Source organism: Lytechinus pictus, chromosome 16 (genome assembly GCF_037042905.1).
Source record: "Lytechinus pictus isolate F3 Inbred chromosome 16, Lp3.0, whole genome shotgun sequence".
NCBI lineage: Eukaryota > Metazoa > Echinodermata > Echinoidea > Temnopleuroida > Toxopneustidae > Lytechinus > Lytechinus pictus.
In genome coordinates this window covers 18,093,301-18,204,687 of record NC_087260.1, presented here as the reverse complement: position 1 = coordinate 18,204,687, position 111,387 = coordinate 18,093,301, and the positions used below count along the sequence as shown (strand labels likewise).

Genomic DNA, 111,387 nt, shown 5'->3' with positions numbered 1-111,387 from the left:
CCACCTGCTTTTGGACATTAGTGTGCTTTATGTTACAGTCACATCAATGTAACCGACTCCAGACCGATCCAACTATTACGTTATATCGAATGTTATAAGATCAGTCGGTTGGTATACGGTTTCATTGGTGTGACTATAGTAGAGGGGACACCCCGAGGTTCCATGTCGTATTCCCTTCTTGAGACCGGGGTCCCGTAACACAAAGGTTAGCGATTGATCGTACGCTTGATCTTTACGATTGATTGTACATTGTAGTCTATGGAATCAATCGTAGAAAAATGTTCTACGATCATTGCTAAGTTTTGTGTTACGGGCCCCGGGGCGTACCTTTACGATCAGGGCATGTACGGGACAGAATGATGATTTTTTTTTTTTTTTTTTTTTTTTTACAAATTGAAGTCAGAAATCACTCAAATTTCTTCCAAGCGAACTAGGAAGGGTTCGGTTCTCCTCATAAAAAAAACGATAAACAATAAAAGGACAGACAGGTTCTCCGTTCAATAGAGGAGGGTCCCCCCGCCCCCACCCCCAAAAAAACACGCCAAGTAAGGGGCTAAACGATGGCACTGCACCCCAGCCCCCTTATCTGTGCGGCATTATGTAGCTATAACCATGATAACACCGCATATGTAGCTTCGTGCGTTTTTCACAAAATGTATAGATCGATCATACCATAATCTACTCTCCATGAAAATTAATGTAGCGTGTCTCGGGCTTTAAACACTTTTGTGAAAACGATGTAGAGGCTGAGTGAGGCCCGATACCAGCCCAGCAGACACCATCAATTACCCCCACCCACTCCCAATATCAAATTGTAAAGGTCCTCGCTTGTTGCACACAATAATCTCATTAAGAGCGTGCATCCATCGGTATGCAGTGCGATTGTGACGGTGATAATAAGTGGCGGAGCGGTGTGGGTCAATGGGGACTGCGCCCCCATTATCCCCTCCTTCCATATTAGGTTACTATTGCACTCATATCCGCTGCTATTTTGTTATCATTAATTATTTTGTTTATTATTTTGTTTATTTTATGATCCTTTTCGGGGGGGGGGGGTCTGCATTTATTTATTTATTGATAATTCAAAAGTATCAACGATATCTTGGTATAAATCATAAGATGGTCTAATGTTATAATATTAACATTGGGGAAGCTATCATTATATTGTCTTGAAATGAAGAAAAAAAAAAATAATAATTTAAAAATCGTGTAAATGTAGGGGCCCGCCGTCATAACTAAGTGAGGTTGGTTGAACCATGGAGCTAGGTTGCACAAGTTGAATAGATATCATCCAATGGTCTGCAATGTTCTTTTGGTAACGACTGCCACGCCCACAACCAGGGGTGGTGGTACAGGGAGCCGCCAGGGGCGACGCACCCTGTGATATTTAAGTCGTGAAAAACAAGAGGATGAAATGGAAGAAAATGACGAATAAAAGAGAAAGGAATAAGAATGAAAAGTTTTAAGATGAAAAGTCTGGGAATGTAACTATATCCCTGGTATTAGATTAAAAAGGGGGTCTTTGCACCCCCCCCCCCTTCCCATCAAAATATAGTGACACCGCCCCTGGCTAATTGAGAGGGTGGATAGTAAAAATATATACATATATATATACACACATCAAAATACAGTGTATTCATAAAGGACTACATGACATGGCCACCCTTACCATACTGCGCCCCCCCCCCCTCCTGGTGCCCGTACCCAATATTGGTGCAGCTATGGTATGTAATTCGCATGAGGCGATCTGATTGTCAGCTTAGTGTGTATTTAGAATGATCGCAGCTCCACATGAATGTGTACTGATACGCTTCAATTCAAACATCTTAATTTGATTGGCGTTCGATTTCTTCCAGAAGCCAACGACCGCAGGAGAGATTCACTTCACGGCAAGAACCAACAGACGGACAGTCACTTTACCCATATCATTAGCGGCTTTATCATTTTTCTATCATGAAAATTGTCCACTTATAATGTTTATTGATCGAAATAGGGTACGGCGCCCCTGTCAGAGATTCCTTCAAAGTTCGAACAAAGACCCCAATGCCACAGTCGCACATCAGACCAACCATAGATATGGTCAGTTTGGCATCGGTGTGACGGTATACAGGATATAGCATCAAGGGTCCAGGCTGGTCCAGGCTGGAGATATTTATATCTCAATAAAAAGAGTAAAATTTACAAAGCACAATGCTGAAAATTTGATCAAAATCGGATAACAAATAACGAAGTTATTGAATTTTAAAGATTTGCATTATTCCGGTGGGTTGTAGGCATGTCTTTATGAATATTCATTAGGTGGACTGATGATGTCATATCCCCACTTGTTCTTTTGTATTTTATCATAATATGAAATTAGGTTTATTCAAAAAATTTATACCAAGAACTAAACCAATTGGATTGACAACTGATTAAGTGCATTTGTTACTGCCAAAACTTATTTCATCACAATGGAGACACATCATTTACACATGTATGAAAATATGAAACATTTATGATTTCATGTAATAACATAAGAAAAAGGAAAGTGGGGATGTGACATCATCAGCCCACCTAATGAATATTCATGATGATGTGCATATAACTGTTTTCACAAAATATTGCTAAATTTTAGAATTCAATAACTTCTTTATCTGTTATCCGATTTTGATGAAATTTTCAACATTTTACTCTATTTGTTTAGATATAAATATTTTCAGCCCGGACCATCCCTTTAACATGGCCGGACGAATAGCGTACCCGTGAATCTTTACATAAAGTCCAATAAGACGCTGTGGTGCTATGCGTTCTCCTTTTTAACAGACCATTTTTGAATGGACGTGCCAAAAACAAGAGTGAGTGAAGAAAAAAAGAGGAAGAAAAAAAGTTTGAGAGAAAGAAGACCTTCAAAAAGAGATGGTTGTGTCGTGTAAATACCCCTGAATTTATTATAATTGAGGAAACTGACGTCGTATTTAGGTCATATTCCCCGCCCCTATTAAAATAATCTGGTGCCGCCCCTGGATGGTCATGTAACATGTAAAGTTCAAACCGCAAATTACACATTATTTACTATTAAATACTATAAATTAAATCATGGTAGAACAATAAATATTGTTCCATCATTCAACTCGGTTCTTCTTCCAGAGTAATCGATGATTCAAGATGATGAAGATGAACGCACAGATGGTTAAGTATCATTATCATAATCATCAAGAGTTTAAAACAGAAGGTATCATTCACTTCTGCATGACAAGCGATACTTATTAGCTCCGTGATCAAGTGAATTCATATTGGTTTAACATGACAGGGAAAGGAAGCCAGAATATTTGTTATTGAACAGTTGATGTCAGTAAATTAACTAATCTTTAATGAAAAAAATATCGTTTTCATTATGATAATGGGGGAATCGACATTCTTTTCTCACCCACTTCCTGCTACCTCAACATTGTCTTTAAACTTCATCTAAATTTGACATATTGTTTTAACACCCCCTGTGAGGTTCCGTGCCATTAGACCGATGGATGACTGTGGCAACAATTTCTGTCAGTTCAGAGGGGGCGAAACGGGCGGGTAGGCGGGGGCCCTCAGCTTGCATAATTCTCTCCCCAATGCATGGGAGAAAATCAGACAAGCATCATTGTATCTTGGAGCTCTTATTGAAAAAGACAATGCCTAACTCTTGGTTTGGGTTGATTTGGTTAATTTACCGTATGAAAATCGCAGCAAAGTACATTGTACAAATATTTATATAAACACTTAAAAATATACGGTTAGATCACTCTATTCAGAGCCATTGATAACATGGATAAAATGGCTCTGTTCTTCCTAGAGTTCCAACCATGTTTGAATGCATTGTATAGCATTTCATGAAATCATCGAAGAAGATGAAAAATCGAATTGTAATATTTGCTAACTGTTTATCATTCAGATTAAAACAAAACTCTCCACTTCCACTAAACCATGCAGAAGTATATCAAAGAACATGAGCACCCCTTAATTTTCATTCGTCAAGTGAGATAATGATACAGATAAAAACAGCCTCAGACGAACACCTTGGGCATGATGAGATCCTGGCAAGATTGCTGGAGATGAATGGCACTTTTTAATTCCAAATAATCGAATTACAAGAGTTCCATAGTAATTAAATAAAGCTAAGTTTGGCTGGTCAAAGGAGAACTTTTATCGGGGATCTAAGCAAATAAGTAAAAATTTTGCCCAAATCCTGGCAGTACGCGGAGGTTGGGGAAATGATGTGAACCTCACTGTTTCAACAGAAATTGCATGTGATGAAAGATATAGGGGAATAGTTAGCATTCTCACACAAGGTGAGATATTAATAAATATTTGGCAATTTCAAAGACTTCTTGTGGTATCCTCAGTGATAAAATTAGATAAAATGGGGGTATCTCGGATCTTTTGGCAAACTCAACTCTTTCTCCTTCCATCTTTCCTGCCAGCCCCCTTTCGCTGCTTAACCGCATACATTGTATGTCTTTCTCCACTCCAGGAGGAGCATTCCTCCAAAGAGCACGTTTAAAAATTGCGACTTTGAACATTTCATGTCTTGGAGTACCTTTTTAAGTGCAATCTTGCACCTTTAAAACCAGAAATGTGTAAAATTGCACCTGCCAAGGCTACTTCCTGAATTGCTCCGTATGTGACAGAAGCATTCCATATTTGTATTTTCCCTTAAAGGGATGGTCCAGGCCGAAGATTTATATCTCAATAAATAAAGTACAATTCACAAAGCAAAATGCTGAAAATTTGATTAAAATCGGATAACAAATAACAAAGTTATTGAATTTTAAAGATTTGCATTATTCCGGTGAAACAGTTCTAGGCAAGTCTTTAGGAATATTCATTAGGTGAGCTGATGATATCATATCTCCACTTGTTCTTTTGTATTCTATTATATGAAATTAGGTTTATTCAAAAATTTCTACCAAGAACTAAAACAATTGGATTGACAACTGATTAATCGCATTTGTTATTTATTGCCGCTACTTATTTAATCATAATAGAGACACATCATTAATGCATACAATAATGAAACATTTATGATTTTTCATGTATAATAACATAAGAAAAGTGAAAGTGGGGATGTGACATCATTAGCCCATCTAATGAATATTCATGATGATGTGCATAAAACTGTTTTCACAAAATATTGATAAACTTAAAAATTCAATAACTTTGTTATTTGAATTTTAAAGTTTTAAAAATTTTAAAGTCATCCGATTTGGATGAAATTTTCAGCATTTTGCTTTGTGAATTTTACTCTATTTATTTAGATATAAATATTTTCAGCCCGGACCTTTAATTGCTTTTGTTTCTTCCCCAAAGTGTGAAATATGATTTTAAAAAGTCAGAATTTCATGTTTAATTTTGGAAAAGATGCAAATAGGGATTGTCATGTGAAAATGTGTAAAAATTTGCAGGAAATCAGTTGGAAATCATATTAAAAATAATGATGGAACATTCGAAACCCGTCTGAAATGATAAGGGAGGGTCTATTTGGCATACGATTGGGCAATACTAACTTACAGTTGTGGGTAAGAGGAATACAGATGGATTACAAAATCCCGTAAACATTGTAAATGTAAAATAATAACTCATGATGCGAAATAACAATCTCACTGTATCCCGGTTTCTCTTATTGTGGAATGTAAGAGACAAAAGCATTTAGGCATACTTACATTCATTACACAGATTTATAATGGAGGCGAATGAAGTTAAATACATGTAAATTTATGTCCCATACCTTTTTCACATCCTGAGCAATTAAGGTGAAAAGCAAACATATATTTTTTTTTTACGATTCAAACATTTTCGTTAAACAAAAGAAATTGGCATTAGCCTTTTAAAGACGCCACAAACAAATAATTTGTTCGTCAATTCCCAAATAAGCAATAAACTTCATTGACGGCGAAAAATCAAGAGCAGATCTTGTTTTTTATATAACAAAATCTTCCCAACAGTAATCAACATTCGTGATAAGTTATTAGCCAAGAAGCTTATTTGCATTAGTGATGCCTTAAAGAAAATTAGTATGAGTTGTCGCCAAGTTTGGAGAATATTAAATTCTTTTTAGAAATCATCAACACTTGCGATTTTGGAACGCTAAATGCAAAAAAAAAAACAGAATTGAATGTAATGACAACATTTCAAAACACTTGTAAATCAATAGTTTACTCCTGGACTATCGCCAAAAATGGTTGATTTGTCTTTCATATTTTCTGTTTATGAGAGGATCACATTATTTTTTTTCCCCTTAGCGAAAACCTGTATCAATAATTACATTTATTTTGAGTGAATGTTTTCAACTGGGAAATAACATCAGTTGCTTATAGAGTTATCTTTTTGATTTTCGACATGTTTGGTCGATGCCAAGGAATTCATTGTTGGGATTTTCTAGTTACTAAGTGAAGTCAAATTAAGGGGTCTTAAAACAATATGAGGGATGTCAACATATCGTAGATGTTGTTGCAAAACTCTTCCTTTCAACATACAAATTCAACAAAGAATATATTTTATATATTGTTTTTCATAATTTGCTTGCTCGTTACTTTTTAAAAGGTTACCCCCTACTCCCCCTTAAAATGTCTGGCTCATTATGCCATTAGTATGTGGCAAAAAAATAAAGCCTCTGGATTCGAGCCTTTATTTTCATCTTTCTTAATGTTTATTATTTTCAAACATTTACTATAATAATGTGCGAGACAGAGGAGGCCATAATAGAACAAAATTGATGAAAAATTTCTGATGTCTTCGTCATATAGACTTTATTTTGTCATGGACATTGCGCTTTTTAGTTAAATGTGAAAAAAAAATATGATGAAAGAAAGATTGTAATTCAATCATTTTCTCTTCTCTCTTTGTCTTTTACATTCGGCAACATTCAAATGATTTTTCATTTTCCTTTACCCCGGACAATTCTTGCCAAATCTATCTTTACTTTCGAAGGCCCTCGACTTTGGGGCACTCTTAATAATACTATCAAAGATTCCCCAAGTCTTAATTCTTTTAAATTTAAGTTCAAAAAGTTTCTCCAAGATACTCGTTAGTTTGTTTAACTCTTCATCACTCATACATTATATTTTTCATATATACTTAGCACTACTAAGTGTGAAATATGATATTTTTCGTTTTCCTGTTGATCCGTAATATTCGCTGTGAGTGCCGGGGCAAGAATCTGGAGACCATTGATCTCGTTTTTTCTCTCATTTTCTATTTTTTTCTTTTTTTCTTTTAAACTATTCATTTAAATAGATTTAAGCTCAACTTCTACATGTTGTATTTGTGTTTTGTTTACATTGTTCATACAAATATGTGATAGGAGGCTGCATTCTACAAGCTTCGCTTTTTTAGCAGCCTCCTCCGTTTCCGACCTGTTATCTTAATTATCACATATAATAAGTTTCTTTGTTTTATTGATTATATCAAGATGTATGTAACAAAACTTATTGTAAATGATTGTTGGAAATGGAAAAATAAATGAAATGAAAAATGAAAAATGATAAATTTTAGATTATGTTTACTGATAGTGTGAGGGGAAATTTGTCGATAAAAATTTTACATATTTATGTATGATTCTCAACATGAGTCCATTTAGGATTGATAATAATGATCCACAAACATGACAAAACTGATTTTAAAATAGGTTAAAATGCAGATTTTTTTTTAAATATAAAATGTCAAAATTTTATACAGAAACGCATGAATTCGGTGTATTTTGATAAATACCATTGAGGACCCCCCCCCCCCCACATGCCATACAGACACTTTAATATGATGATCGCTTTAGCAGCTGTGATAAAAAAATGTTTATATAAAGAAATAATATTGTCGCAAATTCTAAAAATAATATCAAGCCATATTCGGCATCGCAAATCCTTGAAATTTCTACCAATGCCTTTGAAATTCCCATACAATCAAACTTGAGTCCAATATCGGAGCCACTTGATCCTCTTATCAGCCCCAAATCACACCCCAACTTCCCCCAAAGCATTTCTGAAAATGTACTTTTGAGTTATTCAATCTCGTTCGCAAATCATTTAATGTGATATAAAAGTATAAGTGGTAGCTCCGAGATCGTCACCCTGCACGACCTTTCAATCTCCCCGGACTCGCCCCGGTGATGGAGAATGATTTTCCGTGTATCCTTGCTGATTAGCCTCTGTCGTGTGAGAGACGGTTATTTTATAAAGTTAGAAGATTCGGATCAAGTCTCACAGAATGTTTTAAAGCTTATCCTGCCAAGTACCAATAAGGACCCATATTTGACAAGAAATGTGACCTTAAATTACAAATCTTTATATTGTGCCGCCGACTTGCAGCTCTCAAGTTAGTGTCTGGATTTTCTTGTTGTTGTTTGACCTAAACTTAAAGGGGAAGTCATCTTGATATGGAGTTTTGATAAAAACAGACAAATGAAAAAAAAAACATTTAGATTAAAGAGGTTTGTTTAAAAGTTTTAACAACCTGTCAAAACGTTTAAACAGTAGTTGTTAGCGTGACAGTCTAAAATAACGCACTTAAAAACAAATTTTAAAGAGCGTAACGTTTACGTCATTTGATTTTGCATGATTCAAAGTGAAATTGAACAATTCTGGAGAGAGAGTGAGTGATATTATTGCCAACTTTATTTGATAGATTTGATATATTAAATACGATAATAGATAAGTTTAAAGTTCATAGTTCATAATTCTTCAATGATAGAAATATTCGTTTGCGCGCTGATGTTGCAATCTTGCACATTCGTACAATAAAATTCAACAACCGTAATAATTAGTTTTCTCCCCTACCTTCAAATAAGATTGGCGAATAAAAGGTAATAGTTCTTGGATAATATATATAATAAGCATCAACGGTGCAATATGGAAATCCTGAATTAAAGAAAATAACATGGAAACAATTGTCATTATTATCCCCCCCCCCCACACACACAAATTAATGCAGAGTTAAGACTATATTGAAAAGTTAAGACGTTGGCTACAGGCTCGGTATAATAATTATGAAGATACAGTGTTAAAGATGGGCAATTTGACCGTCTCTCTCTCCATTTTCGTCATCCATTATTTCTGAGTAAACCTTTGAAACGGCATCGCAACATGGAATAAATAATTTATTGTACAATTATTGTAGACATTTTGGTCTCATCTTGTAACATTCGTTCAGAATATGTTTCAAATTTAGCCGTACGCGCCATCGTGATAATAAAGAGGACTAAGGGTGCGTTTATCCGCCACTTTTTTACCCTAGAATCATGATCTGAATCATGATTCAAATCATGATTCTGCAGAATCACGATTGCGTTTAGTCGAACTTGAATATAATCATGATTAGAATCACAAACATGAAACACGAAAAAAGGGGCGTTTGGAAAGACGTTTCTGCAGAATCACGTACGAAAATGTTCGAATAAACGATATCGTGATTACAATCATGATTCTATGACGTCATTGTGTCGGGCTACTTTAGGTTTGACTCTTGCCAAGCTCAAGACGCGCTATATGCTCAGTGCATTTATACATAATATGATATGCATGCTTTCCGTGTTGGGCATCGCATCGTCCACTTCTTTTCATTTTTTTTTTGTCATGTCTTCAACTTCAAGTGAACTAGTAAATGAACTAACTGAACAGACAATGATATCAATTGTTGTTGAGTTAACAAGTGTCAATATGAAATTGGATCTACGCTAAAATTTTACATCCGAACACAATTTTCGATAAACCGACAAGAAGAATAATAGGTAAACAAATTGTGGTATAATAGACTGAATTCGGAAGGTACAGGATTGATTTTTCGGGAGCCAAAACACGTGCGAAAAAAGTTGACCTAACTTCCTCTGTCAAACTGCGCACTGTGATGCGCACTGGATCGGTCCGAATCCGAGGAAAAACAGCTTTAAAATGAAGGTCGTCTGAACGCTGATTCTGTGGTATTGTGATTCATGTTTGTGTTTTGAATCATGATTCAAATCATGATTAGAATCATGATTCTGACTTGAGGTCGCATAAACGCAGCCTTATTATATTACCAGATTCAGGATTTCCGGATGTTTTAACCATGAATCAGTGATTCTTTCAGAAAGTGGCGGCGCCACCGGGGAGGTAGTCTAGTTCTAGACGATATTAAACTAATTTATTTGCACCGATATATACGTTCTATTCCGTGCGTACGCCCAGCCGAGTGTGCGCGCAAAACCGAGAACCTGTACTCCGAGGAAATATCGTCTAGATCAGTTGCTCAGCGGTGACGTCACTCCCTCAGATTTTTGAGGGAAAGTCGTTAAAAGTGGACACGCCTCCCGTTCAGCTGTTAGTCTTTGTTAACAGCAGGGAAGATTACTGGGTTGAGAAATATGGTGTGATCTACCGATAAAATGAATATTAATTACCTAAAAAAAGACTTTTCGTTGTAAATAATTATAAAAGAAATCAAATTAAACACAAAAAACATCATAAATGAATCGCATCGTGTATGTTTCCCCTGATACCTACAATAAGGTTTTTGAGCGTAGACTATCGTATATGGATTACATAATCAATCGGATCGCACAAAGCAGCACAACATAAGCCATAGACTTGTGTACTGTACCGTCTGCCGTGCTGTTGTATTAGGGAGACTCCCAACTCCCTGGTTGTATTGTGTAGGCCTATACATAATTATACAGCGCGCGGTTTCCAAATTCAGTTTCTTGCGTGTTTACCAAATCAGACAAGTCTTGATCACTTATCTTCGTTTTTTTTCATATATGGTGTGATGGCGACGGGAAATTAACGTCATTCTATCAGAGATTCCATCCTGCATATTTCCAAACAGTTGGGAACAACGACTTTGAAGATCCTACAGAACAAAGCTAGCTCTCGAAAGTTTCCTCCGAGGCCACGATGTCTTCTTGAATATATCTACTGGGTATATATGGAAAGAGGGTAGCGACTTTATATCCTTCAAAATTGACACTCCCCTTGATTTGGGTTAATTATGTAATTTCTTCATGATGCCAGTTTAATTGAAGTCACGTGGCCCCAAGTTTCATAAATGGAGTCACTTAAAAAGCAAGAAATTCTGTATTTCCACATGTAAAATGACAATGACAATTTTACACATTTCCTCATAAACTTGTTCCACAGAGTTGCTTCTTTTGTTCGCATGACAGTAATATATAGCAGGAAAATAATGGCAAAGTCATTAAAGGTCAAGTCCACCCCAGAAAAAAAATGATTTGAATAAATAGAGACAAATCAAACATGAATAATGGTGAAAATTTCATCAAAATCGGATGTAAAATAAGAAAGTTATGACATTTTAAAATTTGGCTTATTTTTCACAAAACAGTTCTATACTCAACTCGGTGATATGCAAATGAGAGAGACGATGATGTCACTCACTCACTATTTCTTTTGTTTTTGTTTGAATAATACACTATTTCAATTTTTACGAATTCGACAATATTAGTACCCCTTTGCTCGAACCACAAAATGTTAGAATAATGGAATTACATGTGTTCAGGGAGGAATGAAACTTTGTTAACAGACAATGACGAGAAAATCAAAATATTTCATATTTCATAAAATAAAATACAAAAGAAATAGTAAGTGAATGATGTCATCGGTCCCCACATTTGCATGCTGACTAAGATGTGCATATAACTGTTTTGAAAAATTAAGCGAAACTTGAAATTGTTATAACTTTCTTATTTTACATCCAATTTTGATGAAATTTTCAGAGTTATGTTTGTTTGATTTTTCTTTATCTATTCAAGTCAGCTTGTTGGGGTGGACTTGTCCTTTAACTGGCAAGTTTGGTCTGAAATGTACTGTTCTTTCATAATATGGCTGACCAAACAATAATTGGAATTTGCAGTAGAACAAGAATACAGTAATTGTCTCCCTTTTGCATATATTGAAGTGGACTGAGTAAACTCTCTCTGGAACAAAAAAAATCCTAAAGAACCATGACCAAAACAAAACTCACAAGTCGGTCATATTTGTACGTACAGTATAGCACTTTAAACAGTGGCGTACCTACAATTTTCCACAGGGGGGGGGGGGCAAAACCGTCCGCCAAAAAAATTGACAAGCAAGAAAAAAGTCTTCAATCACAAATAAAGGACTTCGTACCTGGAAAAAAAATTGACAAGCAAAACAAAAAAAGGTCTTCAAGCTCGTCAGGGGGGGGGGCAATAAAGGTCTTCAAGCTCGTCAGGGGGCAAAAAAGGCTATTTTTTCAAGCTCGTCAGGGGGCCAAGATAGTCCTTCGCCCCACCAATAGAAATGATTGGGGGGCAAACATATCGTTTTGCCCCCCCCCCCCCCTCCTCCAATAATTCCGCATGTACAAAAATAAAATAAGATAGTAATGTTACACAGAAATCAGCAAGCGATATTGAGCTACACAACTCGTTCTTTGTTTAAAATCGTGCTCAAATTGTCCGCTTTTCAGATTGGAATACAAAAATTTTCAGCTCGCGCTTCGCGCTCGCACCATTTCTGTAGCAAAACCCCACACTTTTCATCATTAAATAGGTGAATAGAATGTCCCGTTCTCAGTTCTAAGCCTCAAAAGAAGTCCCGCTTCGATTTGCAATAATCTTTTGTTGGATATAATCTTGTTCTTTATTAAAAACGTCCATTAAACTGTCATTTTTTTTCAGATCGAAATATCAAAATTTTAAGCTCGCGCTTTGCGCTCGCATGTTTTGTCTTTTTTAGATACCCATCTTAATCATAGGTACCAAAATGCAGAGGATATCAAGCTTTCTGGTCAGAATATAAAGAAATTTCAGCTCGCCCTCGGCACTCGCATTATCTGTGTAGTGAGATATGTATTCTCCTCATGAGTTACTACAAACAGTCTTTAAAAGGCACCTTTTTCCTATTTTCAGGTCAGTTTACTAATAAATTTCAGTTATATATATATATATATATATATATATATATATATGAGTGTGTGTGAGTTTGTTTGTTTTGTGTGATCGAGCGCCGTTGGAAAGTTGATTCATGATTCCCCCCCCCCCAATGTGAAAAAAAGATTGACGCCCCTGTGTATATATAGTAAAAAAATTGCATCTCAATTAATATACACAAGTATCGGCCTCATCGCAATAAAAGGGTTAGTACACGAGATTTTGTGTTACTTTTTGCTTGTTTCTTTCTTTAATAAGTTTTTCAATCTCTCTCTATATATGTCTAAGAAAGATTATATGTCTAAATTCATGTATATTTTATGTTGTAATGATATATGTTTAAGTGGACTTCAGGGAATGGTCGTACGCAGCAAGGGGGAAGGGGGGGGGGGGGCAAATTCCCGATCAGTTGTTGTGAAAACACATTTTTTCCCTTAACGTTTCATGAAAACTATGAAAAATGTGCAAATGTGAGATGTGTACCAAATACTTTTATTACACTTTATAAAAAAATAATAATCGCCACATGAGCAGCTCGGTCCGTTTTTATTTTTCAAAAATATGTTCGAGATTTGCCCCCCCCCCCCCCCCCGGAAATATTATCTGCGTGTGGTCATGCAAAATGGCATGACTGGAAATCCTACATTTTGAAAAGAGCATTTGACAGGGTCAGACTTCTGTCAAGTCATCATTATTACTTTAAACTACAATTAAAACATAAAATAATTATTATCCTTTGTTTCTTAAAAAAAAAAAAAAAACTGACACAAGTCCTTCTCAGATGTGCTCATTATTGTGTCTATCCTCTCCTCTATTTTCTCCTCTCCGCTTATCCGCCTTCCTACGTACAGCAGCACCCATCCATCTTCTCAGGGCATTCTCCCCCTTTTTTTCTTCTCTTTTTCTGGGGGGGGGGGTGGGAAGGGTAGATATTTTTAGGACGGGTTGTTTTGTCCTTCACCAAACTGTATATTTTTTATTACTTTGTATTTATTTTGTGAGTATTTCCCTCTCCTTTATTCATTCTTTTCTCATTTGATTATCTGTATTTATACTTTGTTATTTTGTTATTTGTTGTGTTATCTATTTCTTGAGGGGCCCACATTGTACCAGCATTGCTTTTTCGTGGGTTCCTCCATTTCCATCTTAATTTAATTTCTATTGAAAAATAGTATATATATTTAAAACCTACAATGTGTTGCCCAAATCGTCTAAGTGTTTTTTTTCACAACATATGTATTATTAATTTTGTTTGCAACGGATACAAATATTTATGTTTATATATGGTATACAATTTGTTTTTGTTTGATGGAAGTGAAATAAATGAATTTGAATTTGAATTGAATTTGACTTTTCCCCTTTTCATTTTCATTTATAGTGCAAAAATATGTGCGCCGCTCGGCGGTCCCCCCCCCCCCCCCCCTTTCGCCAAAAGCTGGATCCGCCTATGCAAACTACATGTAAAAGTTACACTGCAATGGAATAGTTACTAGCAATTTAATTAACTGGCAAGGTACATGTAGATCTGAACATAATGCTCTTTCATAATGGCTGCAAAAAATATATTTCATAAATACTGTACTTCAAAGGTAATGAGAAAAGATGCCTTTATTTATAGATCCAGACCGGACCCGAAAATGAAATTCATAAATTATATACCAATCGAAAGCTTATAAGCTACTAAATACAGCAAGGTATGCTATATTAATTTTCACCGCTTCCCAGCTGAGTATTTTGCTTAAGAATATTCCAATTATCGGGCTTCGAACCCCGCTTAGAAAATAGGCTTTATTGTGCTTTTCACTTGCCTCGAGACCCTAACGTCACGTTGTGTAAGAAGCGTCGTGATTCCATAGGTTTGTACACAGAAACACTGGGTGATTTTTTTTGCTTTCCAGATAACGCATTTCATTCTCTTCACTTCTATCACAGAGGGATATCACATATATTTTTACCCACAAGCTTGAATTTATGAAATCTACAGTTTTGAACTAGTTTTTGCCATATTTATTTCCTGCTTACTTGGCGCAAATTTCAATTCTATCTGCATTTAGATTATGTATAATAACTTTTCCTGACATAGCAATTTAGGCCCAATAAGAGCCAAACAAAGAAATCACAAAAAAAGTAGTGAATAGTTGTAGGTTTACAACAATTTGAACAGTGAATAATTTTGAGTGCCATTTTCATCTGAAAACGAAAAAAAAATGGATTCATAACATGGAAATGGAAGAAAATACCCAATGCTTTTGTACACAAACCTATGGAACCACAACCCTCCTGACACAACGTGACGTCATCATTTCCAGGCGACATGGGGGTGCTCAATCGAAGCGTACTTTGGAGGAGTAGTTTCTTTGATTTTTATTTAATATTTTTAACTATTGGAAGAATCATTACCTTTATTTTAATATATGATTGTTTTTACACCGGTCAGGGTCTTTATCGAAGAGGCTTCATGTACATCATTGGCAATATCATTTCCTGGCTACCTGTAGCTAGATAATAATGTAGCTGAACAACAAAAATAATTGTACGCATTATCTACATGTTCATGTAAAGTAAATAAATAAACTAAAAGTTCCAAGGACAATTGTAAAGATTTTCTTCCAAAATCTAATGCACGCATCAAAATCCACATTTGTGAGATTAATCTACTTTTAAAAATCAATAATGATTTTTATTCTGTTTTCCTTATCCCTTTCACAGCTCTGTACTAATCTGTACAAAGTACATGTACTTCTCAACCCTTTTTGTCATACTCTCTGACCATGGGTGTCGATCGGTATGCTTGGTTGGGGGGGGGGGGGTGATTGACACAAATGTTCTTGTGGATGGGGATCTTTCAACATTACCCCCACTAAAATTACAAGTTAGGACATTTGAGAGTGGTTGATATGCATGGTGTTCTTGGAAATTGCTTAATGCAAAAAGCATGAACTAGCGTTTCTTCACTGGACGTAGGGGAAAAGTAGGGGATTGTTGCAGTGTACTTTACTTATATAATTTTTTTTTAAATTCAATTTGTGTTACAAGTAAGCTTATTATAAACCCATACGAAAGAAAAATGACAAAAATTGTCTGGACCATGTACAAAGTGATATGTTTATTGAGCATGATGTATACAACTTCTCTCTTAAATCTAACCCGACTGGCAATATCTTTTTTTCTTCTTAATGCATGATCATGATAAAATGCACATTCGGACAAAAAATATAAGACTAGCACAAATTACAAACTGTGTGGCTTCTCGTGTGCCATCGGGCTTACCGTCATTCCTTAGACGATTTTAACCCTGGATTTTAACATGATTTAAATACTTTATAAGTGCATGAAACAAAAACAAACATTAAAACAATCAAAACTCAACTGTCATGTTATGATATTTCTCCAACATTTTCTTGAACCATCAGTGTGTAATATCAGCTAATATACATTATGTGTTAAAATGAAATTTACGTACCGCATGAGTGTGCTCATATAGAATGTAAAACTGCCATCCCTTTCCAAACTCAAAAGATATTTCTTTTTGCCAAAATAAGAAAAAAATAATCAAGTTTAGTTATTCAAGTCCATAACAATAACAAGAATAACATGAAAAAAACATCCGATGTTCATATCCTCATATCCGCTTTAGAGAGAATGAATGATTATTCTTTCTGAAACCATCAATTGATTTCACTTATTAAAAAAATTGTAAAAATATGATCATATTATATTGAGCTCACTGAACCTCAATATTTTCATGAGAGGTATCTGATGGGGTCACATGATAAAATGTTTTAATATCAATTACATCCAACCGCATACAACAAAGGCACCATATATGAGCTACTGATCACCAAACGACCATTATGACTTTTTTTAAAGTGAAATTTTTGCATTTGATGTGGGCTCACTCTTTCATGACTATAGGCACCTCATTTCCACATAGATAGATAATGAGGACATCGATGCTCTCCTGCAAAATATTATTGACCAAAAGTTATCGTTCAAGTCAAGGTATTTGGATATACAAGTAGGGGTGACTTTCGTTTTGTGCACATCTTGCTTTTGGTATATTTTCTTGTTCAAGTTACTGAATGCCGAACTTAATATATAACTACCATGACATACATCGGTAAAGTGTGTATAACCAGGCAAATAAATGAAGTGATAAGCCTATACTCTATAGAAACGCAAAGGTATTTTTCTTTTTCTCTGAATTTTCTGGGAATGAATAAGAAAAAGGTGAAATAGAACAACATCTATTTCAGGTAGTCTCAATAATGTCCGAAAATCTTTCGCCTCATGTCAGACCTCATTGCAAATAACTTTTTATGACAGCGATCCCTGGCGATTTACTTATTTTACATAACTTCAAAAATGAAATGATATTCAAAAGGGTTGTAGATTAAATGGAACAAACATCATGCACTTGGATGTGGGGAGGGGTAAATCTGAGAAAAGTTATTTGTACTTTTTCAAAATTGCGGCCCTCTGGGATTTACGTCCATGGGGTTTTCCCTGTTTACTCCCGTTTATTTTTCCACCCGTTTATTTTCCCACCCTTTTGAATTAATTGATTTATTAAAATGTATTTATTCACCAATGCCTGGTGGGATAGAACACCCTATCAACAAAAGTTGTTTTTAGTTCATCGGGGTCCTTTTATGTCATGTGTTAAAAAATATCATATACATAAACATTTAAATTTTTGTCATCTTGAACCTCCACCCATCTGTTTTAAAGTCCTGGAAAAGAATGTTCTTATTTAATAACAATATACACACATTGCGACGGAAACAAACTGATTGATGGCATATAATCATCACTATAATTATCATGATCATACTTTTTCATTTTTGATCATCATTATTTAATGTTTCTACCCTAAATTATTGGGGGGATGATAATACAGGCCATCCCCCCACTTGAAATATTAGGGGGGATATATCCCCCCATCCCCCCCCCCCCCCCCGGTGATCGACACCCATGTCTTTGACAGTGAAATATGTGAAGAAGACTTTGAAAATGATATATTTACAAGTGCCCACAGTAAAATGTACCGTGATGTGATCCATTCACAAGAATGAGACTTTAATTACATTGTATGAGTCTAAATTTTCAATACCCATACTAAGACAAAATGCCTTTATGTAATTACATGTGTAGATGAAGAAGAATATAAAATATATCATTCAAACATGTACATTAATTATTCCATCTGAGTAAAGTGGAAAAACTAGTCTGTATTGTTTTGAAGTTTGAAATTTGGTACATTAGCACCTTCTTTCATATATCATGATGGTAACATCATACCCACAGATTTAACCAAGATATGCACATAGAGTGAAATAACTATTATGCATGTAACAGTAATTTCCCAACAATGAAATGTCTATTTGTAGCCTTAAAAGTAATGAACTATCTTAAACTGTCGTATGATACATGTACATGTATTCACATCACATAGATCACGGACGCTCACGTCCCTGCGCTGCATAGATCTACTACATCAATCCCACGTGCACAATGTATGCACACAGCTGATAACGAGTGTGCAAAACGTAAACAACGTTGCACTGTTCGGCGCAGCGAGATTGACAAGTAACTCATGCATATTCATGAGCAGTCGTCCGTTGACCTTTGACCTCTGACGTCACCGCTGAGCAACTGATCTAGACGATATTTCCTCGGAGTACAGGTTCTCGGTTTTGCGCGCACACTCGGCTGGGCGTACGCACGGAATAGAACGTATATATCGGTGCAAATAAATTCGTTTAATATCGTCTAGAACTAGACTACCGGGGAGGCGGAGGGGGGGGGGTTAGGGATAACCGCCCCGATCAATTTTCAAGTACTCGTACTTAGTGAAACAAGAGGGGAAGGTAGAAAACGAAGAAAGGAGATATATAGTAAAATGTATAAGCCGCTAATAAGCTCTTTGATAAACCTATTGTTCAACTAAGAAGCTTATGACGTCACCTCCCACATGAAAATACCCTGGTGCCACACGCTCGTGTTATGTTTTTTTTTTTTTTTTTTTTATTGAATTGGCCTAGGCGAAGTTATACATATACCATAACCCAGATTTTGTTATCGACCCTTTTGAGCGGGATGAAGCCAAATGAAGGGTACATTTTGGCTTCAATAAAGGGGGCAGAGGGCCAAGTGTTTTTTTTTTTTTTTGTGGGGGGGGGGGGTCATTTTTATTTATAGTTTGAGAATGGAGAATAGAGAGGGGAAGGGTCACAAGGAGGAGGAGGGATAAACAGGGAGAGGGGGGCGGGAAGGTAAGTGAGTGGGCCCGTGGGAGAAAAATATAGGACAAGAGAGAAGAATTAAATGACGGATGAAGTATGTATTGTTGCAATTTTGTTCTTGTTTATGTGCTTCTATTGCCTACATCTACCCCCCTCCTCCCCACAAAAACTCTCTTAACATTGAACACGTTTATCAACAGGTAACAGGGTAGTAGCGCTTCCAATCATATAATATTAAAGGAGAATGAAACCTTTGGAACAAGATAGCTTGTGTGAAAATATAAAAAATTAAAGAAACAGATCAACGAAAGTTTGAGAAAAATCAGACAAATAATGAAAAAGTTATGAGCATTTGAATATTGCGATCACTAATGCTATGGAGATCTCACATTGGCAATGCGACAAAGATGCGTGATGTCACTTGTGAACAACTCTCCCCATTACTTTAGTATATATTTCACTTAAATTGCCTCTTTTATCACATCTATCAGTATAGATCAAGTGTTCTTTCTATAGGAGGGCATGTAATACAGATTTTTAAAAATACATCATGGATAAAGAGTTTGTATCACCTTAAGAAAAAGCAAAAAGAGACATTTCGGGGGTATTTTATAGTCCATCAAAGGGAAAGTTGTTCACATGTGACATCACACATCATTGCCGCATTGCCAATGGGAGGATCTGCATAGCATTAGTGATTACAATATTCAAATGCTCATAACTTTCTCATTATTTGTCTGATTTTTCTCAAACTTTATTTGTTCTTATTCTTTGATTTTTCTGTTTCGACACAAGCCTATTTGTTCTATAGGTTTCATTCTCCTTTAATATTATAGGATTGGAAGCGCTACTACCCGGTTACATGTTGATAAACGTGTTCAAGAGCCGACAGTGATCGTTAACATTTTAATTGATAAATCTAGTCATGAGATACGATATGGAAATTGCCGTCCATTCTGATCTCCATGCAAAGAAGCAAAAACACGACGAATGCGTTATTATTCTTCCCCCGTATATTCTTTCTCGGCGTTTTATATAGTGGCAGTCCGCAGAAAGTACCTATCCGGCAACCGAACATGCCGAAGTAATTTTAGTTGAATTTCATGCGGGATAGGTGTAAATTCTTCCAAGGGTTACATGTAGATAATTTTCAAACATGTGAATATATATATATATATATATATATATATACCAGAGATAATTATGTCAAGAACTTGTTAATCCCCCCCCCCCCCACCCCCCCCCCCCCCGCCCCAATACCCTAATGTGGATCCGCAGAAAGAATTTATACGCAAGTCAAAATACCAAGCGCAAGTCCCGAATACAGGTGCTTCATTGGCTGAAAATCAAGTTGCGCAAGATTTTTTTTAGTTGCGTTTGATCGCAACTCTTTCAGCAACGGGCCCCTGGACCTTCATGGATTAACGCAAGTAATTGTATTACGTACATTGCTAAGCAATAGACACGGTAGAGCTGCAAAAAATTGTCCAAAGATTTTCGGCGGATGGGAATTAAACCAAGTTCGACCCAGGGCTAAGTGGATCACCTTTTCGGGGGAAACCCCATCTTTCATTAAGCTGGTGCTAACACATTTTATCATGTTCATCGCAAGTTTTTCCTGTTTTACAAACAAGGTTGGCACACATCTCCATAGCTTGAAGACATCTTCGCGTGAATGTCCTCATCAACGGCAATGCCACCGGGAAGGTTGGATGCCTCTGCAGAGATAGGGACCGCAGACCCATTAACGAAACTGACGAAATTGTAATTTTTAGCTAATCAGGTTCACCGTATATAATCATACGCACGTGTTCAGTAAGCTGACATATCGGATGCAATCTGGCATGGAGGTCTCTCGCACCTCTATGCCTAAAGTTAGTTTGGTCATAAGCAACATGATATGGAGAAAGGGACATCCTTATTTATCAAGTTATCCTTATCTGTTTAGAGACGTCGTTATAGCTCCTCCTTATAGCCCCCATCACCCCTCTCTCTTCTCTTTTCTTTCCGTTTGCCCCTTTCTCCCCCCCCCCCCCTCTCTCTCTCTCAGTCTTTCCCCGCTCTCTATTTCTCTTAAGAAAATAATGAACACGAGTGCTCTCAGAGTGTCTATCTGCTGTGTTGTCTTGTTCAAGGCTTATTTCTATCTCCTCTTTATTTGCTCTTAAAATGATTTAGTACCAGTCCTTCTAGACACCCCTCCCCCTCACTCCCCTTTATCCTTGCATCGACCCCGGCCCCCTCCCTTGCTCCTGCCGCCTCCACCAGCATACATCCCTTCCATGTCTCAAACCCATCCTTAAGTATCGCTTAAGTGTACCTCTAGAATAGTTGGCTTATCTTAATTCGCCTCCCCGGTCTTATCGCACGGGTCTGACGCTTTTTAATCATGTTAATCATGCTGAAGTGTTGATTATATTCTCACTGCATGATTAAGTTCATCTTGGGTCAAGAAATCGTTTTAGAGAGAAGGGTTCTTAAGTTCACTGGCGTATAGAGGACCAAGGAACTCCTTGAGAGGACTAATAAAAAAAAGAAAAGGATAATAGAAAATGGGAAAAAATACCACCGCGCTCGCTTCAGTCGCTCGCGACGTTTACTGTTCTGTTAATATTAGCAGGAAGGCCACTGCTTCTTTGTAGTTTTTTTGTTGATTTTTAATCTATAGGCCTATCCGTTCGGCTATTTTTGTATTTCTTTCAGGTCTGACGGATAAATTAAGCCAATGTTTGTCGGAAGGCATGAAATGAAACAGATGAGAAAAGAAAGAATACTACTATCAATTACGCCAGGTTGAAATATGAATTTATGCACATCGCGGCGGGCTAACCATATTCAGATAAAACAGACGTTTCCTTTCTAATAAAGCCACAAATGTTTCGATGCTTTAAGATGATGGGTAAAATATCTATCTATCGAAGTTGAACTTGGAATGTTTGATGGTTTAGAAATGTGGTATTAATGGATATCAATTTAGTTCAACATATCGGCTTAGCGGCAACTTTGTGTGTGGCATAAAAATGAGTTTTGATATGGTTATCTCGTCTGCTGTCAAGAAATGGATGAGTGGGTTGATTGCTGGCTATACGGCAATCACACCGAAATTCTTTTAGGGGCCAAGGGCCTCGTTGTTTTTTATATCCAAGTGTGATAAGATTTAAATAGATATTCAATAGACGTAAATGAGTGGAAAAACCCAGCGCTCTATTCTAGGACCATGGACCTAGGACAAAATCATGGGCAATAATGCTCAGTGCCAACAAATTTCTTCGGATCCTTTAATTGGAATTTGGGAGCGTGTTTTCAATAATAATTATTATAAAATGTAATAAGGTAAAAAAAAATCACCTACCTTGTCTTTTAGCAAAGCTAGCTGTTGATGGTTGATGGTTTCCAAAGTGTTCTTAATCTGTTTATTATAATGGCACGCCGCGTTTACCGATTGATCTATAGTAGTTTCGTGGTAACTTCCTAACTATAATTATTTTGGTTACTATAATACGAGAGATGCGCGCGTTTCATTATTACGTCATTATTACCCACTTTTTAAATATTGCGTCACAGCGCATAGGCAAACCAAAGGAGGGACACGACTTGCTCCTGCGACAATTACTCCGGGCTTAATTTCGTGTAAGATATAGGGTTAGAATTAGGGTTAGGGTTGCAATAGGGTTTTATGTTAGGTTTAGGGTAGGGTATATTGTTAAACCCATGGTTGAAGTTGGTCATTCGATTAGTGTGATGAATTTAGAGCAGAGCAATTGTCGTCGGAGCAAATGTCATGGAACCTTCGGAAAGGAACCTTGTGGAACTAGTATAAAAGAAAACACTCGGCGTCAAAGATGGCGGTGCTGGGCTCCTCCAGGCCGTTCTTGGATAAATACAGTGTGGCATTGGCCTTGTCCTTGATGACCTCGGACGTCTAGTCCTTGGTCTTGGCCTTGGAAATCTGCACACCTTGGCCTTTGGTAATTTGCGTTGGCCTCGGCCCTCGGAGTTTAGGTCCACGAACGACACCGTATACTTCACAAAACTCTTTATTTCTATTTTATGTGTCACAGTCCACTTATCAAACAGCCTACATACATCCCGAGGCTAGGTGGCGCTATACATAATGATTGCGACACTGATCGTTCAATCAGTGGATTGCGGTTGGGAAACAAAATGTAGGTCTGGGCCACCCCTATACAAAATTGTTTCCGCAGATATTTTTGCGTCGGCAACAAATATTAGTACAGACGTATGCTGTCAGAATATAAGTGCGATGACTGAGGGGTTGCTAGTGGACATGTAAACAAACAAACCATGGTCATGAATTGTGTTGTTGACATCATCCAACGACTTTGTTAGATAAAAAAAAAACTAACGTATTCACCTATCCTTCTTTTAATTCGGGCCAATTTTTGCATTTTAACATTATCAACAAATAGACAATAGGTAGGATCATTATCAAGAAACACGAAAAGACATTTGAAATAATTACAAGATGTGACGACACCTCCACCCTCACCTCTATTTATGTCATGCAAAATTCCATTAGGTGCCATTTTTTGCAGAAAGTCGAAAATGATGGAGGGGGAGGCGGAGGTTTAGGTTAGGCTCCGCAGTCGAATTCGACTATTTGGTAATACCTGTCCACTTAGCCTCCTTCTTTTACTATTTGATCAGACATATTACTTTATTCATATTTCTATGAAGAGGGCATATCTTTATGTCATGTCAATTTCATGAACGTTAAAAACGTGTGATTTATTGTCATAATGAAATACTGCTCGCAGATGACATGCATGACATACGTAAAAGAAAAATATCATGTTGTTCTTTTATGTGTCATTGTCAAACAATCGTTTTTTTTCTGAATGTTATACTTTTTATGATTATTGCCAATTTGACGTTAGGGTAAACTTTTAGAGATCGTGGTTCTCAGCCTAATGGTTCCGTGATGGAACAAAAAAAATTGTTCGAATGGTTAGCAAGATTTTCAGTATTATCAAGGAATCCTAAATCCCTTTTCTTTCGAATTTCCTAAGTAGGTCAAAGTCAGGGGAGGTCGTTAATAATATTATCTGTCAACATTGAAATGGTCAACGTAGGTCATTTCTACGGATTAAATTCCGTAGATTAAAATATCGCGGATGATTTTTGATGTGGATGAGAATAGTCAAACCATTGTTGAGAGGAAAGGGGGCGTAGCAAGGGTCCCGCTTGCTTATATAGGAAGGGGATGAGGTCTTGCATATCTCAAGACAACATGGACAATGTCTTAGAATAATAATGACAGTTTTTGACGAAAAAGAAGCGATTTTCACTCATCTTCATCATCAAAACCTTTTTAATTTTTTTCCTTCCCCCTCTCTCTCTGTCTGTCTCTCTTCCGTTTTTAATCTATCTGCCTGCCTGTCTGTCTTTCTTTCTTCTTTCTTTCTTTCTTCTATATATTTATTTATTTGTATCAATCTACTTTTCTTATTTATTTCTTCTTCTCCTCCTCACCCCCTTTCTCCTTCATTTTGTCCACATTTCACTCTATTACCGTGTGGGCCTTATGTCATGTACAGTTTTGATCTCCTATCTCCCCTTTCTCTTTCTGTCTCCTACATTTCATCAGGCACCTCATCCCCTCTCATCTCCTCTCTTTATTAAAGCTTCATTTCAGGGATGGTGCCCCTTAACCCCCGGATGCTGGTGACGTCATAATCGCTCAGGGAGGTTCTTCTCTTTGATGTCCCCATCTCCGCTATTGAGCGATGACAGTGGACGGGTATATGATTTAATCCCAGAGGATCCCTGATATGTTCTAGATTAGATTTTACCTTTTGAGATTCTCAGCCCTAAAAAATATAATAATAAATAAAGAAATTAATTAATGAATTAAATAAATAAATAAATATAATAACAATAATTACTGTGTGATAATGATAAAATTAATAATAATGATAATGATGATGATAATAATAAAATAATGATAATTATAGTAATAATGATAATCATAACAACAACAATAATGATAATAATAATAATTATTATTATAATAATAGTAATAATAATAATAACCTGTGTTGAATGGCGCTAAATACATCAGGCCGATATGCGATTTTAGGCCTTTCTTTCAAATAATAATTTCATAACTATACCCCGGTAATATATTGTAACCACTACATATTTTATCATGAAAACGATGGTGGACTAACCAAGTAAATAGGAGAGGAAATATCCATTCATCAGGGGGAATTTTTTAAAAGAGTGTGAAATTCAACAAGAGTAAATCGTGATCAGCACTCAATAATCACAGATTGATTATGAGATCACTCCCAAATGAGCAGAAGTAGTTTTTACTCTGACTATTCACTCTCAAAAGATTCGATAATTTTCACTCAGTTTTCCAGAGAAGGGAGATGGGGAAGGGACTGGGAAGGGAGAGACCCCGGGAGAGACCGAGAGAGGGTGAGAGGAGAGACATAATACTGATGGTAAATAGGAATAAACTCATATCCCCCATCTCTCCGGAGAGCAGCTGTTTTGACAGGTACAAATTATCTGTCAAGATTCGCCAGCATCGTGGGGGGGGGGGGGAACTAGACGGACGATTTGAATGTTCCGAGTCCTTTCCGTCTCTTGCCAGCACACATGATATGATTTTCATGCCTATAACGTCTTTATTTTCATTGTAAAATTGACATGAAATTATATTGGAATCCCGCGAGGCGATGCCTCAAACTTTAAAGAAGAAAAACAGATATCCTTACGTATCGGGTGTTGGATTGTATTATACAGGGAATACAGTTCCCATGTTTTCTTCGTCTCCTCCTCCTCCTTCTCCTTCCTACTTTTCTTACTTTGTATATATTTTTTTTTCATAACATGCGAATGACATCAATGCAATCGGATGCTGAACGGAGTACACGCGGCAAGAGTTAGTAATTATGTGGCCACCTTTGGTCGCCACAGAGGGTCCTGGGATAATATCTTATTTTGGTTTGAGGACAATAAGGGAAACAAAATTGTATGGGACATCAGATAGTTTTACCACCTTTAAAGGACAAGTCCACCCCAACAAAAAGTTGATTCGAATAAAAAGAGAAAAATCCAACAAACATAACACTGAAAATTTCATCAAAATCGGATGTAAAATAAGAAAGTTATGACATTTTAAAGTTTTGCTTAATTTCACAAAACAGTTATATGCACATCCTGTTGGGTATGCAAATGAGGAGACTGATGACATCATCCACTCACTATTTCTTTTGTATTTTATTATATAAAATAGGGAATATCCTATTTTCCCCCTCCTTGTCAAGTGAAACAACGATTAATTCCTCCCTGAACATGTGGAATGAGCATTGTAAATACTATATGATTCAGTCAAGTTGGTCCTTATTGTCAAATCAACAAAAAATGAAATATTGTATAATTCAAACAATAAAAACAAAAGAAATAGTGAGTGAGGGACATCATCGACTGTCTCATTTGAGTTGTGCATATCACTGTTTTGTGAAAAATAAGCAAAACTTTAAAATGTCATAACTTTCTTATTTTACATCCGATTTTGATGAAATTTTCAGTATTTTGCTAGTTTGATTTTTCTCTATTTATACAAGTCAACATTTTTATGGGGTGGACTTGACCTTTAATTTGTAAAGTATAGTTTAAGGCAATTTTTTCTGAATACTTATGATTTTGGAATTGCCAGATATAGCAACAATCAATGAGTGGACAACTTGACTCATTGATTTTCAAGTTTAGTACCACCAAAATGTAATACCTTTTTTTTAACGAGGTCCTTGGGGGAAGAACATAAATGTTCAAACTACAAGTCTGATTTGGTACGTTTCATCATCGCGTCATTCCATTCGGGTATTCGGCAACGCGTGTGATCCTCTTTTTGATTGGATGAAATATGTGTTCTTCTATACCATAGAGTTATATACGTATTTAACTATATGGTTCTTACTGACTTAGACCCAGTCAGCATCATTGGAAGAATTCTAAACGCGAACGGCACCCTATCTCTGCAGGTCATTTGTTTCACAGTTACCAAGCCTAATTTGTGCTGCTTTGGACAAAATGGTCAACCGGAATGACACATCTTACCACAAAAACGAAATTGAAAAAAAAAACCGGGGGTCGTCCCACGGCAAAATTGGTTGGAGAGACTCATTATTTTGACGCAGTATTGACGTATTAACAATCAGTATTGAATAATAACAAAAGAGAAGCTCCAAAGTTGGTCCAAATGAAAGTTAATTAAGACTGAGTATGCACAGATGTGACAGAGCCATATGTTTTGCCTTCCTGGTGATTCATTCATGTTTATCTATTTTTGTAGCCCAATAGTGTCAAGATAAGAGGGAGTTTGTGCAACGGGACGCAGAACGCTTTCAAGAACAAAGTAGATTGTATTGAAAATGCACGTCAAATGGCAATGAACAGCTAAAGAGTCTTTGTCAAAAATCTGGTGAACCGGAACAGCAGTTTCGGAGCAGACGAAAAAAATGCAAATTGCGTTTGTCCAGAATCCAAGACGAAACCTTTTTTTTTTTACATGTTTGATTCACTTATTTTCGACAAAGACTTCTTGGTTGTTTTTTGGCAGGCTATTTGACAATACATTTGATATGTTTTTGAAAGCGTTCTACGTCGTGATGCGAAAACCTCATTGTGTGTGGCTAAAATTTGATTAAACGCATATACATAAACAAAGATCATGACTATTTTTCGTTCTTATTTTGTATCTCGGGTAGATCGTACAGGGACTGAACCATTTCCTTTGTCATGTTTGGAAATAATGGATGAATTTCTAGATGTGGCGTTGACCCGAGGTCGACACAAAAAGGTCAAACTCGATCGAGTTTCGGAAGATTGGATTTGTAATGTTGATTTGATATTAACCCGGTGTTCGACATTTCCTCGTCCAAATGTTATCGCTATGACCTCTCTCCATCATGTCTTCCACTTTCTCCATCTTCTCTGACGACAGACAAAATGGAATTCCTTTTTAAGGCACCCGTGCTCAGATTTGAAAGTGCCCTATTAATGTGGCTTAAACAACACGAACAAATTATCATCTTCATTTATTAACTAAAAGCCACCCCTTTGAGTCCTTACAATTTTAAGGCTATATGTACTCATCGCTTTCATTATCATAATCATGCCCGTACGCATCGGGGGGAGGGGGCAAAGGGGCAGTTGTCCCCCCCCCCCCCCCAGAAATTTTGAAAACTTCCATTTTAATACTGAAAAATTTCACAGAATTCACCTTAGAGTATGCACGAAATCCTTAAATTTCACTTCGCAAACTTGCAAAAGTACTCCAAAGACAAGTTTGGTCTCTTCGCTCTCTCGCTTTGGAGCAAAACAACAAATCTGCATAAGGCCATGCTCCTAATGGAGATTTCTCTGTCACTGCAGACATTTTCAAACCATTAATGTTGGTTTCTTTGATTCTTCTTAATTAGTCACAATAGCCTACGCTCATCGTACCCGGACGCTTGTTATCAACACACAATACAGTCATGACAATATAAAAGTAGACCTAATAATACTTCTAGATTTTGACATCGACGCCTCCTTGCCGCAACATCGAGTGCTCTTAGACTCTTGCAAGCTCTTAGCTGATCCCATTTTCTTATATTGGATTTATAATTTTTTTCTTGTTCGCCATATTCGAACCAGCCGCCAGCGAGGTTGTTTCCTAAATTGGCAAGCTAGTAACCCCAGTCGTCTTCCTTTCCCACGCGTCTCAACTCCTACCCTCACCCCCACAAGCGGGGTTTATTCATATCGCTTGCACGCCGTCGAGGTTGCTCGCAGGCCTGAACATAGCGACCATTTTTAGCGTTTGGCGTCGGGATGACCATGAACACGAAACGAGAAGCAATTAAAGCATGGAAAACACGGATTCCGTTCCATGTCATCTTAGATTATCACCTTAACTCTGGCTGTGACGAGAACCTTTCTTATCCGATCAGCCCTTTCTTTCATCTTCTTAAAAGGTTAAAGTCCTCCAGGCATTCCTTCAATGAGTGACGTCACCGGTCACGTGGAAACATGCAGACTATATCCAGGGACGAATTAATTTCGATTATCTTAGTTTCATAATTTCATGATTTTAAAGCTTCCTTACTATTATTTCTTTTGAGAAAAACTTATTGATTTTGTGAATTACGTTTTGCTGTAATTTTTAGAAGCATAAGAGTGTCCATTATACTTTATCCTTCAAACTGCCTAAAAGTTATTTCGGTCCTGATTTAACAAAAGATGTTTCCTTGCTCATGAATAAGTTGCATTACTTTCAACAAGTGCTTTGTTTACCATACCTCGATCGTGTTTTTTTTTCTTTCTTATTGTTTTTACATTTTTTCTTAAAAGAGAATGGCAGAGATTTGACAAGTCTGAGTGTGGGAGTCTATAGCACAGTAATCATGGTTATAATTATTACAATTTTGTTACAGACAATTCATTTTCTGTTTCATTTAAACAGTAAAAGAATGATCATTACAGGCCATAGGCCTATACACAGTCATCTTCGTCATGGAAGTTGATCATGTTTGTTTGTAGCCTGTCTACTTTCTGTCTGTTATTGATTTCCCTTTAGAGCCATTAAAATCACTCTGTAATGTCTCGGCCACAATTTGCCCGATAGTATTGGTTTTGTGTAATTTGAAATGGGTGCGATTGCATGAAGTTGGCGATGGCTTCAAAAGAAGAGGTTTTAAAAAACTGAATTATCTAGCCCACTTAACGCGCGCGCAAACGCTTACACACCCACACCCCCACACATACCACATAAACACAAAAACCTGCTGATGGCTACACAAATAGAGGTTTAGAATTTGAATTCCTAGTATATAGCCCACTAAACACACACACGCGCACACACACACACTGCACCCCCATACTCACCCACACGCACCCTCACACACACCCACACACCAAATAAACACACAAACTTGGCGATGGCTGAAAAAATAGAGGTTTAGAAATTGGAATTCCTAGTATAATAGCCCAATAATCACACTCGCTCGTGAACATGCGCAACCAACCGCACCCCTCCCCCCCCCACATACACGCGCACATCACATAAATACAGAAACGGTGATCATAATTAGTCAGCATTATCTCCTCTGTATTGTCAGCTCATATAATTGATGAAAAAAAACCTTATAAATACAATATTTCAGGTAACCTTTCAAATCAAATTACATTCTCTGTTTAATGAGTTAATTTTTTCAAGGCGTCTCGTAAGATTTACGGGACAGGCTGTTCTGATGAATATTAACAAGGAAAAATTAAAGACCGGACCGCAGGCTGTTCATAGTTTTTAGCCATTAATTAACCCAAGCCTGCATACGATTCTGCAGTTAAAACGAACTTTATAAAGCGACATGTATCAATCAGATAATAAATCGTTTATGTCTTGATCCGACCTTTAACGTCACCATCCGAAAGGCCAAATGACCAGGGCTCGAACCCTTAGCTGCGTCAATCGGAAACTCTCCCTTAGATTATACAGGCGCGCCACAGAGCCAGAATATTTCGGTTTCTCTAGTTGTGAACAAGTTTGTTCCGTTTTCCAACAAGCACGATTGCACGAACAAGAGTAACAGTTTATAAAGTTGTCACTATCAAGTCACTGATGGTGATATCACGTTACGTCATCACGTCCATTGGCGGGCTTCTCGTGAATAAAATTGGTAACCGATACCTATGATGATGTATCGATATTCAACCGTGATAGCAATGTCTCACAGTGATCCTGGGGCATCGTTAGTCTGACTGGAATTCTTGGCCAAGTCTTAGTTGGGTCGTCTGTGTCTTGCGGCGTCGTAGGGTACCCTTATTTTGTCTGCGAAGCTATGCGTCAGAATTTTTTTTTTCAAATAGCCCTCAAACGTTGTAATTGAGCGAAAGTACGTAGTCAATGCAACATATTCAAATACAAATCAAACCATTTTTTATACTGACACTAGAAGTGGAAAGGTGAATAACAAAAAAATCAATACAATAAAAAAATACACACACAAAATAGTTTGTGTATGATCTCATCGATTTATACCGACTTGATTTTTTTCAGAAATAAGCAGATTATTAATAAACTATAGATTATTATTTTTTATTATAATTAACTTGCTATTGGGTCAACTTCCTCAAGTTGAAAGTTGAAGACAGGAATCTTACTTCTAAATGCACAAACCACAGTTATTCAAGTTCGAGCAACATTATAGATGAATAAAACAACAGCAAATGAAATCAAACGTCTAACTACTGTCCGTTACAATTACGTTTTTATATTATTCACCCATGCATTTTTGTATAGTATCGTGTGAAAGGCTTGTGATATCACCTTTATCCTATATTGTAGTCATGACAAAATGCAATACAGAGAAGACATTTCAATGAAATAAAAGAGGAAATCTATAGGGAGGGATTTTCCAAAAGTGCCAATTAAAGTACTCAATGCATCTCCTACAAAGAAAACCTTAGAGACACCAGCGACCATTCACCGATGACTGATCCTCATAAATATATCCTCTTAAAAAAGAAGAAGATAGCGATGACAACTTTGTCGCATCTCGAGTGATTCGGAACATCCGATGCGTTCATTCATTGGTTAAATGCCTCGTCGACTACCAACGAAGCATGTCACATCGGAGATCGTCCTTGGTTTGGAAACGGATGTAGAACCTTGATCGAGGCGTGTTTCGGTAAACCGATCCCAAACATCGGATGCCAATGAATGGGGGTAATAACAGGGTCCGCGCAACCGGGTGGGGCTGGGGGCTGCACCCCCACATTTTCCCCCATTAAACGTGTACAACAACGTAAAAATCACCATCTGATTGTGTTATTTGAAAAATTTCGATCCAAGCATAATTATTACACCAAGTTATATTATATTTGTTATTTCATTCCCAAGTTATATTTCTCACTTGCTTTCTTAAGTTTATTGCGAGATTCTACTGTCCATGGATGCGAACAATTTCGTCAAACGTTGTTAATCCACCGCAAGTTAAATCTTTACTTGTCGAAGTTAAATCTGTTTTGATAATTTAATTTAGAGTTTTGTAGCTGTCAATATTACGTTTCTCTTGTCGTTGGAGTGCAGCGCAGCATAGGGAAGAGAAATGCGTGTGCTTTTGAGATCAATGTTGATAAATTATTTTCAGATTATTCTTGCATGCGTTTGTGTTTTGGGTGAGTTATCCAATTGTGCTACGCAAAAAAAGTTACTCGAGGTATATTCATGACGAGTTGTCTTTGGCGAAATAAAACCTATATTCTGACGCCCAGAAGAAAATGTCATGGCGAACGGGGACGGCAAACCTACCCCCTAACTGCCTGAACCCCCAATGCAGTTTCATCTTCCTACAATTCGATCTATATCCAAGAAATCTTTACTACCAGTGCCAAGGGTAATTTGCGCTTGATGGAAGCCGAGGAGTGATTGCGCAGTATCCCGTAGCACCAGCATCCTCAAAGACCTCTCAGGTTCCTCTAATATGAATTAGATGACGTGGAAAATAGCATGATAATCAGTCGCATATTGTCTAAACAGGACTCAGGTACAGGGTCCGGCCTCACAAATATGAAAATATATGAAAAAGTATATCCTCTTTCAGACGGGATAATTGTTAAAAAACAAAGATCATGCAGATCAGCGGACACACTGCCAGAAGATTTATTTCACTCATCGCAAAGGTTAAAGCTCCAAGTTTGCCAAGATCTCATTATCGCTTTAGTCCGCGTTGATAAATTCCCTCTTTCCCTCGGGCGCTCGTCTCGACTCCCGAACAAATCCGAACACCAAAATTGGCATCGCCGAGTCAAGGTCAAGTACAAGCTCTATATGCCTGGGGTGGTGTCGTTTCCGAAAATCAACTTAGTGGAAATCGGACGCTACTACTTGTTGGTGGCGAATTTAATTCCTTCCAGCATCGCGACAAGACTGCATGTGGCCATTTTGCATGGCATCTCCGATAGTTAGTGACGAAATATATCATTCGGAAAAATCGATTTTCCGCCATTTTTTGTGTGATATTTAAATAACTTTTGATTCAATCTTGAATGTTGTGAGCTGTTATAAAATGACAATATAATGTGTAATGGGGTCATTTTTGTGCCGGCTCGATTTGGTCGCTCACAATCGTGTTTCAGGTGATGATGATAATAATAATAATATAGGGTATTTATATTGCGCACATATCCACCTTGTTAGGTGCTCAAGGCGCTCCTATATTACCCGGCTGAGCTAGGCGTTCATAGCGCACACAGCTTTTTAAGGAATTACTTCCTACCGGTACCCATTTACCTCACCTGGGTTGAGTGCAGCACATTGTGGATCAGTTTCTTGCTGAAGGAAATTACGCCATGGCTGGGATTCGAACCCACGACCCTCTGTTTCAAAGTCCGAAGACTAATCCACTGGGCCACAACACTCCACATATATGATGATGGTGGTGTTGGTGATGATGATGACCATAATAATGATACTGGAAGATGTGATGATGGTGTTAATGATAGTGCTAGTAGTGATATGATGATGGTGGTGATGATGATTACGATGATGATGACGACGACGATGATGATAGGATCACGATATGATAATAATGACGATGGCGATGATGATGTTGATTATGATTATGATGATGATGATGATGATGATGATGATGATGATGATAATGATGATGATGATGATAGGAGGATGACGATGTGATGACGACGACGACGACCATTTTAGGGATGTGGACCATGAATAATAAATATGATCGAAATGAGAATGACAAGGGTGATGAGATTGAGAATTAATGTGATAAATACGTTATAAAACTTGGGTCTGTTTTATGAAACTCTTCAACAATTTATCATCACGGCCACCACCAATATCGAACATGCCAAACTTCCATTTCAAGATGGCGGCTTTCTATCTATGACAATTAATATCAAATTTCATTTATTTATGGGAGCCTGAATTTTATTGTTTTAAGTATTCGATCATTAATATATGACATTAACCTGTAAAAAGGAATTTTATATATAAGTTTTCACGCAGAAAAGACATTTTAAATAAATGAACTCAAACAATAGTAAAAATGTTTTTAAAAATTTTCAACAGCCAATAAAATGCCTCAATTTCTGTAGCTTTTAACAGTCACCATACTTTAATAAAAACAAGTTTATGAAAGTGGACAGAAGATGAGGAAGAGGACGATGATGAAAACACACACACAAACAAAAGTCTCACAACCAAGAAAAATAAGAGAAAAGGAAAAGATAAGGCGTAATGGGTGAAATGTGTTATAATTAATTGAATATTGTAAAAAAAAATCTTACACAAAATATAATTTTCATTTTTTTTTAAGTTGCAGATTTTCACTCGCTCTCGACTTTTTAGAACATTATTTTCCAAGATACGTCATGTAATATATTGCCCCTTAAATTTTGTTCATTACGCCACTCTAATATTTGTGTTTCATTTTTTTTTTCATTTTCGTTCTCTCTCTGTCCTCCCCCTACCCCCACCCCCTCTCTCGTCCTCTTTCTCTCTCTCTCTCTCTCTCTCTTTGTATTTGACTTATTCTATTTAGCATTTCGAATACAGGGAAGAGATGGACGATTTGAAGGAGCGGGTTCGAGTTCTAGAGGCACTTCTTTCGGAATTACTCGGTAAGCACAGCGCCCCCCACCACTTTCGACTTTTTCAATGGAAATGTACTGCACAGTTGTCATAAGCTTCTGAAATCCCAAAAATGAGACCAGGGCCCGTCTTACAAAGAGTAACAACTGATCCAATCAATTTCTACCGTATGGAAATCCATCCATACCATTTTTTTTTTCTCCAAGAAATATGTAGTAAACACAGGGGCCCGTATTCTGAAGTCGGGTTTAAGTTAAACTCAGGTTTAAAGTTGTGGTTTAAGTATGGATGGCCAATTGTATTCATAAATCACTTACATAGAGATATCATATTTCAGCTCATTTGGCTCTTAAATCATTCATTATTATCTAGGAAGTATAAATAGATGATTGTCTTCACCATCGATGAATCAGGATAGAACAGAGTAAACATAAGAAACGTACAACTTAATAAAAATTTTGATACTTTTGGCTTCCCATACTTAAACCACAACTTTAAACCTGAGTTTAAGTTAAACCCGACTTCAGAATACGGGCCAGGGAATCACATTGAATCTCCAAGATGTATGAATAAACATATCTAGAAAATATTCTGAACAAATTTGCATTTTAGATGTTGACATTACTGGCCATCCATAGTTGTGGTTGATAGGATCAATCGCAACTCTTTGTAAGACAGGGCCCTGGAACCAATCTTCTATTTGTATCATTCTTATGAAGTCGTTTCAAATATTGTAACAAAGACGATGTAAAAAAAGGAAAAGGCAGGTCTAAAGACAACAAATCCTCGTTTTAACGGTATTCAATTACAATTATGACATGGAGCTATTTGTATTTAATCAGCATTGATTTGTTAAAAATGTCATTAATATTATAACATGAATTCAATTGGGGGGGAATTAGAAAAATCACTCCCTGTAATATGTGTAGAGATGACACTGGTGGGATGGTTCCATATTATTTAATAAGGAAATATGGATATTGAATATTGTATCATGAATGAGAAGCAGCGAAACTACGGATGGTCATAAGGACAAATTGGATTGCGTTCATGGAAGTAATTTAAACATGTTAGAGCCTATATGCTTTTGTAATTAATTTCGTGAGATTTTAAGGATAGAAAAAATACGATAATTCATTCATTCAATTCTTACATCCAAATTACATGGTTTTCTTTTGATGTTTTTCCTCTTAAAATCATTTGTTAGAGGCACGTTATTAGGACAATTTATTACGTCAACAGAAATACACGGCTCAGCATATTCAATAACCCTGATTTTGCAAATTGATATGAAATCTTTAGCAGACATCATGACTTGAACTAATTTTATGGGAAATACCTGTCTAAAATGAATTACCAATTATCGATATTGGCAAATGCGTGAAAACATTTCATTATTTCCATTAATCTTGTTACGTACATCGTGCAATTCACCACATTTGAATCAGATACGCCTATTTGTGGATGGTGGACGCATATTGGCTTGCCTCTGGAAACTGTTTCCGGCTTGGCAAAAATAGTATTGTTATTCTGATATGTACATGTATGTTCAACAAAGATTAGGAAAGTACCCTAATTATTACTTTTGGCAGACATTCAGAGTCATTATATTGTAACATCGTTAGTGAAGTGACAAATTTTGAATGTGCTTTTATTTTTTTTTCTTCGTCCAGGCAACATTATAGAATGAAAATAGAAAAATAGGCCTACGCATTGTGGTTTCCTCAAAATATGAATATTTTTGTTCGAATATTGAACGAATCGATTATAGTCCAAATTGTCACTGTACTGTAGGCTTTACTAAGAGAATTACATTGTTGTTTCTATCCTTTAGACATTTTAGATATATATTACCTTCGACTTCTGGTCGTAAAATTATTATGATGTATCAATTTAATGACTATTTCAATCTGAAAGCTGTATCAGAACTCAAATGATGATTGTAGGCATTTTTTTCAAAATTTTAATATACCGAGAAACGATGGCATAAAATCGAAGAGAGCTTAGAATGATAAAACTTCGTTATCTTATTTCCAATTTTCATAAAAAATGGCTTTCCTTTTTTCATTCAAATTAAATGTTGGGGAGAACGTGGCCTTTCAGGAGCATAGGGTCTAGAAATCATGATGAAATACAAAAATAATTTAGTTGCGCGGTCCACAGCTGTCGAATGGCCGAACGATGATGATCATTTTAAGTGATGGCATAGATACATCAAATTAGCAACACGAGACAACCCGGTTGGCGGTCGCTAGCTTCAGAGAATACTTTTATTATTTTGCATTGAGGTCAAGGCGGAAAGGTTGCTGAACGTAGCCAGTAAATCCTCACCGACAAAAGCAAGCCCCAGGGCGCAAAGTGAAAAAAAAATGATGGAAAATTATTAGGGTGTCCAACTTTGGGGATTTTAGTTCAATTATTTCCATAAAGTCAATTTCGAAATGTGTTCATATGATTAGCGTAGTGTTGGTGAACCTACAGCCACTGGGGTGGTAATGGCAAACTTTTTCCTAAACATAAAGGAAAACGTATGCCTAAAAAGTGCAACCTTTTTTAAACAGTTCTATGATTTTGTCTATTTTTTTAGCGTAACTGGTTTGATAAAAAAAAAACGATATGAGTGTGACTAACATGTGTGTAATTGTAACCATGGACCTATACTACTACTACTACTACTACTTCTACTACCACTACTACTACTACTACTACTACTGCTACTACTACTACTACTACTACTGCTACTACTACTACTACTACTATATACTACTACTACTACTACTACTACTACTACTACTACCACCACCACCACCAACACCACCACTACTACTACTACTACTAATTCTACTACTTTTTTAAGATTTTTTTTGGGTGAATGATTAAGAGTCATTGGTGTTAACAATCTATCATTTTAACCCCATACAACTCCACTAGCTGACGTTCCGATTTTTTTTACTATGTAGTGGGGTTAATATCAACAAATATTCAAAGTTTCCAGGTATTGAATTTATGAAATCCTCTAAGATTATTTTTTAAATTAAAGGAAGTTCTGATGCCATGAGGACAAAGTGCTATTTTTACGTAAGCAATTACCCAGGTGACATGAAAATTGCAATTCTTACTCATGAACGACTTGGCAAATTAATCAGAATTTAGACAACGAATGTATAAACATTCTTGCAAAACTATTTGCTCAAATTCATTTCGTTGAAAATTTGGTATATTAAAAAGTGACGTGTTTTTTTCTAGTATTTATATTGCTGCTTTTCACAACTAATTTCATCATTGATATATGAACTGACATTATTATAGGGCCTGTTTATTGTGCTTATAGAAATTGCTGCGCAATTGAATGCATTTTTTCACCAAGTTCACCATGATTTGCTTTTGTTAACGTAGGTAAATCGTCTGACGTAGACAAGCCAGATGTAGTTATGGAGGATGTAAACATCTACAATTTATTCTGTTTATCATATCAGGTCAACAGTCAGCTGTATTGAATGATATCATGCGTAAAGTACCCTGTCATATCATTACGCCTTCAACTTCCTATAATCTTGTTTTCCCATTAAGGCTAACGACTGTCTCCAATTATTTTTGCTCATCCTAACCTCCACAGATTCCAAAAATGCCGAGCCGGAGATCGGGGATGAGTATTCAATTGAAGAGGATCTGTCGTCGTCCTTTGGAAACCCGGGCACTCCAGGACTGGACATGAACAGCGCCCCCTCACAGATGTCCAACGAAAATAAACCTCACCTGCAGGAGGTGCTGGTTCCTCACCAACCGCTGCCACCACTGCGAGAGGTCACACCTCAACACACGACTCATAATATCCCGTACATCGATCCTGCTACGCTACCTCACAATGACCCGTTTCAAGAAGATATGCTTGCACCCGATCACATCATGGTGCCCTTGAACGAAACAGCTATCTCACAGAACACGAAACCCGATAAAGATGAAATCCCTCCTAAGAAACCATCGTCCATCACCAGCACGAGACAAGGAAGCAGCAGCAGTAGCAGCAGCAGTAGCAGCGCTCTTCTCGTAGATGAAGGAGGAGAACCAGATGATGCCATCGGTGTTTCTATCAACAGCGATGGCACAATTCAAGACACGAGCCCGCCAGCAGAAAACGACGGGCAAAGTGTAGCACACTTCCCCGATGTCATCGAAGTCGCAACCGAATTCCCTGTTGAACATTCGATGACTTCAACGATTGAGGGCGGGTCGTACCTAATCTATAGCTCCAGCGATGGTGGTGCGGACGATGTCTTCCCCGACAACGGAGGAGAAAGCGATAGTACCGACCCGTCTCAGGTCCGTACCGAGGATCAACCAAAGCAACAAGGCGGCAAAAACAGGTCACCTTTCATGAACACCATGACGTCACAGAATGGACACAGTGGGGACCTCAACAAACCAAGATGGAAGGTAATTCTCTCGTTTCTAGTTGTTTTGTAAACAATCGAGACCGTGTGGACCACCACGTCAGGGGAGAAGTAATGGAGAGGCTGTCTCAATGGACACTCTCTCTTCATGTAGCTTTAATAACAAAAGTCGTGTTGCAGCCTCGTCGTTTGCGAGATTTCACTGCGCCTTTTCCTACCTATAACCCCAACTTTTTTGGAAGGTATATTTGAGGATGTAATGGAATTCGAAGCTGTGCAAGATTTACCACTAAACGTAACGACTAAACTCGATCCCGACTTTTAATCTATGACTTGTACTGAAATACCTAACAATAAGCATGCCGAGACCGCCCACCGATAGCATAATCTCATAATGATACACATTTACATCTATAAGGCACATTTTTGTCAAGTTTGTAACAGGTTGGTATCACAATATCACATTAAATAACATGAATAACAAACGAATTAGGCTTAAATGGATACTCAAAACGTGTTATTAGTGTTATTTTTTGTGAAAACGTTGGTCTTAATTCTTTAGCCTGACAGCAGATTTTTCATCTAATCATTAAGTTATAATCAGAATGTTATATATTTCATATCTGACTTTCCGACACAGATTTTCAAAGAGCTAATGGATCTAAAAACCCTACGAGGAACTGTCGATGGAAAGCGCCCTCGTCCCAAAGGCAAGGGGAAACCGAACAACTGTATCCTTGACGGATGCCTGTGTCTCAGGAAGAAAGGCTACACAGAAGATGGCATTTACTACATAGAAAACTTTGAGGGTTCTGGCAGGCGAGGAAAACACATAAGGCTGTTCTGTGACATGACTACAGAAGGTGGCGGATGGACCGTCATACAAAACAGACAGGTTAGTTTACCCCATCGGGGATCGACCCTTTTGGTTGCTCTTGAAATCGTTGTTGTTGTTGTAGGCCTAGAGAATGTAGAATGTCGGTAAATTGCCAATTCGTCCACTCACCACATGGTCTACCTTCATTTAGTTTAATGCCATTCCATCCATCAACCAACATTTCGTCTAAGAACCATTTGGTCCAATCATCACTTCGTCTAATCACCAGTTTGTCTATTACCATTTTCTTTTCAGTCATTTTGCACAATTAACACTTTAGTTTAATTAGACCACATGGTATATGGACTAAATGGCTTTGGACCAACTGGTTATTAGACGGAATGGCATTAGACTAAATAAAAGTAGACCATGTGGTGAGTGGACGAACTGATAGTAGACCAAATGATAGTAGACGAGTTGGCAATTGGACGAATTGGCATTATATGAATTGGAAATAAACCAGAATGTCACCTAACCACAAAAACTAGTACATAGTCATTTCAATCGCTTTCCCAAATCACCTTTGTTCCTTGTCGTAGAATGGGACTACGAACTTCTACCGAGGTTGGGATGACTACACCAAAGGCTTTGGTTACCTGGATGCTGATTTCTGGATCGGAAACACCATGATATACGCCATCACCTCACAAACAAGATTCATGATTAGATTCGGTAAGGACTATCACAATGGTGTCTCGTATCCTGATGGAGTTCCATACTTAAGATATTCCGAACTTGTGTGTTAAAGTAATAATATTAGACCTGTGCTAACGGAAAGGGAACATAAATGTAACGCCACTTTTCTTATCAGAAATAGGGGATATCTGATAACCACGATAGTTTTATGTCCAAACTTTCTCTCTCTCCCTTCAATAAACTTCCTCGCGTTTCTTCCTTTGCCCCTCTATTCTCTATTTACTCCCTTTTTGTGTTGATCACGTGAAGGTTGACCCACCCCTATTGCAATGACAGGCGTCTGAAGAATTCAGTTGCCAAAGGGTTTCAATGGCTTGAGGACACCTGGTAGTGTAACATTAAAATTAATGATATTTATGCAAGTAAACAATCGAATCATACTACGTTCAAGACAAAGAGCAGAGATATTATTATCACTTTGACCCACTCATTTACCCCATTTACAGAATTCACAGATTGGGATGATCAAATGGGTTATGCAGAGTACAATAGCTTCCGGATCAATGATGCGAGTGATAACTTCCGGTTGGTCCTCGGTCAGTACATGGGAGGCAACGCCGGGGATGCCATGACATATCATAACAATACGCAGTTCTCTACGAGGGTAAGCTTATTACATGATGCCCTGTTTGCATTTTTTTTCTCTATGCCGAATGATACAAATCACACGTGGAATGAAGTGAAAATGTACCGACGATTGTACACCATTTCCAGAGCGGGCACTGTCTTTTGCCGTTCCTGATAGCATGGATAAAGGATAATAGAGGGTTCCCGCTCATCAACGTCCGGAGGATTTTAAAACAGAGTAAATGCATTGACAAAAAACAACAAATAAGAAGTCTTTGTCGAAAATTGGTGAACCGGAACAGCAGTTTCGTCCTAGTTTCATAGCTGATGACAAAATGTAAATGTATCATTTGTGAAAGATTTATTTGCTGTTCTTTGTCATGATAGGCGTTTGACAATACATTTCCCGTTTTTGAGACATCCATACGTGAGCAAAAACTTCCTAGTTGTAATGGGTACAGCTAGAACACACTGTTTTCATATACAAAATGCATCTTCCTTTTAAAACAAAATTCACTTGCAAAAGTTTATTTTTAAAAATTATATTCACCGTTATGGCGACTTTCACTGACGTCCTTGCCATGTTTACTCGAGATTAACTGATTTTTTTCTTCCAACTATTTTACATCATCACATTGATATGTCTTAGAAGTATGATAATAAGTTGCAACTCACCGATTTTAATGATTGGATGGAACTTGTAAGTGATTGAAGAAACTTCAATTCAGGGTGACATTTTCCCCCCATTTTCCAAATACGCTCAAAGAACCGGCAATCTTATCGGTAGAACATTAGTCATCTGCTACACCTGTGAACTGCACGACAAGTCCAAAGGATCCCATACCTATATCGTCCGAGTGCACTAGCTACTATACAGAAATTGGCGTATAGAAAATAGAGGTTTAAGAGGATTTTAAACCGTTTAATAACCATGTAAACCTCTTAATAGACTTGAAATTCCATTTACAAGTCTATCCCGCTTTTTTCATGGTCAAGAATGAAGCATTGCGTAATACTACAACGAGCACCAATATTGCAATTGTCTACCCGCCCTTTCACATGGTAAAAAAAAAAAATCGAAATTGCAACAAAATGATTTGCAATTGATTGCAAATATTTTCTTGCGACACCCCCTGTTACTAATATATTCCATACGATATACTCCCCAGTTATTACGTGTTTGGTGCAAAAGATTTATTATATGGTAAAATACTCTTCTTTTATTTTCCAACCAGTCATCTAGCCTATCGATTTAATAAAATATTTTATTTATCATGCCCTGGCCATTATAGTTAAGTTCCCAGGTTTTTTTTTAATGAAGTAAAGACAATTTAATAGCGATTCAGCGATCATCGTTACAATTCCAAATTAGACGAGATAGATATCACAGTTATAGAGCCAATGCAATTCCCTAACCCTAATGTGTTTTATGTGTTTATCATTTATACTTTGACAGGATCGTGATCACGATTTATCTATCGGCAACTGTGCCTTCCTCCGCCAAGCCGGTTTCTGGTTCCGCGGCTGCAACAAGGCCAATCCCAACGGTCGCTGGCTCGCCCGGGCAGACGCCCGTGGACTGAACGGTGCGGTGGTGAATTGGGGAACGTGGGAAGGTCACAAGTATACTTACTGCCTCAAGTCCTTCCGGATCATGATCCGTTCGCAGAACGCACTGAGTGCAATGACGTCAGAAACGGAAGAGAGGATGGTCAATCGGGATGAACATCGCGGGCGGAACGTTGACGAGGCAACGCGCAGTGCTCGCAGACAAGAACGTCTCGAACGCCAACGCGGTAACTGAACGACCTCGCGGGTGCTTTGAACACATGGACAGCAATTTCCGAACCCCCGGGTCCGAACCGCTTTATAAACAGTAATAAGAATGGTAATGAGACCAAATGTAAGCCTACACAGAGACAGAAGAAATGGTAGATCGATCGTGAGGGAACTATATTATGTGAGATGTGCCTGAAATATATAGAAAGTGAAGCTGGCGAAACGGAGGCAAAATAAGAGATTTTATAGGAACGAAATCGTTTGTTGCTGACGGAGACTGGACATGCCGGAAAAACGTTAATTTGTATCGACAGATACCGAGACAGAAAATAATAGTTTTGGCGCGGTTGAGTAGGAATGTATTCGACTAATCAACTAATTATTGGATAATCGGAATAAGTTTCCCATGCTTTTTATTAATGTCTGAAGTTAAACTTTAACGTAGATTTAAAATATCAACCTTGAAATCTTCTGCATGAAACAAACATGAAATTCGCATTCGATTTAACTAGTTTTAAATCATAACATAAGTGTCCCAATAAGAAGCCAAAATCAATGGTTTTTTTTAATTCATTGGATATTTAGCTGTAGGCATTGCTGAGTGAACCACTCAATTTCAGAGTTTTCTCAGTCTTAATCCAATCCCTATATTGCACTATCATGATGTCAAAACTTATATTTTGATCATGTACTTTTATATAAAGAAAATGAAAGTTTCGTCTAGAAGTTTCTTTCTATCCCACTGAGGGTTCGTAAAAACGATGACGAAATAATGTTATGCAACCGGCACGGATGCCATGGAATTACAGTGTAAGTCGGTCTTATTATATTTACTTGTTTATTGGAAAAATTTCCTTATAAACGTTAAAATTATTTAGTCTCTCCTCAGTATTTTCTCTTAGTCTCATTTCTAAAATAGTTCATCTATTTTGGTAATTGCTAATCTTGAAATTCATTCTTAACATGTTCTTAATAACAAGCAGTAGCAGAATAACGCTAACCATCGCTTACCTTCTTTGGTTCAGTTGGTTAATGTTTTCTATTACTGTTGCATGTTGAATACAAGATTTAAAAAATACATGTGTATTTTGTTAGTTTAATTACAAGGTATTTTGTTGTGTATTTTGTGGAAATATCGTAGAAAATGCTCGTTATAAAAGACCGTGTCAGTTGCGTGTAAGTTTCGGGTGAATTTCTATGGGCAGCCATAAGGGCCGGTCATAAAACTGAAGCTTGTACTCCGCTAACCCGGTCGTTTAATTTTGGCCCTTACGACTGCCCATACAAATTTAACCAAAACTTACGCCCAACCAACACGGCCTTTTATAGTAAACTGTAGAGAATGTGCAGTAATGGTAATGGGAATTATACGGGATAAAAACAGCTTTTAGCAGCCGATCGGGGAAACTTTGATGAAAATTCCGCAAGCCCCCTCCCCTCCCGCTATTGGTGATAGCTGGATCCGCCAAGCTAATAGATGTTTGTGAATGATACGATCCGGGGTATTTTGATAAGAGGCAAGTCAACCCAAAATGAGACGTCATAATCAATGAAATCACAGGACGGTGTATACTATCCAGGTACACGATCCGCGTGTTTGATCCGCAAATCGGCCATTGATCTATGCCTATCTGTCTTCTTCCCATTTGGTTTCATCCCGCAATCATGTTCTGTCTAATCCTACTCACCTTTTTGTTTAATTTGCCACTTTGCCCATCTATAATTTCTACGAGTCATGTACCGAATTGATTGACTCGGAACAAAGCTGAATCCCATCTGGCGCCATTCATAGTCACAACTGATATGAATGACTCCACAGAAATATCAAGGTTTCGCAATAAATATCCAATTGTCATATTTTTTCATTTTTTATTTACTTTTTAAGAACACATTACAATGTTTCTGTAAAGTGCTGACACCTTCTACGTTCGTTGGTATATAATATACTGGCATCTTCCTAAAAAACCATGCCACTTGATTAAAATTTTAAGCTGTATAAACGTGGAAAGTTTAATAGCACGGAAAGAAAAATCATATATATCGTGTATATGTTCTCATTCTCTGCTATAGCTCACAGCATTTTTTTTAAAGTAAAATTGTTTACCCCCCACCCCCTCTATGGTTATAGCAGTGTATATAGAATTTGTAAAATTATACCTGTCTGGTAACATTGCTTTGTTAATTTTTTATTCCTTGTACATACTGTAATGGGTGTGCCTTACTATGATTTTATTACACATCTTTACTGTAATATCCAACTATTTATGTACTTTAGTTTGGAATAAAGATACAGTGAAATACTGATTTTTTTTTTTAATGTTCCATAACATTTTTCAGATTTTTTTTCTTTTTATTTTGTCATCTCAGCACGGGTGATATGCCAATGAGAGAATCGGTGATGCTGCATGCTCGCTATTTCTTTTGTTTTTATAAGGGCCTTTATGAAAACAATATTGATTTTTTTCTTCATTTTTTGTAGATTCGATTGAGTTAATGCGAAGTAATGTTAACGATGAAGACCTTGCAATAGAAAAAAAATATGCATATTAAAATGTAATAACAAAAAAGATGATACTGCATGACGCCTATTCTCCCTGGCGGTGTTAGGAGGGATCGAGGACCAAAATAATGTGAGCAGGGGGGATGTGAGGGTGGGTGCCGTGTGTGTTTGTTTGTGGTATTTTCTTCGACATCTAGAGCCTGATTGTCTGGTGGTAAATTTATTTAAGATTCGCCTCATGCAGTCGGCTCGGAAAGTTTTGGAAAATGCCCGCCACACCCCATCAAAGGATATTTGCTACTGTAACATTGCCTCTCAGCCAATCAAAACCAAGGAAACTTGTCAGATCTACAACTTACGGTGTGACAAAAATAATGATGAAATTTTCCCTCATGCATGAACTCACGTTTACTGTGGTTTAATTGCAGTGGATTTGAAATGGAGGTACTATCGAGAGGAGCACTGGGAAGGATATGAGGAAGTCCTGGTGCAAGAGACAGAACAAGCAGACTTAATTTCCACAGGAAACTCCGGAATTTAAAACAAAAATGAGGAGGCCAGCGAATGATTTAAACAGAAGATAGGTGTTAATATCAGAAAAGAAAGGATCGAAGAAATAAAATTGGATAAGTATTAATTGTATTATTACTGAGTAGCTCATTATTTTCACAGTGAAACACTAACCGAAATTGAACAACGCAATAATAATTCATTTTAAGCTTAAAAGTAATGGCTATATATAAAATTCTGAACAATCAGAATATGCAAAATAATTTGTGATGATATCCTACCTTTTGTGTGTTCCTCCTTATAAATAAAATTCAAAAATCCATTAATTGTATAATTATGTAATCCTGGAGCTGTAAGAAAAGATGGGTAGTACGATATGAGCTCTACTGCATTTATGATTCAGATTTCCATAGCACCAGATATTAACGCATGTGCTTTTTCATCTCTCATGACTTCATTTTGTGACGCAACAATACAAACTTGTCATTGCGCGAGAAAGAGATAGACCAGGCATCGTGACGTCAATGATCATTCGCGCAATGAAGGATATTGTTGCGTCACAAAAGGAAGTAATGCGAGATGGAAAAGCGCATGCGTTAATTTGGTGCCATGGAAATCAATCTCAATAAATGATAACTACACTGTATGGAAAAATTATTTCGTACTATCCATCTTTTCTTACAGCTCCAGGATTATATATAAGTGGATTATACAATCAATTGATTTTGAATTTTATTTATATGGAGGAACATAGAAAAGGTAGAATATAATCACAAATTATTTTGCATATTCTGATTGTTTAGTCACGGGTTTTAGGCTAAATGCAATATTTTGCGTTGTTCAATTTAAGTTGGTGTAATGATCCAAAAATTCTGGGGGGGGGGGGGCAAAGTGTGGCGTATCGGCCAAATATCAGTTGCGAGCGCGTAAAAAAATTTGACATTTTTATTAGAAAAATCAAATTTTTTGATAGATTTTGAGATAATATTCAGAGAATGATATTATACTTCACCCTTCTTTCTTTCCTTTTCTCTTTTTTTTGGTTGGTATTAAAAAAAATTGGGGGGGGGGGTTAGGTCCTCCATCTGTACACCACTGGAGCTACTGTAAAAATTACTAAAAGACTGCCCCACCCTCCACAAGTGTGCTTGGATGGTTAGTTGGGGTTTTTGTGATAATTTGAGCCACTCAGTGGTGTAATGAACCAACAATTTGGAGGGAGCAAGATATTGCGTATCGGGCAAATATCATAGAAGTTGCAAGCGAGCAAAGATTTTGGCATTTTTATTACAAAAATCCAACTTGTGATATATTTTGAGATAATATTCAGAAAATTATATCATAATAGATACAAATGTGTTTTTTTTTTCAATATGTTCTTGGCTAATACTAAAAAATAAATTGAATCCATTAATCATTCTGTTTAAGATTTTCCTAAAGACTCCGGCCATTTCTGCAGCTCCTGCTAGTTGTGAGCTGATACATGTACATCAGCTAGAGTGCATATAAGTTTATTTATTCAGTTGGCATATACATACATGTATTCATATAAAGGGGAATGTGTCAAAGGGAGAATGGTCATGTGCACACACGCTGGGGACAATAAAATTTTACTTTTTACGAAATAAATCAGACAGCCTGGCTCGACATTACCCAGTCCCAGTCAGATCGTCACTCCCCCCATCCTCTTTCATTCATCAGTGTTGGCATGTACGAAATGAAGATAGCAGAACAAAATTAAGCGACAAAAACTCAAGATGTCATAGATTTATGACATGGCTTAGTATGACATGCCTCGATTTTATTTGTCTTATTGGTAATAATACTGCCTAATTTTGGCAAAAGGAAGCAAGTCACACATCAGTCAAATTTGAGTTATTGTTGTTTCTGAAACACCCTTTGTATGGTGCACGTTCAGGCGAAATTTGGGGAAGAAATTATCATTCTATGGATAGATATTGAAGAAAATATGCTGTTAATTTGCATTGACGCCAATGCAAATGGCAAACACACATTGCTCATTTACAACAAAATTATACTTTTGTAACATGCTTCCTTTTGCCAAAGTACGGCAGAATAGATAGTATTCACCTTCATTTCGCTATCACTACAGAATATTCATCAAACAAACATCGTCAATGGTTAAAAAATATGCATGTGCGAGAGCTGGGTCCTCTACCAATAATATATTACATAATCATAACATTCAGTCTCATAATACTCGTTTAATAACATTATCCAAATAATACAGTCAGATATTCATTTTAGAATAATACCCAAATATTATTCATAGCAGTAGCAAAGGGGAGTTATACAAAAGTAACTCATTTAATGTACTGTTTTCTGATCTATGTTGCGTTTATTCCGATCCATGATCAATATTTCATGAATATGAATTAGTACAATCTTCTGCTGCCTTCAGTCTCGTCTGTTACCATGGTATCTCTTAAGTCATCCAGTAAATTTGTACACAGAAAAAAATTAAGTCAGAAAGTTTGGGATTGAATAAATAACACTTGCTGACTTGAAAAAAAATGGCTGTTGTTTCATCCATTTTAACTTTTATGCATTACTGGATTAAATCATCCTAATCTAATTGACAAGGAATAAAATGCTAAAATGGTCTTAATTTTTATAGTTGATCTGTTATGACGATATATAAATATAAACAATAGCGATGTATGCAGCTGCAAAAATATAATCAACTGAAGAGAAACAAGCACATCTCCAAAACTGATCACATGATAGCGTGATGGTAGAAGATATCATTACCTATGGGGTTGCATTTGATAAATTTAACAAATATTTGAATATCATTTTATATTAATTGAAACAAAAATCTAAAAAGAAAGCCCCTGAACTGCTATTTTTTAATTTAGAAATGCTTGTGGGATTTTGATTAACTCTATGTAATCCAAAAATGGGTAGTAATTTTTTTTTTGCATAATCTGTTCCGAGAGTTTGCTTTGACTGTTGCAATCATTTGTCCCATGCAGACTCAAATATATATAATATATATAAAAGAATTAAGTATAAATCTACAATACGGTAACACAAGTTAGATTTAATTATTCAAACTAAAATGGCTATATGTTTTCACACATAACCTTGTAGGAAAAGAAAATAAAGGTCATCCTTTATACATGTATATTAAAACTACCAATTTGCAAAGGGACCTAAACAGATTCTGAAATCATAAAGCAAAAATATGATAAAGGATTTTTTTAATATTAATTAAGGTGGAAAGATTCCCATTTCAATATTCATATTAATAGCATCACTTTACCATTTCAAACGGTATTCTATAAACATTGAATGCTTTTATAATAGGATTTCTGACCATGTCTGCATTGGCATGGGTTGGCATTTGACAATATATTGTATTTAACCTTAAACCAACAGAATTCTGTCACATGTTCATTACAAATTGGCAACATTTTTTTCCTGCAGACTCCAGATCTCCCGAATTGTAACAAATACATTAAACAAATAAGTATATTCTTAGCAAACTGGTCCATTTTAATTCCATGAATATTATATTTGACAGATCGAGTTTTATTTCGGAAAATGAATTTGTTGTTGAAAAAAATACTGCCAATTTGAAGAAGAAAACTGGTCAAATAAGGCTACAATTAACATCTTTTACTGAATGGCCTAACTCTTTCAGACCTTATGCAGAGACATACCGATTCTCTTGTATATCTGTACATATATTAATATGAAACTCGTTATTTTTTACCTTGTAAACTGAAGCTAAAAACTAATGGCGCTACTCATAAATCAGATATTTATTTGGTTTTCAAAATTTTGTCATAGAACCTCTTCTCCCAAACCTGTTCTACTAGTGCATATTGTCAAGGCTTAGTACACACAAATCCACCACAACAATCTCATTCACTCTTCAAAAAAATAAACATATCTTTTGGCATATTGTCATAACTGTACACTTAATAATTCACAAATACACAAACACCCACCAGAAGAAAAACAACGTACATGTACTCTATTTCTCAGCGTTATCTACCACCACTTGTTAAGTTAAACTTGCAGAGGAGCATGGTGGAAGGAAAATATGATTTATTTACATAGTCAAAACAAGTTCTGGTCACCATCTTTTTTACGAGATTTATCGGAAATGTCATCTATAATCATCATGCCTCCGATGTGATGGTATTTTATATCATACAGGTTCTAAAGATTCTTAATTATTCATATTTTATACAAAAAAGACTACATTTATAATGTTATCTGCTTAAAAAGAAATCCTATAACGACCAAGTCTGTATAACATATATATATATATATAGAAAACGATTAATAAAACTTTGAGTTGCTCAAACTGATCACCCACAGTGATTTGTCTATCAATTTCAAAATAAAACTTTTAATTATCTGTACAGTACAGCGTACTTGTGACAGAAGTTACTATTTTAACAAATACATGGATGCGGCACATCAATATGATTCAAACATGTTATTTAGACTAATGATAGCAGTGCAAATTTGACGTCATATGAAATATATGACTTGGTATGTCGAAAAACAAATAAAACTGAAAATTAATGATCCACGATATTTCAGTCATTATTTATTACTTTTTCCTCCCTACACTGGCAGACGGTACATAACGAAAATGGAATATTCACCTTATACCCACGTTGCCAAGGTTACAGTGTAATCATATTCTTCATATGATCCTATAGTACACGAATGTATCTGTACTACAAATATTTATTGGGAATTTCTTTGCAGTTTGAAATGCAGACTACACTTTGAAAACATATACATGTCTGCATGCATGTATATGCAAACATCTCATGTTCTTTGAAATGCTTTTAAACACAACTATATTATCAAATGCAACATAAAACACAGTATGTTTGCTTCCCATCCTCCTTCAGTAATATTTAATAGTCATCCTCACAAAAAATTAATGGAATGTAAATAAATGTATTGAGTCCATTCTATTTGATACCTAATCGAAATTATAGAAATTCTTACAATCACATACATGTAGCACAAAAACTCAGAATTTTGAACTCTAAATGAAAGAACACTGTTAAATTATTTTTGTTTCCATTTTTGAATCACACAATATTGGCCCCTTTCTTAATATCATCTTCATTTACGCATACATCCGCAATAAAAGTCTTTATGATCATGTTTCGTAATTGCACCAAATATCGCAAACTCAATCACCTTTTTGTACATGTACCAGGTATGTAAGTGGTAAATTAATGTCAAAATTAACATGTACATTTTGGTAAATGATGGCTATCCAAAAATTGAAATATATATGTATACACTAATGCCAACATACATTCAATTTCAATACTACTCGAGTTGAGATTCCTTTGGATAACAACCATTACCATTATTTTTGTGTGTGTCACTTTCATGTAAACGTTCTTTCCCAATTAGACATATTTTTTCGGTAGAAGTACATGTAGAAGTCACCAGACAACACATTCATAATTTGCTTATTTGAAAGCTCCATGTATTGTCTCTTTACAATACCTGTGTTAAAGCCCGATATATTCAGATATTGCCAAATAAAATCATTTAGCACCCAGATGAATAAAAAGAAATCACTCTACAAAGATATATTACTCTTTACTATATAAGCTACAAAATGAATAAATAGTTTACCTAAATATTTAGAACAGTAGGCTACAACGAGATGACATAAAATGGGGATATTTGTACGTGAAAAGCATGACAATATATTTGTGCATGCCATTTTCATGTACCTGGCATATTCCAATGACCCCTTATCAAGCTTCTCACGCTCAAGTTCATAACCTCAATGCCATATCAAGAAGTCTGTTAACACAAACCCTAGCAACTGATCATAGAAATAATCTTTATGACGTATTACATTGACCACAATGCACAATCAATCATAATTGTACAATCAGTTTTGTGTAACCGGTTCTCTCAGGAGAAGTCTTTGCCGAGTACCAGAGTCAATGTACATACAGTAAAACAGAATCCCAAACAGCTACATATAAATCATATTTCTTTACAAATAATCAAACGTATGAAGTCATAGGAACCTTTAGGAAATTATGAGAAATACAGACATGGGTGATATCAGTAAAATGCAGATCCATGAGTTCAAGGTTTGTCGGCAAAAAAAATATGCTACATTTACTGCATTAATTTTCGAGCTTGTTCACACACAATGTTGTAAGGTATCTTAGATACAAGTAGGTAGAAAATAAATAGAGATAAAACACAAATTAGGTCAAATCAAGCTGGTTTTAATGGATATAGTCTTGTATGAAGACCCATATTTATGTTCCCAATGCAGAACAAGAATGCTTATTTGTACAGTCGACTTCTTCGTTGAACCACCGGCTAGATAAATCAGTTCATACGTTTTAACACCGTAAAATATTTGTTATCCTGTTCGAACTCATAGAATGCTTGAATGTTTTCTTGCAGTAATCATATAGGCATATTGATTTGAACTTTAACAAAAAAAATTCTTGAATGCACCCTAGGTAAATGGGAGGAGCCTTTCATTTGATTTCCGCCTACTAACTTGCTCTCAGCCAATCGGATGCAAGGATTTGCAGTAGCTTATAACGAAAGCCAGTGAAAATCGCAGGCAATTTGTTTCATGAAATGCTCCCCTAACCAAGTTCCAACACTCATTCACATGGAGCCAGTCCAGTGATCGGTCGACTTCTTTGGGATTGAAGGTCACCCAGTTTCAGAGGTCATCTTACGGGTTCAAAGGTCATGGGATCCAGGGGGAGGTCATCTTAAGGGTTCAAGGGTCATGGGATGCAGGGGTCAAGGTGTCCCGCTGATGGCACTGAAGATGGTGGATGATGATCGTCTCTCTAGGGTGTGTTCGTCATCGGTTAACTGTAAGTAAAACAGAGAACATACACAACCTTGCGTTACTTCTATCCCTAGGGAACAAGAACCCACAAAGAGACACAAACTTAAGGTATTTGATTGAATGCAGAGGAAACTAACAAACAGCTTAAAAAAATAAAGTGCATGCCGGGACAGCATTGGAATCTCTTTACTCGGGACGACATATTTGCAATTGTTTGTCCAGAGCAAATTTTTGAATTATCTACTGTCCCAGTCCACCAACTTTCAACAAAATCCTCTCAGCTCTCCATTGTGATTTTAATTGCAATTTCAAAGGAATCCATGCGTTGTAGAGAGTTTCCCCGTCGTAAATTCGAAACCTAATATTCGGTTTTGGTATGGCTGGACACGAGTGGTAATGTACCTACCTTATCCCCTGTCAAAGATGATATGGTGTGGACCATGGAATGAAACTTCTGTTCAAGGTCGTCATGATACTCAATCTGATCAGACTTGATCAGCTGAGCGTTGACGAACAGTGAATTGTGACATGCTGTCACAAAATCCCTGCAAACAAAACACAAACATGAATGGATTAATATATATGTAAATTAGTCAATAAATAAACAAAAATAATATATAATTGAAAAATAAATAAATGAAAAAACCAAATAACAAATAAATGAATCTAATAAAATATCAAAAAGAAAAAAAATCAATAAGTTAATCAAATAATATTTTTTCTTTCTTTTTTTCAGTTCAAATCAATTCGAGTTTATTTTTCTCTCTGCATAAAATGAACATACGATAAAATACATGAGAAACAAAGAATACATAACATCAAATACATACAAGTTTACAAGAAAAAAAAAGCACTGAGAGGGAAGCAGCCAAAAAAGAGAAAATTTCCTTATAACATGGCTGACCAAAATTACTTTAAAAAAATTAACAATTATTGACAATGTCAAAAGTTACAAATATATTAAACAATTAGAAAACATTACAAAGACATAGAGACACAAGTTGTATGATTTAAAATACAAATAAAAATATTTACAAACAGGTTTCATCATCATTTAAGAAATTTCTTAAGTTACATTTGAAAATATTAAATGAAGAAAATGTTTTCAAATTAATCGGCAAAGAATTCCATAGTACTGGGCCACAAAAGAGAAAAATTATGCGAAAGGCAAGTTCTTATTTTACGAAAGTTAAACTTTTCAATCAAAGAACAAACATTTTTTTGTTACAACTACAAGATTATGATATTCATTGGGAAATTTAAAGTTTGGTGTTGATCAATCAATCCTTGAATGATTTCTTTTTTTAAATATCAATCAAAGATTTTTTTTTTTTTTTTTTTAGCTATCACTACAAATACATGGGTATCCATATTGCTTGATATCAAACTCAGCGTTGATCTTATATTGCTGGTGTTTGATTGAATTTTAACATCTTCACTGTCCAAAACTTTAATATGAAGTTGGTAGTTCTCAAATAGTTCCTGATCACTTGAAGGATACAACAGTTTGATCATGTAGTCGGTTTATTTCCGAGTGGTCTAATGCCAATTCCCAACTCGTCTACTAATATTATTTGGTCTACCATCAGTTCGTCCCCTATCCACATGGTCTAATTGCCATTTCGCCCACTCACCATTTCATCTCATAACCAGTTGGTCCAATAGCAATTTAGTCCATATACCAACTGGTCTAATTGGATTAAGTGTTAATTGGGCGAAATGAATGAAACGAAAATGGATATGAGACCAACTGATTAGGAGACAAAATGGTCATAGATGAACTGGTGATAAGACGAAGGGATAATTGGGCCAAATGATTATTGGACCAAATGGCTGTTAGATGAAATGTTGATGGACGGAATGGCATTAGGATACATGTAAATGAAGGTAGACCATGTGATAAGTGGACGAGTTGACAATAGACAAATCGGCAGTTTGCCATAGTCTTATAAAAAACTAAACTCACTTAAGGACGTTCCACAGTTAAAGTGAAATCCATGTCATTTTCACCAAACTTTGCACATAGATACTGTAAAACCTTAATATTCGAAATATGCAAAAATTAACATAGGTCCATGTGCTTGATTTTTGGCTATAGAGCTTCAAAGTTCACCCAAATTGATGTTCTTAAGAATTGCGCATTCAAAAGAATTTGGCATTTTTAGACCTCGCAAGAATACTACAATGAGTATAAACCTCTATTACTCAGTCAAAATACATGAAAAAGTCTTCAAATTTCGCAAGAGAGTTAATAATTGTATCGTTAAAATGGAGTATCTATTTATGGTGCTATTTGTTTGCAACTTTAAGTCTAATAGCACAGTCAGTTCTTAAAAATGGCGTAAAAGATAACAAAAACCCAATCTCAAAAATGTGAAATTTCAATAACAGACTACAAAAGTACAATAAATGCTGCACTTTATTCAAAATCCATGTCATTTTCACCAAAATTTGCAAAGTTGTAGAGGAAGCTATACCTAAGAGGTACAAACATTAAAAAATAGGGGTTCATGTGCTTGTTTTCAAACTATCAGCATTTTTATTAGAGCAAATGTGCTTTTTAAAACACCAAAAATGCGCCAAATGCTTTGTATCTATGTGAAGAAAAATCAAAACCACTCTACCATTTATTCAAACTCGGGGTCATATTCGTGATTCTTGGCAGTACTGCAGAGTAAAGTATTTTGAAATTGTAGAGATATTTTTTTTAATGGTCCATGGAATAATTCCACTTTTTAGCTTCATAAAATAACGCATCGGATCTGCAGTTAGGATGCAGATGATGAGAAAAATCAGCTCATACCCACAGCTAATTAATCACCTGTTCATCCATTGTGACGTCAGCGCGCGGAGTGTTAAATATGCGCAGATCATAATGCGCACAAGCATAACTGTGGAACGTCCTTAAATTATAAGATATTACTGCTACTCTTTTAAACATTCAAACCATAATATTTATCAATGAATAACCAAATAAATTTCCCTAGTTTTTCATTAAAAAAGAGAAATGATTAAATGGCATTGCTTTTAAAAATCAATATTTATCATGCAATTCCAACTTCTTTACCAAAAAGTCAATGCATCAAGTCTATCAATACAGCACATGGGTCTATAGGAGGTGACACGTCATTTGCTCCTGCGACTATTGCTCTAGGCTTAATTTCGTCTAAGAGAAAGGGTTAGGTATGCAATAGGGTTTTATGTCAGATTTAGGGGAGGGTAGAGTGTTAAACCCAGGGTTGAAGTTGATCATATGATTAGGGCGTGGAATTTACAGCGGAGCAAATGTCATGGAACCCTATAGGATACCCACTGTGTGATTGGAATCTTTGATGGATGTAATTCCTGTTTAGAATACTAACCTGAAGATTTTTTTGAGGTCACTGATTTGTTGGCTGTTCCACTTCTCCTCTCTGCCCTTTCCTAAGAATGCCGCTGCATATGCCATTGGTCCTGCATTCACCTGCAAAAAAATATCCAAGAAGAACTCATTAGATTAGCGTTGTGGAGGGGTATCATACAAATCGATTTTTTTTACGAGGCGTAGCCAAGTTGAATAGTGTCTCTTTCTTTCACCGAACAGCAAAATCCCTCAAACGTAACGAGCATCTGATCTGCAGAAATGTGCATTTATCCAGCAAGCCCTATGCATATTGCACCTGCATTTACTAAGCGCAATTCATTGAATCCTAATTTTCATAGGGACGTTACCTAGTTCCTGACCGTGCAACGCTATATTATGAACAGTACAGTTTGGACGGTACGTGTGCAACGGTAAGAAATTTTGACATTCAGCCTCTATTTGTTCGAGTTCAAAAAGCTAAATACGCATTGTACAACATGTATAATTATGAGTGCGCGTTTTTGGTACAGAAACCCAAACTCCATATTTGGACAAGTAAAATCTCGTCGTCTTCTGGAGAAATCTCATATGGTAATATCATTCACTCACACAAATGCAAATAAGGTACCCATGCTCACCTGTACGCTGACACTACCCTGTAGTAAGAGCTGGAGCCGCTTCATATCCACATTGTCCATCTCCAGGACCTCGTTCATCTCTTTGACCTTGACCTGGAGCTCCTCTACGGCCACCTGGAGCGGGTTGAGTTCCTGCGACTGCTGGTAGCATACCTGGATCCGCTTGGTGATGTATGGGAATGTGTGTGAGGCTGGTGACACAGGGAGAAATCAGAAAGTGCAGTATTAAAGAGCAATGCCAGTTGTGATACATGTACCAATTTCAAAATGAGTTGGTATAGAATCCAATAAAATGACCACCGAAGGAACTGTTTGTATAAATAGAATATGTATCAAGGACTCTGCATATATTAGGAGAATAAACATGACTTTTGAGCCATTTGTCCGGTCTTTTTCTGATCAATAATAAAATACTGTCCCACATGGGCTTATCTGTGTTGGTGATCTTTAATGGGATCTATTTTCAGCTTAGATTTCATGATTTCACAAAGTTCAGTTTATGTAACACTACAATGTCTATTTCTAGTGATATAGTGACATTTAACCTTGGTCAGACTTTGTTATGAATCAGTGTTTACTGCAAGTACATGTACTTTCATTTATCTTTAATTGTTTGTGAAACATGATACCAGCAACGTTTTATGTACAAAGTCATATGTCATAACAAAATGTGTAACAGAAGCAAGCAACTTTTTATCTTTTTGTCAGATGACACAATCTTTGGACCGATAAAACTCTGTTTTTTAAAATCAGCAAAAACTTAAACTAGTCCACACATAATACATGTAGTCTACCATTGTTTGCATGACAAATGCATGGCTTCATTAAACATGACCTGTGGCATAATAACAAAATTGTGATGACATCAAATAACATCGGTTATGACATCATCATGATCTGGTTTGTCCAAGCAATGTATGGACCACTTTCTTAGAGGTGGCGAAATTTGTCTCATCATATATTATCATTATTTGAAAAAATATTGTTGAATGTTTGACATACATGTAATATCTGAACGAGGCTCAAACCATTGCTTGAATGCAATGTCAGTTGAGACTAATATCTACATTCTTACTTGTAAGGATGGTCTTTCTCTTGAACTGTTCCTCGACGGCTCCTGACCTAGCAGTGCCCTTCTTGGTGTAAGGCGTCTCAAAGACAAATCGTCTGATGTTGTTTGACCGCTCAAAGATTGTCCTTCTTTCCGCAAGCTCCCTCTCATCAAAGTAGGGCTTCACGAAGGTGACTTGGATGTAGGCGATGTTAGGTTTCAGCGTGTCAATATTAACCTGATGGTACAAGAGAAGCCATGTTAAAACTTTCCTTCATGTTAAGTTTACATTTTGGTCTGAACTGCAATTCATTACAATAACATATGATTATTTCATTAACTCATTGCATACTGGAATCTGGTGGTTCACATTCAGAGTTTACAGGAATTATAGAATCCAGATGTCAACAGAGTTAATACAGTAAGTACATGTACCCTTACCAGTAAGAGGTTTTCAAGTGCTTTAAAATTTACTGAAGAAGTATTAATGTGAAATTGATAATCATTATCTAGGCGCGGATCCAGGGGGGGTGAGTGGAAGGTGCCTGCAATTTTCCACGCACACCAAATGGCCTTCAGTTGTGAGTGATGACTTTCTTTTTCTTGCTTGTTGAAGTTTGAGAACAAATCAACCCCTTAAAAAAAAAATCCAGGATCCACAGCTAACAATCAAATACAACTTTTCAGATCCTTCAAATAAAATTGTTATCCAAAGCAGGTGAACATTCGTTATCCGACCTTTGGGGATTTTGTTTGGCGAAATTATGAAGAAGGAAAACATACTAACCTTACTAGAATCCCGGATAAGCTGCACATTCTCGGAACCAAACTTGTCGGAGAAGAGGGCTTGTAACCTCTCACAAATCGATGCTAAGGTCGTGACCTTCGGCTCCTTGTAGATGTATTCCTTCCCATCATCCTCCTCAAAGTACTATCACATGACAAGAGACAAGAATAAAGATGAAATCCTCAATCTCTATGTCTGATTTGTTCTGTAATACTAGTATTCACCAAAAGCGAATGTTTGCCACAAATTTCATAAGTAATCGGTGCTTTTTATCCAGAACTATCAACGTCTATCATATGTAACCTGTTGGACACTGGGCCTGCATACATGTCCATAATTATATGGGCTGAGGTCTGCGGCGAATGCAACTTGTCAAAATTCTGAGCCTCAACTTCTAGTAGTAATCCAGCTTATCAAGGCACTATGCGTCTTTTCATCGAGGCTTTCACGCATTCCTCATCATTTTGTCTAAGATGAAATGTGAGGAAAGGTAGTGAAAATCTGTTTTCATGATTCCTGCAGGAGAGACATTTGACAAGGTGCATAACAACGTCGCCAGCCAGTCTCCAACAGGTTAAAAACATTTTGCATAGTAAAATCAAATGACCAAACAAAATGGATCTGCTCACCTGACCAAAGAATGCAACCCTGAAGTAGTTGCCTAGCAACAGCTTGCCGGTTCCTTGTAATTTCATGACCTTCTCGTAAGCTTTGCTGAGCTTGCCGTAAGCAAGGGCAAGTTTCTAGAAGACAATGTGAATTATATGGACAGATATTACAAACCTGAATTAGGCAGTAATTGTAATTTATTGTAAAAATATCAGTAAAGTGTACACTCGCCGAGTATCGAACATTAATGTAGAAGTGTTGTACTACAATTATCATCCTGCTGAAGCAGCCCAAAAAAGTCTTAGCAATGACATGAGTAAAACCTTTTCTGTTTCAAATGTAAACATACATGTATGTTGTAACTTCTGGTGAATTAGAGCAAATGCTTTAATAGCTACATGTACATGTACATGTAATAGTGTATTGGTTGTATTGAGCTTGCTGCTGGTGTTGGACTTGATCTTGATCTCTGAACATCTGTTCTCAGAATTTTCACTTGAGATCAGCTCGAGATCAACTTTTTCATCAACTGAAAACGCGTCAACAATCATTGTTTATCCATGATTTTGAAATTATTACTGAAAAATGAAAAAGAAAAATGCGTGCACTGAAAAATTCTTCTGAAAACTTATTGCTACACACTGTTTACAACATATTTATTAGGAATTTCCCATACTATTGAGTACTTTCGATTCAAATTTATAATTCAGTGAAATAAGTGGATGATTGAAAGATGCATAAACGTGAAAATTACCTGGAAATCTCTCTTCTTCTCATAAAATGGAATGATGAGTTTGTAGACCTCCCCCATCGACTCGTATCTTTCTGCCTTCTGTAGGCCTTCGGCACACAGCTCCAGCTCAGATAGTAGATTGTCCTGAATGAAAAACAGGAGAAAATTCAAGTTACTACTAACATGGTAAACATTCATTTCCAGGGATACCAGTGCTTTTTGGAAGAATCAACTTTATAGTACAGCAAGAAAAATCGAACTTTTTCGATGTAAATCAGTATATTCCATTAGTTTGTATTACATGTAAGTACATGTATAAACTACAATTTACAAAATGAGACATGGCCCCAATTCCCCCCTCAAAAAAAGTTTGTTTGTATGGATATACTAGCACAGTGTAATTTTTTTTTTTCATTAAAAGAACACATTTTGAAAGGGGAAAAAAGCATGTCTTTATCTTGATTTGTATTCACTGGATCTACAAGCAGATGGTCTTATTTTCAGAATGTCTAACACAATCATGGCTAAACCCACGTGGTCTACTATCAGATGGTCCAACCATCATCACTTGGTCTAATACTCACTGGCCCGTATTCTGAAGTCAGGTTTAACTTAGACCATGGTCTAACTCTGTGCTAAAATTATGGGAAGCCAAAAATTCTGTTTATATTGTATATCTCTTATGTTTACTATTTTGTTTCCTGTTGCTTTCATAATAAAGAAAAATACTTCAAAATACTTCAGTTATCATTCTCAGACAATTATGAACGATTTGAGTGTCAAATGAGTTAATAAATTGAATGTGTACTGTTAGGGATTTGTGCCCCAACTGGCTCTCCATAGTTAAACCACAACTTTAAACCAGGGTTTAATTTAAACCCGAGTTCAGAATACGGGCCACTAAGTTTAACTGTATTAAAGTCTGATGCCCAAATGTTCTAATGTACGTGCACTTCATCACCTACAATATCTCATTATTTTTTTGTCAAATGAAAATTTAATTCAATTGTTGTTAGACCAAGTGGATACTAGATATAATGGGGATAGCCTTGCTGGAATTTATAGAGCATTCCCAGATGCAGTCATGTTGGAGGATAAACAACAAAAACATATCCGTCAGTCTGTGATAAATCTTCCTTTTTTCAGTCTGACGTACAGGTTTCTCATTATCATGCCCTCCATGTGACATCATCTGAAACTACTATAGAAAAGATCTTAAATGGGAAATATAGCAGATAGACCAAACAGAAGGCACATGTAGTCAAAGTGGTTCTGGACCCATAATAATAATAATAACGTCATACATGTATTTTACCCAGGGAAGCCACTTCAGTTCTGAAAACTGTTCTTCCAGCGGGCCCTGCTTAACATGATGTTATTATTACCCCGGCTTCAGCACAGCTACCTTGATCGGGCGCTCAAGCATTCGAGGAATTTCTTCCTACCGGGTACCCATTCACCTCACCTGGGTCAAGTGCAGCACAGTGTGGGTAAATTTCTTGCTGAAGGAATTGCCACCCAAGTACTAACCTCAGTGTACTGGACATCTTGCATTCCCGTATCGCTCTTGATGCCCTTCTCCTCTCCTTCAATGTTTGGTGAGATGTTCCGGAAGGCCTGGACACCTTGAGGATAGGTCCCCTTCCGCTTGAGGTACTCTGCGATCAACGCTGCTATGTGGATGTAACAGTGGGCAGCCTACACGACAGCAAACAATCAAAAATCACTCTTTCAATATACCCCCCATTAAAAATAATAATATATAGCATTTATGAGGCGCTGACTACCTAGTTACTTATTCAATGGCGCACTATATATATATTACCCCAGATTTATGATAACACAGGATCCTTCTTACTTCAGATGGGGAATCTCGACCCCCATATTAAAACCCCTAGTACCAGGGGGCCATTTCATTAAGCTGTTTGTAAGTTAAGAGCGACCTTAAGAACGAATGGTGTACCTTTCTTACGCGCTAAACCATCACCAATGGTGTATACCATTTACCAAAAGAAAGGTTCACCAGTCATTCTTAAAGTCGCTCTTATCTTACAAACAGCTTTATGAAACACCCACCGAGTCTTATCAAACAATGTATTGCATCTTCACACCACAGATGGTGATTTGGGATTACTGATGCAATCCTCATCATCTTTATGTGTGTAAAAACAAAATCATACTCTTACTGCCTGAATAGAAATGTGAAGGAGGAAACATATATTTTACCCATTTCAAAAGCCTGTCTAGAAATCAATCACAAAATAGATGATGATGATGACCAACATTAAACTGATGAAGAAGTCACATTAAAGGTTCACTTCAGGTAAAGGGACTCCTATTGATTTATGGTCCTGCCACAGAGGGAGCCAGTCAGTAGAGCAAGAGTTTTAGAATCCGGTGACCCAGGTTCGATTCATACTTGGTGTGCTAGTGCAATTTGGAAAGGCATTAATCCACATTACCAGGTCCCTCAGAGAGTACATTAAGCCATCGGTCCTCAGGTTGCTTGCTTACAAGCATTCATGCTTTTTTGGCAATCAGGAAAAAAAAATCACTACCATTAAACATTTACAAATTCCCAAATTTAACAAATATTAGTTTTCAAATTCAAAAATTAACAATTTAGGTTGGAGATTTACCTCCGAATAGTTGCCATTGTCTATGTGTATCCTAGCCATACTGTCCAGCCACGTCCGTCTGAGCTCTGGGGTGCTGGCGTACGACTTGGCAAGCTTGTACTGGAGATCTACCAGCATCTCTGGGTCCTTCTCGTGCTCCTTCATCTGGGCCGTTGCCATGAGAACCGTGCGGATCTTCTTGGTGAGGTCCTTGACTTGAGATGGGAAGGCAGTGTGCTGGAGGAGAGACAGAAAGAGAGATAGAAAAGATAATAGAAAGAGAAATTAATTTTTTTTTCTAATGTTTTTCCACATTTTCAAGAAAAAATGGAATGCACAAAACAATAAAATTCCCACTGGTCTATTATAGTACAAGGTTCGACATGGACTTTGCAATTGATTAAATAATTGATCAATTCATTGATCTAACCAGATATGGGGCTCTGACCTTTGTCAAACTGCTATGAGAAGCTCAAACAATCTTCTTCGATTCTTTTATAGTATTTTGTTGAAAAAATTCTAGATTTTTTGTAGTACAATTATAAGAATATAAATATACCTGCATTCCCTTGTCACTGTTGGCATAGTTGTTGATGGTTGCTAAGGACTCTTGAAAGTGGGAGCTGTTTGCCTCTCCTATTAACTGCGCTACAGAAATGATGACCTAGAAAATAGCATTCAGAAAATTTTAATTGACACATTGCAATACAAATCAGCATAATAGATTTGTTGTAACTATCATAAATCATTAATTTCGTCAGCAACATCACCAAAATCTCGATCACCATTATGATGATGATCATCAATATCACCATCATCTCCATCATTGCCATTATTATCATCATCATCATCACCATCACCATTATTATCATCACCATCATCATCATTTTCATCATCATCATCATCACCACCACCACCATCATCACCATCATCATCACCATCATCATCATCATCATCATCAACATCATCATCATCAACATCATCATCATCATCATCATCATCATCATCATCATCACCACCACCACCACCACCACTATCATCAATCATCATAATTACCACCATCAGAATCAGAACCTAAACTTCTCCTCTCCCCCCCCCCCCCCACTTATTCCTCATTCCGTTTCTTCTCATCCTCTTCATTCTACCCCTCCATCGTTCATCCTACATCCCAACTTCCTTCCTCCCTCTTCCACTATTGGCCTCCTCCACTTTCCTCCTACCCCTCCTCCTCCTTCATCCCAGCCTTTTCCCATCTCTCTCCCTCCCATTCTTCTCCTCCTCCTCTTCCTCCTTACCTGTAAATGTACTCTGACAAAGTCTTTCCTCTGAGTAAACTCAAAATTACTTCTCATTAGAAGGTACAGAAGAGCACAAGCCTCATTCCTCGTCGAGACCAGTTTGGAATTTAGGTTCTTCAGAAGCTGTGTTGAACAGAGATGACAAAAGAGACTCAAGTTATGCTGATAATTCAAGACTCAGTTTCATACACAACAAAGAAATGTAGGGTTTATTGTTTCTTGTAAGAAAAAAAGTTCTTCAAATATCAGAACACCACCCTTTCTATTATATAGCATTGCTAGAATTTATTTGTTAAAATATAACATCTGTGGGGGCAATAAATTATGCATTACAGTGAAAGCTCTTTTGAAAAAATTATTAGATTTCATTGATATAATATGATATTTTCATATATAAAAAATCTCAATAATCAATGTTTTTATCCCTTTCCTTGGACACAGGATTCAATATGCTTTTGTGTTAAACAGATTATTCTATTGAACAAGACAGGTCCGTAACACAAAGCTTAGCAATGATCGTAGAACATTTTTCTACAATTGATTCCAATGGCTACAATGTACAATCAATCGTGAAAATCAAGCGTATGATCAATTGCTAACCTTTGTGTAATGGGACCCTGATCTTTTATATAAGAATATGAGAGTAAAATCTTTATATATCTTTACATATATAAAATCTTTATCTTTATATAAGAATATGAGAGTAAAATATGATACATATTACGTACTGCAAGGCAAAGGTCTCCACACAGGTTCGCTGTTCCTTTGAACAGAGGCACAGGGAACTATTTCAAAATGAAAAAAAAAACATAACCATGAATTTAAGAAAACAGTACAAACAAATCACAGACAAATGTTTAGCTTAGCTGTAAAAGCATTATTTAGAGGCACAGGGAACTGCTAAAAGAGTAAAAAAAAAAAAAAAAAAAATATGTAAAGACGCATGTTTATATGCTGAACAAAATTCTGCACCGTTCTTCTGGTATGAAGTGTTTAGATACATGTACATGTATGAATACACTGTCGATACAGTATTTCACACCACTTTTGCAAATAAACACATACCATACTTTTCGAGTCTTGACATAGCGTCTAAATTTGCGCGAGAGAGTTCATGAAATAAAAATGATTCCAATGTGGTGTAATGACTCGTGTCTATTATGCTTTTGCACAGAAATTAAAAATCACTACGCACGCCCTAACTACATGTACATCTACCGCCCTTCTGCAAGCTTGGCAATGATAATGGTTAAAAATGCTACATGTATATGTCAAATTTTCTTTGGAGATTTTGAATAAAGTCATGACAGTTGTCTCGTACAGGAGTAAGATGCTCAGTCATCTTCATGAAATATCCAAGGCTAAATGAAAGTATTAGCCATTCATGTAGCAAGAGCAGTCATCGGCCAATGAGATGAAGGGGAAGAAGATGATAGATAGAGGATAGGACAATCATTCAGGCACTGAGATCAAGATAGAGAGAGAGAGGGAGACAGTAGAAGAAAAACAGAGGCAGTGAGAAAGGGTAAGAGAGACAGATAATGAGAGACAGATAGACAAAGAGAGTGAGAGACAGAAAAAGACGGAAGCAGAGCGGGAGAGAAAGACAGAGAAAGAGAAAAGAGACAGAAAGACAGAGACAGACATACAAACGAACCAACAGACAAAGACAGACAGGCAGAGACAGACAAACAGACAAAGTCTAAGACACAGAGAAAAAGATACAAAGAGAGAGATACAGAGACAGGCAAGCAAACAGAGACAGAGAAAAACAAAGAGTGACAGACATTCAGACACAAGACAGCCATTCACAGGAGTGTGTGCAACTTTGTGCAGATTCAAAGCTTTCTAACAATAGAATAGAATGATACTCTAATATGTTACCTGTTTACATGCATTTCAATTCAGCATCGAGTCTCATTTGATTTAGATGTTAATCTTTACTTGATTATGTGATATTTATATATTGTCACTCAGTCAATAACAAGATTTACAAGACACACTTTTGGAATGCAAATAAGGAAAATTGCTATTTGTTACGCTATCACTCAAAACTTGATGGCAATCAAAAATATTTTATTGTATAATTAAGTAATTTTTTCTATAAAGAAATACACTGAAAGTAGTTTGCATAATTAATTTGAGCAACTATACCCCCCTCCCCTCCTTCCTAAAAATATTACAGAAGAAAGTGATTTGTAATTTTGGTAAATTCTTCTTTGCAAATAGCTCCCCTTTCTATCAAAACATATAAGTTATAACATACATGTAATTGTAAAACAAAAGCTGTAGTGCACATGAATTGTGATATGACATGTTTTAACAAGAAAGAGAAAAAAATGAAGTGAAGACAAAGCAAGAAATGTTCATTCCGCAACACGATTCCATAGCTATGCTTGAGGTCAAAGGTCAGCACGATGCTTACACACCGGATACGACTGATTGGGAGAATAAAAATAGGGGTCGTTGTCCTCCTCCACGCCGAAGAACACCCGATGATGGCGATGATGATACCGATGGTGGTGGTGGTGTCGAGGGGGGATGATGTAAAGATCGTCATCGAATTCATCCCAATCTGACTATAAAAGTTTGATTTAATTTTCAAGAGTGCATAACCGGGTTTCTATCTTGACAAAAGTTCTTTCAGGAAGACTGCCCAAAAGACACACAATGTACGCAATAGTGTATTTTTGACGACACTTAACGGGAAGCTGAAATTGTTCTTATCAATGTGTTTCATAAAAATATAATTATCAAAGATGAGTATACAAATCAATACAGACCTTTAAAGAAATGGATATTGATCAAATGCTTCATTACATAACTTGACAAACACATACATCATGAACAATTACATGTACAGTACTGTACAAAAAAATAAAATAAAAACAGGAATTTCTTTATGAAGCTACTTTTTATTTATACAAGACTGGAACATATTCTTGGATGCTAAATTAGATTCTAATTCATTTTAATTCCCACCAGCAATGATGAAAAATAAAAAACAAATAATAATAAGTGAATAATAGTATGCAGCACTTAACAACATATGTATTAAGCGCTATATAAATATTGCATATTATTATTACAAATAAATAAATAAAAATATGAAGAATAACATGATTAGTTTTTTCCAATTAAAGAACAAACAAACAAGATTCTCACCCTGTTGAGGAAGAGCCGTAGAGAACTAAACACATTCTTGAGCGTTGACTCAGACTGTCCCGTATGTAGGAAACTGATGAATATATCAATCACTTTCCTCATTAGCGGATTGTTACCATCACTACTGTCCATTGCAGTCTGCAAGCAAAAGAAAAAAATTGAAAACCTTGACCAATACACATATTTCCAAAGGTATTTACATTTGTTAGAAGGGTCCCTGGCTCTGGCTCAATTAACAATTTATTAGGCATGATAGCTCAGTTGGTAGAGAAGGGATTTCGAATTATGGTGGCCCTGCTTTGATTCCCACTTCGTGCCGTTTAATGCATTGTGGAGGTGTCGTGGTGTAGTAGTTCAGTCACTTATTGTACCAAGGGTCGAGGGTTCGAATCCCACCCGGCGCTAATGTCCTTTGGCAAGGCACTTATCTACGTTTGTCACTCTCCACCCAGGTGTTACATGGGTACCTGGTAGGAAGTGAAATTCAATGCGATTAGATTAGCACGTGTGCACCGATAAACGGTTGCCTAGCCAGGATGCTCCCCAGGGAGTGGAGATAGTGCACTTTATGTGTGGAACAGTGATGGATCCTATGACTAAGGTAATGATAATTACAATGTAAAGTGCTCAGAAACCAAAGATATGAAGCGCTATATAAATGTAACTATTATTATTATTATCATTATTAGGCATTGATCCTCATTACCAGTTCCCTCGTACAGGAACACAAGCCTTCGGTCCTCTGGTTGCTTGCCTTACAGGCATTCGAGTAAAAAAAAAATCACCTCCATCACCCATCCAATAAATACTTGCCATTGCTTGATGTCTAGGAGTTACATGATTCAGCGGGTCCATGACATTTGCTCCGGCGACAATTGCTCCACTGTAAATTCTACACACTAATGGAATGGCCAACTTCAACCCTGGATTTAACATTATACCCCACCCTAAACCTAACATAAAACCCTATTGCAACCCATACCCTAACCCTATATCTTAGACGAAATAAAGCCTGGAGCATTTGTCGCAGAAGTAAATGTCGTGCCAACTCTATATTTGAAGTTAAACACACCCTCATCAACGATACTACACATGGCTTTTAAACTTTTCAATTTGTTTTGACAATTTTTTTTTACCTTGTCATTTGGGAACCAAAATGGTATAAAGTGCAACACACTTTCATCCAAGCTAGTAAACAGGTCATCAAACTTTCTCAATTTGTTTTGACAATTTTTTTTAACCTTCTCCATCAAGAACCAAGATGGTATAAAGTGCAACACACTTTCATCCAAGATAGTACACAGGTCATCAAACTTTTTTCATACTAACCTTGAAGTTTGTACAGTAGAGACCCAGAACATCCAAGATAATCATACCACACTCTACAGCTAGATTAGCTTCTTGACTGATCCTCTGACTAGCATCGGATTCTGTCAATGCAGCAACTGAAGTATGGCAAATAGAAAAAACAAATATACAGTGTAGTTCAGTCGGTAGAGCTGGGCTCTCTGATTCCGGTGACCCGGGTTCGATTCCCACTTGGTGCGCTAGGGGCCTTTGGTAAGGCATTTATCCTCATTACCAGGTCCCTCGGAGAGGCCCTTAAGCTGTCGTCCTCTGGTCCTCAAGCATTCATGCTTTCTTAGCAATCAGGTAAAAAAATGACCACCATTTACCAAATATAATTGGGACAGCATCCACTAGTGTCTGGCATTTGAAGGCATAAACCAATGCATCTTACTAAAAGTCTGTACCACATCTTACTATAATACTAGTGCTTGTGTCTTTCACAGCAACTTTCTCACATTGCCATTGTTAATATCTATTTCATGCAGGACTCCTGCGTGAATGATGCCACTCTGACTTTAGGGTAAGATGCCTACATGTATGTTCGGTGATTCTGCCTCACAGACTTGTTGATTTATTCATGGTGAAATAGTTACATTTTCATAACTTAAGGCTATATAAAATCATTCAAGAGCAACACTTGAGTTTTCAGTACAGTTGCCTATTAAAAAAATACCACCTTGCTATACTTGGAACCCCCCCCCCTTTCCTCAGAGAAACAATCATGGTTTAAGGTCTTCAAGGGGCAAGAATACTCTACAACCATTCATAACAAAAAGAATAACCTATCAAATTTTATTGTAGAGCCCCCCACATCACTAATAAAATACACCAGGGGGGCTGGACGGCGGTTGGATTGATTGTCTGTACCTATTTTTATTATAAAGTCAAAAAGGGGGTTTTCAGCAGCTTCTTTTTGCCTATTTTTATTAGACAGTTATTTTTTACAATGCTAATTGTTTTTAATTATTGACATTATTTATCAACCTCTTTTCATTTCAGATACATAAACTGTAAAAGGAAAATGAAGTAATTAAGAAAACTAATGTACACGACACTGCCAGATTAAAGAAGAAAAGCTTATCAAATAATTGATTGTCCTAACATGCACTTACCCAGAGGTAGATCTCCAACTTCGACCAGTGACCTGGTCTGGGGCAGTCTCTTGAGGGCAACAGGCAGGGTTCGGCTTCGCTCACTGGTCGATGTTTTTTCACGAAGTCTGAAAAGGAATAAGCAAAAGTCTTGTTTCACTTTTCAATATTTGTTCATGTTGAAAGCCTTCATTGCAATTTATGAGCATTATAATAGAGAAAGGACAGCTGTTCATGAAATCAAGCTATGCAGTACATTTGCAGTATAAGCTACATGTAAATATGCCATCGTTATTCACAAGACATACATGTAAGCAAAAGAGCAAACAAGTACATTGAATTTTCACATTATAGCCCATATTTTTAAATTTTCTTTATTTTGTTTATATCAAATACATTGTACATATCATTTTATTGGTTTCTAACATTAATCTAAACTTGTGGGGGTATAAAAGAGCACATGTAATCCAATTTTGTTTAACTGTGCACAAGAAAAATGAATACTTACAAATTTAATTCTTTGCTTAAAAGGTACATTTAAACTTAAATGGTTTAAATTTCCCTGTGAGCAACCTGGCATAGAAGCTCTTTAAACTACATGTGCAGAAATAATTAAATCTAGACAAAAAATTCATTTAAAGTATTATTTCTTTATGGACGGGTGGGGGTTACATGTAAGTATCAATTTACTTCTGATCTGACAGTTCACAATTCTTGCAATAAACATGGCAGAAAAAAGTGAAATGCAAGATTGAAAAGAACATTTAACGACATTATCAATTCTTCAAAGCAAAGCAACCATTTGAAAAGAATCTACAAAAATGCATATTTGCATCAGTTAGTAACTTCACAAGACCAGAACATCAATGGCATTCTATAGTTTTCTCTTTTTTTTCAAAGATGAAGACGACAGTGACGAGAGATCGATCACAATGAAAAGAAATGTAGACTTTAAAATAAAAAGCTGAAACAGGTCATTCTAATGTAATCAAGGTACATCTGCAGATAGACAAAGACAGAGATGAATGGACAAAAAGATCAAATTAGATGGAAAGGTGGGAGAATACAAAGCTGATGTCAAATTTACAAACTTTCAAGAACTTATCAAAGAAATTGGGGCAGATAATAGGGGCCAACCGCTCCACAGGTTGCAAGGAGAGGTAAATCATCTTTTTTTCCCTAAAATATTCAAAACAACTTTGATCACTTTTCACTACAGCTTTATATACAAATCAATGATTTTATCCCCCAAAAGAACTAAAAATGGAAAAGGTGGCAACAAATTTACATTATCATAAGATTACTCAAAGAATAGTTAAATAATTGTATTATGATGTATCATCAATAGGATTAAAATTGCATAGCCGAAAATACCATATCGTGCGGGGCATATTAGGATAGACAAAGGGATGGTAGATTTGGAAGAAAGGAAAAATGGAAAGACAATGCAAAAAGAAAGAGAGAGAGAAAAGAGACACAATATACAGATATACAAACAGGCAGTCACAGACTCTCTTCTAAAGAGAGATATGTTAAGAGACAGAGAGAGAAAGAGAGAGAAATAATATGCAAAAACCTCTCTTGAACATAGATACATGTAGAAAGATGAAAAACATGATGCTTTTTTAGGAGGCACAAAACACTACACCAAAAGGAGGCTCTATTTCAGAAAGCATCTATATGTATGCTATGGGCAGGCAGAGAATCAAGTCGCAAATCCGTATAATATGCAGGATCGGCAAATTCGGGTCAAAGGTCAAGGGTCAGAGGTCAAAGAGCATGAACCAGATGCACATCATGCAAATCACCTTTTTCTTTTTTAAATGTTTTTAATGGAAATTTAGTCAAAAGGATAAGGGTGGGTAGGGGCTCGGGCTACTCAAGCTAGTTTCTAACACGGCACTTTCTCTTACCGGTTTTCATCCACAGGGGATAGTGGGGTCCGTCAGAGGGGTACAAAGACACACCCCCCGAGCAGAAGGACAGAGAGCAGCAGGCGACCGAGTGAAAGATTTTATACCAAGATGGGATGGGGGGAGGGAGGGAGGGTATACAAGGGATGGGGGCGGGGCAAGATAAGAAAGTCAGATAACAGAGATGAGCTCAAATTCAATGAACATATTTGAAGAACTCTTAAATCTATGTTTGTGTCTATTTTGGCTATCCACAGGCCTACACTGTACATCATTTTTTTCAACTTGAATGCACTTTATAAGTAGAGTATGATGATATAGAAAATATATCCCACAATCCCAAAGAAGAGTGATTTTGGACAATTTGCTTCTCTAAAGCTCATGAAATAAATGAGTGTATAAAATTAAATTAAAGCAATGAATGATTTTCATCCACTAAAGTGAATGAAAATACAGACTGTTACAGTACCTGCAGAAGAATGCCACCTTATTATAAACATGTATTCATGGGATTTCAAAGAAAGAAATCCATTCTAAATCACAACTCATTCTTAAAACACAAACAGAAATTTATCAAAAACCTGGATATTCATACAAGTAAAATATTTATTTTTTAATGATGAATGCTCTGAATGTCTACGCTATACCCATAATTACTAATTTCATAATTAAGATATTGTCAATGAATACAATAATAGCATCATGCTACATTCTATAATCCAATATTCAATACTATATGTCACTAATTCTAAATCACTTTATACATACATCATATTTTTTTCAAAAGTTTCATTCTATACAATGTACATGCATATGAGCATGATTGCAGATCGTGGCAAAGTGAAGATATTTTCAGAAACTTTAAAATATACAGTTAAGTCAAGTATTGGCAAAATTACAAAGCAGTTTGAAGTCATATGAACCTCCTTTCTTTGAAAATGAAATGGATGGATACCACTTTACAGTGCACAATGCAATAGATGAGTGCAAGAGTGAATTTTCAATCCTTCTCGAATGGACCACCATGTACAGGCTTTCATTCTTTTTTAAGTCGAAATAATTCAGAATGAACAAGTCAATTCCTTACCCGAATAATTTGTATATGTTCCGTCTATTACAAAGGCATAAACCAGTTTAGTATCAAAATTAAATATGGTAAGTTACATATATTGGCATCTGTATTTGATAATGGAATTCAGGTGATTGCGATTGAATGGCAAGGATCTCAAATTATATTAAAGGGTACAGTGTATATTTTTTTTCACAAATTACCAGAGTCAATATCAGTATGAAGTTAGACATACAACAAAAGCAAAATATACAGAGAGGAGTAACAAAAAAAAATTCACAAATGGTAAATGAAAATTGAGCATTGGATCGACTACAACTGTAAAATAGCCCTGAATTTCCACTTCAGGGGAGAGTTTCATGAAACCAGTAGCCAGTGATTTATTCACTATCAGTTATAAGCTACTGAAATCCTTGCATCTGACTGGCTGAGAGCAAAATTGTCATTGAAATTCACTGACAAGATGCTTCATGAAACGATCCCAGAGAGTTTGCATGACGATTCAAAATTTTGCCCAACAGTTGTAGGTTCTGCATTTTTAATCTTCATATCAAATGTTTTCCTAAACATTTCATTCCAAAATGCTGCAGTCACATTTCCCCTACGGCGGTCATACAGCAAGTCGTTTTAGTCATTTTCATTCAAACCACTTTATATGTAGCTGGTACAAAAAATGTTAAAACAGCCCTCTTCGACTTGCCGTATGGCCGCCGTAGGAGAAATGTGACTGCCCCATTAGATTAAATTACTAAAACAGTACATGTAAGTCTCATTTCCCCTACTCATGCAGGATGAAGTACATGTACATGTAGGAAGGGAATTCTATATTTCAAAATGACTTACTTGCTTTGCATGATGATCTTTTTGCCTACGTATCGGAAATGTTGAAGACAGAGCCTACAAATAGAAAATAAAAATTAACTTTATAAAGACAGATGATGTATCAACGGCAAAGCTGCAATTAACTATTAAAGTTTATAATTAATTTCGGAACCTAAAATGGACTTCTGATTAATTTCAATACTTGTCATTAACTTAAGTATCTAAGATGGATTTGTTATTAATTTCAATAAACTGAATTTGGAAACGAAACTGGACTGCTAATTGCAAAGCAGTCTGAAATTGATTTGCAATTAATTCCAATATTTTGATGCCAGTCTGCTTTTTCACAAACTTAGCTAAAGGGAGCTGACTTGCATTGAATTAAAGCCATGTATGAAGTAAAGATACCATTGCATAATCAAGGGACTTATCATTATCATTGATATAATCCAATGAAATAAAATTGATCTGAATACTTACTCTAGTACATCGAACAATTTAAGCTGATCGTCCTCAGAACTTTGACTCCACCAGCCGAGAAGTACTTCTACAAAAATGCATACAAAAAGCGATACAAACAAAAATAGTAATAAGATTTACAAAGAGCTAATGGTACTAGCCAGAAATAGGAAAGTAAATAAGAAAATGTAATATGTACATGTCTTCACCCTAACCCTTTTACTGGTCTTTTGCTGTATGTATGGTTGTAAATTTTGAAGTAAAAATAAACATACTGGCCCGTATTCTGAAGTCAGGTTTAACGTAGACCATGGTCTTACTCTGTGCTAAAATCATGGGGGAGCCAAAAATTCGAAATTTCTATCTATATTGAATATTTCTTATGTTTAATATTTTGTATTCATAATGAAGAATAATGAACAACATACTTCAATTGTCATTCCCAGACAATTATGAACAATTTGAGTGTCATATGAGTTAATAAAATGGATGTGTACTGTTAGTGATTTGTGCCTCAATTGGCTATAACCATAACTTTAAACCAGGGTTTAATTTAAACCCGAGTTCAGAATACGGGGCCAAAGACTGGCCCATATTCTGAACTCTGGTTTAACTTAATAAACTGTGGTCTAAATTTCTGGTCTAACTATGAGAAGCCTAATATGACATCAATTTCTATAATTAGATGATCAATATATCATCACATTTGTTATTCAAAATCATTAAAAAATTCTTGAAATGATAATTACAATAGACTTCTTCACATTTGAACCATGGAAGCATCCTAGTAAACACATTAAGCATGAAAGTTTAAACATTTTTTTACACTCATAGCTTTCCATAATTTTAGACCAGACTTAGACCATGGTTTAAGTTGAAACAGAGTTCAAAATACGGACCTACGTGTACTATGTTGTTATTCTCATAGCATTATTTTGACCCTTGAATAACTCAGGCCATTTTTACAGAGTGGCGGTTGCCAACATATTCACCAAATACAGATTAATTTAATCACACAGGGAAAAGTGCCCCATAATTAAATTTGCAATGAAATGCTAAAAAAAAGATAATACAAAATTAATTTCAATGAAATATTGAGGATACTCTCTTCGTCAGAATATTGAATATGGGGAAAGTAGCCTGATACATGCATTTCTAAAAAGTGAGGGTAACCATTACATAAAATAAATGAAATAAATAAATTCTTTTGCCGGCACCAAAACCATGAAAAACTTTAAGATCACAAAATGCCTCCATAAAATTATTGTTTTTATAAGCATTTTAATGTTAGTTATGACAGGCCTTAGCTTCTTCAAGTACTTTTTAACCAAGGTTTGAGCAAATCATACCTTCATTGACATTCTTAATGATGTAGAGAAAGGAGATGAGCAAGTCCTTTATCTCGTGGTCTAATAATTTATCATACATGATCGCTGAGGATTTAGACCGCGAGTGGGAACGCGAGACGGACCCATGTCCATCCACACTGGTGGTATCGCTGAGAGAGGTATGCGTGGCGTTTCCGTTGATGTGGATTTGGCCCGGTGACGTGCTCGCGTTGCTACTGAGCGAGCTGCTGGACCCAGTCCGGTCTTTGTCGGTGAGTGGGCGGGGTGTTGAGATCGAGGGCGTGCCACCTGTTTACAGAGGGGGTGGGGGGTGGGTTGGAGAGGGTAGGGTGAAAGAATGGGGTTAATGCTGGTTAATTACAGTAATGCATTGTGTAAAAAAAGGTTTAAAAAAGTACACAAATTGTTCTATAGGACACTAAACATATTAGTCTGAATAGTTAGAATAATCATAGTTTGAATTATCAAAATAATGGAAAAGCATGATTGAATAAATTTGTATATAATCATAATGAAATGGTGTCCCATGTAATTCAATGCATAGTAAAGATAAAAAAAGCAACATGAATGATACCATTATTTAATTTTGGATAGATGAATTTGAACTCATGAATTCAGACAATTTGTTTAAAAAGCATTTTATCAATGATAATAAGATATTGCATGATTAAATATTAACAAATGAAGAGTACCTGATTGATTTATGATTTTTCAAAAGCCCTCTAAGTTTATTCGATACATGTACCTCCATATCTCTTAAAACCCGATAGATCGATCATGCTACAATGATGTTAAGACATTCAGCAATTTATTGTTATTGAAGCGAACAATGCCAACAAAACAAGAATACACTTTTGTATTTACAGAATCTTATTATAATCAATGCATGTGTTTTGAACTGGCAAAAATGTTAATTATTAGAAACTAAAAAGTGAAACAAACTCAGCAGGAATTAGTTAATTTCTCATTTTTGTGATTTTGTTCATGCAGGCTTGCCAATCATGAAATACGTAAAAGAAAATTATGATTTTTTTTTAAATCACAATGTTTTATATATTCACTATTCATTTACAATAAGAATAAATGAAACACATCAAGAATCATACCCCATTGTTTGTATCCTTTTAAAACATTTTGATTAAATCAAAAAAGAGTTTACAAGGTCCGATCATACATAAAGTAACTTTGGCAAACACTCAGAAGTGTGACCTAATTGCAATTTTTATCCATCTTAACATCCATAACAAATCAAAACATGCACTTTACTTTTTCATTAAACCATTTTTGTAATCGACATACACTGACAAACAGGGAGATTAAATTCTAGGCAATTTGAAAACTTTTTTCTAAGCATAATTCTTAACATTTTCTTTTCTGTCCAACCCTTTTCAGACCAACCTGGAATCGCTAAGAAGCCCGTACTGTTATACGGCGAAGCGTTTTTAGAATTGGACAGCGAAGCAAGAGGTTTCTCGCCGGGCCGGGTCGGGCTATGCGACCGCCAGAAAGCGTGGTCGGATTTAATTTGATTCCCTGGATAACCAGACCCCAAAATGACCGGTAATTCGTGCATGAAGAGGTCAAAGGTCGAAGCAAGAGTTGGTTGGCGGATGGATGGATGGATAGACAGTGATTGTGCAGTAAACCAAATGACGAAGAATGTGAGAGATAAATGGAAAATGGAAATAATAAACCATCAAAGAGGAAAAGAAATGCAAGCACAGCAAATCAATCATGCAAGCTACTCAAGGACCATGCAATTCAGGCGATAACCCATCTACTACTGAATACAATAATTCCCACAGGCTTTACATAGGGATCATCTAGTTCCAGGAGGCAATAGGTTAAAACCAATCAATATAATTTCACCTTCAAGTCCTATCAACAATGTGGTATAAATTTCATTACATAACACATCAATCACCCGTAAAAAAAACCACTGCTCTCACTCAAAAACTTCCAAAATTTGATATTTTATACAAGTTATATCACTTTTTGCTGTAATCTATTTCATTCCAACACGTCAGCCTTATATATCTAAATATTTTATTTTCATAGCAAAAATAATGTCTTCTGGCATTTTTCCCAAAATAAGATATAACATAAATATCATATCACAGCAATTTTCTCCAAAATAACATGAATGCAACTTGATGTCTAAGAGTAAGACAATTGTATTAGATAGATGTCGGTACATTTCAATGTACCTAATCATGCAAAAAACAATAAAACAAATACTGAAATGATTATCAAAGCAGAATATTTCAACAGGCCATGCGAAATGGCAAATATATAAATATATTCATAGGTGTAAAGCATGATGTAAAAGCATGCAAGATATCTACAAAGTGAATAAAAACAATTAACACTAACTTAAATTATCTAGCAGACAGAACATATCAATATAAAGATATATAGCGTACTATCCAGTAAGACATAATGTACATTGCACAGGTTCAATATTTTCATTTTCCTTTAAAAGAATGCTGCAGATTTGCAATATTGTCATCAGGAATAATTCTCACCCCCCCCCCCTTTAAATCATCTTTCTCTCTTCCCCTCTCTCTCTCTCTGTCTTCAAATTTTATTGTTTAAAGGCGACCACATACCTTGCGACTGGTCTGCGACCCGATTTCAGAATAAAATGTAGTAGAATTTGATGCTAATATTGAGACCTGGAATACCTTACTGTGTAATGTTCTAAATCATCGTACGAATACCTACATGTATGATCAAATCTGTGAGTGCTATCATCCTTCTTAGAATAAAAGCGAATTTGATATCTAGTCGTAATGACATCATAGCAGTCGTACGATTGGCTACGATTTGAAACTAATTTCGACTTTACTCCAAAAATAAGGGCTTGCAATCTTTCAAAATGGTTATAATATTATTATTTCAATTAATTTTAACCTCAAATAAAATGATATGTTCCATTCACATCTTCAGAAAATGAGCAAAATGCGATTTGTTCCAAAATCGGATCGCGAACAGTCGTAAGGTGTGCGGTGGCCTTAAGGATGAAACGCATTTTTTCTTAAAAATCTACATACTCAATACAATCTGACAAAAAACAGGAGCAAGTTCTTTTTAAAAAGCACATTATGACAATTACAATGTGTAAATATGAATATGAAAATATTAAAATACAAAGCTGAGCAAATATAGCATGCGGATCAGTCTGCAAAATCCATTCCAACCTACATTGGATAAACAGCACTTGATTAGAATTTTAAAAAACAACAACTAAAATAGAAATTGTGGGAATAATCACATATATGCAGGTATGAAACAAACATCCTTTGATTCAAATGTGCAAATAAATTCTGGTTAGTATTTAAGGTTAATATGTTTGAAATACGTGACTGCATTCCGTTTTCTGATGGCATGCACATGGTGTAGAATAGAGGGACTTAAATCACAATGTGGTGTAAATAGGGAATAACATATTAAAAAAACAGAAATTATTAAATATTAAGCTTTTGATACAAAGTAACACATGAAATTATCATTATCCCTCAGATACTAGTAGGCCTATGAGTTTATATTAGAAAATATTTCCAAAGGCATCACACACACACACAAGGCAAGAAATGCTGTACAGTATATAAATCAAAGCACCTAGAACATTTGCAGTATCACATGTGTAAAAACCCATCATTTCATGGTACATGTACAGTGTATGTACGATTTGACATTGAGGTCACGATGCAACTGATCTACATTAGATCTAAAGTTACTCGACACTGCACTGCTGGGAAAAGGGCCGACCTTAAAATGTTATGCTATCGCTGAACCCCATTTGTAATTTTAGATACAAGTTTAGACAAAAATATAGTGAAGGGTGATACAAAACGTTGTCTTGACCATATTTGGAAGTTTATAGGTATATAAATAAGGCCAAAAAGACAGTAAGGGGAGAACTCTCCAATGATGGGTTCAGTGATGATATGACGACACTCTGGAACAAAGTCCATCATGTTACGTAAAAATTTGCTAAAGACACAAAGAAGCAAAATCTAGGACAGGGATCAAACTGTGCATGGTCTCCAATCAATCAGAGAGGGGAGGGGTAGGGGTAAACTCTTGTAACAAGATGAGGGATGGGGGTTCTAATTGCTTCACTCACGGTAACGGGGGGGGGGGGGGCATCTTTACAAGAGGAAAAAAGTTGGGGGTAGGAGAGGTAGTCACCAAAGGATCGAATATTATCAAATATGTGTATTTCCTTGACCATCAAACCTATCTACCCAAAGAATTTTCCCTTTCACCTGAATTTTATTTTTAATAGATCCAGAAAAAAAATATGCTCAATAACAGGAAGTTCTAAGGCAATGACCCGATTGTTAATCTGGCTCAATGGGGGCATAGTACTTGACACTGTACATAAAACTAATGCCAGTATCAAATTTAACAGCAATTCAGAAAAAATGTATTTTACTCAGTTTTTACATTTAAAAACTGATAAGAAAAGGTGTTTTTGTACAAAGCAATGTTTGTCGTACATGGATATAAATTATATTTACCATTTTTCAATGATAACGTAGTAATGGCACAAAGCTCTTCAATAAAAATAATATGCATACCTTGCATTTGACTTTGTCATAACTGGCACAAGCCAGTGCTTCATAAAAAGAGGACACCCAGATATCCACACTAATACAAGATTGAAGCCCACTACCAGCTTTCATAATACTGAGAAACTGTGTTTTTATGTCAGAGATTTCGTGCCCACTCCACGCATTGATTCTAATCAATACCCTGTTTCACAAAATTTCTCATCAATGACAAGTCACAACCAACTGTTACAAGCCACTGAAATCAAGACAGTTGATTGGCTGGGAACAAATTTGCAATAGAATAAGGGGGTTTATCATTCATAACAAGTTTTATGAAAGAGGGTCTGAATATATGTAACCTCCACGCATTTAACCACAGTATACCCGGTATTATATTTCCATTGTTATTTTGCCACAAAAAATAAAAAATAATGAGATAATTTCTGCATTTTCCAATTTGGAATTATGCAAGAGTGATTGTATGTTTTGTTACATTGGAGCAGAATACTTCAGCATTTGCTAGATGTGTTGTGATTAAGCCATTAGTGATATATTCATATTTGAAAATAAATAATATATAGCAAGCATTATGTATCTGTTAGAGTGACCCAAGTTAAAGTCAAAAGGTCAAAGGTCAAATCCCACAACACACCTGGAAAGTTCCAGGACAAACGGTTACTAGATTTGTTGGATCCGGGAGACGATGACGAAAACGCCCCAGCGGCCGTGGGTGGCGTCGCTATACTCTGCAGGCCGCGTAAAAACTGCATATCGACGGTAGCTTCACCTAAAAGTCACAAAAATGTCTTGAAATGATCAGTTTCATATACCACAAGATTACACGTCTTGCTTTGTACATTTGCTCCTACGTAGTTGAAATATCTAAACCTCAAACTAATATGTATTGTTCTATTCATGCAAGGCCTCTTGACAGGACAGTATGTACATCTGTATTTATGATGATCACTCAAATAAAACAAAGTAATTTCATCAAGTCACAAAAAACATTATTTAGAATAAGAAAAATTCAAGTTTTCATATCATTCATACATAATTTCAGAAATACGCAAAATATATTTGCATTTTGCATTTTGTTCGTGTAAATTCATTTCCATACTACAAACAACTTCGTGTATTACCACAGGGGACCTCTTTAATCTGACATTGGCATAAATCACATACACATTTCATGTTTGTAATAGTTTTGGGATCAAAATTTTAGAAGAAACCAAGTAAAAAATTCTTACATCATATATTATTTCAATATTGATTATTATAGATACATTTTTTTTATTTAATACTACCCCCCCAACAAAAAAAAAATAAAATAAGTACAGTTGAGAAAAAATGGTAATTCTAAACTAACAGAAAGCATTTTAATATTTCTAAATATATGCTTAAGCATACTAGATTATTTCAATTAAGGAACTTCTTATTTAACTTAAGTTTTATTTTGGAACAGTAATGATTATATACAGGATCACAGTGAGGATTGGTTATTATATTTGTTATATAACTGTTCAATATATGTTATGTCATAGGAGTGTGATATACAGCAAGCAACAGGTTTGGTTGTTTTACCTTTATAATTATATAATTTGCATTGTGAAATAATAGTGACAAAATGCATCGTGCAAAATCAAAGCAAACTTAATCATTTTCTGGGTGCATAGATTCCTATTTGTTCTCTGGAGCAACAAAACATCATATTTCATAGAGTTCAGTATTCCAGAGATTTTTTTTTTAATTGATTTTCAAAACACTATTCATGGCAACAGTCTTCCATCTTCCATTTCTAAATATTGAAATTTCCCTACTTTTTTCCCCTCAATATTTAAATTTCTAATATACTACAGTAATGACTTAAATGAAGGTGCAGGAGTCTAAATTCTCTATAGACTGGTCAAAATAACTGTAGTGTATTCACTTATGAAATCCTATATATCAGGTCTTGAAGCACATGGATTTCAAACTGTGAAAAACAATAAGCATGCAAGACTTGAACGTTTTTTTATGGAAATTGATTAATTGTAAATATGAATGTGAATGGCACTAAATAAATCATAATAAAATAATATGTATATAAACATGCATGTTGTATGCAAATGTAGCTTCTCCATTCTCTGACATAAAGACATACCCATCTTTAAAAAAAAAATCATAAGAAAACTAACATAGCATTGCAAATTAATTACAAATAAATCCCCCATAACAGCCATGAATTTATGTTGCTTGAGTTGAAATAATAGAGCAATAATAAAGCAACGTGATAATTATATTCCCCCTTGACCTACGAAATGTTTGAGTATATATGTATACATGCTCATATATTCTGAGAATTGTTCAGTGTTTGAAATTTGTTGAATAAAATAAAATATGCCATGAGAATCCATTTCAATGGAACATAAATCGGCCTGAAATACAATTTCTATTTTTTATTCTTAGATCTAGACCTTCATGAAATTAACAAGGGCCATCTAAATATAGGTTCACAATCATGCCAAAAGTTATCTATGCTAATATTTAGTCTATTAATTTCCCTCACTATGATAATCATAAGCTCATTGGGAACAATGAATTCTGTAAAGTCTATTTTATCACCTTCTTTCTACAAATTGGCAACTCTACCGTTTCTATTTTCAATGCAATAATTTTCTGTTAAAAATCTATATTTCAGAAATGAAAAGAGATTTAAAGAGATATTCCTTACAAAGTAATTTGTGAATTTCACTCATGAAAATTGTTAATTTGAATTTCCTTCACATTGCCAAATTAAGAATATTTGCTGATTTTTTTCTTTCAATTTATTTTTGTTCTACCACTAAGTGAAGGTACTGAAGCATTCAAAATGGTCACAGTATATGAAAAAATGCCCTTTTTCTTTATTTTGAGAATCCTGAACCAAAAGTTATTACTACATACTATACTTAATGGATTATTGAAACATTAAACAAATAAAACCTGTTTTCAAAAACTTAAACTGAAGCAGGTTTTCTTTAAAAATTCTTCTAAAGTTAAAATTGGGATTTTTTTTTTCAATTTAAAAAATAATTGTCAGGCTCTCTGCATAACTTTAGGAAATCCTAGGATTAAAAAAATTCCAAGAAATTCAGCTTCAGTTTATTTTTTCAACGTAGATTTCATTCCATTATGAACACATCTCTTTATCCGTAGACTACGCGCTGTCAGAATGAGTTATGCAATGTTTGTGAAGATTTTTTAGTATAATGACTAATGACCATTAGAGAACGAATGTATACATGTAACCATCAAAATGAGATTATGAATGACGAATACAATTTGATTCCATTCCAACGAACCTCCGTAACTACTGCTCCAGGATAGCCTATTACGATTTCTGGGCGTGGTCGACGAGTTAGAAAGTGCCCTCGCGTATTTATTGCTGTTCTCAGATGGCTCGGCTAAGAGATAACGTCATAGTAATATTCATATTGATAATCATTCACTGTAATAAAATACATTTCATTCCCTTTGTAACAAAATCAAACTTAAAAACAAAACGAGCAAAGCAAGAAATGGCATTAATCTAGATGGATGAGTTCAAAGTACAATTTGAGGAATTTGAAAGTTTGAACTTTGATCAGATAGCATCTTCTGAATACAGACAACAGCATGGCATCTGATCTTGAAAATGAATTAATAAAGGTCTGTAATAATTAAATTCCACACTTGTTTTCATACACTCTCTATTAAAATGCTCTTGTACTATGGTGTGTGAGATGGTACAAAGCATTTTCATTAAGTTGTATACTGAAATGTAATGGGGGGGGGGATAGGGCGGGGGTGGCGGTGGATGATTTAAAATGTGCACATATTGGGTGAAGACATCTTATAAACATTTTTTTTTTTTGGAAGAAACCGCCGCTGTTAGTGCGTTGTTTCCAATTTCAATCAAATTGAAAGAATACTACATTATTCAATTTAGCAAAAAAATACTAACATTTTTAACACTAAAAGATTTTTATTTATAACTTCCCCCTTGTTTCACGAATACATTCAGATTAACCATTCATTTCCTCAAACATGTACTTTGATTTCAAAATAAAAAACATGATGCATTCTGGAAAAACTACCAACAGAAACATTTCCTTTTCCTTTACTGGCATTTCTTGCGGTGACTAAAGCGGTGCAAACTGTAGCAGTTAACATCTACAAACCTCTGGAATTGGTGTTCCATGAGCGTCTATTTTTAATCTTCTCGCTCACGTTAGGGACCGACATTCTCAGGAATTTACTGAGATTAGAACCTTTATCAGATTGATCACCTGGAAGATGAAATTTTATCATGCATTTGTAGGAGATGAGGGTGTATCTTAGAGTGGTGCTACATGTATGTCAGGAATTCAGTAAAATAATCAGTAAAAACGAGGGTGCTAAAACTGACGCCAGTTGGTGTCCCTAAGATTACACCCTAGAGATTCAAAATTACACTAAACAGTGTTAAAGCAACAAACAAATGTGATGCTGTAACATCCATGGGTGTGGAGCTAGCACCAATGAAATTTACACCTGAGTATTATGACTGTTGTGGTCTTCTCCGGACACCAATTGATGGTTTTGTTGGACATAATGTGCTTTTAAAGTGAGACACTAAGATTGACGAAATAAATACAAGAAAACATCATTCTGCATTTGTATATAAAATCAATTTAGGAAATGTGATTTTCAAATCTTATGATATCTGTAAATGGAGAGAGAAGGAAGTGAAAGGTATCCCATGAATACACATCAGCTTCAACCATGTTAAAAATGTACATATATGGTGTTTTAGTGAGAAATCTGAAAAAGCAATATTCTCTGAAGAAAATTCCACACAACCTGAGAGAAAAGAACAATATGTAAAAAAAATGTAAATCAAAGATTGGCCACCATAGTGTGAAGAGACAGGTATAGTTGGAGGTCTTGAAAACCTGCATTCATCTGAAAAGGAAAATGTGTTAGTTAGGAGAGCTCTAGAAAAGCCACTGGTAACAAAATTGAAGACAAAAATCCACGCTGAAGTCAGTGAACAGACACCTGATACCATATTTCAAAACACCAATTCTGCTTTCGAATTTGTGCATTAAATACACCTTTAAGCCCTGTGCTAGCTACCCCATCCAGTCCCCAAAGTGATATCCGACTTGATTGCATTTTGTATATAATTTCAACCACAAAAAAGTTGCAGTGAGTACGTAAGTCGTCTTGGACGAAGAATAAAAATTGGCACTTGTAAGACCACAAAAACACAGGTTTGAGAGAAAATGGCAAGCTGTAACTAAACCTACAGTATTTGAGCATTACCCCTTTTTTATAAACAGGGGTTTTGAGGGTAGTCTTGACCTTTAAACAGTTGACCCTGATCATATAAGCTGAATAAACTTGTCCATAAGGCCACATCTTATACACAGAAACAGCACTCTATAGCTACATGTACATAATGTATACAGTATCATTTCATCCACATCTAACTTAGATTAAATAACACAAATATTTACAGAACAATAATACAATAGCTTCCTACAACAATAAAAAAACAATAACAGTATGGAACAAGACGCTATGTATTTCATTTTCTATTGGTACAGATTCAATGCACGACTGGTTTTAATAAAGACCATTTAAATATCTTCTACAGAGTACATGTACTAAAAGCCGTTGAGTGTAGATGACTTCAAAAACTATACTAAGAAGAATACAAAACATACCCATTCAATTTGAGTTTATCATTACTATAACAACTACATGTATGATTACAAGTAATAACACATTTATAGAATGGAGTACAGATTTTATGCAGTAAGAACGCTTCATACAACATGGATTACTACATGAACTGATTTTTAGGTTCTATTTGAGATTTAAACAAAAAGTGGGGAAATCTAAACATTAACATTCAATTCCAATATTTGTTGTTCAAATGATTAACATTGCGGTTTTCATTTTCAAAGCATTTCTTTGAACTTTATCTCTGTGAATTCATAATAGTAACAGGCTGTAGAAGATTTTAAAAAGGTTGTTTGATTCGATTTTAATCTGTGTATCACAAAAAAGGTATTCAGTAGGCACTCACTCGTATAGTCCTGTCTAAATATTTTGACATACACTGTAATGACAATGTTTGAAAAAAAGAGCATGCATAAAACACATGCATTAAGAGGATAGGGACTTGGTGATATGACAGGCAAAGCGAGAATGGGGAAGGGATTGGAATGGTTCAGTTTCCCACGATGCAACACTTATCATGCAGCAAGTTTCAAGGAAACGTGACAAAAATCTCTTCTCTATTAACTAGAATTGACAAAATGTAAAATTTATATATAATCCATTAGAGTTGCATCGTTCTTTCTCAGGGTTTCCATATCAACTTGAAAAAAATGTAGAGTGCAAGAATTAGTTTTTGATGAATCCATTAGAGTTCGAACATTTTTCTTTTCTCAAGGTCTTCTACAATATCAACTTGAAAACACATTAATCACAAATTAATACCAAATATATTAAAACTTGAAGTAATGTACACCTTAAACATTAATCTTCAGTTTTGAAAAATAAGATTTCTTTTTTCAATTTATCATTCAGATGTTCTTCTTCATTATTAATTGGTAATATTTCCTTTTATCAATGCTTGTAAACTTAACCTTTTTATTACTTCATACTCTAATCTTATGAACTTCTTTCATGGATTACTAGTATTAAACCGGATCGATCCACAGGAATTAGTTATTTTTGTTTTCTTTAAAGGGGAATCCAGCCTTGGCCATAAAATGTTGTGTTGGGAAGGAGAAAAATAAATTAAACAGAATGGTGAAAGTTTGAAAGAAATCGGACAAGCAATAAGAAAGTTATAGCTGCTCTGAAATTGAGATCACTAATACTATGTAGATTTCAAATTGGCAACTGGGTAAGTAAATTATGACAAGGGGCAAGGACAACTTTTCCATAGGCCATGTACTTTATTATCAGGGATTTGTGGTTTTCTCCTAAGTACCCATTCCCCTGGGGCAGTAATCTAAATATAACCCAGGTAGTATATTGTTTTATGTCCTCATGAAAGAAAAATAAAATTTGAAATAAAACTTTTGGGAAAATGAAATTTTAGCCATAATATGTATTGGAGTACATGGAAGAATAGTCCTTGCCTTACATCACTATGACATCCCAATGTGGCCAATCTGAAGTATAGTGATTACCAATATTTACAACTTTTAAAAATTCATAACTTTCTTGTTGTACATGTATGTCCAATATTGTTCAAACTTTCACCTATAAACTTGTCTGATTTTTCTTTTCCTTATAAAAACAAGTTTTTATTTGGGTTAGATTCCCCTTTAATTCATGCATTTTGTACATCCCTTTTACATTTCGGCCTTTATGCATGCCTGTCATTTATTCAATTCCACAGAAAATTACTGCCATAATGCTCTTGAATATATGCTTCTATCAACTCAAAACAATATTCTCAACACAATTCAAGATATAAAGATTAATTCCAATGTGTTTAATATATTTTGGCTAATAAATCATCAATCCCATCACCTGTAAAGTGGCCACTCATGAGAAGACTGTTAATATTCATATTTTTATGCAATTCATGTTTGAGCAATCCTCCTTTACTCTCAAGAAATCTGTCCATGGGTAATGTATTAGGACTACATGTAGTATCAAGCTTGGTTGATGTCCATCCTTTGCTTGTTAGATTCCCCTTGAAAGAAAATTCACAATCTAAACACTCCAGGTTGCAACTACGCCTGTGTTCTAACATCTAATACACTGTAAAAATGCTGTTTAAAATTTTAATCACTTTGTTTAAGCCTGTCACTCTAGCAGCAACTGTTAAAACTTTTTAAACAACTGTTTAAATTTTTGAAACTATTTAAACTTTTTATACATCTGTTTAAACTTTTTAAACAAGTTGTTTAAAAGTTTAAAACTGCAAAAAAAGTTTAAACAACTTGATGTTAGAGTGACAGGCTTAAACGGGCTATTTTTTTTTACTGTGCAGTTATAAAAACACAACCAAAACTCAATGTTAGCTACTTCATTTCCTATCAGGGAGAAAAGAATGTTGCAGGTGTGTAACCACCCCAATATTATAAAGAACAATTCCAAACTTCATTTTACCTCACCATTGGATATTTGAAGCTACATTGGTATCACAATCATGAGGAATATAATAAATATAAAACTGGATTTCAGGCGTTAACGGGAATAATGCAACCATTGGGTAGGAAAAATGAATCAAATCACTTTTGCTTTCAGCAATACAATGGTTATGTCTTTGGAATTCTAAACTCTATTATGAACTGTTTTTCAGGCCCAAATACAACCTACAGTACGTCAGAGGGAAACATTTGTTTACTATAGAAAAACCCTCCACCACAATTACCAAAGCAGCCTATTTCTACAATGCACTTCTAAAATAGTTTCCATCTTTCAAAACGATGAATTTGCTAGTAATATTTTTTTTCTATTATTTCATCAATATTATTGCACAAACTAAATATTTTCATTATTTGTTAAATGTATGTTTTTAACAAAATATAATGTCAAAATTTACCAACCATCTACCGATTGATTTCTTAATGGTCGTCTATTTCCAAAGCTCCCTTTTTTGGGGAGGGGGTAAAAATGAAAAAAAAAATGTATGAATCAAGCCCTTTCATATTAATATGATTTAAAAGTGTATTATCACCCATTGATTGAAAGCTATATCTGTATGTAGATCAAACTCTGAAGATCTTTACCACAATTGTCCACATTTTACTTCTTAAATATACATGTATGAATTGGTTAAAGTCCAAGTTCTCTTCATAGCATGTCTCCATCTACGGCTATTATAAAGCAAATTCTACCTTCTGCAGTGCGAGCACCAAGCACTTCATCTCCTGTCTGCACCTTCCACCTTCGTTGTTAATACGAAACAAAAAGCAAGCTCAGCAACAAATAACAGCAACAACAAAGACCAACAAGAAAATGGGGGTTAAATAAGCTTCCATAAATCAAATAAACACAATAAAACAACAATAAAAGACAAGGAGAAAAAAAAGAGACCAAAACAAACCTGACGCGCTCATTCGCCTTTGCTGGGCTTCGGGCATGGATGGGGCGGAAATGGAATGACGCACTCCTGAGTCGGGACGGAAGGTAGTAATGAAGAAACAAATGTAAAAAAAAAAGTAGCAGAATAAACATGAGGGTTGCCAATTTGAGACCGGGGAATGGGGGGAAACTCTCACAGTGATTAAAAACACAAACGTAGGTTTGAAATGTTAGACAAAGCGCACACACACAGATCGAGTTATGGTAAATATGTGTCTGCAACGTTGGGTATAGTATAAAAGTATTCCAAGAGCAAAACTGGTACGCACATGATGAACATGAGCATCGCAACTCACATAAAAGCTGACAGATACTGAAAAATAACATAAATGTGTCATTGTTTTTGTTTAGAGAGGATACAGAAACATGTAATCCAGCTCTTGCTAGTTGCTACATAAAGATGAATATTCCGTAGGCAAAAAAAAAAAACATCAGGTTTATCATTCTAAGACCTCCTGTTCTCATCTAATTCAATACAATCTTCTTGAATAAAACACCTCATAATAAGTAACAAAATTACGTAATGGTAAGTGTGGAAGTGAACTCTATCAAAAGAGAAAAGACACAACACTTTTGTATTACTTATATTGCTATGAGAGAAAAATGAAAAAGCTTCTAGGCCTTTGAAACATGTATTTGCTACCTAAAACGTAACCCTACAATCTTTATTCATGGTAGAGCTTACAAGATAAATCCTAAATCAGGTACATGTACTTTTTGGCTGTTATATCTGTTAATGGGGTATTAAAAAAGAAGTCGCTTTTAGCTCAAATCATTATTCTGTCAAAAAATGAATTTGAATATAAAAATAGGAACCCACTAAAACAAATATACAAAAGTGGAGTGTTATTCTCATCTTATTTTCTGTGAATAAATTAATGTGCAATGTGCAAGAGTGAAGACATACTTTTAGAATACAAACTAGATTAATAACAAAACAGATCTTTCTTTAAATTGATTTCTTTCATCTGAATACATGTATGTTAATAAAATCAAATTAATGTTTATCAATCCAGTACATTTTGATGTGATCAATCATTTCAATAGTTTATGAATAACATGTACTCAAGTCTTCTAGCCCTTATCCTGATATTTTAAATTTTCTAAAACTTTAATTGTGGCTGAATATTGTGGTATTACCATATACATGTACAATTAAACATTCGAGGATCAATTTATCAGCCATCAAATGATCAACAAACATCTTGGAAAAATAATTGAAATAGTTTTCTTCAACTGAGAAGCATAAGAAAATATGCAGGAAATGTACAATGTAAACAAAGCTTCTTTGATATTCTGAGGCTTTCAATCATTTCCGAATAGGACATAGCCCACTTAAGTTTATCCAGACTTAAGAACATGGACCTCTGTATTCAAATTATGTGCAGGTTGAAGAAAAACAATTAAAGAGGACTGGGAACAAAACAAGAATCATTCTCAATTATCCGAAAGAATGATTAAAGAAATACTGTGTGAAATTAATATTGTCAGTCATGTGGAGAAATATCCAAATACGTATCACAAGATACAAGAAGGTGATCTTACATGTAGCATGGGCATCACAAAATTTTTGCCAAATACAAAATGTGACAACAGAAATTGTCTAAAACTTATCTGAATTATATCATTCACAGTATTTTGGTACTAAGAAAGAGCTCTAATAGAAATGACCTAATTAACGTTCACTGTCGGCACAAGCGGACTTGTGGCATATATGTACATGTACATGTATGTTGTCGTGCACTAGCGAGGACGATGCTAAGGGTTGGGGTTTGTGACTTTTCCTCAATTTCTGCTTGTTTCGGGACAATAGCTGATAAAATTGACATAAATTCATCAGAGTAATTCTACAAGTAGATTAGACACAATATCTTGTTAATATGTGGAGTGCCATGAACACATAAAATAATAGAGAATCTATACCAATGTTTCGCACGAAATGAGAGGTTTGGGGAAGACTAGCTGGCATGTTGGCTGTCAAAATAAAAATGAAAAAATAAAACATATTTCACACTGATAAAGAAGAATCTAGCACAATAATAACATGAAATAATGTTTTACAGCTGTAGCTCTAAAATGATCTTGTATACTAAATCTCTTGAAGGTAAAATATAAAACATTTCCAGATCTACAAAAATTATAAAGTATACATGAAAATTATGGATAGGACTAAAACATATCATACTCTTAAATACTGACTGGCATCACAAAATCAACCGATCAAGTACATCAACCAATCAAGTACTTCGTTAAAATACATGTAAGCTTTCAATCAAAATACTTGTTAAAAACAATGAACAATGAATGCTTAAATCAAAAATTAAATAACCATTAGAAATAAAAAAGGGGCACATTTGAAGTTGAATAAAAAATGTAGAACATTTTAATAATGAAGAATATCTGGACACTATTTTACAGTTCTAAACACAAACTTGAAAATTCATAATTTTGTGAAGAAATTTTTGAAAAGAAATTGCTCTAAGGGCACAGCGTCATATTGGATAGGGAACGATGCATGGAACAATGTTTCTTTAGGAAATAAATAATAGATGGAATTTGAATAATCACATTTTAATATGTATTCCCTGTTCCAATGAAATAATATAAGGGGGAATAAGCTTCCTTGGGGAACACCACAAATATAAAGAGCATAGATTTGACTCTTTGCCACAGCATCATCCATCTCACTAAAATAAACAGACAAATTCAAAATAGGGATATATTTCAATTTCAAATGATAATCAAGGACTGGAAAATAGACTGATTACAACTAAAGAAATAAAATGTAATTTGTATCTTGTAAGACTATTAAGACAGAAAAAAAAATCATACGTCTATATAACACTGCACGTTTTTGTTTGAAAGGTTTGACTGCTGTAACGACAAAAACATGCAAAAAAGAAATCCACTCTTTGGAATATGTTTGTACACATTGAAATACCTGCTACTATGAGAGGGGTATCTTTGGAAACTGATTCAAGAGAAAAATAAAAGAGGGAGAAAATTTGTACAAAAATTGTTTTAATCACTGGAAAGTGTGGTGAAAGGGTGTTATACAAACGGTATGGCAAATTGTGGGAGAGTTTCATTGGCACATAATGGAAAGTTGAACTTCATCAATGTAACCAATTAGGACCATGTTGTAACTATCACATTAAGGCTTAAGATGAATTTTTAGGTACATGTAATCCCCTAAAATTAGCATTGCGACAATATGTCTTTTCAATTTCTGTTGATACAGGGCCCCTTGGTGGAGCAGTTTTTATAACTGAAAGGGCTACCCTGTTAAAATAAAACAACAAATAAAAAAATACCTTGTTCTCAGTTTTTAAGAGAATTGATTCCAACACTACCAAAAAAGGGGGCTATGAACATAACAACACTATTCTTGTATGGTTCCTACATGTATGATTAAACTACCCCCAAATCTAAAGTAGATAGTAAAATACTTTAATACCAATGGTTTGTATAATTATTATATATTAACCCGTTGCCAACTGGAACCGGGTGATAACTGTACAAAGTCTATGGGAATTGTAGAACTCAGTAATCAACGGGTTAAATGAAAAACAAAACTATCTGGGCCCTGTATTCATAAAGCCTACGGATCATTTTGGGGCTGATTTTTTATTGATCATAACCAGTAATCACTGCAATCAATCATAGAAACCAGCCATATGATCAAACACAAAGGTTTATGTCTCAGGGCTCTGATAAAAAACCTTCAAGAATTTAATCATTCATTACAGATCTGGGCCCCATCTTACAAAGAGTTGAGATTGATCTGATCAATCGCAACTATGGACGGCCAGCAACGTCGACATATAAAATGCATGTTTGTTCAAAAAAAATTCTAGATATGAATGTATATCCATAAATTCATTGATTTCTTGACAATTTGATGTGTTCTCCTTTGTTTACAAAGGACATTTTACAAATTTCCTGTAGAAGAAATTCTGACACTGATGGATTTCTATAGAGTTACGATTGATTGGATCAATCCTAAGTCTTTGTAAGACGGGGCCCTGGTGACACATTGTAAAATCCCTGTGTAAATATGCCACCTTACAGATATGTATTGCCATTTAATCAGTGTTAGGATATAAAAGAGAAGCATGGTTTTATAAACAGCCTCAAGTACATCTCCTAAGAAGAGCCTTTCAGTAGAACCCTTTTCCACTTCTTTATCATATGATCATATGCCAGAATTATGGTTAGTAATTCAAGCTCTTCCAATATAATACTAGGAACATACAGAAGTAGAAGCTAAAGCATAGAAGAGAAAAATTGAATTATATATTTGTCCATTGAGATGTGTTTTACTGGTACGGATATATAAATAGTTTTCTGTAAATAATAGGCCTATTAAAAGAAAGTGCTGTGGAATGTGACCGTCCATGGCAAATTTACTCATTTGCCACTTCACAGAACACACTTAAAACCAATCACTCACGCAAATCGTAGTTTATAGATAAATACAGGTGAATGGAAGAGTACAATCCCCACCCAAATGAGTCTGAGATAGCCCCCAAGAAAAACAATCATAGCATTAACATTGTAAACATCACAGGGAATTCTGGGGCCTGTCTTACAAAGAGTTGCGATGGTTGGATCAATCCCAACTATGGAAAGCCAGCAAAGTCAACATATAAAATGCATGTTTGTTCAAAACAAATTCTAGATATAAATGTATATCCATAAATTCATTAATTTCTTGACAATTTGGTGTGTTCTCCTTTGTTTACGAAGGACATTTTGCAAATTTCCTGTAGAAAAAATTATGACACTGATGGATTTCCATAGAGTTACGATTGATTGGATCAATCGTGACTCTTTGTAAGACGGGGCCCTGGTCTTTGTTCAACCATTTCAATAGCTTATGAAAAATATCCAGTAATCACAGATGTGTACAAATGTAATGTATAATGCAAACATGTATCATGATACTGGAATGTGTAAATGTATATAGGTTTTAATGCGTGATACGATATGCTTTTGGAGGAAGAATGTTGCTTGAATGTTTCTTGAAGAAAAAATAGTAATTCAAAGTAGAGTTTACATTATTATACTGCCTTCAATTAAAAAAATATATATTAATAAAACTACCTGTGAAGGTTAATAAAATGCTTGACTTAGCTTCAGTTCATCCACCTCTTAATAGAACACTTGTACGGCAGATGTTACAGGAAAATACTCATAAATTTGTTCTGAAGCATTTGAATACATTTTAAGCAGCATACATAAATGTATACATCAACCCAATATATGCATTTTGAGAGCAAGAAGGAATTAATTCATAAATGTTTGTTTTACCGTTGAGGCAATGCACTGCTCTTACCCAAAGAGATAGGGGACTGTTTCACAAGGCTGTTTTTAAAGTTACACAAATTCTTACTACCAACAGGAATGTGGCAAGCAAGATGTCTTTCTCAATGGCATTAAATATTTACATATTTGGTTGCTGATTTCCTTTTTTTTTTATTTGAAATCATTTTTCCATTTAAAACACATTCTTAAGCCAAAGTCAATACTTTCGCGCCTCATATAAATGAAATCACTTGATATAAAATCATAATTTGCTGACATATCAGGGTAAACGTAGGCTCATATTTTAGCACTTCATAAAATAATAATTTTTCAAGTCATGTGTAACTCTACAAACAACCAAATGTTATACTGGATATGAATGATTAAGGTTGGTATCTCACAAGGGTGTATACATGAAGCTTGTGTTTTGGCGGCTAATAATCATGAATATATGTAAAATATGATATAATATAGATAATATAGATAACATTTGTGTCACCTTCTGCAAGCATAGCTGAGAGTCTGCTGGTACCTACATGTATATCACAAAAAATGTCATTCAATTTCAGTTTCATAAAAAAGTGGATTATTATCAGTATGGTAAAAATAACAACTTCATAACAGACTTCTTTTAAAGTTAGCTAATAATAGAATCATGAGTTAACGTTTAAATTGATATAAATGCATGTTGCAAAAATAGTATTATTAAATAATTCTTTTCAGTACGGTACAGGAAAAAAAACCAAAGCAAACCAAACAAAAATAAAACGACAGAAAATTAAGGAATGCTACGTCTACTGCAGATTGAGTTACGTATTGGTATATTCTTAAAATCTCATTAAGTTAAAATATATTGAAACAAAGAATAAATTAACTATGCCGTGTAACGTCAGTTACCGTGAAAATGCCCTGTAGTGACAGATTCACTTTGATCTATTTATTAAAAACATGAATGAATAACTTCTCCCAAATGTCAATAATAATACCCTTAGAAATTCCTGAACACTACCTGTCGCTAACTTTAAACAAAAATAATCGATCAGTCAGCATGTTACCCTAAATTATCATTACTGAAAAAACATGACATTTTACAAGAAAGTGCAAACCACTTTATGCAGCAAAACAGGATTAAAACAATCAATCAGACATGGCAGAATCTAATATTTCAGCCAGATTTTTTTTTTAGACATAATACCAGCATTGTTTCAGGCCAAAACAACTGCGAGGGAAACAAGAAATGGAGGGGGGGGGGAGATGATTCACACAACTTGCTTTTAAGAATTGTGAACAGCAACAAGCCTGTGAAAGCAATGTTATCAAACAAATTTTTCATTACAATGTTGAGATACAATGCAAACAAATGCAATAGGCCCACTCGATGCCATGCATGCTACAGTATGCACAAGAATCATTAAAACAAAATGAATGATGAGGAACACTATTCCAAATTACTCTCCAAAGAATTTTAAAGGATTGGGACAGGTTGAAAATGAAATGACCATTAGGAATGAGGAAGAAAACCTATAAAAAAAACTCTTGCACTTTTTTTTTCCATTAGACAAGTATGAAGGAGAGTGAATCAAGCCCCAGTACCCGAATTTCACCCAAGTCACGGGATTTGAGTAGAAAAGATGTGGATACCCATTTCTACAAACTGGATGTAATAGGAAAATACAGCCCTTGAAATGTGAAGTTAAATGAAATGTAACAATCATATAAAAAGCAAAAGAAAAAGTACCATCACATTTTTATCACTGTGAAATTGATAAACAAGAGCAGAGTGTCAGTTTTCTTCCATAAGTATTTAATCTTTATATTTTCCAGAGGGGGTATGATTCACTTTGTTGAGCTGGATTTAATCAGGAGCTTGAATTGGTGTGACTGCTTCAAAATATTGAACAAATTAAAGGCTTCTACTACATGTTATAGAGGGGTTGATGTATACATCAACATTTTTTTTTTTAATGAGGAAAAAAATAAGCAAAAAGGTTTTTGGACCTACCTCTTCCGGCTATGATATCAAGGACGTTGGAATCTCTCTGCAGAGAGCGAGACTTGCTACTCGAGGACACGCTGTTGCTTCGCTCGTGGCCTTGGTGACTCTGTGAACTGTCCGTCGAGACCTGAGACAGGCTGGAAAGGTCAAAGACATTCTCCTGGCCTCCGTTGAGGTTCGTGGAAGGGCCGATGGTCTGAGGGAGGTCTTTGGCGAGTCGGTGGACGTTCTCAAGGATGATGGCGATGAGGGGCAGATAGAGGGTGGCAATGCGAGCTTGGTGTTGCTGTTGAAGGGAGAAGATATTGTTTACATCATTGTCAGCAGCAGCATCAACATCAACTTCATAAACATCATAAGTACCATCATCACTATAAATCATATTAGCTGCAACTCCAACTCATCATCTACAATTAAAATAATCATCTCCATCACAACCACCATCACCACTACTATCATCATCCTCATCACTATCATCATTATAATCATCATCATCATCACCATCATCATCATCATCATCATCATCATCATCATCATCATCACCATCATCATCATCATCATCATCACCATCATCACCATCATCATCATCACCACCATCACCACCATCTTCATCACCACCATCATCACACCTATCAACACCACTATCATCATTCTCATCACAACACCATTATCCTCATCATCACCATCATCATCATCATCATCATCACCATCATCATTTTCACCATCATTAGGACCATCATCATGACAACCACTACCATTTTTTGTTCATCATCATCATCACCACCTCCACAACTTTTTTTTCAAAATAACTCCATTTGAATCCTTGCCAGCATCAGAACAATAAATCCTTACCACCTTCACACTGTACAAATATTTTGGTTTACATACTCTGAAGCACTTGATATATATTGGGCATCTCAAAGCAATTCACAGATTATCATTACCCTGTCATCCGATTCTGGCTTACCCACACATACATGTGTTGAATGCACTTTCTCCACTTCATGTGGAGCATTCCAATTACACCAGTACCACCTACATGTACCTACTATCACCTCCTTACCTTTGAATGATATCTGTCATCCGCACTGTGCTTGGCCAGGAGGTTGCGTAGAACTCGGATACCATGCTGGCGTACCTCCGTGACATCGTGAAGTGCCACACCCACTTCCCTAAGCAACAGTCCAGCAAGGAAGTGGTTCTGGCAATAATCCTCCGTCAGCGAGTAGTCGTACTTCAAGTCTATTGTAAAGTCGATGGTGGGTGGGAAGATAGACAGAAAAAATACATTTTTTCACCAAAATTTTCTTTTCATCATTTTTTTTTAATCACAAACAGGTCCACTCAATAGTAGATCAACTGAATGTAGCTTTAGTTTACATTTAGAACTGAAAATGAATAAAAATTGTCTCATTGCTACTGGATAAATGTACCCCCAAAAAGTCATATCCTTCATTTTATTTCATTTTCTTCATTTATTCATTTTAATTTCATGCTACATGTGAGCGTTCAGTTACTTTCAAAATCCTTGATAGTTTGCCCATTTATGTACATGTAGATATTGAAAGAGTGAAAAGAAACTTTAGAATGATTGAGCCTGATTGAGCCTGATTTCCGCTAAAAGACGCATCTACCAGTGGCTCAGGATTTTTTTTAATGGAAATTATTATGACCTTCTTTTCCAATTATCACAGGACAGGATAAGAATCATTATCAAAAGCATAAATTAGCTTTACTATAAAATTTGAATGAAGCATAGATAGTTTTGTGTCTTTGGTGCTCAATATGCGGGATGGCTTTTCACAAACATGATGTATTTCCGTAAATAATGGTTGGGTAAATAAGTGCAAGGTTCTTTTTTTAACTCATTAAACTCAACTCATAAAGACTAACATATAATGAATGTTGGTGTGCTCACAAGCTTTTGTGTACATACCTTAATATGACATACCATACAGAACATATACGTTTGTACATACATTGAAATGATACGAAAAAAAAAAAAACACATTAATAAAAAATAATTGTGCACAGCGATTCTTAATTCATTTTGGTACATAACCACAGAGAGATGTATATACAGGTATGGCATAAACTAGCTTTGCTAAATAGCTTATCTCTTTCACGTTGAACATTTTTCATAATACTAGAAAATGATTAGTGAAAAAGTAAAGGAAAGACTTTTGAAAAAGTAATGGAAAGACTTTTGAAAAATACGTAAACTAATTTTTTTTTGGTATTATACTTGTTGCCTCCGAAAAAGCAAACTGAAAAATATCAAGAACTTTCTCTTCAATTTTTTTTTAAATATTTGTTTGAATGCATCATTCATAGGTAAAGGGCCTCTAATGTGAATTATACTCAAGTAGCATCTAAGATTCCAATGTTACGATAGTGTAGTAGGCACTAAGTATTTTTCAACCACTGATTCTTTGTGAAAATAAGAATAAAGAATTCTCTAAAATCTAGCACTCTCTTTCTCTCTTTTGGTAATGTTTTGTTTTATTTTTATATAAAAAGGCACCTTTGAGTGAATGTCTTACAAATATCACAAAGCTACAAACACTATATCTTAATATTTTCAGCCCATTCCATCCTTGAGTTGTTTTATATCAAGGAGGAAAAAATGTGACATTTTCTTTTAATCAAGCACCCTAGCCATTAAATAACCTCTCTATTTTTTCATTTTACTTTCTCCACATCATACCTGTTTATAGGGAGCGCTCATTCATATGCATGTAATCTTGTTATGAATTGGAAGAGTGACATGCACGCTTTTGGGGGACTACCAATACCTCCCTCGACAAATCACAGAAATTGTATATGGGAGTTGTAGAAAGACACAAGGCGTATAGAACAATGCGGGAGTGGTCACAAACAAACCCAGTTGACAATTCATTAAGACACAAACAAACAAGGAAAAAAAAAACATGATGAGGCGATGACATCATGCCGGACAAACCTTTGTATTGGTCTTTCGCTTGGCGGAACGGAACTGTAATACATGTCAGCAAGCACATCAGTCGTATGGTAGACAAGAGGCAAGAGGAAGTGAACGAGGAAAAAAAGAAAGAGACATGGTTGACGTCAAACGTTTGGGACGATGACAATGGTGGTGATAATACATAGCACTGCACACAAACAGATTGATTTTAAAGCAGGCTTTCATCGCAATTACAAAGACTGAACAAAAATATGCCGGAACAAACACCAAAATGTCGTACAAGCCATGTTACATAAAACTTACTATGAATGGGAATTCTACATCACTGTTCAAGCAAACACACAACAAATGTTTGTTTGCCTTAACCCCACCAACCCTTGTCGAACCTGCCAACTTTTTTTAATTCAAATTTGACCCCCCAAAAAAAAGAAAAGAAAAAAGAAAAGAAGTCTGTAGGCTTAACTGCTAATAAACCTAGTCACCACAGAGGGTAAGTTTAGTGTTGGTGCTGATGTTGGAAGCACAATTTAGATTACAGCTCTAAAACCAAATGTGAATTTACAAACGTGGTCCAAATTGCTATGAAAGTCGGCCAACACCAATACCATAAGGTTGACACTGAACTTGAATAACCCAATAAAGAAACTCCAAAACCAATCAAGTCCAAGGTGTGCATGAAAATATGAATGACTGCAAAGTTTCAATCAATGGTAAGTTTTATGCAACACGCCCCACACCAAATAAAAAAGGTAAGGCACAGCTGAAAATGTGGTCCTATCACTTCTTTGAACTTAAAAATAATTTCATACTTGTTATTTTGCTATTTTGGGCCATTCTTTTTAATAAAAAAGTGAATATCCATTTAATGCATTAATTTTATACATAAAAAGAAAACAAAATATTCTTCATGACCCCCTCCAAATTTTGTTTGTTTTGTTATAATTATTAGCACAGTATAGTACTATACTTGGAAATGTCTTTTAAAGTGGGAAAAGGGGACTAAATGAACCTACACCAATTTTCATTTATTCTGATCATTGGAAATTTATCTCAAGCAGAATTATAATTGAAAACAGGTAATGGGCCACAACAAACATACACAAATAATTTCTTATTCACATTAAGAGCATGCACAAATTTCTCCAAAATAATAAGCATTTCAGAAAAAAAAGCAATTGAGAAAAAGTAAAAATTAAAAAAAATGAAACCTTCAAATTACAATGTACACATCCACATTCAATGTTTTTCCCCTAGAGAAGGGAATTGTTAATAAATTTGATTTGGTTAAGTTAATACTTTCTATTATTATTATCTTTTTTAGAATTAATGCCAACACATGCAACATAATCATTTAAGTCAGAAAATTTTTGAAGTAACTTAAAGTTATAAAAAAATAATTATAAAACAACTAAAACATGTTTCTTTTCTATTTTTCAATACCCACATTTTCAAGGCAGAAAAATATTCAAGTCTGATAATGTTAAAGTACAAATTAAAAATTGAAATGAATTGAAACAGCATACAAAATTAGAAACGTTATATCCTATGCTTGACTTAAAATATGCATAACATTGACGCAGAATATAAAACAAAAGACACACATTCATGATATCAAAATGACGTTGAAACATAACATTATGGTGAAAATTGTATGCAAGATAAATACACTATGTAAAAAACCCAACTTTTTAACTACTACAATAAGAAAAAAAAGTGGATTAATTATCTCTGATAGATGTTGCTCCACTTGTCATTGAAATACATCTTTATAAAAAATGGTAATTTTAATGCATGCCTATGCAATTTGCAAGGCCGCTTTTTAGAGCTCTTTCAAATATTAGAATAAAAATCGGAAAAAACAAAAAGGACACAAAATACTTCTTTTTTATTAAATAGTGCGAGGGGCAATGAGTTCAGGCAGAAGGCAACCACCCCCATTTCCTTAGATTAATTGGATTCATTCATTCATTTATATAGCGAAATTCCTAATTTTGACAAACTAAAATAAAGCAAATAAGAAGTACAATACTTGTAAAGCTTGGGTAGAATGTAACTAATCTGCAAACTTATTTGTTCAATTGAATATTATTACAAAAAAAAGAAAAAAACTTTTAACATGCCTACATTAATTTGAGAAATACAATATTGATCATAATAACAATACTGCCTTTGATCATACAACCCATCCCCTATTGAAGCAAATTTTGAAATAAGTTGCCCCCCCCATAAAAAGCACAAATACAACGTAGAACAATAAAACATCGATGCACGATATCAACAAGACCTTTAGACATTACAACAATGCAACAAATATTTTACATAAATGTAAACAATCAAAAAATATATCTGGGTTTTCGCTCTACTTCTTTAAAAATATATGTTTGTGCCCAACCCCTGAAAGGAGCAACTGGCTAATATACTCCCCCCCCCCCCTTCTCGATACACTACTAGATATAAAAAAAAGTTAATTGTGTGAACAATTTTCATGTTAATTAAGAGTTTGCTGCATCAAGAGGCTCAACTCTCAACTTATTTGACAGAGTTAAAATAAAAATCCTTTGACCCAAATTCACAACTTTAGGTGGTTTTGAATCACTGGTTTGAAATCATGTTTTATGCAGATTGCACGCATTAAATGTAATTACTCTTAATTCGCAGCATATACTGACAAAGAGTGCAATAATGAATGTTTACTTTTGTCACAGAGTGCTAGATTCACCAATAAAAAATGGGCTAATCAACTAAAAAATAGTGGTCTCATTAATAAGGTAACCTTTCTTTTAAAAAAAGCGTGAATAATGGCACGCTGTAATAAAAGTGCAATTTGATAAATAAGGTACATGTATCAATTCAAACCCGTTTCAAAACCACCTTTGTCCATTCAGACCTTTGTGCTCCAAACGTAATTCAATTGTGATAAAAATTAGTTCCCTTTATTATAAAATGGGTACTGAATCCAATATCATGTGTATCCATAAAGGATTATTAAATTAAAGATAAATATTATTGTGACATGGATATAGAGAGATATTTCATAATAACTGGAACTGTATCACACGATATATTGAATATACATAAGTTGATGTGTTATGAATATAGATAATTCAAAATCCTGGTGGGTGTTTCACAAAGCTGTTTCTAAGGTTGTAAACGCATGACTTGAAGCATGGATGGAAGGTGTTTTAGGTGCTATAAAATCAGCTACATGTACATGTACCTTGTGCAGCATAAGAAAGCATTGTGGAGCATTGTGGCCCAGTGGATTAGTCTTCTGACTTTGAAACAGAAGGTTGTGGGTTCAAATCCCAGCCATGGTGTAATTTTCTTCGGCAAGAAATTTATCCACATTGTGCTGCACTCAACCAAGGTGAGGTCAATTCATACCTGGCAGGAATTTATTCCTTGAAATGCAACCGCGCTGTAAAAGTCTGCGGGGCTAAATCAAGGGTAATACATGTAATATCCAATCGAGTGCATAGGGACGCATTTGGCAGTGATATGCGCTATATATTGTTGGTATTATCATTATTATTATTAGAAATTGTCACCTGTCATTTATTAAGTCACTGTGACTTACAAACAGCTTTACGAAACACCCAAATGAAGACTTGTGAGATAGTTTATAATTTCTATGATATACTTGTGAGGAAGTTTATAATTTATATAATACTCTGCACACATTTGACTTCATTATCATTTATTTCTTGAATTTCGCAGCATATATTTTCCTTGCCCTCGCCAACCCATGCAATTAACCCAACATAACCATTTCACTTTCTAATCACTTTTCATGCTTCCACTTTAAGAATGATTAAGCTTAATTTTTTTGAACTTTTTTGCATGGAAGCGAATGTACCATTTCAAATTTCACGTGTCTACGTACATGTAAGAACATACAAAATTAATTTTAGACCTGCATGTGCATGCACATTGTGTATTTTCCCCCAAAAAAGCTTTGCAAAATTGCTGAACAATTGCTGTTCATTTCTTTGTCAATCCAGGTTTTTAGCTTCATGCGATGTTATTCAATTATCAAATTTAATAACTTATTTATATCAACATCTACTACTGCACGATTATTATTGATTTTGTTTTTTACGATTGAAATGTTAGCTTCCTTATTTTCATGTATAATTGTCAGTTTGAACAATCATTACTATACACATCTAATACTACACCACTACTACACTGCGCTACAAAATATATTCACACATATAAACAAGAATATGCGGATATATACTTGCACAAAATATGGGATAATAGAGAGTGAGGAAAAAGGGTATGGAAAGCCCCGTGTGGGGGTAGACTGGTTTAAGCATACCATACTTCCTGAAGTTGCCTCCATACGCTGTAACAGTGCAAAAGGTTGCAAGAAGGGGTAATATACAGTCTTTAGCAAGCACGGTAATAAATATATTTTCTAAAGATGAAATGAACACAGTCTATACATATGGCTTCTAAAAGGTTCTTGAACATGTATGTATCTCGGTACATTGCAATCTAACCTATGTGGTACCATTATAATAGGTGAAAATAAAATTACATAATAACTACACATTTATACATTCTAGAAACAAGGACTTACATACATGTAAACATTAACATGTAATAACATTCCTAAAGTGTCGATAAATTTATCTTATCAAGTTCAGACTCCGAAAAATAATTATAGGGACAACATTCTATGGTCAATTTAAATGTTCTTGTATTTTCTTAGCCCATATTATAATATTTCTGGTATAATCACACTAACAAAATCGAGATGAACAAATGGAAAAAAACATTAATCTTTCTGAAATAACTTGCTAAAATATATTAAAAGTGCAATATTAAGCATGACAAATGATTTGCACATTGCGACTTGCTCAAGATTAAGTCATTATAATTAGATTTTAGTACATTATGATGCCCTTGCTCTTTGATGAATGAATTACATTAGTATATGATGTTAGGTTCTGTAAATGCGATGACGTGAAAACAGTCAGGTTTTTGAATGCTCATAACCCACCACCTACCAACTTTAATCCATTTCAGGGCATTGCGTACTGTCCAGGAATTGATCATGCCAAAAATGGAAATTCAATTTAAGATGGAAAGAAAACTCCAAACACACATAAGAGATACAGTAATGTAGCACTGTACCAGTGTAGTAAACACATCAACATAACATTTCTGAATCTCAGAGAAATACAAGTAAACAGGTACAAGTAAGTTTATCCTCATGCAATTACCAAAACATCGACTACATATGTCACAACATGCAAACAGATAAGACATTTTTCAAGCTTTAGCAGAATTTACATGTACACACTCAAGCTGCTTTGATTCAGATACAACCATCAGATTTTCCTTTGGTTAATGTTGGACTGAATTTTGTCGTTTCAAGTTGAAAAGTTTTGTACCAAAATCAAAATTTTCAAAGTAGACCAAACACAGGACTTAACAGTCAGTCACATTTTTATGTTGCAATTATTATCATGCGTAGGTGATTTTTATATTTGGAAGAAATGCTTAGATAAAAAAAATAGCTTCAAATTATTAGATGTATATTCAAGTTGAGATTGAGACAATATTTCCTGAAGTGTTGCATATTATTACTTTTTTTTTTGAGGTAGCTGAAATAATCGGTCCATTAAAATTATATATCCTGGGATTTCATGAAAAGGAAGAATGGGAGAAAGTTTGGAGACATTTTTATGAAATGCCTGTTGATTATATCTGAGCAAATAAGCTTGAGCGTGTTTGATATAAAAGAACAAGTGAAACCCACAGTTTGCATACTAAGAGAGCAAGCATTAATTTTATACAAAAAATGAAATTGAACACATGATTCTGTTCACACACACAAAAAACAACTAATTATTGCCAATTTAAACACTCTGTAATTTTTTTCATTCAAAATTGAAATTTAATTTCTTATGGTAGCATTTTAGAAGAAGAGATTTGATAAAAATAAACATAAACTGTATGTATGTAAAAGTATCCTTTGACAGTATTCATCCATATATTTAATCCAAAAATATTCCACGCAAACACTTTATTCTATATTCAAGTCATTTTCATTTATCAAAAGTAAAGCATTTGGAAGCCAATAAATAAATAAATTTAAAGGTCAAGTCCACCCCAGAATATTGTTGATTCGAATCGATAGAGAATAATCAAACAAACATAACGCTGCAAATTTCATCGAAATCGGATGTAAAATAAGAAAGTTATGACATTTTTAAGTTTTGCTTATATTTTTCACAAAACAGTTAAATGCACAACTCAGCGATATGCAAATGAGAGAGTCGATGATGTCCATCACTCACTATTTCTTTTGTTTTTTATTGTTTGAATAATACAATATTTCAATTTTTACAAATTCGACAATAAGTACCAACTTAACTTAACCATAGACTGTTAAAATAATGGTAATTCCACATGTTTAGGGAGAAATAAAACTTTGTTTCACTTGACAAGGAGGAAAAAATTAAAATATTTCATATTTCATATAATAAAATACAAAAGAAATAGTGAGTGGGTGACGTCATCAGTCTGCCAATTTGCATACCGACCAGGATGTGCATATAATTGTTTTGTGAAATTAAGCGAAACTTTAAAATGTCATAACTTTCTTATTTTACATCCGATTTTGATGAAATTTTCAGTGTTTTGCTTGTTGGATTTTTCTCCTTTTTTTCAAATCAACCTTTTGTTGGGGTGGACTTGTCCTTTAAAAAGAAGATAAAACGAAAATAAAGAATTAAGTTTGCAAAAACTGAGTGACACAAACAAGACAAACCTCAGAGCTGCATTGCGGAATCACGAAGGTTAAAGCAAGGTTTTAGTCACAAGAAACAGCAAAGGGGATGGATGGGAGTGCTGGAAATGGGTATCACTGCACTCAATCACAACTACAATGATATTCAAAACTATGTTCCTTTTTGCAGTTGGACATGTATTGTATATGTAAAGTGTAGCTGAGCGTGCCATCCACTTACGGTGTGTGAGGGTGTTTGTTTGTGTTGTTGTTATTGTGAGAGTACATATACCTAACCAATAGGAAGAAGATGACACCATGTGCATGATATAATGTGTGAACAATGGTGATCCTATGTGTATTCCATTTTTACAGTCGCAGAAGGGTTAATCAGGGAGCATTTCATGGAACACATATGGTCGGTGATTTCCAATGACTGAATGTTACAAGCTACTGAAATCCTTGCCTCTGATTGGCTCAGAGCAAATATGTCAGTGGAAATCACGAATAAGATGTTTTATGGAACACTCCTCTGAGCTTTATCACTGTAACCATGGTGATTCAGCTTCAAGTACATGGGTGTGTGTATCAATAACAAGGCAATACCCAGATTTTGTCTCGCCCACCCGTAACAACGTAACATGAAGGTTTCCCCAAGTACAGTACATCCCTAACCAAGATTGAAAACAAGAAAGTCTTGCAGGTAGTCTTAATGTCTGACTACAAATAGTGGGGGCATTGTGGTCTAGTGGTTAGGACTCCCGTCTTTCAATCTGAGGGACGTGGGTTCGATTCCCAGCCATGGCGTTTTTCTTCAGCAAGAAATTTACCCACTTTGTGCTGCACTCAACCCAGGTGAGGTGAATGGGTACCGGCAGGAAATAATTCCTCAAAAATCTGTGAACACCGGAATCGGTAGACTAGCTTAGCCGAGGTAATATAGGGGCGCCTTGAGAACATAACAAGGTGGATATGTGCGCTATATAAATCCTAAATTACTCAAATAACCCTTGACCTTACCATGTGACCGCTAATGACAGTATCGCATAAATGTAGCACAAGCACATCAACATGTACCACCAATGTTTGGTTGGCACTGCAGTAACATGTGCAGAGTCATACATGTATGTCATAAGAGAGTCCTGCAGGCAAACTTTAACATATGACCTCAAATGACCTTTAACCTTGACATGTGACCTCTGATGGCATCATAACATGATTAACATAATATTGATTAAACTGGCCCTACCAGAAACTCATGCTTGACCTAACTACCCTGTTCTCCATCAATTTAAACGACCAATCAAAAAGACATGCCTGGCTGGCTCATAACTCACAATGGGCTTTAATAAGGCAAACCTAACCCTAAACTAGCCCTACAAGAAACCAATGCTTGACCTTATTATCTAATTTTCCAGCAATTTAAAGACTTATAAAAAGATATAAGCCTAGCTGGCTCATAACTCACAAGATGCTCTAATAAGGCAAGCCCAACCCTAAACATAGATTAAACTAGCCCTACCAGAAACCCATGCTTGACCTTATTGCCCTGTTCTCCAGCAATTTAAAGATGTGTCAAAAAGACTAGCCTGGCTGGCTCATAATTCACAAGGTGCTCTAATAAGGCAAGCCCAACCCTAATAATAAATGAAACTAGCCCTGCTAGAAATCAATGCTTGACCTTATTGTCCTGTTCTCCAGCAATTTAAAGACTTGTCAAAAACACAAGCCTGGCTGGCTCATTACTCACAAGGTGCTCTAATAAGGCAAGCCCAACCCTAAACATAGATTAAACTAGCCCTACCAGAAACCCATGCTTGACCTTATTGCCCTGTTCTCCAGCAATTTAAAGACTTATACAAAAGACAAGCCTGGTTGGCTCATAAATCACAAGGTGCTCTAATAAGGCAAGCCCAACCCTAATAATAAATTAAACTAGCCCTGCTAGAAACCAATGCTTGACCTTATTGCCCTGTTCTCCGGCAATTTAAAGACTTGTAAAAAAAGACAAGCCTGGCTGGCTCATAACTCACAAAGTGCTCTAATAAGGCAAGTCGTATCCTAATAGTAGATTAAACTAACCCTGCAAGAAACCAATGCTTGACCTTATTGCCCTGTTCTCCAGCAATTTAAAGACTTGTCAAAAACACAAGCCTAGCTGGCTCACAATTCACAAGGTGCTCTAATAACGCAAGCCTTACCCTAAACATAGATTAAACTAGCCCTACCAGAAACCCATGCTTGACCTTATTGCCCTGTTCTCCAGCAATTTAAAGATGTGTCAAAAAGACTAGCCTGGCTGGCTCATAACTCACAAGGTGCTCTAATAAGGCAAGCCCAACCCTAATAATAAATTAAACTAGCCCTGCTAGAAATCAATGCTTGACCTTATTGTCCTGTTCTCCAGCAATTTAAAGACTTGTCAAAACACAAGCCTGGCTGGCTCATTACTCACAAGGTGCTCTAATAAGGCAAGCCCAACCCTAAACATAGATTAAACTAGCCCTACCAGAAACCCATGCTTGACCTTATTGCCCTGTTCTCCAGCAATTTAAAGACTTATACAAAAGACAAGCCTGGTTGGCTCATAAATCACAAGGTGCTCTAATAAGGCAAGCCCAACCCTAATAATAAATTAAACTAGCCCTGCTAGAAACCAATGCTTGACCTTATTGCCCTGTTCTCCAGCAATTTAAAGACTTGTAAAAAAAGACAAGCCTGGCTGGCTCATAACTCACAAAGTGCTCTAATAAGGCAAGTCGTATCCTAATAGTAGATTAAACTAACCCTGCAAGAAACCAATGCTTGACCTTATTGCCCTGTTCTCCAGCAATTTAAAGACTTATACAAAAGACAAGCCTGGCTGGCTCATAACTCACAAAGTGCTCTAATAAGGCAAGTCGTATCCTAATAGTAGATTAAACTAACCCTGCAAGAAACCAATGCTTGACCTTATTGCCCTGTTCTCCAGCAATTTAAAGACTTGTCAAAAACACAAGTCTAGCTGGCTCACAATTCACCAGGTGCTAAATAAGGCAAGTCTGAACCTAATCATAGATTAAACTAGCCCTAACCGAAACCAAGGCTTGACCTTATTGCCCTGTTCTCCAGCAATTTAAAGACTTATAAAAAAGAATAAGCCTAGCTGGCTCATAACTCACAAGGTGCTCTAATAAGGCAAGCCTAACCCTCAATATAGATTAAACTAGACTTACCAGAAACCCATGCTTGACCTTATTGCACTGTTCTCCAGCAATTTAAAGACTTGTCAAAAAAGACAAGCCTGGCTGGCTCATAACTCACAAAGTGCTCTAATAAGGCAAGCCGTATCCCAATAGTAGATTAAACTAACCCAGCAAGAAACCAATGCTTGACCTTATTGCCCTGTTCTCCAGCAATGTAAAGACTTATCAAAAAGACAAGCCTGGCTGGCTCATAACTCACAAGATGCTCTAATAAGGCAAGCCTTATCCTAATTATAGATAGCCCTACCAGAAACCAATGCTTGACCTTATTGCCCTGTTCTCCAGCAATTTAAAGACTTGTAAAAAAAGACAAGCCTGGCTGGCTCATAACTCACAAAGTGCTCTAATAAGGCAAGTCGTATCCTAATAGTAGATTAAACTAACCCTGCAAGAAACCAATGCTTGACCTTATTGCCCTGTTCTCCAGCAATTTAAAGACTTGTCAAAAACACAAGCCTAGCTGGCTCACAATTCACAAGGTGCTCTAATAACGCAAGCCTTACCCTAAACATAGATTAAACTAGCCCTGCCAGAAACCCATGCTTGACCTTATTGCCCTGTTCTCCAGCAATTTAAAGATGTGTCAAAAAGACTAGCCTGGCTGGCTCATAACTCACAAGGTGCTCTAATAAGGCAAGCCCAACCCTAAACATAGATTAAACTAGCCCTACCAGAAACCCATGCTTGACCTTATTGCCCTGTTCTCCAGCAATTTAAAGACTTATACAAAAGACAAGCCTGGTTGGCTCATAAATCACAAGGTGCTCTAATAAGGCAAGCCCAACCCTAATAATAAATTAAACTAGCCCTGCTAGAAACCAATGCTTGACCTTATTGCCCTGTTCTCCAGCAATTTAAAGACTTGTAAAAAAAGACAAGCCTGGCTGGCTCATAACTCACAAAGTGCTCTAATAAGGCAAGTCGTATCCTAATAGTAGATTAAACTAACCCTGCAAGAAACCAATGCTTGACCTTATTGCCCTGTTCTCCAGCAATTTAAAGACTTGTCAAAAACACAAGTCTAGCTGGCTCACAATTCACCAGGTGCTAAATAAGGCAAGTCTGAACCTAATCATAGATTAAACTAGCCCTAACAGAAACCAAGGCTTGACCTTATTGCCCTGTTCTCCAGCAATTTAAAGACTTATAAAAAAAAAATAAGCCTAGCTGGCTCATAACTCACAAGGTGCTCTAATAAGGCAAGCCTAACCCTCAACATAGATTAAACTAGACTTACCAGAAACCCATGCTTGACCTTATTGCACTGTTCTCCAGCAATTTAAAGACTTGTCAAAAAAGACAAGCCTGGCTGGCTCATAACTCACAAAGTGCTCTAATATTAAAGGCAAGCCGTATCCCAATAGTAGATTAAACTAACCCAGCAAGAAACCAATACTTGACCTTATTGCCCTGTTCTCCAGCAATTCAAAGACTTATCAAAAAGACAAGCCTGGCTGGCTCATAACTCACAAAGTGCTCTAATAAGGCAAGTCGTATCCTAATAGTAGATTAAACTAACCCTGCAAGAAACCAATGCTTGACCTTATTGCCGTTCTCCAGCAATGTAAAGACTTATAAAAAAGACAAGCCTGGCTGGCTCATAACTCACAAGATGCTCTAATAAGGCAAGCCTTATCCTAATTATAGATAGCCCTACCAGAAACCAATGCTTGACCTTATTGCCCTGTTCTCCAGCAATTTAAAGACTTGTCAAAAACACAAGCCTAGCTGGCTTATAACTCACAAGGTGCTCTAATAAGGCAAGCAGAACCCTAATCACAGAAAAAAAACTAGCTCTCTACAGTAACCAATGCTTGGCCTTATTGCCCTGTTCTCCAGCAATTTAAAGACTTGTCAAAAAGACGAGCCTAGATGGCTCATAAGTCACAAGGTGCTCTAATAAGGCAAGCCTAACCCCAAACATAGATTAAACTAGCCCTACCAGAAACCCATGCTTGACCTTATTGCCCTGTTCTCCAGCAATTTAAAGACTTGTCAAAAAGACTAGCCTGGCTGGCTCATAACTCACAATGTGCTCTAATAAGGCAAGCCCAACCCTAATAATAAATTAAACTAGCCCTGCTAGAAATCAATGCTTGACCTTATTGCCCTGTTCTCCAGCAATTTAAAGACTTGTCAAAAACACAAGCCTGGCTGGCTCATTACTCACAAGGTGCTCTAATAAGGCAAGCCCAACCCTAAACATAGATTAAACTAGCCCTACCAGATACCCATGCTTGACCTTATTGCCCT

At 35.7% G+C, this 111,387-nt stretch overlaps 2 protein-coding genes across 2 annotated transcripts; one reads left to right on the top strand and one right to left on the bottom strand.

The window, feature by feature from the left end:
• The first annotated feature begins 34,728 nt into the window (after positions 1 to 34,728).
• On the top strand, positions 34,729 to 45,413 carry LOC129278521 (tenascin-N-like). Its single transcript, XM_054914673.2, has 6 exons — positions 34,729 to 34,803; positions 38,391 to 39,208; positions 39,806 to 40,060; positions 40,582 to 40,714; positions 41,185 to 41,342; positions 42,762 to 45,413. The coding sequence occupies exons 1-6, from the start codon at positions 34,746 to 34,748 to the stop codon at positions 43,107 to 43,109; spliced, it is 1,770 nt and encodes a 589-aa protein (XP_054770648.2). The 5' UTR covers positions 34,729 to 34,745; the 3' UTR covers positions 43,110 to 45,413.
• Positions 45,414 to 47,854: 2,441 nt separating this feature from the next.
• On the bottom strand, positions 47,855 to 104,616 carry LOC129279333 (dedicator of cytokinesis protein 9-like). The gene is made up of 28 exons (XM_064111367.1): positions 104,163 to 104,616; positions 99,166 to 99,198; positions 97,267 to 97,445; positions 96,210 to 96,489; positions 90,824 to 90,874; positions 88,863 to 88,928; positions 83,122 to 83,223; positions 80,454 to 80,588; positions 76,641 to 76,775; positions 75,243 to 75,530; positions 73,915 to 73,981; positions 73,456 to 73,509; positions 69,652 to 69,758; positions 68,519 to 68,634; positions 67,190 to 67,327; positions 64,753 to 64,809; positions 64,022 to 64,147; positions 63,286 to 63,390; positions 62,748 to 62,963; positions 61,639 to 61,806; positions 60,130 to 60,252; positions 59,396 to 59,509; positions 58,767 to 58,910; positions 58,004 to 58,217; positions 56,929 to 57,119; positions 56,310 to 56,410; positions 53,354 to 53,492; positions 47,855 to 52,970 (listed from the first exon to the last, which is right to left on the bottom strand). The coding sequence occupies exons 1-28, from the start codon at positions 104,209 to 104,211 to the stop codon at positions 52,896 to 52,898; spliced, it is 3,573 nt and encodes a 1,190-aa protein (XP_063967437.1). The 5' UTR covers positions 104,212 to 104,616; the 3' UTR covers positions 47,855 to 52,895.
• Between the last annotated feature and the right edge of the window lie 6,771 nt (positions 104,617 to 111,387).

Bases quoted from the DNA above. Each gene is read 5' to 3' on its own strand.
- LOC129279333 (XM_064111367.1), bottom strand. From the start codon at position 104,211: ATGATCAATTCCTGGACAGTACGCAATGCCCTGAAATGGATTAAAGTT. The intron at 90,875-96,209 runs GTAGGTCCAAAA...TTATTTTGACAG, and splicing joins TGATATCATAGCCGGAAGAG to CCAACATGCCAGCTAGTCTT. The intron at 62,964-63,285 runs GTATATTTATAT...TCTCTCCTCCAG, and splicing joins ACAGTGACAAGGGAATGCAG to CACACTGCCTTCCCATCTCA.
- LOC129278521 (XM_054914673.2), top strand. From the start codon at position 34,746: ATGGACGATTTGAAGGAGCGGGTTCGAGTTCTAGAGGCACTTCTTTCG. The intron at 40,715-41,184 runs GTAAGGACTATC...CCCCATTTACAG, and splicing joins AAGATTCATGATTAGATTCG to AATTCACAGATTGGGATGAT. The intron at 41,343-42,761 runs GTAAGCTTATTA...ATACTTTGACAG, and splicing joins ATACGCAGTTCTCTACGAGG to GATCGTGATCACGATTTATC.